The sequence below is a fragment of the Ranitomeya variabilis genome, chromosome 4, assembly GCF_051348905.1.
Source record: "Ranitomeya variabilis isolate aRanVar5 chromosome 4, aRanVar5.hap1, whole genome shotgun sequence".
In the NCBI taxonomy this organism is placed as follows: domain Eukaryota; kingdom Metazoa; phylum Chordata; class Amphibia; order Anura; family Dendrobatidae; genus Ranitomeya; species Ranitomeya variabilis.
This window is the reverse complement of record NC_135235.1, coordinates 521,316,639-521,460,817: the sequence shown is the minus strand read 5'-3', so window position 1 is coordinate 521,460,817 and position 144,179 is coordinate 521,316,639. Positions and strand designations below refer to the sequence as shown.

Here is a 144,179-nt window from a genome sequence, read left to right as displayed (position 1 = left end):
TCAATAAAAAAAAAGCATTAACCTGATCGCTAAACGGCGTAATGAGAAAAAAATCGAAACGCCAGAATTACATTTTTTTGGTTGCCGCGACATTGCATTAAAATGCAATAACGGGCAATCAAAAGAACGTATCTGCACCGAATTGGAATCATTAAAAATGCCAGCTCGGCACGCAAAAAATAAGCCCTCAACCGACCCCAGATCATGAAAAATGGAGACGCTACGAGTATCGGAAAATGGCGCCATTTTTTTTTTTTGTTAGCAAAGTTTGGAATTTTTTTTCACCACTTAGGTAAAAAATAACCTAGTCATGTTAGGTGTCTATGAACTCGTAATGACCTGGAGAATCATAATGGCAGGTTTAGCATTTAGTGAACCTAGCAAAAAAGCCAAGCAAAAAACAAGTGTGGGATTGCACTTTTTTTGCAATTTCACCGCACTTGGAATTTTTTCCCGTTTTCTAGTACACGACATGGTAAAACCAATGATGTCATTCAAAAGTACAACTCGTCCCGCAAAAAAATAGCCCTCATATGGCCAAATTGACGGAAAAATAAAAAAGTTATGGCTCTGGGAAGGAGGGGAGTGAAAAACGAACACGGAAAAACGAAAAATCCCACAGTCATGAAGGGGTTAAAATACATAGGGGAAATGGGTGCACAGTAAAGAGGCAGAAAAGCAATATAAAAAAAACGCCAAAAGTGAGAATAGAGGTTTTCACAACAAACTGTATGCAGCAATCTCAAAAACAGAGTGACTCTTCAGACCACTTTCTTAATTCTGTTCCTGGCTTCACTAGAGATTCTATTGCTGGCATGGAGGGAAGCCAGGGACAGGTTTATATAATGGAAAGATGTGGTTTCAATAAGCAACACAGCCAATAGATAATGAAGAACTCTAAACCCTTTCCATGTCACAGCAAACCTGTTAACTCATGAATGGCCTGGTAGATTGAAAGAGGACCTGTGCTCAGCTAATCACTGCTATCTTCTAATCTCAGATGTACCACAGGTCCCAGCAGAGTGCGGCACAGTCATGACAATAATACAGATCAAAATGTTTTATTTTTCGTTATGAAAATGGAACCTTTTTTCATAAACTTGTCTGACCTCTGCCTTAGGCTAGCGTCACACTTAATGTATTAAAAATCAGTCCGATTCTCTCTGCCGAGAGTCGCTCGAGTGTTCTCCATATGGTTATCCTTGTGTAATCTGTTTGCAATGCGATGATGAGATTTCCTCGCATCTATGTATTCGTATGACATCTGTATGCAATCTGTATGCAATGCGATTTTAGCATGATTTTAATAAAATGGTGGTGCGTCTTTTAATCCATGCGTCTTATTGCTTACCGGGGGTGGTGGCTGCGGTGAAGCGGGGGTCCCAAGGTCACCGCTGGAGAAGGCAGGAGTGGGGTGATGCTGTAGGCCGCAGGGTGGGATGAGGGGGTGTTCCGATGTGCGGCGCGCCACTGCGGGTGTCCGGTACTGCTTCAGGTGTCTGGCGCTGCTGTGCAGGTCTCTGCTGCTGCTGTGGGGGCTCTGCCAACATTTTGTGAAAGGCCAGAGCCCCCCACATCACAGGAGATCCCTGAAGCAGCACCAGAGACCCCCTCATCCAAGCTTGCAGCAATGGTACCAGTAAGGTAAATCCGCATTATAAGACGCACCCCCATTTACCCCCAAAATTTTTGGGAAAAAAGTGCATCTTATGATCTGAAAAATAAGAATATATGTAAAACATCGATTTTTACACTTGTTAAAGTTCTGTATAAGTAGTAGAAATAAAAGATTTTAAGAATACTACTCACTGTATGATTTCTGTTTCAGAAATCAAGAGCTGGACCTTAATGAAAATAGTTCAACAAACCCTCTTGCCAGGTAGAACTTGGACAATAGAAAAACTATACAAAAGACACAAATGAATACACCAATAAAAACCAGTTCTGCGCATATTATAAGTGCATATTGTACATCATCCCAAGTCTTAAGGTACCTTCACACATAACGATTTCGTTAACGATATCATTGCAACGTCACGCTTTTGGTGACGTAGCAACGATCCCGCTTAACGATCTCGTTATGTGTGACAGCGACCAACGATCAGGCCCCTGCTGGGAGATCGTTGGTCGTAGGGAATGATCAGGACCTTTTTTTGGTCGCTGATCACCCGCTGTCATCGCTGGATCGGCGTGTGTGATGCCGATCCAGCAATGTGTTCACTTGTAACCAGGGTAAATATCGGGTTACTAAGCGCAGGGCCGCGCTTAGTAACCCGATATTTACCCCGGTTACCATTGTAAAAGTAAAAAAAAAACACTACATACTCACATTCCGATGTCTGTCACGTCCCCCGCCGTCAGCTTCCCTGCACTGACTGTCAGCGCCGGCCGTAAAGCAGAGCACAGCGGTGACGTCACCGCTGTGCTCTGCTTTACGGCTGGCACTGACACAGTCAGTGTGGGAAGCTGACGGCGGGGGACGTGGCAGACATCGGAATGTGAGTATGTAGTTTTTTGTTTTTTTTTACTTTTACAATGGTCACCAGGGTAAATATCGGGTTACTAAGCGCGGCCCTGCACTTAGTAACCCGATGTTTACCCTGGTTACCCGGGGACTTCGGCATCGTTGAAGACAGTTTCAACGATGCCGAAGTCGTTCCCCTGATCGTTGGTCGCTGGAGAGAGCTGTCTGTGTGACAGCTCCCCAGCGACCACACAACGACTTACCAACGATCACGGCCAGGTCGTATCGCTGGTCGTGATCGTTGGTAAGTCGTTTAGTGTAACGGTACCTTTAGACTCTAACGTCCACTTTTAACCCCTTCACCCCAAAGCCTGTTTTCAACTTTCTGACTAGGCCATTTTTTTAAATTCTGACCACTGTCACTTTATGAGATCATAACTCTGAAACACTTCAACGGATCCTGGTCATTCTGAGGTTGTTTTCTCATGGCATATTGTACTTTATGATAGAGGTAAAATTTATTCGATTTGACTTGCGTTTATTTGTGAAAAAAACGGAAATTTGGCGAAAATGTTGAAAGTTTTGCAATTTTTTTTAACTTTGAGTTTTTATGCCCTTAAATCAGAGAGATATGTCACAAAAATTAGTTCATAAATAACATTTCCCACATGTGTACTATACATCAGCACAATTTTGGAACCAAAATATTTTTTGGTCAGGAAGTTATAAGGGTTAAAATATGACCTGCGATTTTTCATTTTTTCAATAAAATTTAGGAAACCATTTTTTTAGGGACCACCTCTCACTTGAAGTTACTTTGAGGGGTCTACATAACAGAAAGTACCCAAAAGTGACACCATTCCAAAAACTGCACCCCTCAAGGTACTCAGAACCACATTCAAGAAGTTTATTAACCCTTCAGGTGCTTCACAGGAGCTGAAGCAATGTGGAAGGAAAAAATGAACTTTTAACTTTTTAGTCACAAAAATGATCATTCGGCATCAATTTGTTTATTTTCACAAGGGTAAAAGGAGAAAGTAGTCCACTAACATTGTTGAGCAATTTCTCCTGAATACGCCGATACCCCATATGTGGGGGAAAACCACTGTTTGGGCGCACATCAGGGCTTGGAAGGGAAGGAGCGCCTTTTGACTTTTTGAACGCAATATTGCCTGGAATTGAGAGTGGACGCCATGTTGCGTTTGAAGAGCCCCTGATGTGCCAAAACATTGGAAAACCCCCACAAGAGACCCCATTTTGGAAACTAGACCCTTTAACAAACTTTTGAAGCTGTGTGGTGAGCACTTTAAACCCCCAGGTGCTTAACAGAGGGTTATAACGTAGAGCCGTGAAAAAAAATTCAAATTTTTTCCACGTAAATGATCTTTTACCAACGATTTTTTTATTTTCACAAGTGTAAAAGGAGAAAATGGTCCACTAACATTGTTGAGCAATTTCTCCTGAATACGACGATACCCCACATGTGGGGAAAAACCACTGTTTGGGCGCACAGCAGGACTCGGAAGGGAAGTAGAGCCTATTGACTTTTTGAATGCAAAATTGGCTGGAATTGAGAGTGGATGCCATGTTGCATTTGAAGAGCCCCTGATGTGCCTAAACATTGGAAAACCCCCACAAGTGATGCCATTTTAGAAACTATACCCATTAACGAACTTATGTAGCTGTGTGGTGAGCACTTTGAACCCCCAGGTGCTTCACAGAAGTTTATAACGTAGAGCCGTGGAAAAAAAATCACGTTTTTGCCATGAAAATGATCTTTTGGCAACAATTTTTTTATTTTCACAAGTGTAAAAGGAGAAAATGGTCCACTATCATTGTTGAGAAATTTCTCCTGAATACGCCGATACCCCATATGTGGGGGAAACCCACTGTTTGGGTGCACAGCAGGGCTCGGAAGGGAAGGATCGCCTTTTGACTTTTTGAACGCAAAATTGGCTGAAATTGAGAGTGGACGCCATGTTGCGTTTGAAGAGTCCCTGATGTGCCTAAACATTGGAAAACCCCCACAAATGACACCATTTTAGAAACTAGACCCTTTAATGAACTTATGTAGCTGTGTGGTGAGCACTTTGAACCCCCAGGTGCTCCACAGAAGTTTATAACGTAGAGCTGTGGAAAAAAAAAATCATATTTTTTACATAAAAATGAACTTTTAGCCCCAATTTTTTTATTTTCACAAAGGTAATGGGTAAAAATAAACCACTAAAGTTGTTGCACATTTTCTCCTGAATACGCCGATACCCCATATGTGGGGGAAAACCACTGTTAATGTGCACGGCAGGGCTCAGAATGGAAGGAGTGACGTTTTGGATTGCAGATTTTGATGGAATGGTCTGCAGGCGTCATGTTGCATTTGCAGAGCCCCTGATGTGCCTAAACAGTGGAAACCCCTCACAAGTGACCCCTTGTGTTATGGACCTGGTGGTTAGGAGCACCCGGAATGACCTGATGAGTAAACTAGTAATCCGAACAAGCTCTGGGAAGGTGGGAACTCTGCTGACCGCAAACTCTACTCCTATCACACACACTAGAAATAGCCGTGGAGCGTACGTAACTCTCCCTAGACGCCTCTTCACAGCCTAAGAGCTAACTACCCCTAAAGATAGAAATAGAAGCCTAACCTTGCCTCAGAGAAATTCCCCAAAGGTAAAGGCAGCCCCCCACATATATTGACTGTGAGTTAAGAGGAAAGTCACAAACACAGGAATGAAACAGGTTTCAGCAAAGGAGGCCAGACTTCACTAAATAGTCAGAGGATAGAAAAGGGAACTATGCGGTCAGCACAAAAGACTACAAAAAAACACGCAGAGTAAGCAAAAAGACTCCCCACACCGACTCACGGTGTGGAGGTGCCACTCTGCACCCCAGAGCTTCCAGCTAGCAAGGGAATATCATGATAGCAAGCTGGACTAGAAATTAGCAGTACTAAGAAATATATTCAGGAAGCAGTAACAACAAATGAACTAGCAAAGACTTAGCTTCTGCTGGAGTAGACAGGTCCTCAGAGAAGTCCAAGAGAGATCTGAATCAATACTGAACATTGACAGCTGGCATGAAGTAACGATCTGAGTGGAGTTAAATAGGGAAGCCAGCATAGCAATAAACGAGAGCAGCTGACAAAACCAACCTCAGTGACCAGCAGTTCCGCTCAAAGCCACCAGAGGGAGTCCAAGAGCAGAACTAACCAAAGTACCATTCATGACCACAGGAGGGAGTCCGAGAACGGAATTCACAACACCCTTGATGACTTCCTCCTGAAACTGAAGGAAGGTCCCCGTATTGCCTGCAGTTCGGGACAGCACAAAAGCATTGTACAGTGCCATCTGTACAATGTGCACGGCCAATTTTTTGCACCACACTTTGGCTATTCGCATGGCACTGTATGGTTGGAGGACCTAATCTGAAAGATCCACACCCCCCATGTACCGATTGTAATCGAAGATACAATCTGGCTTTCGGACTTGTGCTGTGGTCCCACGAACAGTGACAAGGGTGCTGTTGTCACGGTGTATGATGGTCAGGATAAGGACATCCCTTTTGTCCTTATACTTGATCACCAGCATGTTGTCGCTGCATTGGGCTCTGCTTTCCCCTTTTCTCAGCATTTGCCCAATTAGCGGCTTAGGGAGGCCTCGCTGATTTTTTCACACGGTGCCACATGCAGCTGTACCTCTGGCAGAGAGGGCCTTGAAAAGTGGGATGCTGGTGTAAAAGTTGTCAATTTACAGGTGATAACCCTTATCCAGCAGTGGGTGCAGCAATTCCCACACAATTTTCCCACTCACCCCCAGGATGGGGCGGCATTCAGGGGGGTTAATTTGGGTGTCCTTCCCCTTGTAGACCCTAAATCTGTGGGTGTACCCTGAGGTACTCTCGCACAGTTTGTACAGCTTTATTCCGTACCTGGACCTCTTACTGGGCAGGTATTGTCGGAATTTTAGCCTCCCTTTGAAATGAACGAGAGATTCATCAATAGCGATGTCCCTCTGGGGTATGTACAGTACAGACCAAAAGTTTGGACACACCTTCTCATTTAAAGATTTTTCTGTATTTTCATGACTATGAAAATTGTACATTCACACTGAAGGCATCAAGACTAAGAATTAACACATGTGGAATTATATACTTAACAAAAAAGTGTGAAACAACTGAAATTATGTCTTATATTCTAGGTTCTTCAAAGTAGCCACCTTTTGCTTTGATGACTACTTTGCACACTCTTAGCATTCTCTTGATGAGCTTCAAGAGGTAGTCACCGGGAATGGTTTTCACTTCACAGGTGTGCCCTGTCAGGTTTAATAAGTGGGATTTCTTACCTTATAAATGGGGTTGGGACCATCAGTTGTGTGTGCAGAAGTCTGGTGGATACACAACTGATAGTCCTACTGAATAGACTGTTAGAATTTGTATTATCGCAAGAAAAAAGCAGCTAAGTAAAGAAAAGCGAGTGGCCATCATTACTTTAAGAAACTTTGAAAGTGTCCCCAAGTGCAGTGGCAAAAACCATCAAGCGCTACAAAGAAACTGGCTCACATGAGGATCACCCCAGGAAAGGAAGACCAAAAGTCACCTCTGCTTCTGAGTCACCAGCTTCAGAAATTGCAGGTTAACAGCAGCTCAGATAAAGGACCAGGTCAATGCCACACAGAGTTTTAGCAGCAGACACATCTCTACAACAATTGTTAAGAGGAGAGCAGCAGGCCTTCATGGTAAAATAACTGCTAGGAAACCACTGCTAAGGACAGGCAGCAAGCAGAAAGACTTGTTTGGGCTAAAGAACACAAGAAATGGACATTAGACTAGTGGAAATCTGTGCTTTGGCCTGATGAGTCCAAATTTGAGATCTTTGGTTCCAACCACCGTGTCTTTGTGCGACGCAGAAAAGGTGAACGAATGGACTCTACATGCCTGGTTCCCACCGTGAAGCATGGAGGAGGAGGTGTGATGGTGTGGGGGCGCTTTGCTGGTGACACTGTTGGGGATTTATTCAAAATTGAAGGCATACTGAACCAGCATGGCTACAACAGCATCTTGCAGCGGCATGCTATTCCATCCGGTTTGCGTTTAGTTGGACCATCATTTATTTTTCAACAGGACAATGACCCCAAACACACCTCCAGGCTGTGTAAGGGCTATTTGACCAAGAAGGAGAGTGATGGGGTGCTACGTCAGATGACCTGGCCTCCGCAGTCACCAGACCTGAACCCAATTGCAATGGTTTGGGGTGAGCTGGACTGCAGAGTGAAGGCAAAGGACCAACAAGTGCTAAGCATCTCTGGGAACTCCTTCAAGATTGTTGGAAGACCATTCCCGGTGACTACCTTTTGAAGCTCATCAAGAGAATGCAAAGAGTGTGCAAAGCAGTCATCAAAGTAAAAGGTGGCTACTTTGAAGAACCGAGAATATAAGACATAATTTCAGTTGTTTCACACTTTTTTGTTAAGTATATAATTCCACATGTTAATTCATAGTTTTGATGCCTTCAGTGTGAATGTACAATTTTCATAGTCATGAAAATACAGAAAAATCTTTAAATGAGAAGGTGTGTCCAAACTTTTGGTCTGTACTGTACGCCTCAGCAAATTTTCTGCTGAAGTGCTCAACCACTGGCCGAATTTTATATAGATGATCAAAGTTAGGATCGTCTCGGGGAGGACACTGCGCATTATCACTATAATGCAAAAATCTTTGGATCCCTACAAATCGTGTCCTTGTCATGGCCATGCGGAATACCGGTGTACTGTAGAGAATATCAGTACTCCAGTACTGACGAAACTCTGGGTTTTTTTATTATGCCCATATGCAGCACAATTCCCCAAAATGTCATCATCTCTGCTGCATTTATGTGGGTCCATCTGGCGTATGATCATGTGGCATTTTGGGTGAAAAATTGCTGGGCATACAGGTTCGTCTGGGCCACCATAAGATTTATTATTTCCTCACTGAAAAATAATTTGAAGAAGTCAATTTCAGTGAGGACAGTGGTGTCAAACTGGATTCCTGAGCTGCTGCTGAAATCCGGAATGACGGGCTGAAAATTTTCGGGGGGTGCAATCCATACGGGATCGATTGCTGCAGGAGTTGCCTGGGTCCTAGGGCGCCTTGTTGGGGGTCCTTCCTCTCCAGACGAGGAGGATGAGGAGGAGGAGGAGGAGGAATAGAGGAATGTGGGATCTTCCTCACTGGCTGTATCCGTGTCGGACGCAAGGATGGCGTAAGCCTCCTCTGGTGAATAGCGCCTTGTTGATGAATGGGCCATTTTTATTTTTTTTCCCCAAACCCTGGGGATGTGTATGTAAGTGGTGCTTTTACACGTGTAATGTGTGGGGTTTGTGTATAGGGTACTCTTTATTATAACAAAACAGAGAAAAAAGAAGTAGAGAGGTAAAATGTAGAAGGAAAAATGTAAAGAAAAATCAGATTAAAAAAAAAAAGTTTGTATAAAAAAAACAGACGTTCACTTCACTAATGCCCTCCCTATAAATTTATCTGACGAAAATTCTGTTTTACAAAAGAAAAACGGACGTCACCAACAATGTGACGCACGCTCCCCTAATGCACTTTTTATGCAAGAAAAAAAGCTACCTCCCTACCTATAAAACTACTCTGTACTTTTTTTTTTCTAAAACAAGATCGGTCGTCACTACTAATGCTGTGACGCCGGCTGTACTAACACGCTACCACTTAAACTACGCTGTACAATTTTTTTTTCTCTATAAGAAGATCGGTGGTCACTAACGATGTGACTCCAGCTACGCTACCTTGCTATATCTAAAACTATGCTGTACTAACTACGATTATTTTTTTCTAAAAAAGCTTGGACGTTGCTTAGACTGCGAAGTCCGCTACACTAGCTAGCTAAAAAAGAAAAATTCCCGTGGCGCAGTCTCTGATTAGCAGCGTTACTAATCAAAGCGCTGCCGACACAGGAAGAGCACGAATGCTCTGCGCGGGACGCCGCGCACAGGAAAAAAAGCGCAAAAAAATGCGCAAAAAAATCAATTGGAGGGAGGAGAGGAGAGGGAGGGGGGGGTACTGGAACAGGGAGGGGGGATGGGAAAGGGGACATCAAACACTGACGCTGGCTACGGTACTTTGCTGAGCCTGAAACTACAATGTACTAACTACGATTATTTTTTCTAAAAAAAAATAAAAATCGGACTTCGCTCAGACTGCGAAGTCCGCTACACTAACTAGCTAAACAAGAAAAATTCCCGTGGTGCAGTCTCTGATCAGCAGCGATACTGATCAAAGCGCTGCGGACACAGGAAGAGCATGAATGCTCTGCGTGGGACGCCGCGCACAGAAAAAAAAGCGCAAAAAAAGTGCGCAAAAAAAATCAATTGGAGGGAGGGGAGGGGGGTACTGGAACAGGGATTGGGGGATGGGAAAGGGGTGGGGGAGGTGCTGCTGCTGTGATCACAGGCCTCACACAGCAGGCAGATGGCAGCAGAGAGCACAGAGCACGAAGCTGGAGCAGGAGATCAGCACAGCACAGGAAGGCAGGAGATCACTGGGTTGATCACACTGGCCACCAATGGATTTCTTCACTCAGGTACGCAGAGGGGCTTGGACAACCGCTCTGCACGCCAAATCTGAGAGCAAGATGGCGTGCAGGGCGGTGATCGATGTTTTAAATTAACCCCTTTGGCGCTGATTGGATAGAAGCTATTGTTCAGCCAATCAGCGCCATAGGGGTTAGGGTACCGTTACACTAAACGATTTACCAACGATCACGACCAGCGATACGACCTGGCCGTGATCGTTGGTAAGTCGTTGTGTGGTCGCTGGGGAGCTGTCACACAGACAGCTCTCCAGCGACCAACGATGCCGAAGTCCCTAGGTAACCAGGGTAAACATCGGGTTACTAAGCGCAGGGCTGCGCTTAGTAACCCGATGTTTACCCTGGTTACCATCGTAAATGTAAAAAAAAACAAACAGTACATACTCACATTCCGGTGTCCGTCAGGTCCCTCGCCGTCTGCTTCCCGCACTGACTGTGAGCGCCGGCCGGCCGTAAAGTAAAAGCAGAGCACAGCGGTAAAGTCACCGCTGTGCCCTGCTTTCCGGCCGGCACTCACAGTCAGTGCGGGAAGCAGACGGCGAGGGACCTGACGGACACCGGAATGTGAGTATGTACTGTTTTTTTTTTTTTACATTTACGATGGTAACCAGGGTAAACATCGGGTTACTAAGCGCGGCCCTGCGCTTAGTAACCCGATGTTTACCCTGGTTACAAGCGAATGCATCGTTGGATCGGTGTCACACACACCGATCCAGCGATGACAGCGGGAGGTCCAGCGACGAAATAAAGTTCCAAACGATCTGCTACGACGTACGATTCTCAGCGGGGTCCCTGATCGCTGCTGCGTGTCAGACACAGCGATATCGTATGGATATCGCTGGAACGTCACGGATCGTACCGTCGTAGCGACCAAAGTGCCACTGTTAGACGGTACCCTAAATCAAGTGAGGTGACGTGGCGATCACCCCACCTACTGTGACGGCTGTGATTGCTGTGTCACGTCGCACCACCAATCACAGCCTGTCACATGCTTTTTTTTTTTTAACAACTTTATTGTCAGCGATCGCCGACGTGGGGGGGGGGTGGATCAGCACCTCGTGGTGACGTGCCAGGATGACCTGCTGTTAGAAACAGCAGCCATCGTCACTGGGTCACCGCGCGATGCAGCGCAGTGACCGGAAATAGCAGAGCCGTACTAGTACTGCGGTTTGCGGGAACGCAGTTCCCGCAGCGCAGTACTAGTACGGCGCATGTCAGGAAGGGGTTAAAGGGAATCTGTCTCCCCAAAAATCGTATATGAGCTAAGGCCACCGGCATCAGGGGCTTATCTACAGCATTCTGTAATGCTGTAGATAAGCCCCTGATGTAACCTGAAAGGTAAGAAAAACAGGTTATCTTATACTCACCTAGGGGCTGGTCCGGCTGCGGTCCGGGTCCGATGGGCGTCAGAGTCCGAGTCTGGCCCCTCCTATCTTCATATGATGACATGTAGTGATGAGCGAATATACTCCTTACTCGAGATTTCTCGAGCATGCTCGGGGGTCTTCCGAGTATTTTTTAGTGCTTGGAGATTTAGTTTTTCTTGCCGCAGCTGAATGATTTACATCTGTTAGCCAGCATAAGTACATGTGGGGGTTGCCTGGTTGCTAGGGAATCCCCACATGTACTTATGCTGGCTAAGAGATGTAAATCATTCAGCTGCGGCAAGAAAAACTAAATCTCCAAGCACTAAAAAATACTCGGAGGACCCCCGAGTATATTCGCTCATCACTAATGACGTCCTCTTCTTGCCTTCCTGCCGCAGGCGTACTTTGTCTGCCCAGAATGCTGTAGATAAGCCCCTGATGCCGGTGGCCTTAGGTCATATACGATTTTTGGGGTGACAGATTCTCTTTAAACAGCCTCCCCATTTTAGACAATCCATAGTTGTGTTAGAAGGTTCCAGTGACACTCAGTAAAATAAAGTGTCTGCCTTTTTTAGGCTATATGCACACGTTGCAGATTTCGTGCGGAACCGCAGCATTTTTTTCTGTGCAGAAACGCTGTAGATCCGCAAGTGATTTACAGCACAATGTAAACCAATGGAAAAAAAAATGCGGTGCTAATGGTGCGGAAAATTCCGCACGGAAAACGCAGCAGATTAAAAGAAGGACCATGTCAATTCTTTGTGCGGATCTGCAATGTTTCTGCACCCATTCCATAATAGAAATCCGCAGGGGTAAAAACGAAATGAAATCCGCACATAATCCACAGTAAAACCGCAACAAAAACGCACAAAATGCGCAAAATTTTGCGTTTCCGTGCAGGCACAGCACAACACAAATTGCCGTATGCGGACACATCCGCATACAACGTACGTACGTAGGGAATCGCTGGACGCAGCCGGCAGTAGGCGGAGCCTGGGCGGAGCTTCATGGAGCACAAGTCTGAAACCAGCCTTATATGAGCAGTACTTGGCACTATATACATGAATCACTGTGTACAGACAAAGGCGGCATCTTATTCATTTACAATCTACCCAATTCATTGTTATATAAATTTGTCATTGAGGATAATGTCACATTTGCATGTAGCTGAAAAGTGGGGCCCTGGAGTGGGTTACTGGTGGGCCCTTGACCACCCATTCCGACACTGCATGTAATGCAGAGATAGGCTACTTTCACACTTCGTTTTTTTTAATCCGTCACAATGCGTCGGCGCGACGTATCGACAGATGCGTCAAAAATAGTGAAAAACGGATGCAACGCATCCAGTATTTAGACGGATCCGAAAGACGGTTCCGTCGAAAAACTGGATCCGTTGCATCCGTTTTGTCCGTTTTTACCATCCATTCCATCTGTTTTATTGACGGAACCGTTTTCCATGCCTAAGAATGGGGGTCTCCCAAATGTGATTGGCTACTGGAAAATAGGGAAACCAATATATTGACTGGCTGGCTGTCTTCAGGCTGGCAGGAGTCTTGTTGGCACATTTGGGGGTGACGCCCCAGGCCAGGTTTATATAGATTTGGGGCCTGTCTGGCTAATTGGCTACAATATTCCGGATTCTGAGCATGCTCAGTGTAAAAAAACGGATTCCAGCACTGGATTCCGTCATACGACGTGTCAAGACGGATCCTGCGTCCATAGGCTTCCATTCTAGCCAACGACGTATGCCACAGGATCCGTCGTGACACGTTTTCCCGACGCAGACAAAAAACGTTACATTGAACGTTTTTTCCAGACAACGGTCCGCCAAAACACGACGGATCCATCGCACGACGGATGCGACGTGTGGCCATCCGTCGTGATCCGTCGCTAATGCAAGTCTATGGGAAAAAGAACGGATCCTGCAGGCACATTTGCAGGATCCGTTTTTTCCCCAAAATGATGCATTGCAACGGATCTGAAAAGACGGAAGTGTGAAAGAGGCCATACACATGTGAGGCCGGCGTCACACTAGCGAGTTTTACGGACATATGAGAGGCGCAGAAAATACGCATTGCACACGGACCAATGATTTTCTATGGGGCAGCTCCTATCTGGCGTATTTTACGGTCTTGAACGGCTGCAGAAAATCGCAGCATGCTGCGTTTGTCAGCGTATTGCACAAAAAATAAGCCAATAAAAGTCTATTGGTGGCGAGAAAAATATGGATTACACATGGACCAACAGTGTGACTTGCGAGAAATACGCAGCGGTGCTCTATAGAAAAGCCGGTAATTCAGTGCGGTGTACAGTAAAATCACACTGACATGTTAGAATAGAATAGATAGAATAAGGCCATGTTCACACGATCCTTTTTTTGATCCTTTTTTTTTTCAGGTCCTGATTTGGAAAACCCGCTGTGCAGGGTACAGTACAATGTTACCCTATGGAAAACAAAAGCTGCTGTGCCCACTATCCTTTTTTTCTCAGGCAAATCTGCGCGGATTTGCCTGCAGAAAAAAAGAAGTACCATGTCACTTCTTTCTGCGGATTCAGCTCCTGTTTTCAACAGGCACCAATAGGAAAGTGCTGTTGAAAACCCGCAGAGGAATCTGCAGAAGAAACTGCAGGAAAATCAGCAGTGCAGTTTTGCACTGCGGGTTTTCCAAATCAGGACCTGAAAAAAAAAGGATCAAAAAAAGGATCAAAAAAAGGATCGTGTGAACATAGCCTAAATGTCTACACATAGTATAGGTATATATATATGTCATTGAGACACATATATATATATATATGTTTAATACAGCGCAAGATAGCTTAAAAGCCAGTAATTCAATTGCCGGCTTTTGCTATCTCCTTCACAAACCCGACATGATATGAGACATGGATTACATACAGTAAACCATCTCATATCCCTTCTTTTTTTTACATATTCCTCTTTACTAATGTTAGAAGTGTATGTGTGTTAAATTTGGGGGCTCTAGCTGTTTAAATAAAGGGTTAAATCGCGGAATAAATTGGCGTAGGCTCCCGCGCAATTTTCCCTGCCAGAGTGGGAAAGCTAGTGACTGAGGGCAGATATTAATAGCCTAGAGAGGGACCATGGTTATTGGCCCCCCTGGCTAAAAAAATCTGCCCCCAGCCACCCCAGAAAAGGCACATCTGGAAGATGCGCCTATTCTGGCACTTAGCCTCTCTCTTCCCACTCCCCTGTAGCACTGGGATATGGGGTAATTAAGGGTTAATGTCACCTTGCTATTGTAAGGTGACATTAAGCCAGGTTAATAATTGAGAGGTGTCAATTAAGACACCTATCCATTATTAATCCAATAGTAGTATATGGTTAATAAATCACACACACATTAGGAAAAAGTATTTTAATGAAATAAAGACATATGGTGTTGTAATATTTTATTATACTCTCAATCCAACTAAAGACCCTTGTCACCTGTAACAAAGTTAAAATAAAAAATCAACAATATCCCATACCTTGCGTCGTTACAGTCATGTCCCACGCTGTAAATCCATCTAAAGGGGTTAAATTAATTTACAAGCAGGAGCTCTGCTAATGCAGCTGTGCTCCTGACTGTAAAATCTGGGGAATGAATGGAAGCAGGGGAACGTAGTTACCTAGACTCGCGGTGATGCGCCCCCTGCTGGCATAACCTCATATGAACTCGAGCGTGGGAAAATATTCAGAAAAGTGCTGAATCCATTATTAACCTGGCTTAATGTCACCTTACAATAGCAAGGTGGCATTAACCCTTTATTACCCCATATCCCACCACTACACGGGAGTGGGAAGAGAGAGGCTAAGTGCCAGAATAAGCGCATCTTCCAGATGTGCCTTTTCTGGGGTGGCTGGGGGCAGATGTTTTTAGCCACGGGGGGGCCAATAACCATGGACCCTCTCTAGGCTATTAATATCTGCCCTCAGTCACTGGCTTTCCCACTCTGGCGGAGAAAATTGCGTGGGAGTCCACTCCAGTTTTTTCCGCGATTTAACCCTTTATTTAAACAGCTAGAGCCCCAAAATTTTGCACACACACACTACTAACATTAGTAGTGAGGAATATGCAAAAAAAAGGGATATGAAATGGTTTACTGTATGTAAACCATGTCTCATATCTTGTCGGGTTTGGGAAGGAGATAGCAAAAGCCGGCAATTGAATTACCGGCTTTTCTGCTATCTAGCACTGTATTAAAAATAAATATATATATATATATATATATATATGTGTCTCACTGATATTTATATATATGTATATATATATTGTGAGGCAGTGACCCCTGGTACAGCTAGGGGGCGCTGGATGTGCTCTGCAGAATGTACATGGAAGCATAGTGAGGCCATGAGGAGTGTGGCTGTAATTAGAATAGTGAAGCAGTGACTGATTAAAAAGCCCTGTAGTAGTGGGGGAGGTGTGTCAGTGTGTTCTTGGAAGCAGACAGGGCAGTTGTCTGCAGAGCTCTCTCTGTGTGGAGTAACACAGGGGCTAAAGGAACCTGAGAGACTAACACCCTGCGTCTTGGGCTGTTTTACGTGTACCCGGCTGCACTCCAGAGGATAAAGAGTGCAGTGCGCTGAGTGAGTACAGAGACTCCCTGATGAAGGAGTCAGTGACTCTGAAACGCGTAGGATTAGTTGGTCCTGTGTGCTACTCGTAGCTCCGTAGCTCTGTAGCTGGTCACGTGTACACATCACGTGACTGTGACGTCACACAAGGTCCTGCACCTTGTCGGCTTTAGCTATACACACGCGGCCGCCACTGCCTGTTCACGGCAGTCACCAAGCTCTGGGGGAGTACGCTAGTCACCGGCCGGGACAGCGTCTCCTATACTACCATTTGCTCTGCAACATATTGGATATTTTTGGAACAGAGATTCAGAGACGATGCTGAAGTTGGTTTCATATTCAGCAGTTTCTTATTCGGCTATTTTTTATTTTCTGTTTTTTTCAGGTTTTTCAATAAAAGTAAACCATTCTAAGTATATAATATTATGCGGTCATGTGCCCTCTTGTGAATACACTTAAAAACAGATAAAAATATTAGAAGGCTGGCACAAAAATGGGCATGAAAGTGGGCACTGAGGTATGGTATTAAAGGTGTTAAATGGCTTTGTGCCACTGATCTGACACCTGACTTGCATACCTTGTGATGCCACACATCAAGTTCCTGTCAATCCAGCCTGGCACAAATGGGTTCTGGGCATCAGAACTGGCATCAAAGTGGGCAGAGAACCAATTTTCACACATGCGAATAAGTAACAGCTATTTTTAAGGGGTTAAATGCCTTTGTGCCACTTATTAAACACCTGATTTACATACCTACTGATGCCCCACATGAAATCCATGTCACTGCAGCCTGGCACAAATGGGTTCTGGGCATCAGAACTGGCACCAAAGTGGGCAAATCGTACATTTTCACAGATTTGAATAAGTAACAGCAATTTTTAAGGGGTTAAATGCCTTTGTGCCACTAATCTAACACCTGATTTACATACCTAGTGATGCCCCACATCAAAGTCAAATCACTTCAGCCTGGCACAAATAGGTTCTGGGCATCAAAACTGGCATCAAAGGGGGCAAATCGCCCATTTTCACAGATTTGAATAAGTAACAGCAATTTTTAAGGGGTTAATTGCCTTTGTGCCACTGATCTAACACCTGATTTACATACCTACTGATGCCCCACATGAAATCCATGTCACTCCAGCCTGGCACAAATGTGTTCTGGGCATCAAAACTGGCATCAAATGGGGCAAATCGCCCATTTTCACTGATTTGAATAAGTAACAGCTATTTTTAAGGGGTTAAATGCCTTTGTGCCACTGATCTAACACCTGATTTACATACCTACTGATTCCCCACATGAAATCCAAGTCAATCCAGCCTGGCACAAATGGGTTCTGGGCATCAGAACTGGCATCAAAGGGGCAAATCGCCCATTTTCACTGATTTGAATAAGTAACAGCTATTTTTAAGGGGTTAAATGCCTTTGTGCCACTGATCTAGCACCTGATTTACATACCTACTGATTCCCCACATGAAATCCAAGTCAATCCAGCCTGGCACAAATGGGTTCTGGGCATCAGAACTGGCATCAAAGGGGGCAAATAGCACATTTTCACAGATTTGAATAAGTAACAGCAATTTTTAAGGGGTTAAATGCCTTTGTGCCACTGATCTAACACCTGATTTACATACCTACTGATTCCCCACATGAAATCCAAGTCAATCCAGCCTGGCACAAATGGGTTCTGGGCATCAGAACTGGCATCAAAGGGGGCAAATAGCACATTTTCACAGATTTGAATAAGTAACAGCAATTTTTAAGGGGTTAAATGCCTTTGTGCCACTAATCTAACACCTGATTTACATACCTAGTGATGCCCCACATCAAAGTAAAATCACTTCAGCCTGGCACAAATGGGTTCTGGGCATCAAAACTGGCATCAAAGGGGGCAAATCGCCCATTTTCACAGATTTGAATAAGTAACAGCTATTTTTAAGGGGTTATATAGCTTTGTGCCACTGATCTAACACCTGATTTACATACCTACTGATGCCCCACATGAAATCCAAGTCACTGCAGCCTGGCACAAATCGGTTCGGGGCATCAAAACTGGCATCAAAGTGGGCAAATCACCCATTTTCACAGATTTGAATAAGTAACAGCTATTTTTAAGGGGTTAAATAGCTTTGTGCCACTGATCTAACACCTGATTTACATACCTACTGATGCCCCACATGAAATACATGTCACTCCAGCCTGGCACAAATGGGTTCTGGGCATCAGAACTGGCATCAAAGTGGGCAAATCGTACATTTTCACAGATTTGAATAAGTAACAGCAATTTTTAAGGGGTTAAATGCCTTTGTGCCACTAATCTAACACCTGATTTACATACCTAGTGATGCCCCACATCAAAGTCAAATCACTTCAGCCTGGCACAAATGGGTTCTGGGCATCAAAACTGGCATCAAAGGGGGCAAATCGCCCATTTTCACAGATTTGAATAAGTAACAGCAATTTTTAAGGGGTTAAATGCCTTTGTGCCACTGATATAACACCTGATTTACATACCTACTGATGCCCCACATGAAATCCATGTCACTCCAGCCTGGCACAAATGTGTTCTGGGCATCAAAACTGGCATCAAAGGGGGCAAATCGCCCATTTTCACAGATTTGAATAAGTAACAGCAATTTTTAAGGGGTTAAATGCCTTTGTGCCACTGATATAACACCTGATTTACATACCTACTGATGCCCCACATGAAATCCATGTCACTCCAGCCTGGCACAAATGTGTTCTGGGCATCAAAACTGGCATCAAATGGGGCAAATCGCCCATTTTCACTGATTTGAATAAGTAACAGCTATTTTTAAGGGGTTAAATGCCTTTGTGCCACTGATCTAACACCTGATTTACATACCTACTGATGCCCCACATGAAATCCAAGTCACTCCAGCCTGGCACAAATGTGTTCTGGGCATCAAAACTGGCATCAAATTGGGCAAATCGCCCATTTTCACTGATTTGAATAAGTAACAGCTATTTTTAAGGGGTTAAATGCCTTTGTGCCACTGATCTAACACCTGATTTACATACCTACTGATGCCCCACATGAAATCCAAGTCAATCCAGCCTGGCACAAATGGGTTCTGGGCATCAGAACTGGCATCAAAGGGGGCAAATAGCACATTTTCACAGATTTGAATAAGTAACAGCAATTTTTAAGGGGTTAAATGCCTTTGTGCCACTAATCTAACACCTGATTTACATACCTAGTGATGCCCCACATCAAAGTCAAATCACTTCAGCCTGGCACAAATGGGTTCTGGGCATCAAAACTGGCATCAAAGGGGGAAAATCGCCCATTTTCACAGATTTGAATAAGTAACAGCTATTTTTGAGGGGTTAAATGCCTTTGTGCCACTGATCTGACACCTGATTTACATACCTACTGATGCCCCACATGAAATCCATGTCACTCCAGCCTGGCACAAATGGGTTCTGGGCATCAAAACTGGCATCAAAGTACTCAAATCACCAATTTTCATAGATTTGAATAAGTAACAGCTATTTTTGAGGGGTTAAATGCCTTTGTGCCACTGATCTGACACCTGATTTACATACCTACTGATGCCCCACATGAAATCCATGTCACTCCAGCCTGGCACAAATGGGTTCTGGGCATCAAAACTGGCATCAAAGTGGGCAAATCACCCATTTTCACAGATTTGAATAAGTCACGCGTTTGTGACTTGTTTGTGACAAGTCAGTTTGTGAGTCCCCAGGCTCCTGGACGCGTCCCCGGTACACCTCCGGCGGCTTCCCCCGCCTGGAAGTCTGACACACACCTGAAATTTTTAAAGTATGAAAACAATCTGTCCTGAATGCTGCTGCCAGGATCATATTCCTCGCCAACCGTTACACCGATGCCTCTACCTTGTGCCAGTCATTACACTGGCTACCCATCCACTCCAGAATCCAGTACAAAACTACTACCCTCATCCACAAAGCACTCCATGGCTCAGCACCACCCTACATCTCCTCTCTGGTCTCAGTCTACCAACCTACCCGTGCCCTCCGCTCTGCTAATGACCTCAGGTTAGCATCCTCAATAATCAGAACCTCCCACTCCCGTCTCCAAGACTTTACACGTGCGGCGCCGATTCTTTGGAATGCACTACCTAGGTTAATACAATTAATCCCCAATCCCCACAGTTTTAAGCGTGCCCTAAAAACTAATTTGTTCAGATTGGCCTACCGCCTCAACGCATTAACCTAATTATCCCTGTGTGGCCTATTAATAAAAAAAAAACAAAAAAACAAACAAAAAAAAAACATAATCACGTTCCTCCATCATGTTCTCATACACTTTATGCAGTTAATAGCCTCTGTGTCTGTACTGTTACATACTTAGGCAGTTAACTGGTTCATGCAGCTTTACATGAACACCCGAGCCTTACACTATGGCTGGTCCAAATAACTAAAGCAATTGTTACCATCCACCTCTCGTGTCTCCCCTTTTCCTCATAGTTTGTAAGCTTGCGAGCAGGGCCCTCATTCCTCCTGGTATCTGTTTTGAACTGTGATTTCTGTTATGCTGTAATGTCTATTGTCTGTATAAGTCCCCTCTATAAGTTGTAAAGCGCTGCGGAATATGTTGGCGCTATATAAATAAAATTATTATTATTATTATTATAATGGATTTTCATCCAAAATTCGACTTTCCGCCCTTGCACCGCAAACTTCACCCACATTTAGGTCACTGCCTTGGGGTGCTTTACAACATATTGACGCCCCCCTGGGGTGGAAGTAGGGGAAATGTGTCATTTTTCACAAAATCGGAAATTTCTCAAAATTTTTCTAAGTGTCAAGGACTCTTCCAGAAAATCTTCCCCAGGCTCCTGGAAGCGTCCCCGGTACACCTCCGGCGGCTGCCCCCGCCTGTGTGTCACAAATAATACTTATTCAAATCTGTGAAAATGGGCGATTTGCCCACTTTGATGCCAGTTTTGATGCCCAGAACCCATTTGTACCAGGCTGTATTGACATGCATTTCATGTGGGGCATCATTAGGTATGTTAATCAGGTGTTAAATCAGTGGCACAAAGGCATTTAACCTCTTAAAAATAGCTGTTACTTATTGAAATCTGTGAAAATGGGTGATTTGTCCACTTTGATGCCAGTTTTGATGCCCAGAACCCATTTGTGCCAGGCTGGAGTGACATGGATTTCATGTGGGGCATCAGTAGGTATGTAAATCAGGTGTTTAATAAGTGGCACAAAGGCATTTAACCCCTTAAAAATAGCTGTTACTTATTCGCATGTGTGAAAATTGGTTCTCTGCCCACTTTGATGCCAGTTCTGATGCCCAGAACCCATTTGTGCCAGGCTGGATTGACAGGAACTTGATGTGTGGCATCACAAGGTATGCAAGTCAGGTGTCAGATCAGTGGCACAAAGCCATTTAACACCTTTAATACCATACCTCAGTGCCCACTTTGATGCCCATTTTTGTGCCAGCCTTCTAATATTTTTATCTGTTTTTAAGTGTATTCACAAGAGGGCACATGACCGCATAATATTATATACTTAGAATGGTTTATTTTTATTGAAAAACCTGAAAAAAACAGAAAATAAAAAATAGCCGAATAAGAAACTGCTGAATAAGAAACCAACTTCAGCCCGAATAAGAAACTGAACGAATAAGAAACCAACTTCAGCATCGTGATTCAGAGAAGGCTTCAGATACCAACCTTTAAGTGCATGAGTGAAGGACCTTTCCGCATGCCAGCACTGGATAGTTTTCCTTTTCCTTGATATTAAGGTAAACACATCTTGTTAATCCTAGTCTTTAACGAAGAACCTTGCTTATGACATGTCCTAGCATTTTAACTATTTATGGCTTCATATAGGTGTCCTTAGCGCAAATATTACATATAGCTTTCTTCGAGTACAGAGACTTGTTACCGGCGTGCGGTCACGCAGGGAAACTGGACAGAGGGAAGTTCGGCCAGTGTATTGACTGCGTCATATAGCCATGCATTATTAATGGACTGTATGAAGAAGCCGTATACTATATTGACTGTGTGAAGTAACACAATAAAAGAACGTTTTGCTTGAACTTGTTTGGGTCACTGCCGTTTCACTGTGTATGGTCATACCGCTGCATCACTAAAATATATATATCTATATATATATATATCTATATCACACACGTTTGCATGAATATTTCAGCCCATGGATCCATTGTATGTCCGTTTTGCAAGCCGGCGAGAAAATCTCGCCGTATGGATGCCATACAGATTACATACGGAGGTTTACATGCGCAAAATACGGTGCCACACCCTGCCTACGGATGACATACGGATCACTATTTTGGGAACATTTTTGTGTATTCCGGCCGTAAAAAACGGACCGTATTGTCATACGCCAAGTGTGATGCCGGCCTTAGAACAGACAAGTCTGATGTACCCATATTGTCCAGCAGAAGCAGCAGAAATCCTTTTTCATTAGACATCTGAGGAAAGAGATCCTATGAGGCTATGTGCACACGTTGCAGATTTCCTGCGGAACCGCAGCATTTTTTTCCACGCAGAAACGCTGCAGATCCGCAAGTGACTTACAGCACAATGTAAATCAATGGCAAAAAAAAAAATGCTGTGCTAATGGTGCGGAAAATTCCGCACGGAAAACGCAGCGGATTAAAAGACGGAACATGTCACTTCTTTCTGCGAATCTGCAGCATTTCTGCACCCAGTGCATAATAAAAATCCGTAGGGGTAAAAACGTATTAAATCCGCACAGAATCTGCAACAAAAGCACAAAATCCGCATTAAAAAAAACACGCAGTTTTTGACTTGCGTTTTCTGCCAAGAGATGCAGAATCCGCACTGAAAATTCCACAGGCAATCCACAACGTGTGCACATACCCTTAGGCTGGTTTCACATTTGCAGTTGTGTCCACAGCGTTTCTGACACATACATCCGCATGCGTCTTGATTTCCTATCTTTAAAATTGTAGACGCAGGTGCATTCCTTTTCATGCGTTCGCCTGAGTTTGCTTACGCATGCGTTTTGTGGCAGTGTGCGGCTGGGCGCGGCTGATGCACCATGTTAGAATTTTTTTTTGCGACAAATTTCCGCCGCCATACGCATGCGGACGGATTGTGTCAAAACAACGCATTAGGGTATGTGCACACGCTGCGGATCCGCAGCGTTTCTGCAGCTGCGGATTTGCAGCGGTTTCCCATGCATTTACAGTACCATGTAAAGCTATGGGAAATGAAATCCGCAGTGCACATGCTGCGGAAAAAATGTGCGGAAACGCAGCGGTTTATTTTCCGCAGCATGTCTATTGTTTGTGCGGATTCCGCTGCGGGTTTACACCTGCTCCAATAGAAATCTGCAGGTGAAAACCTGCAGAGGAAACCGCAATAGAAACCGCGATAAATCCGCAGTAAAAACCGCAGCGGTATTGCACTGCGGATTTATCAAATAGCTGCGGAAAATTCCGCAATGGAATCCGCAGCATGTGCACAAGCCCTTACAGTCTATGGGAGCGCATAGGAATGCAAGGACATGCACTCGCTTGCGTTTGCACAAGGGTCTACATACAGAAATCCCATGCTTGTGTCAATGAAATTCTCCTTGAAAATTTTTTTTTCAGAACAAACGCATGCGCATAAACAATGCAAACGCATGCAAAAATTCATGCAAACACCTGTAAACGTTGCTTTTTTTTTTTTTATCCGTCATGCGTAAGTTGATGCGGATAATAATAAACGCAGCGTTATCATGCACTTTGCCATGCGTTTGCGGTTGCGTACGAAACGCTGCGGACTCAACTGCAAATGTAAACCTAGCCTTAATGGGTAAAAGTCCTTTTAAATGGGGAGATTTAGCCACTGACTCATATCAGTGGATACATTTGCCCGTGCTGCCCTTACCATTACCTGCCTTTGAGCTACGGATTTATCAGCTGGATAAATCTTTGGTAGGAGTATGGAACGCTTTGAAACATAGTAACATAGTTATTAAGGTTGAAGGAAGACTTCTAGGGGTGAGCTAGTGCTCCTCACAAGGATTCCACAGCTGTTCAAAACAGCTAACATGTCCCGGGAAAGATGTAGACTCACAGCGGGAGCACACATCAAAGGGAGAGACACAACATGCGCCGTACATGTACGGCACATGTGATAATGAGTTTAACTACTAAAGATACTTGTCACAAAAGAAAAATGTACATGGTCGACAAGACCCAGTCAACATGTTTCGACTGCACTAAGCAGTCTTACTGATGATTCATGAGTAAGACAGCTTAGTGCAGTCGAAACGCGTCAACTATGTCCATTTTTCTTTTGTATGCACTATAATTTCTTTTGAAAAAGAAAAGGAAAATCCAGTCCTGTTGAGCCGGACTCAAATTTTTGTCTATTATCCAGTATATTTATATACATATATGTGTAAAAGGGCTGCATGCACATTATATGCATATAAATATGTGTGTGTGATATATATATATATATATATATATATATATATATATATATATATATATATATATATATATAATATATACACTGCTCAAAAAAATAAAGGGAACACTTAAACAATAGAGTATAGCTCCAAGTAAATCAAACTTCTGTGAAATCAAACTGTCCACTTAGGAAGCAACACTGTTTGCCAATCAATTTCACATGCTGTTGTGCAAATGGAATAGACAACAGTTGGAAATTATTGGCAATTATCAAGACACCTTCAATAAAGGAGTTGTTCTGCAGGTGGGGACCACAGACCACATCTCAGTACCAATGCTTTCTGGCTGATGTTTTGGTCACTTTTGAATGTTGTTTGTGCTTTCACACTCGTGGTAGCATGAGACGGACTCTACAACCCATACAAGTGGCTCAGTTAGTGCAGCTCATCCAGGATGGCACATCAATGTGAGCTGTGGCAAGGTTTGCTGTGTCTGTCAGCTGGAGGCACTAGCAGGAGACAGGCCAGTAAACCAGGAGACGTGGAGGAGGGCAAGTACCCAGCAGCAGGACTTCTACCTCAGCCTTTGTGCAAGGAGGAACAGGAGGAGCACTGCCAGAGCCCTGCAAAATGTCCTCCAGAAGGCCACAAATGTGCATGTGTCTGCACAAACTGTTAGAAACCGACTCCATGAGAGTGGTATGAGTGCCCAACGTTCACAGATGGGGGTTGTGCTCACAGCCTAACACCGTGCAGGACTCTTGGCATTTGCCACAGAACACCATAATTGACAAATTCACCACTGGCGCCCTGTGCTCTTCACAGATGAAAGCAGGTTCACACTGAGCACATGTGACAGAGTCTGGTGACTCCGTGTAGAGCAATCTGCTGCCTGCAACATCCTTCAGCATGACCGGTTTGGCAGTGGGTCAGTAATGGTGTGGGGTGGCATTTCTTTGGAGGGCCACACAGCCCTCCATGTGCTCGCCAGAGGTAGCCTGACTGCCATTAGGTACCGAGATGAGATCCTCAGACCCCTTGTGAAACCATATGCTGATGCGGTTGGCCCTGGGTTCCTCCTAATGCAGGACAATGCCAGACCTCATGTGGCTGGAGTGTGTCAGCTGTTCCTGCAAGATGAAGGCATTGAAGCTATGGACTGGCCCGCCCGTTCCCCAGACCTGAGTCCGATTGAACACATCTGGTACATCATGTCTCGCACCATCCACCAACGTCACGTTGCACCACAGACTGTCCAGGAGTTGATGGATGATTTAGTCCAGGTCTGGGAGGAGATCCCTCAGGAGACCATCCACCGCCTCATCAGGAGCATGCCCAGGCATTGTAGGGAGGTCATACAGGCACGTGGAGGCCACACACACTACTGAGAATCATTTCCTTGTCTTGAGGCATTTCCACTTAAGTTGGATCAGCCTGTAATTTGATTTTCCACTTTGATTTTGAGCATCATTCCAAATTCAGACCTCCATGGGACATTCATTTTGATTTCATTGATCATTTTTATGTCTTATTGTTCTCAATACATTCCATTATGTACTGAAGAATTACTATTATTATTATTATTTATATAGCGCCAATGTATTCTGCAGCACTTTACAATTAAGCGGGGACATGTACAAACAATAAATTCGGTACAAGTTAAGACTATTTAAACAGTGACATTAGGGGTGAGGTCCCTGCTTGCAAGCTTACAATCTACAAGGAAATGGGGGGGACACAATAGGTGAAAAGTGATTGTTATTTCAGGTCTGCCAATTATAATAAATAGGGATTTTCATACAAAGCTGCATGATCCGGTCATCAGCCTGTGTGTTTAAGTGCAATAGTCAAGTAGCAAGTGCAGTTATCATGTGTATGGAGGGTGTAAATTCAGAGTAATATTTGGAAGGCGGGAACAGGGTAAAGTTAGTTTACTGAGTAGTTGATGTGGTAGGCTTGTTTGAAGAGATGGGTTTTCAAAGCGCGCTTGAATAGGTCGGGGCTAGGTATCAGTCTGATCGTCTGAATAAAGATTTGCAACTGAAATATTTCATTCAGTGATATCTAGGATGTGGCATTTTTGTGTTCCCTTTATTTTTTTTGAGCAGTGTATATTATATACATATGTGTATGCATGCACATTACACAGGGACAGCTACACACATACATATAATTAGCTGACAATGCTGAAGTTGGTTTCTTATTCGTTCAGTTTCTTATTCGGAGCTGAAGTTGGTTTCTTATTCGGCAATTTTTTTTCTGTTTTTTATAGGTTTAACAAAAAAAAATAAGCATCACAATAATAACATACAATGCAGCGATGTGCCCTCATGTGAATACACTTAAAAACAGCTACAAAAACTATAAGGCTGCCATCTCACTAGCAGTATTTGGTCAGCATTTTACATCAGTATTTGTAAGCCAAAACCAGGAGTGGAACAATCAGAGGAAAAGTATAATAGAAACATATGCCCCACTTCTGCATTTATCACCCACTCCTGGTTTTGGCTTACAAATACGGATGCAAAATACTGACCAAATACTGCTAGTGTGATGGCAGCCTAAAACTGGCACAAAAGTGGGCACTAAAAAGCATTGAAGAAAGGGTTAAATGACTTTGGGCCACTGATCTCACAGTGCAGACATATAGAACAGAGAGCCTCACATCAAAACCAGGTCCCTTCTGCCTGGCCCAAATGGGTTCTGGGCATCAGAATTGGCATCATTGCCCATTTTCACATATTTGAATAAGTAACTGATGTTTATAAGGGGTTAATTGACTTTGGATCATTGATCTCACACTAGGAATACACAGATGTGTATTCCCTGGGCTGTATTTGCCACTAGGCACTTGAGGGTACGTGCCTAGGGTGCTAGGATGTGGGAGGGAGGCGGCACCTGAGCAAGGTTTTGTTTGTTTGCTTTTTTTTAAGCCCAGCAGGTTGCAGGGGCAGGCCAAGTTTTTTTTTAAAGGGAATCTGTCACCTGAATTTGGCGGGCTATGTAAATGCCCTGTTTTCGGTCCGATGGGCGGTGTTTCTTCTTTTTTCCTCCACCCCAGTAGATGTCCTCCATAGTTCGCGCGTGCGCAATGCAATCTTGTCTCGCGCATGCGCAGTATGCTTTGCCCATCTGCGGGCAAAGCCAAAAAGCATTACTGCGCATGCGCCAGCTCACTATGTTCTGGAAGTATTTCACTGTGTTCCGGGACATAGTGCGCCGGCGCATGCGCAGCAATGCTTTTTGTTTTTGCCCGCAGATGGGCAAAGCATACTGCGCGTGCGCGAAACAAGAATGAATTGCGCATGCGCGAACTATGGAGGAAACCAACTCCAATTCCGGAAAATATTGCAGACAGCGGGGAAGGATGGAGTGAAGTAAAAAAGAAGAAACACCGCCCATTGGACTGAAAACGGCATTTACATAGCCCGCCAAATTCAGGTGACAGATTCCCTTTAAGGGGAGTATTTCAATATGCGAGCGCACGGCGGGGGAAGGGGAGCACTAATCGGCTCCCTGCCTAAATGGAAGAAATTACATCTGAAATATGGTACAGGACCTGGGATGGCATCACTATCATGTGACTCAAGGGGGAGGAGCCACAGAGTTTTGCCGGCTGGAAGCTGCAGGAGAAGCTGCTGAAGGAGATGGGGAAACTTGTGAGAGGTAATGAGGGAACGGTTACATGTGGAGTGCAGGGTGTATGTGAGAGAGGGGTGCAGGCTCTGTGGGATGTGGGGGTGCAGACTGACAGGCAGGGGCGTAACTACCGCGGTCGCAGCGGTCGCCATTGCGACCGGGCCCCGCAGGTCAGGGGCCCAGGGCCGGCCCCTGACCTGCGGGGCCGGACTGGCCATCGGGCACTTCTGGCAAATGCCAGAAGAGCCGGTGCCAGTAGTGGGCCGCCCGCTGTACTGTTCCCCCCCGCCAGTGCCGCCGCCGCATTTAACTATACCGGCGTCTATGACACCGGTATAGTTCAATGCAATGATGTCGGAGAGAGCGTCTCCTGACGCTCCCTCTCCCATCATTCCCCGCTCTGCCTCTGACAGTACACTGCGGGTGCGCGATGACGTCATATCATCGCGCACCTGCTGTGTCCTGCGCAGACTGCAGCCACCGAGACAGGAGCAGGGACGAGCAGCGCGGGCAAAAGGAAAGGTGAGGAGAGTGTGGTTTTTTTTTTTCTTTTTAACCGGACTGTGGGGCCATTATCGGGGGTGGTGGGATGAGATGTGGGCTGTGCTCTATATACCCCTGTGTGGGCTGTGCTCTATATACCCCTGTGCGGGCTGTGCTGTATATACCACTGTGCGGGCTGTGCTCTATATACCCCTGTGTGGGCTGTGCTGTATATATCCCTGTGCGGGCTGTGCTGTATATATCCCTGTGCGGGCTGTGCTGTATATATCCCTGTGCGAGCTGTGCTGTATATATCCCTGTGCGGGCTGTGCTGTATATATCCCTGTGCGGGCTGTGCTGTATATACCACTGTGCGGGCTGTGCTGGATATACCACTGTGCGGGCTGTGCAGGATATACCACTGTGCGGGCTGTGCTGGATATACCACTGTGAGGGCTGTGCTGGATATACCACTGTGCGGGCTGTGCTGGATATACCACTGTGCGGGCTGTGCTGGATATACCACTGTGCGGGCTGTGCTGGATATACCACTGTGCGGGCTGTGCTGGATATACCACTGTGCGGGCTGTGCTGGATATACCACTGTGAGGGCTGTGCTGGATATACCACTGTGCGGGCTGTGCTGTATATACCACTGTGCGGGCTGTGCTCTATATACCACTGTGCGGGCTGTGCTGGATATACCACTGTGCGGGCTGTGCTGGATATACCACTGTGCGGGCTGTGCTCTATATACCACTGTGCGGGCTGTGCTGGATATACCACTGTGCGGGCTGTGCTGGATATACCACTGTGCGGGCTGTGCTGGATATACCACTGTGCGGGCTGTGCTGGATATATCCCTGTGCGGGCTGTGCTCTATATACCCCTGTGCGGGCTGTGCTCTATATACCCCTGTGCGGGCTGTGCTCTATATACCCCTGTGCGGGCTGTGCTCTATATACCACTGTGCGGGCTGTGCTGGATATACCACTGTGCGGGCTGTGCTGGATATACCACTGTGCGGGCTGTGCTGGATATACCACTGTGCGGGCTGTGCTGGCACCCAACACCATGTTGCAGTGCAGGAGATTCCTGCAACAGTCCGAGGCGTATCTAGGGGAATGTGGGGGGGGGGCCCCATTTGGAAGTTCGCACCGGGGCCCATAGCTTTGTAGTTACGCCACTGCTGACAGGGATGTGTGGCGTTACAGGCTGTGGGAAATAGAGAGGTCCAGACTGTGACAGAGAAATGCAAGGTGTGTGAGAGAGGGGAGCAAGTAGATGCATGGTGCATGAAATAGCGGGGTGCAAGTGAAGCAATGGCCGGGGGACCACCACGGTGCAGGAAGACTACTGTACACAAGATGAGGTGCAAACAACAAAGGGTAGATTTATTGGGAGGCAAGGAATGAAGTGAATGAGGAAGATGCAAACAGGGGTAAACAATGGTAAAAGACAATTTACAAGAGTTATAAACGTTATCTTTCCCATAAAATAGCACGGTGCTCCTACTATTACAGACTCAAAATATGTCTAACCAGCAAATGTAAACAATAAACAAGTGATGATGCTACTTTTCGTATAACCTCCCTGGCCTTTACTAAGTAGGCCACACGGCTCCCGTGTACTGACTATTGAAGCTTACACTAGGCCCTAACAGGTGCACCAAACAGGAACAGACTCACGGTGATGTTGGAGATTCATATCCAGTCCCAGGGGGGGCACCCAGCAGTCGATTATGGTGGTGCGCATGGCTTGCTGTCAGCTCTGTGAAGCATGGTCTTCTCCTTGCTTCTGGATCCTAGAGATGCTCCTGGTAACTGTAAATCCCTTTCTCTGTATCTTCGTGGCTCTCTTGCAGCTATATCAGGACACAGTTCTTCTCTCTTTCAGCTATCAGCACAAAAAGTCCTCTCTGCTGCAGCCTCAGCTCACACACGCTGCTCCAGCTCCACACCTGCACTCTGCCAGACAAGTTCATCACACCGACTATTGCAGGGCAGAACATTCCATCACGCCAGACAAGGGGGTGCAGCCTCTTAAAGTGACAGCGTGTTCCTTACTGTCCATAACAGCACCACCCTCTTACACAAGAGAGAGAGGGGTGCAGGGTGAAGGAGAGAGGGGGTGCAGGTTGCAAGAGAGAGAGAGGGGTGCAGGGTGCAAGAGAGAGAGGGGTGCAGAAGAGACATGGTTTTGATGTGGAGCTCCCTGTTCTATTTGCATGCACTGTGAGATCAGTGGCCCAAAGTCATTTAACCCCTTAAACATCAGTTACTTATTGAAATCTGTGAAAATCGACTCTCTGCCCACTTTGATGCCAATTCTGATGCCCAGAACCCATTTGGGCCCGGCTAAAGGGATGTGGGTTTGATGCAGGGCATCACTATCTGTGTATTCTTAGTGTGTGATCAGTGGCCCAAAGTCATTTAACTCCATAAAAACATCAGTTACTTATTCAAATGGCCAAAATCGACTGCCCACTTTGATGGCAGTTCTGAAGCCCATTTGGGCCAGACTGGAGAGACCTGGTTTTGATGTGGGGCTCCCTGTTCTATATGTTTGCAGTGTGATATCAGTAGCCCAAAGTCGTTTAACCCTTTCATTAATACCCTTCGGTGCCCATTTTTGTGCCAGTTTTATAATTTTTGTAGCTGTTAAGTGTATTCACATCAGGGCACCTCGCTGCATTGTGTTATTATTGTAATGCTTATTATTTGTTATTAAACCTATAAAAAACAGAAAAGAAAAAATTGCTGAATAAGAAACTGAATGAATAAGAAACCAACTTCAGCCTCGTATATAGCGGCAAGTAAAATAGAGACTGCAAAGCTGGACAAATAAATGATGCACATATACTGTGTGTGTGTGTGTGTGTGTGTGTGTGTGTGTGTGTGTGTGTGTGTGTGTGTGTGTGTGTGTATAGATCGGCTACATGTTATACTGTATATGAAAGCTCGGCTGTAGCATGCTGACACACGCCGGGCTTTGCACACAGTGCTCTGCTGATGGGCTTTGCACACAGCGCTCTGCTGACAGGCTCTGCACACAGCGCTCTGCTGTAGCCAGTTGACACACGCCAGGTTCTGCACACAGGGCTCTGCAGCTGCCAGCTGACACACACCAGGCTCTGCACACAGCGCTCTGCTGCAGCTTGCTGACACACTCCGGGCTCTGCACACAGCTCTGCTGCACACAGCGCTCTGCTGACGGGCTCTGCACACAGCGCTCTGCTGACGGGCTCTGCACACAGCGCTCTGCTGACGGGCTCTGCACACAGCGCTCTGCTGACGGGCTCTGCACACAGCGCTCTACTGCAGCCAGCTGATACACGCTGGGCTCTGCACACAGCGCTCTGCTGCAGCCATCTGACACACACCGGGCTCTGCACACAGCTCTGCCGCAGCCAGCTGACACACGCCGAGCTCTGCACACAGCGCTCTGCTGACGGGCTCTGCACACAGCGCTCTCATGACAGGCTCTGCACACAGCCGGGCACTTTCTTCCCGGGCACCAGGCAGGTCTTTGTATGTAGCTTATAACCAAAGAAAACTACTTGAAAGAAATTTACTAAACGCAAATATATAAAATCAAATATTTTATTGTAATGAGACACTAAACAAAACTAAACACAAAACAAAACAAAAAAAGGGGGGAGGCTGGTACTGTAAAAAGGAGAAAAGACCAGAAGCATAAATGTCAGGACAAATATGATAATAAATATAGTAATAAATATATCCATGCCCTGGTCAGTCCGTAGAAATGACACTGAACAACGGTAAGGAAAAGGAATAAGGGGCACATTTATGTACTATACTGGTACCATTGCCCTTAAACTGAATGACTTGGGTCAAACGTTTGAGATCTCCTTCCACAAGCTTCTCACAACAGTTGGTCGGAATTTGGGCCTATTCCTCCCGACAAAACTGGTAAGTGATCCAGGTTTGCAGGTCGCCTTCCTCACACCTGCCTTTTCAGCTTTGCCCATAAATTTTCCATAGGATTGAGATCAAGGCTTTGTGATGGCCACTCCAAAACATTGACTATTTTATTCTTAAACCACTTTGTTACCATTTTGGCAGTATGCTTCGGGTCATTGTCCATTTGGAAGACCCATGTCAGAGAAACCCAAACTTTTCTTTTTAGTTATTAACTTGTGGCTCTCTGGCGCCCCCCTTACCCTCAGGTCAGTCAGGGAACTTCACCTAGGATAAGTAGTCGCTGGAGCGACTGCCCTGTCTGTATTGGTTATCGGGGCACTCTGCAGTGAGGGCGGTATATATATCACCAGTTCCAGGCCAAGGATACACATATAAACCTCCTTCCATCACTGCCAGGAATCCCCAATAACACCAGAACGGTATGCTGCCACCTCATTATATATAAGCCCGGTCCATTACCAAGCCTATATCTGGTCAGAAGCCAACCCTAGGTAGCGTGAATTTGCGCGGTGTTCGTGTCGGTTCGATCATAGAGCAAAGAGAATTAAACTAGCAAATTTATAAGTTTACTCCAGAAAGAATCTGCAGTGTTTGCAAAAATTACAAAGATATTACAAAAGAGACAAAATACAAATATGTACAAACAGTTATAAAATAAAAGGGATAAAGATACGAAAATTACTAGATCTCAGTCACAGGTATGACTTGTCGATAAAGGGGAGGAGAGTTCTCAAATAAATAATTCAGAACCCCAGCATGGTGTTAGCTGTGTCTCAAGGCTCTGAATACCTCCCAAAGTGGAGGTACCAGTTTTATGGTTCGGCCATAAACTTAGGGACTCCCACTTTGGCTGACCTCACATGTGGGCTGTTTCCTGGTAAATGCACCTATTTTGGAAAGTTATCAAAAACTAATTTTTTCCATATCTTTGGCCCGGAAGCTCACAGGCCAACGATATTGGCATTATTTTTACCCTTGTGATTTTACCGTTCTTTAGAGTCCAAGCACGGTATGTCTGTGAATTACTGATGGGCAGAAATTCATTTCCAAGGTTTCCAATAGCCCTAAATGCCGTAAAACGCTGCCATGTGTAGCTCCAATTGCCTAGATCCTGGAAATCCAATTTTCATGTTGCTGGGATTAATGTGTATTATTGAATTGGACTTAGAGTGTTTAGCTTATAAGACAAAGAAAGAGGTTTTTGGAGAGAAAGAACACATTTAGCTCTGCCAGTACTAGAAGGCAATATAACTCACATTCCAGAGCTGACCATCTGCCTGAAGGGAGGGGGAAGTGGAAATTCACAGAGAGGGGGGAAGGGGCTGCAAGAAGGACTTTGGCTTTAGAGAAACCCTGGGTGGAAGGAGTAGCAGTCAGCCCTGGCTGTGTAAAGGTACCGTCACACTAGGCGATATCGCCAGCGATCCGTGACGTTGCAGCGACCTGGATAGCGATATCGCTGTATTTGACACGCAGCAGCGATCTGGATCCCGCTGTGAAATTGCTGGTCGCTGCTAGAAGGTCTGCACTTTATTTGGTCGCTAGGTCGCCGTGTATCGCCGTGTTTGACAGCAAAAGCAAGGATACCAGCGATATTTTACACTGGTAACCAGGGTAAACATCGGGTTACTAAGCGCAGGGCCGCGCTTAGTAACCCGATGTTTACCCTGGTTACCAGCGTAAAAGTTAAAAAAACAAACAGCACATACTCACCAGCGCGTCCCCCAGCCTCTGCTTCCTGACACTGACTGAGCGCCGGCCCTAAACTGAAAGTGAAAGCACAGCGGTGACGTCACCGCTGTGCTGTTAGGGCCGGAGCTCAGTCAGTGTCAGGAAGCAGAGGCTGGGGGACGCGCTGGTGAGTATGTGCTGTTTGTTTTTTTAACTTTTACGCTGGTAACCAGGGTAAACATCGGGTTACTAAGCGCGGCCCTGCGCTTAGCAACCCGATGCTTACCCTGGTTACCCGGGGACCTCGGCATCGTTGGTCGCTGGAGAGCTGTCTGTGTGACAGCTCCCCAGCGATCAAACAGCGACGCTGCAGCGATCAGTATCGCTGTCGCTATCGCTGCAGCGTCGCTTAATGTGACGGTACCTTAACCCTAAAAATGGAAAATAATTCATATTTTCCTGGCAACCCATTTCTCATATTTTTTTGTAAATAATAATAATAATAATAATAATAATAATAATTTTTATTTATATAACGCCAACATATTCCGCAGCGCTTTACAAATTATAGAGGGGATTTGTACAGACAATAGACATTACAGCATAACAAAAATCACAGTTCAAAATAGATACCAATAGGAGTGAGGGCCCTGCTCGCAAGCTTACAATCTATAGGAAAAATGGAGACAGGAGAGGTGGATGGTAACAATTGAGAGACCATTTATTCCCATATAGAGGCACTAACAACACCAGTTGGTGTAGCCAGGTCGAACTTGCCACTGCAAGTAACCTATTGAGCTTACTTTAATTCCCCTGATGAATCCCCTTATTGGGGAGGAAACGCATTGGGAGGATACATTTTTCGGGGAGGCTATACTGTTTATGGGCACCTTATAAGCAGGTTCAGACTTAGGTCAGGGCGGGAGCTTCACCGGGGCAAGGAGAAATATACCCCTAAATCCCCCTTTTCTTCCCTCCCGCTCAGGTTGTTTAGTTCCATTAAATAGGTCTGGAGAACAAGAAAGAGAACCTATTTTGGTGAGATTGGACCATATCTTTTTACTTGAGCACTGGTACTCAGGAGCACTTATGTTTGTATGTCTGTCTTAAATTCTGTGATTTTTTAATATATTATTAAAAGATAATTTCGGCTGGCTATGCTGTGAATTATAGTCTAATTTGATTGACCAGATTATTCTGGAACAGATCACTCTGATCCTTGGTGCTGGATATTATTAGTATATAGCACAGCCACGTATTATATAACACAGCCCACGTAGTATATAACACAGCCCACGTAGTATATAACACAGCCCACGTAGTATATAACACAGCCCACGTAGTATATAACACAGCCCACGTAGTATATAACACAGCCCACGTAGCATATAACACAGCCATGTAGTATATAGCACAGCCATGTAGTATATAACACAGCCCACATGGTATATAGCACAGCAATGTGGTATATAGCACAGCCACACGGTATATAGCACATCTACGTAGTATATAGCACAGCCATGTAGTATATAACACAGCCCACGTAGTATATAACACAGCCCATGTAGCATATAACACAGCCCCCATAGTATATAGCACTGCCACGTACCATATAACAAAGCCCACGTAGTATATAACAGCCCACGTAGCATATAGCACAGCCATGTAGTAGCTAGCACAGCCCACGTAGCATATAGCACAGCCCACGGAGCATATAGCACAGCCATATAGTATATAACACAGCCACGTAGTATATAACACAGCCCATGTAGTATATAGCACAGCCCACATCTCCCCCCCATGGGAATGGCCCCACAGTCCAGTACTCACTGTTATAGTAAAAAAGAAAAGCAAACACGCTCCTCACCTCTCCTCCGCCGCACTGCTGCCTGCTCCTGTTTCAGAGGCTGCACTGCTTGGCACGCTCACTCCTCCATCATTGCTTTGAACTGTACCGGCAGACGCCGGTATAGTTCAATGCGGCGGGGGAGTCGGCGCTGGCGGCAGGTGGGCCCCCCTGCCTCACAGGGGCCCCATAGCGGCTACATGATGTGCAGCTAGCTGAGGGCCCCTGGGGAGAGGGGCCCTAGGCAGCTGCCAGCCCTGCCTGCAGGGGCCCCCTGGAGCCTCAGTGTAGCGTTCTGTGAATGCCCCCCCCCCGTCTCGCCAGGGCCCCGGCACTTGCCCGGGTGCTGACTCCGGCCCTGGGGTATACAATCCTACTAATTAGATTGATTAGCAAAGATTTGCAGTACTCCAGGCAAAAATCAATCAGAGATCATATATCTAGCTGAGTAGATAATTTGTGAATGAGCATTTGTAGGGATGCCTGTTCTTGATTATCTGTCTGTGTAAGGGTAAGTTCACACAGGGCGTTTTTGCTGCGTTTTATGCTAATATTCAGCTGCTTTTTACAATACCAGCAAAGCCTATGAGATTTAAGAAATCTCATGCACACACATTGGGTTTTTGTTTGATCAGTATTTTGTGCTTTGCTGTGTTTTTTGGACATAGAGCATGTCACTTCTTTCAGCATTTTTGCTATGTTTTTTCACCCATTGACTTGAATGGGTTTGAGTTGAATTGTTTGCTGCGTTTTTGCTGCTGAAAATCCAAGGACATTAGCATGGACAAAGAGAAAAAAACACACACCAAAAAACGCACCAAATACGCAACAAAAAACGCACCTAAACCTGTGTTTTTGGCGCAGCTTCTTTCCTGCCAAGAAGATCAGGTTTTGCTGCAGGAAAAAAAAGCAGCAAAAACGCCCTGTGTGAACTTACCCTAAGCTTGCCGGTGATCACCCAATGAACAACCAAAATATTTGTTCGTCGTGTGATCGAACAGTTTAGACCGATAAAAAAATCATTGTTATGCCATGTTTAGAGGGGTGATGTGCTGCCAATAGCATGATGCTGTAATGAGACAAAACAATGGTGTAAGCAATTGTTCTGTCCCCATCATTGTTCGTTGATTGGTGTAAACAAAACTGTAAGTAAGCGCTGAGCACATTATCAATTTTCAATAATTTAAAAGCCTGAAATCAGACAGTGTAAATGCACGTACGTAGCTTTAATAGGCCAGCAACCAATGCTCTGACTCTGAGAGGAGTGTACAGGGTTAGTACAAGCAGAATAAACAAGTGTGGGGGATTTATACTGAAGCTGTAACACGGCATCTTTCACTTTCATTTCAGACTCCGCAGTGCTGAACCTCGCCCTGCTTCACTCCTGATTTCTGGACTCTTTGGTATGAACAATTATTGAGTTAACTCTGCTGGTAAGCTCTGTCTGTAGATGTGTATGAGAACTATCTGTACATAAACCTCTACAACTTGTCTGTATCCACCATTTCTCTTTTTTCCTCTGACAGGGCCTAGTGACAGACTCCAGGCCTCGTGGTTCAGCTGATCATGGATTGTGAAACCGATAAACCACCCACTTCTATAAATGCCCCGATAGATAACAGCTTTTCACAGGTTATCTTCACAAGTGTGCAGAAATTCTACCCTCCGAAAACCGACTTACAATGCACATTCCATATGGAAGGAAACTTTAACTTGAATCCTAAAGATTGGATTGGGATCTTTAAAGTAAGTCTGAAAATATCATATTCTGATGATAATTGTACAAATCATGGCGTGAACCCTAGAAAAAAACAATTTGTCGTTTCATAGTTAGGATGTATGTAAAGGAAACAGAATTTTTTAATAAATCAGTGTATGTAGTGTCAGTGTGTTAATATACTCACCTACCACCACCATCTCCGGTGTCCAGCGCCGTTCTAATACTTTTCTTAGTAACGTTACCGCTCTGCAAAATTTCTGGTCACACTGCGCTCTGACATGGAAGTGACTTTTACAATGTAAGTCTATGGATTGTCAGAACGAGGCTCCATATTACATCGTAAATGATATTACGGCTCACACACAGAGCATGGAGTGAGCTGGAGAGTCTGCAGAGCATTGATGTCACTGAAAAGAGGAGAAGAACGGTGCTGGATCTCTGAGAAGGCGGAGATGGGTGAGTAGATTACCACATACACACTATCCTACATGCACATATACAAACATTTAATAAAAAAAAACTTTTTGTGGGAGTATTTCTTTAATTACTGTATGGGAAAGAAGATAAGTAGCTGCAAGAAACATTAGGCAATGTTTAAAGGGTAGTTTTCAGGAAGATCAACCCTCCTAAGCCATCCATATGGCCATGCAGGTCATAGAAAGTTGATATCTAAGATCCAATGTAATCCATATTTCTCTTAATATGTAAATTACCTGTTCAGGGGTAGTCCGAAATAATTTTTTATTTTAATACTAAATGTCTATTTTAATGTCATAATCTATTCTAATTTCTAATATACTTTAATTAAAAGTCTCTATTGTTCCCTCACTACATTAGGATTAAAATAAATGTTAGCTTCAGATCATCCTTTTAAGATCTATGAGAATTGGCCTCCAGAGCTTATTTTAACCCCTTACTGACCTCGGACGGATAGTACGTCCGACGTCAGGTCCCCTGCTTTGATGCAGGGCTCCGCGGTGAGCCCGGATCAAAGCCGGGACATGTCAGCTGTTTTGAACAGCTGACATGTGCCCGCAATAGCGGCGGGTGAAATCGCGATTCACCCGCCGCTATTAACTAGTTAAATGCCGCTGTCAAACGCAGACAGCGGCATTTAACTACCGCATCCGGCCGGGCGGCCGGATATGAGCGCATCGCCGACCCCGTCACATGATCGGGGGTTGGCGATGCTTCAGTATTGTAACCATAGAGGTCCTTGAGACCTCTATGGTTACTGATCGCCGGTAGCTGTGAGCGCAACCCTGTGGTCGGCGCTCACAGCACACCTGATTTTCTGCTACATAGCAGCGAACAGCAGATCGCTGCTATGTAGAAGAGGCGATTGTGCTGTGCCTGCTTCTAGCCTCCCATGGAGGCTATTGAAGCATGGCAAAAGTAAAAAAAAAAAAAAGTTAAAAAATGTGAAAAAAATAAAAAAAATATAAAAGTTTAAATCACCCCCTTTCGCCCCAATCAAAATAAATCAATAAAAAAAAAAATCAAACCTACACATATTTGGTATCGCCGCGTTCAGAATCGCCCGATCTATCAATAAAAAAAAGCATTAACCTGATCGCTGAACGGCGTAACGAGAAAAAAAATCGAAACGCCAGAATTACCTTTTTTTGGTCGCCGCGACATTGCATTAAAATGCAATAACGGGCGATCAAAAGAACGTATCTGCACCGAATTGGAATCATTAAAAACGCCAGCTCGGCATGTAAAAAATAAGCCCTCAACCGACCCCAGATCATGAAAAATTAAGACGCTACGAGTATCGGAAAATGGCGCAATTTTTTTTTTTTTTTAGCAAAGTTTGGAATTTTTTTTCACCACTTAAATAAAAAATAACCTAGTCATCTTAGGTGTCTATGAACTCGTAGTGACCCGGAGAATCATAATGGCAGGTCAGTTTTAGCATTTAGTGAACCTAGCAAAAAAGCCAATCAAAAAACAAGTGTGGGATTGCACTTTTTTTGCAATTTCACCGCACTTGGAATTTTTTTCCCGTTTTCTAGTACACGACATGGTAAAACCAATGATGTCATTCAAAAGTACAACTCGTCCCGCAAAAAATAAGCCCTCACATGGCCAAATTGACGGAAAAATAAAAAAGTTATGGCTCTGGGAAGGAGGGGAGCGAAAAACGAACACGGAAAAACGAAAAATCCCAAGGTCATGAAGGGGTTAAATTAAAGGGGGTGTTACTAGTCTGAGACATATATGGCTGACAGTCTGCTCTCCTGATCTACATATCTTGGACTAGTAACATCCCCTTTAATTTATAATAAGCTCTGGAGGCAGATCCTGAGGGAGATCTACGGTATGTCCTGCCCATAGGTCTTAACTGCATATAATAAAAATGTGTTCAGTTGATGACTTTTGAAGAGCAGAATTTCAACAATTTTAACAATGTGTAACTTAACTGAATTTTCCGGCTGTAGTGGGGCAGTCATTTTCTGGTAAACACTTTTGACATGATCCATGTCCTCTCATTTTAGTTGCACTTTTGCTAGTTTGCATTCAGAAGATACAGTAAAGAGAACGGTCCCTTCCAGGTTGATACAAATCAAAATAGTTAACTGCACCCTGGTCTAGCAACTTATTTTGCAAACTTCACTAAATGGTGCCAAACCTCCCCAATTTATGCGCTGTTTTTAGCCTTTTCTTAAGTAGCACATCGGACTCACAAAACTCTATCCATTAGTCAGCACCAGGCTCTTCCTAAATCTAGCTAGGATAAAACTCCCACAGTGACTGATACCCTCTTCCGCGCCTGATGCTGACCCCCACGAAGAGGAGACTGAGGGAACTAGGAGGTCCTTCAGGGACATCAGTCTATCCAGTTAGGAAACAGAAGCAATTGTGAATCAATAATAATAATAATAATAATTTCTCCCGCTTTGGTGCATGTGAGAGAGAACTGGAGTACTGGAGAGGCAACAGCAGGAGGCAGCCTGTTGTAATAGTATGGACGTGAGCCGGCATAGTGCACTAGGTGTATATATGTGTGACTGGTGCCCTCTACATGCTTTATCCCTGGGCATTTAGAATACTAGACAACCCCACCCCCATGATTGGTATGTGTTTGAGTGGTTCTTTATTTTTCACATACGCCTCTGCCATCTTTTTTTATCATTGTGGCTTTCTGCATCCTGTTGTGACACAATATTGGTAAGTGTAGCTGCTTTTTTTTCTATGATTTTTTTTTATTTTATATTATTTGATGTTCTTTTTCATTGATTTGTAATCCACCCCTCGATTGGTTGATAATTTTTGTTACCACTTACTGTTGTTATGTCATTTTTTTTCTCAACAAATTACACAATTTAAATCCATAAAGATTGACAACTTTGAATATTTTGTGATTTAATCCTTTAACGGCGGCAGTTAAGGGTACTTATTTTTCAGTGCTGCCTTTTAACGGCGCTGAGAAGCAAGGTTATAGCACCCCTCAGCGTCAGAAAGCTCCGGGGTCTCGGCTACCGTGGTAGTCGTGAGAGCCCAAGACCCCGGAGAACATGAATCGGGTCAGTTTTTACAGTTCCCAGTCTTATGATCGCCGTTATTCACGAATAAAGGTGATTGCAAAAAAAAGTCTGATTTCCCATTCATTTTTCTCCTCTGATATGGTCTAGCATACTAGAGGATAGAGAAATGGGGTTCCCCGAGCCCCCCCGGTACCTTTGCCATCCCTGGACCCTCTGACTCTGTCTCCTGGCCCTCGGCATCTTCCTGGCTGAAAAAGGCGGGTGCATGCGCAGTGTGCCCGCCAAGATCTGCTGGCAGGTCCCCGGCAACAATAGATTTTTCCTATTGGTTCATTTTTATCACAATGATCAAAATAAAAAAAATAGTAGATCAAACCTCCCTTTGTCACCCCCTTAGTTAAGTAAAAGTAATAAAATAAAAAAAAAATATTTTTTTCCATTCTTTGCAGTTAGGGTTGGGGTTAGAGTTAGGGTTGGGGCTAGAATTAGGGTGGGGGCTAGGGTTGGGGTTAGAGCTAGGGTTAGGGTTGGGGTTGGGATCTAAAGTAAATTTTTTGTGAAAAAAGTAAAATGTTAATTTTTTTTCCTTCCACATTGCTTTAGTTCTCGTGAAGCACCTGAAGGGTTAATATACATCTTGATTGTGGTTTTGAGCATCTTGTGGTGTGCAGTTTTTAGAATTATGTGACTTTTGGGTATTTTTTGTCATATTAACCCCCAAACTCACGGTTATTAAAAAAAAAAGGTTTTGTAAATTTTGTTGGAAAAATTAGAAATCGCTGGTCAACTTTTAACTCTTTATAACTTCCTAACAAAAAAAAATTATGTTTTCAAAATTGTGCTGATGTAAAGTAGACATGTGGGAAATGTTATTTCTTAACTATTTTGTGTGACATAACTCTCTGATTCAAGGGCACAAATTAAAAGTTTGAAAATTGAAACATTTTCAATTTTTTTTGCCAGATTTGCATTTTTTTCATAAATAAATGCAAGTCATATTGAAGAAATTTTACCAATAACATGAAGTACAATATGTCACACAAAACATTCTCAGAATTAGTGGGATAGGTTGAAGCTTTTCAGAGCTGTAACCTCATAATTCTGACAGTGGTCAGAATTGTAAAAATTGGCTTCGTCATTAAAGGGAACCTGTCAGCAGGATTGTGCACAGTAACCTACACACAGTGTCAGGTTATACTGATTAAAATGATACCTTGGTTGATGAAATCCGTCTTGTGGTTGTTCTTCAATCTTCAATGTTTTAAATTTATAGTTAATGAGATTCTGGTGCCCTAAGGCGGGGCTGGGGTATGTGGTGCTATGATTATATATTCATAACGCAGACTGCTGACAGGTCACTGATCCCTCACTGACCTGCCGCCTAGTTTGCATAATGAATACCTAACATACTGAAGAAAGAGACAAAAAACGCTTCTGCAGGCAGGTGTTGGCTGTGGAACCTGCGCTACAGCATAATCGCACATTTTGTGTGGCAATAAAAAACGTACACAGTCAGCGGCGTTTTTTGCTAGAATGGAAGCCTATGGGAGCCGGAAGGTGCCGGATCCAGAAAATGACGGATTCCGGTGCTGAATTCCTTTTTTTTTAAACTGAGCATGCGCCAATTTTTTTTTAATCCAATTATCTGGATATGCTAGTTGGATCCGTCGAAAAATCGGATCTGTCGCATCAGTTCTTCACAATCTGCGACGGATCCGTTTTTTTCAACATTCGATGGATTGTGCCTGATGGCAAAAACCTGATGTGTGAAAGTAGCCTAAGGGTGTGTGTCCACGGTCAGTAAACGCTGCTTGTTTGACGCTGCGCAGAGCTGCAGCGTCAAACACGCAGCGTCCAGATGTTCCAGCATAGTGGAGGGGATTTTATGAAATCCCGTATCCACTATGCGTGGAAACACGCATCCGACTTCCCTGCGACTCCGGACATGCTGCGCGTCTTTTCAGATCGCAGCATGTCCGTGCTACCTGCGGCGACGCTGCGGCGCCGCAAGTAATATCACAGGGCCCTATGCGAGGGTGCGATGATCCCGGATGTGTACAGTTAACACATCCGGCATCATCGCGTCCCAGAAAGGGGGCGGGGCTTAGCGCCGAGCGGCTTCGCCGCTCCGGCGATACCGCCGGCCATCCTGACCGTGGACACCTACCCTTTGGGTACGTGTCCACGTTCAGGTTTGCTTCAGGCTTTGGTCAGGATTTTATGCATGTGCGTTTTTGCAGGAATTCTGCATGCGTCTTTTAATGCACAGTGGAGATGGGATTTCATTAAATCCCCTCCACTATGCTGTAACATCTGGACGCTGCGTTTTTGACGCTGCGGCTCAACGCTGCGTCAAAAACGCAGCGTTTCCTGAACGTGGACACATACCCTTTCTGTGCACAATCCTGCTGACATGTTCCCTTTAAGGGCAAAATTGGCTTTATCACTAAGGGGTTAAGCATTCCTTTAATTTCTTGGATTAGTGTATATAATCAGATATGCAGCAAAGCTAAATAAAACCCTTATCAGTTCTTCAGGAAAACAAATGGATACATAAGCAGTCCAAAGTCTCAACAAATGGATTCATATTTCACAGTCCTGTATTTCCTTGTGTGTAATTCCTCTTTAGCTTTATGCTTCACTTTCCCAAATGTATTGTCTAGTCAATGTGAAGACAATGTAGTGAAATATGGTGAAAAGTTCTTGTTCTGGAAACAATTGTAAAATGACTGTGAAAAACCTTTTTGGTAGTAATAGACCGTAACAACAGAAGTCACTGTGTATTTACGGTTCAGTATATGCAGATTTTATATTGTAAATTGACAACTAAAATACAGGACAATGCCAATAGGTGCTCTAATTTGTTCAAGTGTATGTCTTACCTTTCTTTCAAAATTAAAATAAGCCCTCCCATCAAAGTTTTTATCCTCTTAATATATTGCAGTCATCATATTATATAGCACTGTGCGCTTACAGTTGCTCATTTTGCCTTTTTACCCAGTTAATTCTACTAATTTCTCTGCTCTATGTAGAAACAGGAAGTCTCTTGTTCCTGCAGAAATCATTCCCCTACAACTCCTGACCCAGCTGCTCCCCCCTCCCCCTGCCATTGACTTTTGCTGTAATTATGACTCATACAAGCAAAATTGACCTCCTGTTGCTACATAGAGCGTGGAAGGATTCAGCTAGTCAGTTTTTAATCACGTGATGTCATAGACCTAAAGGTGGCGCTTTTTGCTATTATCAGGTTTACTAACAGAGTATCTAATACGTATGGTATAAATTACCATACCAGTGTGTCAGTATAAAAAAACCTTATTTAATGTTATTGTATATTTCCTGTATTTATTCACTGACATTCACAAAACTGGAATATAAGAAGCCTATACATAGCAGACTACAAACTTCTAAAAGCAATATTTGTGATGCTTCACATTCCATTGCCAGAGCGAAAAATTCGCAAGTGTAGTATTCCACTGGGAATTTGGCAGGTTCAATTCCAATTTTTAACCCTAAGGCTATGGTCACACTATCAGTATTTGGTCAATTTTTTACCTCAGTATTTGTAAGCCAAAACCAGGAGTGGGTGATAAATGCAGAAGTGGTGCATATGTTTCTATTATACTTTTCCTCTGATTGTTCCTCTCCTGGTTTTGGCTTACACATACTGTACTTGCATATTTCCCAGAGGAGCATTGCGGCTTTAAGTCTCCTCATCTCGACACGCTTAACATGCCACTCTCCGCAAGGAGAAACGATACTTCTTGGATCCCGGTCAGACATACTGTGGTAAAATACTGACCAAATACTGAATGTGTGAACATGGCCTACAGGGTTAAAATATAGACACAAAAAACAGCTGATGAGAACAGAATGTACCTTCTATGGTCTCACATGGGCTGATCCCCCTCTGGCTTAAAAAGTAGTCAGCTGCGATGACGGGGAAACCCAGATGCCAGACATATCTGTCTCTAACAGTATTTTATATCCTCTGCCTGGAGGCGCTGGCTGGCTTTACTCCTCTGCTATAAATAGTCACTGAATAGATGATTTAGAAAACCATTTCCATAAAAACGTCCATTGAAATATTTAAGGAGAAATAAAAAATTGTTATTTAGTTTTAGTTTTTCCATCAGTAAAATACACAACACCTATAAATATCCACTATATGTAGCCATGAAGCAACTGGTATATCACCAAAGAACCAACTTCACATACGGCAACAGTAAAACAATTAGCTTTATTAAATACAATGTTAAAATTAATCAGTATCCAAGTGGCCTCCTAAAACACAAGAACATGGAGGACAACCAACAGACACTCATAAAAATACAATAATCATAATACAATTGATGCTACAATAATGATAGCTCGAACCATAAGTGGTCATGTGCAAGTGAACAAACAATACATAGCATAACAATAATAATTGTATATCACAAAAGTAAAGGTATAGTTACCAAAGAAAACAGAGCGCTGCTGGATGCCCACCAACACCCGACGCGCGTTTCGCACTGAAATGCGAAACGCGCGTCGGGTGTTGGTGGGCATCCAGCAGCGCTCTGTTTTCTTTGGTAACTATACCTTTACTTTTGTGATATACAATTATTATTGTTATGCTATGTATTGTTTGTTCACTTGCACATGACCACTTATGGTTCGAGCTATCATTATTGTAGCATCAATTGTATTATGATTATTGTATTTTTATGAGTGTCTGTTGGTTGTCCTCCATGTTCTTGTGTTTTAGGAGGCCACTTGGATACTGATTAATTTTAACATTGTATTTAATAAAGCTAATTGTTTTACTGTTGCCGTATGTGAAGTTGGTTCTTTGGTGTTACATCAGTAAAATAGTACATACAAAATACTTTAATTGCAAAAACTCATGAATAAAAATGTGTATAGTAATATACCTAAAATGGCAGAATATGGCATTCTATGAAAACAGATCAGTCTACTGTTTCTGGTTTACCTGGTCGCATACAATCAGGGACATGCATAAGCGCCTAAAATGTCAGATAATAAGCCACGTATGCCTGAATTTGTAGGCAAAGTTGTTATAGACCAGTGCTCGGGATAAAAGTTGTTTCCTTCTTTATAAATACAATATAAACAAACATGATAGAAAAGTTAAAAACAAAGTGAAACCAACGCATTTGTAGGGTAGAAACCACGGTGACTTCTGTCATATGCCAGGAGGAAGAGTGGCTTCTCCACTTGAATCCTGTTAGTTTCACTTTGTTTTTAACCTTTCAGCCATGTGTATTTTGGATTAATAAAAGATTAATAAAAAAGAAACTTCTTTTTTTATCCCAAGTGCTGGACTAATATCTACATTTTCTACATATTTGAGTGTATTGAAAAGATTACACACTGAGCAAAGTAGAAAATAAATATCCGGTAGTAATCAAAATATACGAGAGTATTGTTGGATATTGGATATTGATGGATATCCGGTAGTAATCAAAATATAAGTATTGTAGTGCTTGCTATGGAGTGAATGGCAGACCATGCCGGTATACAGAATGACCAAAAAGAAAACCATGAAGAACTGACATCAATAAACGTATGACACAACTGTAAAGATAATAGGTGCACCAAACGATGTTAAAAAATGGATTTAAATAGATTTGTATGCGTGCACTAGTGTGCTTGCAGGTTATCATAACATGAATAAATGAATGATCACACTGTAAATAGCCCAGAGCCCCCGCACTTACATGGCTTACTATGTGGTGGACTCCGGGAAAATGGCTGCCGGGGGCGGCGCATGCGCAGATGGATATCTCGGCACCAAGACCTTAGGAGACGAGATCTCAGCTTTGAGAATATAAATATATATATATATATTACAGACCAAGAGTTTGGACACACCTTCTCATTTAAAGATTTGTCTGTATTGTCGTGACTATGAAAATTGTACATTCACACTGAAGGCATCAAAACTATGAATTAACACATGTGGAATTATATACTTAACAATAAAGTGTGAAACAACTGAAAATATGTCTTATATTTTAGGTTCTTCAAAGTAGCCACCTTTTGCTTTGATGACTGCTTTGCACACTCTTGGCATTCTCTTGATGAGCTTCAAGAGGTAGTCACCGGGAATGGTTTTCACTTCACAGGTGTGCCCTGTCAGGTTTAATAAGTGGGATTTCTTGCCTTATAAATGGGATTGGGACCATCAGTTGTGTTGTGCAGAAGTCTGGTGGATACACAGCTGATAGTCCTACTGAATAGACTGTTAGAATTAGTATTATGGCAAGAAAAAAGCAGCTGAAAAAACGAGTGGCCATCATTACTTTAAGAAATGAAGGTCAGTCAGTCCCAAAAATTGGGCAAACTTTGAAAGTGTCCCTAAGTGCAGTGGCAAAAACCATCAAGCGCTACAAATAAACTGTCTCACATGAGGACCGCCCCAGAAAAGGAAGACCAAGAGTCACCTCTGCTTCTGAGGATAAGTTTATCCGAGTCACCAGCCTCAGAAATTGCAGGTTAACAGCAGCTCAGATTAGAGACCAGGTCAATGCCACACAGAGTTCTAGCAGCAGACCTTCATGGTAAAATAGCTGCTAGGAAACCACTGCTAAGGACAGGAAACAAGCAGAAGAGACTTGTTTGGGCTAAAGAACACTAGGAATTGACATTAGACCAGTGGAAATCTGTGCTTTAGTCTGATGAGTCCAAATTTGAGATCTTTGGTTCCAACCACCGTGTCTTTGTGCGATGCAGAAAAGGTGAACGGATAGATTCTACATGCCTGGTTCCCACCGAGAAGCATGGAGGAGGAGGTGTAATGGTGTGGGGGTGCTTTGCTGGTGACACTGTTGGGGATTTATTCAATATAATTCCACATGTGTTAATTCATAGTTTTGATGCCTTCAGTCTGAATGTACAATTTTCATAGTCCTGAAAATGCAGAAAAATCTTTAAATGAGAAGGCGTGTCCAAACTTTTGGTCTGTACTGTATATATATATATATATATATATATATATATATATATATATATATATATATAATTACGCCTCTCCATTGCTAACCTATGTGCTTTATGTCACCTGATATATATACTGTATATTGGAGCGCCCGCTAGGACCGTAGGGTACTCGGTACGGGGTCGGCACAGTTCTTAAAGGGGAAGTCACGGCAGCAGTGACCCGGTCCGTGGTCCTGGGCGTTCAGTAAAATATGAAAATGGGGAATAGAGTTTATGGGATAAGTGTTCGTGACGCCACCTGCGGTACTTGGCCAGGGATGGCCGACGCTGCTTAAAGGGGTCTACTGGAGCTGATGGTGATGCACCTTAGTTGGTATAGCTCCCCACAGGTAGATCTTACTTCCCAGAGCTCCTGGTGCAGTTGGTAAGGGATGATAGATGGTGGAGTGCCGGAAATAATTGGAGGACACAGGATTTGCAGTCTCTTTACCTTCTACTGGTGAAATTGCAGTCCAGGGCACAGGTTACAGGTGATCTTTGGAATCCAAGCAGCCTGGAAGTGGTTCGGAATCCCTGTAGCCAGGTGGGGTTGGAAGCCTTCCTTTCTGCGCTGAATTCTGGATTCTTGATGCATTAGCTTTCCTCAAGTCCCTCTCTCTCAATCTGTCCCTTAGGTGAAACTCTACCCTCATGGCAGTGTCATGTCGGACGCTGTTCAGACCAGGTCGTTCGACAGACAGCGGTAATTCCGCTTTTGACCACTATTTGTTCATTGGCGTCGGCTAGATTTTATCTAGCTGTTCCGGGGTTAATTTACCTGATCCTCGGATTGGAAGCTGGGCCATGCCCATTGCCTTTAAATTGTTCTCCTGATCATTGGGCATCGCCGTTTATAGCTTCTGTCTTGTGCGTTGTTATCTCGGTCTGGAGTGGAGAGCTGGTTGTTGGAGATTCGTTGCTGGTGGTGTATTTTCCTTTGTCTTATTTACTCCTTCCTATATTTGTATTTATTTTGCCCTGCACATTTATAGTGTATTCCTGAGTGACTGCGGCGTGGTGTATATTTTCCTTTATCCTTGTCTGTGCTAACTGTGGGTATTGGTGTATTACCTCTTCACTGGGTGGTGTGCGGAGGTTTCAGCCTAGGGTTGAAACAGGAGACAGGGTGAGGTTCGAGGCCTGGACATGCACACCATCAGTGTAAACTCCAGGTAGAGGGTCAGTCAGGATTTCCCTAGTCTGAGGGAAATTGCAGGGGCCCGGGTTATTTGCTCTCGCTCACCTAGTCTCCCCGTGACAGTATAATCGGCCCAACAACAAAAAAGAAAAAAAAAAAAGGGGTTTCTTTTTTTTTCTTTTGTCATGGATCCCATGACTTCCATAACCCGCCAGTTGGAGGCGCTGTCCCTACAGGTCACTGAGTTGAGGGGGGCAGTTTAGCAACAGGGACTAGCAGTATCTAATGTGCAAGCTGGAGCGACAGGAAGAGTTGCTGAGCCTAAATTCCCTTTGCCTGAAAAATTTGCTGGGGAAATTTGTTTCTTTTCGTGAAGCTTGCAAACTATATTTCCGTATGCGCCCGATCTCCTCGGGTAATGAGGCTCAGCATGTGGGCCTGGTGTTGTCATTGTTAAGCGGGGATTCCCAAGCATGGGCGTTTTCTTTGCCATCTGATTCTGCTGCATTTGACTCTGTGGAGAGTTTTTTTTGTTTCTCTTGGGAAAATCTATGATGAACCTGACAGAATGGCTCTAGCAGAATCTAAGATACGCACTATTCGCCAGGGAGAGCGAGTTGCAGAGGATTACTGTTCTGAATTTCGTTGCTGGGCGATCGATACACAATGGAATGATCCAGCATTGCGGAGTCAGTTTATTCATGGGGTTTCTGGAAGGGTTAAAAAGCCCTTCTGATGTACGAGACTCCTGCTTCTCTAGATTCCGCTATGAGTCTGGTTGTCCGCATTGATTGCCATTTGCGTCAGGGGGAGCATGAGACACCGCCTATGGGAGAGGGTTTAGGTTCACGTGAGGTTGCTGCAGGTGAGCCCACGGAGCCTATGCAAATCGCAGGGGTGTCACATGTGAAGCGTCAAGCCCCTGAGCTCAGGAAGCAGGGAGCCTGTTTTTACTGTGGTAAATCTGGTCATTTTATTAACATCTGTCCTCTGCTGTCTAAGAAAAACGCAACGGCGGAAAACTTCTAAGCTCAGAGGGTGTGGAGGAGACCAATCTGAGCTTATGTATATCCTCCATGGTGGTTTCTCAATGCATGTTCCCTGCTAAGGTTTTTATCGCTGGCAGTGAGCTGCCAATTACTGTTTTTGTGGATAGTGGTTCAGCCACAAATCTCATTGATGAGGAGTTTGCGCGCACTGCAGGTTTTAGGATTGAAAAACTGTCTCATCCGATCCGCGTGGTCACCATCAATGCTGCTCCTCTCTCTCAGGGGGAGATTACTGAATTTGTGGCTGAGGTGAAACTCCACATTGGGGTTCTACATTCCGAGCGGGTTACATGTAAGGTGCTCAGGAATCTTCCTGCTCAGTTGGTTTTGGGTTTTCCTTGGTTGTCCATGCACAACCCGGTAATTGACTGGAAAACTCAGGACATAATTCAGTGGAGCGAGTTCTGCCAGGAGAATTGCCTGGCCACATGTGTGGCTGCGGTGACTTCAAGCGTTCCGGAGTCACTTCTGGATTTTGTGGATGTGTTCTCTGAAAAGGGTTGTTCAGAGTTGCCGCCACATCGTCCCTATGACTGTTCTATCAGGTTTAAACCAGGGGCCAAGTTGCCTAAAGCAAGGATGTTTAACATCTCCGGTCCGGAGAGACAAGCGTTAAAAGATTATATTGCTGAAAGCTTGAGCAAAGGGCACATCAGGCCGTCATCCTCGCCGGTGGCAGCAGGGTTCTTCTTCGTGAAGAAGAAAGATGGCGGATTACGCCCGTATTTGGATTTCAGGGAGTTGAACCAGATTACGGTTCGTGATCCATACCCGATGCCACTGATACCAGATTTGTTCAACCAGGTGGCGGGTGCTAAGTGGTTTACCAAGCTTGACTTCAGGGGGGCGTACAACCTCATAAGAGTCCGTCAAGGTGATGAGTGGAAGACGGCTTTTAATACCCCTGAGGGTCATTTTGAAAATTTGGTGATGCCTTTTGGGTTGACTAACGCACCTGCAGTGTTCCAACATTTCATCAATGATGTGTTCTCGCATGTTTTGGGGAAATTCGTTATCGTGTACCTAGATGACATCCTCATATATTCTTGCGACCGTGATGCTCATTTAAATCATGTCAGGCAGGTGTTACAGCTTCTCAGAGAGAATAAGCTGTATGCTAAACTTGAGAAATGTGTATTTTCTGTTCAAGAGTTGCCTTTCTTGGGTTATATTGTGTCTGCTTCTGGTTTTAAAATGGACGCCGCTAAGGTGCAAGCGGTGCTGCATTGGGAACGTCCTGATAACCTGATAGCACTTCAGCGGTTCCTTGGGTTTTCTAACTACTATAGGAAATTTATCAAGGATTTTTCCATCATTGCTAAACCGCTAACTGACATGACTAAATTTCTCCGTTTGGCCTGAGGCTGCTGTGCGCGCATTTGAGTTTCTTAACAACAGTTTTGTTTCAGCCCCCATTCTTGTGCAGCCAGACGTATCAAAACCCTTTGTTGTGGAAGTCGATGCGTCTGAGGTTGGTGTGGGGGCGGTACTATCTCAAGGCTCATCTTTGAGTGGTTTGCGTCCGTGCGCCTATTTCTCCAAGAAACTGTCGTCCGCCGAACGTAACTACGATATCGGCAACAGGGAGTTGTTGGCAATCAAGTTGGCCTTTGAGGAATGGCGACACTTCTTGGAGGGGTCGGTACATCAGGTTACTGTTATTACCGATCATAATAATCTGCTGTATTTGGAGTCAGCCAAGCGTCTGTCCCCCAGGCAGGCTCGCTGGGCATTGTTTTTCACGCGGTTCAATTTTGTTGTCACTTACAGACCGGGGTCTAAAAACACTAAGGCGGATGCTCTGTTCAGGTGTTTTCCGGGGGTGAACCTCGGGAAGATCCAGTACCCATCCTCCAAAAGGGTGTTGTGGTTTCGGCTCTCACTACCGAGGTTGAGGCTGAGATTGCCGAGGCTCAGGAGGAGGTACCATCTGAGCTTCCCATCAACAAATCTTTTGTACTGCTTCATCTCCGCTTAAAGGTTTTGGCGGAGCATCATGATGCTGTCCTGGCTGGCCACCCAGGGGTTAGAGGTACCTTGGAGTTGGTGTCACGTCGGTTTTGGTGGCCCAAGATCCGACAGGACGTGGTCTCATACGTGTCAGCTTGTACCACGTGCGCTAGGGCTAAGACGCCCCGCTCCCGTCCTGTTGGCACACTACTTCCTCTTGAAGTACCTAGTAAGCCATCGACGGAAATCTCCATGGATTTCATCAGTGATTTGCCCTCATCAGCTGGGAACACGGTCATCTTGGTGATTGTTGATTGGTTTTCTAAAATGTCGCACTTTGTGTCTTTGCCTTCGTTGCCTAACGCTAAGACTCTGTCTCAGGTATTTGTGCAGGAGGTGGTCAGACTTCATGGGGTTCCATCTGACATCTTGTCTGATAGGGGTTCTCAGTTTGTGGCAAAATTTTGGGAAGCATTTTGCTCACGGCTGTGGATCAAGTTGTCTCATTCTTTGGCGTTCCATCCTCAGTCAAATGGTCAGACTGAGCGTATGAACCAAAATTTGGAACAGTACCTACGCTGCTTTGTCTCTGATAACCAGGAGGAGTGGTCTACCTTCCTTCCTTTGGCTGAGTTTGCCATCAATAATCACCACCAGGAGTCGTCTGGGGAGTCTCCGTTTTTTTGTATTTACGGGCTACATCCTCAATTTTGTACCTTGAGTCAGAGGGGCTCTTCCGGCGTTCCGGAGGAGGATCAGTTAGGAGCACAATTGTCATCAGTCTGGAGGAGAGTTAAACAGCGCCTGTTGAATGTGGGTGCTAGGTACAAACGTGTGACTGACAGTAGGCGTGTGCCAGGTCCGGACCTGAGTGTGGATGACTGGGTGTGGTTATCCACAAAAAACATAAGACTCAAAATACCGTCCCTTAAATTGGGTCCACGGTTTATTGGTCCATTTAGGGTCACCGCCGTCATTAACCCAGTAGCGTACCGATTGGAGCTCCCTACGGTGTATAAGATACACAACGTGTTCCACAGGTCTCTTCTAAAGAAGGTGGTGGGTTCTGTGGACGCAGCGCCTATGCCACCTCCAGTCTTGGTGGATGGTAATTTGGAGTTTGAAGTCTCCAAGGTGGTTGACTCTCGTGTAGTGCACTTTACAGTACTTGGTACACTGGCGTGGTTATGGGCCTGAGGAGAGGTCCTGGGTACCAGCCTCGGACATTCATGCGGATCGGCTGGTCAGGTTTTTTCATCGTCGCCATCCAGACAAGCCGGGTCCTATAAGCCGTGAGGGCCCTGGGGTCCCTCGTAGAAGGCGGGGTACTGTCATGTCGGACGCTGTTCAGACCAGGTCGTTCGACAGACAGCGGTAATTCTGCTTTTGACCACTATTTGCTCATTGGCGTCGGCTAGATTTTATCTAGCTGTTCCGGGGTTAATTTACCTGATCCTCGGATTGGAAGCTGGGCCATGCCCATTGCCTTTAAATAGTTCTCCTGATCATTGGGCGTCGCCAATTATAGCTTCTGTCTTGTGCGTTGTTATCTCGGTCTGGAGTGGAGAGCTGGTTGTTGGAGATTCGTTGCTGGTGGTGTATTTTCCTTTGTCTTATTTACTCCTTCCTATATTTGTATTTATTTTGCCCTGCACATTTATAGTGTATTCCTGAGTGACTGCGGCGTGGTGTATATTTTCCTTTATCCTTGTCTGTGCTAACTGTGGGTATTGGTGTATTACCTCTTCACTGGGTGGTGTGCGGAGGTTTCAGCCTAGGGTTGAAACAGGAGACAGGGTGAGGTTCGAGGCCTGGACATGCACACCATCAGTGTAAACTCCAGGTAGAGGGTCAGTCAGGATTTCCCTAGTCTGAGGGAAATTGCAGGGGCCCGGGTTATTTGCTCTCGCTCACCTAGTCTCCCCGTGACAGGCAGGCAGCTCGAACCTTTTTACAGGAGTCACTCTCTCGTGGTGACTCCGGGCTCTAATCTGCTGCTGTGCCTTCGGGTTTCAGTTGTGGCTAGAAGACCTGCAATCTCCTGCCCTCCGGTTTCTGCTGTGGGGCATACAGTTCCCACACAACCTCGGACCCTGGTGTCAGGCTTCTTGCGCTCAGGCTTCATCCTGGGAGTGAGCTCAATCGCAGCTCCACTCCCAGTTTCCCTCTCCTCACATGCTTCCTCTCCCTTCACTTTCTAACACAGACTGAACTCTAACTCCTCCTCCAGACCAGAACTTGTAGGGAAGCTACCCTGAAACCGGTTCTAGAGCTCCCTCTTTTGGCTTGGAGTCAGGAAAGTGTTGTATGCTAGTGTTACCTGCTAAGGGGGATTCCTTCTCGCACCCATGCATGGCATCACTCTCCCCGGGAAGCAGGCAATACCACTGTGACAACTGGATTCCTGGGTTGTCACAATATAACTCATTTGAAAGATGGAGATAAAAAAAGAGAAAAAGCTGCGTTATAAAACTTTACCTTTAATAATCATTATTAAAATTCATGGGGAAAATGAAAAAATATCATAGTTATTTTATGGCACCCTCCCAAATATTTAAAGAGCTTGGTTTACAATCTAGGATTCCCATTCCAGACATTTAAAGGAAACCTGTCATGCAAAATAACGCTATTAATCTGCAAATATGGAGTTAATCTGCAGGATAATAGCGTTCAGACACTATATGGCACCCGCATTGAGAGCACTGCTGCCGGGAAGAAATGAAGAAATGCTAAGCTGTGGTGAAAGCCGCCGCTCAATATGCACTGAGTGGTGACTGAAGCTGCACCAGTGCTGTCCCCATGACAGGACCCCGAACACTGCTTGGGGGAATAAACTTAATTTCCTCCCGGCAGCGGGGCTCTCAGTGAGGGTGCCATACAGTGTCAATTGACGCTATCCGTGTGGCATCATAATGCTGTCCACTTTTCACTGTCAAATAGGTAGAAGTTGGAAAATTTGATCTTTTTCAATCCTTTCAAACAAAAACCACACTTATGGTAAAAATGTACATTGTGACCAAAAAAATGACAAAAATCGTTTAAAAATCATTGACCAAAATGTATCCATATAAGGGGATAGATATGATTTCTCATTGCAGTTCTTGAAGAGAAACACATCTTATGAGCCCAGTTTCCTACATGAACCAGACACCTAAATAAACTCTTGAAGAAAAGCTGTAACATCTGACGGCATCACAAAATGTGTCAACTGAAGGAAACTAAGTTTTAAAACGCACTCCTCTTAATATATTGCAATCATCATATTATATGGCACTGTGTACTTATAATTGCTCATTTTTCCCCTTCTTCCCAGTTAATTATTTTCTTTTCTATTAGGTCTGTGACATCACCTGAGTAAAAACAGACTAGCTGAATCCTTCTAAGCTCTATGTAGAAACAGGAAGCCTCTCTTCATGCATGAGTCATTAGTAGAACTACAATTCTAAATCACATGATATAGATCTAATGGAAAAGAGAATAATTAGCTGGGTAGAAAAGCAAAATGAGCAATTGTAAGTACACAGTGATATACAATGTGATGATTGCAATATACTGTATTAAGAGGAAAAAAACTTTCAAAAAAGTTCTCCTGAATAAATGAGATTCCATGCTGTCAACATAGCATTTTTGGTGCCATCAGGACACTATGTAGGTCTGTTACTGTTTTACAAATTGCATTTTCTTGCATCAATGAAGTAACTCCGGATGAGTGCTTTATGTACCTGATTTAAATGCATGGAGTAATTCAATTCCCCTGCGTTACATCCTTCCCAATTTGCTGTCCAGGAAGGAGGCGCTGATGCCTCTTGCCCACAACCAGTTGCACAGACCCAGCAGTCAGCAACCACGTACAGTCCAGCGTCCAGTTGTCCCTGGTCAGCATATATGTCTGTTCACAAATTGTTAGATAGAGCATATATTTTTGTTAGCACTTTACATTGTCCAGCGCTGGACAAAGACCATTGCTGGCTTTTAGAGGCTCCTAAAGGAGACTTGTGTCTCTTTATTAAACTGTCACTTCCCTTAAATTTTCAAAATTTTGGTCGAAAAAAAAATGGTGATGGGGTATTGGCCAGTTTATGTACATTTTAAGCAGCTCTAAGAGTCTGGGTTAGCCACTAGAGGGGGCATTATAGCACACTGAGATTAGAGATAGGAACTCAGGAACAGTAACAGTTAACTTAGGAGGGGCCAACTGTGGGTAAGACAGGAGGATTTCCTGGTTTTGGGTCAGTCAGGTTAGCGAGCCCATGCTAGTCAGCTGGGCCTAGGGACCCCCAGCTAAGCAGTGGGACACGTAATGATAAGTGTGAAGCCCAGTCATCTATGACAGCAGAAGTGAGAGCTGACGTGATAGCAGAAGTCACCGCAGAACAGAAACGCAGGTCGCTCCAAAATGTGGCAGCTTTCTACTTGGGCAGATGCACTTATGTCTGGCACGAAACAGACAAGGGAATTCCTGAATGTTGTGAAGCTGAACAGGGAGGACGCTGCAGTACCAGTCGAGACGTGACAAACCGGGTACAACCTAAAGGACATAGGGAAGAACACAGGGAAAGCAAAGGATGTAACTGTACAGAACTCTGTATTGATGCTGTAACTGATGTAGACGTGCTGCGATTGGAAACAAGCAAAGTTCTACTTTTTAGTTGGAATTGGACTCTGTCTCTTTCTGTGAAGAAGTGTCCCTGCGTCTAATGGAGGCCTCTGAGAACCAGGCAAGTGAGACAGTGGGACTGTATATATGTGATGCGGGTGGTCAGGGTACACTGAAGCAGACACCTATGTGGGCCATGACTACGGCCCTGGCTGCCGCTCACAATACAGCGCTTATTCATATCCGTGGATTGTCAGTTACTGCAGGGTATAACAGCTGTCCGGAGGCAAGAGCAAGACATGTTCTCTGTAACGACACTGACCACGAGGATCATGGACAAAGGACACACCTATATTCCTTAGTATTCTTCAAGATACCATATCAAAATTTCTTAGCTGGACAATCTCATAATTTAGACCACAAATTCTCTCCCATTGGCAGCAGACTTGTCTCTCATCTCCTGTCTCACAATCAGTGAAATTACCCTCCAAGGCTATGTTTCTACGATGAGTATTTGGTGAGATTTTGACGCTGTAGATTTCCTGCAGAATTTCATTCTTCGACTTGCCAGATTAGGTTATTTGTGTTTCTTTGTTGCCTTTTGAGTGTTTTTTTTACATGTTTTTATTGCATTTTTTTTCAGTTTCGCTCTTGCTTCTTTTTGAAAATATTTTTTTTATTAAAATTACTTTGTTTTGTAAACTTCCTGTGTGCTGTGAGCTTTGATATTTTGCATCAGTATTTGTTAGCAAACTCGAGATGTGGATCCAAAACACAGAAGAGGTGAAAGTCATTCAGTTATTATTTTTCTCAGTGTTTTCTCCTGTTTGTTTTTAGCTGACAAATACTGATGTAAAATACTGGCCAAAATACTCACTTTGTGAATGAGGCGAGGATGCTGCATGTAATCCTGCTGTAATATAAGTCCTTATTCCAATGATGAGTGCACACTTGCTTGTCTTCTCTGCTCCAAGATATTCAACAGTGCAGGAGCAACACCTGGGGCAAAACTGTGGCTGGAAGATGTCCGGCCCTATGACACAGTGACATGTGATGGACCCCGACTCCCAAACAAATTGAATCACACAGACGCACACAAAATAAATACACGAAGCATTGTAATTAGGTGTCAAACGTTCTCAATTTTATTTACATTCATATGACACCAAAAATGGCACAACCCCCGACTCACAAAGAGTCACCCTCCAGCACTCAGGAGAGGAAAAACCCCATGGTGGAAACCTCTAGGAAACCATGGCTGGAGGATCGCCCTTCCCTTGGGCTTAGAGAGTTAGTGCCACTATATAACAGATGTAACAAGTTTTAACATTTGTACATTTTACCAGATTTACAGAGAACGACATTACAAATATAGACTATAAATGTGATAAACCGGATGTGGGAGAGATCTGGCTGCGATATCGGTCACCACATTGGTTGTTAGACCCAATTTAGCTGATCTGATTGCCCAGATGGATGAACCATTTCTTCCTTACAGATCCAGGTCCACCTCTCATAAATTTAGACTTCTGGTTACAGGGATTGTTCATAATGGATAACCCCTAATAGGAGAAATACCCCCTCCCCCCTTCTCCCATCCCAATTTATCACCCATTAAAGTCATAGGTGCTTCCATGAACTCCCAAAGGAGAGCAGCTCTTTGTAGAGGGTAACAGAAGGGGATCCTGTGCTGGGGACCCCCCTCCCATGCCCTGGGGGTGTCTAAAGCAGACAAACCCTTTCCTTGCTAGAACCTCCAAATTTCACCAAGGTCGGCACATTACGTGGGGTGGTCAAGCTCAACGTCCTCAGGCGCATCAGTAATGGCGATGATCGTGGCAGTGCGGCCTTCTATTATGGAATCTTCTTTATCACACTTGTTTATGACCTCATAACAGTCGTCATGGTTACTGCAGGGGCTATTACTGATGCAGGACCCAAGTATTAACCCTTTCATCATTGGTAATTCACTTCATTATAGAGGCAAATAACTGCCCTTGTTACCAAGCAGGCGCCTATCATTATGGCTTCCCTTAGGCACCATAATACAGATTAAACGTGCAAGTGTTTCAGGAGCGTTTTGCGATTTTTAAATCCAGAGATTGGATTTATAGCTAGCACTTTACACAGAAAAAAATAAGGGGAAATTACTTGTAAAATAATATTATGGGGAATTACATTTCAAGCATTTTCCTAATGTACAGTTCACATAATTACATAGGTTGAAAAAAGGCCTAGGACCATCAAGTTCAACCTATCTTGAAAGTTATTTTATTTTTATTGCTAGATTATTTATAACTCACAATGTCATGTTTTGCTAAAAAGCATCCAGACCTTTTTTAAATGTTATTATAGTAACTGCCATTACTAGCTCTTGTGGTCGGCATTCCAGTCTGATTGCTCTTACTGTAAAGAACCCTTTCCTATTTAGCTGCCATAATTGTCTTTCCTCCAGGTGTAACATAATGTATTGCTGATGCTAACTCTTTCTGTGGAGTTTCTTGCACCTCTCTAGAACCTGTGAACACTAGAACCTGTCCCCTTGTCCCTGCATGCTAAAGTACCACCTTCCATCCTATATTTTCTGTCCCTCGAGCTTGTTCGCTCCATTACGGGGGATATACTTCAGGGATACCAGCTGCCTTAGAACCACACATAGGGCAGTGAGGAGAAGGAGGGGACATGGCTGAGCTCCTGGATGATACACAAAACATTTCTTTATATGTTTCTTACTGTTAATTGTAACAGGAGACAAAATAGAAGCAAATTCAATGAGACAATATACTGTAGGAGGTAGTGCTGCAATATATATATATATATATTTTTTTACCTTTCTGTACATTTTCTATTCTTGATGATCCATTGAGGATGCATCTGATGGCAAATTTTCTGACTTTCCAAAGAAGTGTATAGAAGGTGAATGCGGGGTCCAGCCCTGCATCAGTCGAACGAGTAATGCAGTCTATGTACAAATGTACTTATTTTATGGTATATAACATATAAGCTGTAAAATGGTTCCCCTAGATGGACATATGTAACCTGGACACATCACTGACATTTGAAATGAAAGATCTAAATGACCATCATACATTTATTTTATTACTCTGTCATGTGATCTCTGAACTACATAGCCCAGCATGCCCTGCTGCTAGATACTTCACAGACAGCCTTTAGTTCCTGCCTTTATATTGTGCAATATGTTTGTGCTTTGTATGTATTTAACGGTTTATGGGGCCATTGTCACCTGATCGAAAGATGCTTACAGATAGTATTTGCATGCTAAGCTTCTTTTCCCCATTGTCAGTTTGGTCGCCTACTTAAAAAAAAAAGTCACATGTCGGCTATGGACCAACCAGTTCATGCTTACACACCGCACTCTCATCACGATCGATCATTTTTATGTTCGCATGATCGATTATTTACAGTAAGGCATTATCTGACATGTCCATTACAGCGCATCAGAACCTTGTATTAGAACTGAAGCAAAGCACCTGAAACACTAAAGGACTTTGCTGGAAATATCCTTGTCATTGATTTATTATTAAGAAGTGTGGACAGTAGCCGGGGGCGTTCCAGCTGCTGCGGTACTGCAGCTCGTGCATGCCCTGCGGCTCGTCCGACGTGCTGTGAGTTTTGGTTTTGCAGCAGGTGGAAAGCTCCAGGTTTGACAACCCAGCAGTAGTCAAAAATAAACTACGTTTAGCATTTCGTTCCATGGGATAGAGGGAGGACAGGGAGCTGCAGACCGTTGACAATCCAGCTGGTGAAGACAGCCACAGTAGAGGAAACAAAGGATTTAATGCGGCACGCCCATTCTGGTAAATTATGCTGTACTTTAATTCAAGCTAAAACATATTAAAAGAAACCTGACGTGTTTCTGGCTCAAAAGTCGCAGCCCTTAGTCATAGGATATCAAAGAAATGCTATATGTCTAAAAGGGTAAAATTTTGTCGTCAGCAGTCTGTGTCCTCCTGTATGCATTTTCTCTATGAATACCCCTGGTTATCCTTTCGACAAATACTTGTTCACATTCCTTTTTATCGGTCTTCCATGACAGCACCACGGAGAGGGGATCCGCCCTTCAGGAACAGGAAACCTACAGATACATAAGGGAGGCAGGGTCGGCCGGCGGCGCCGTGCCTCGGCCTCCCTGCACGTCCCTGTGCGCTCTTTCTGATACCGGAAGTGACGCGGCAGGGGCCTAAAACGGAAGTCGGCCTCCGGCCGGCTTCTGCTGCAGACCCCGCTGTGCTGCGGCCACGTGCAGCGATGGCAGGGGGGCGGTCGGAGGCTGTAGGGGGACTAGCGGTGACCTGCACTGGGAGGGGGCGGATCCCCTGGCCACACACCTGCTGACAATCCGGATCTGGGTCAAGGCCTATATAAAGCCACACAGAATGCTGCAGGGCTGCTTGTGAGCCCATCTGCAGCAATGGATGAGCCAGAAGCTCCCATCGGTCTGCTGGAGTAGCAGGACAGAGCCTCAGAGAGGTCACATGTAAACCCCCAGCAGAAGACCCGCGGACACAGTGATCAGCCCAGTCGCAGGACTTCATCTAGACTGAAGGATCCGGGTCGCTCCCCCAGTAATCCGGGGAAAAAATGTGCTGGTAAAGTAAAGAATAAAGAGTGTGCACTATGTGGTTGCCGTTTGCCAGACGCCTACCCTATAAGACTATGTCAGTCGTGTGTACGACAGACGGTGAAGGAAGAGTCTCCAGATTTTACTTCAAACCTTAGAGAAATTATCAGGAGAGAAGTAAAAGATTCCCTAAAATCCTTGTCCCAAAGGGAGCCTTCCAAGAGAAGAAGGGAACCAAGCGTCTCAGACTCAGATTCGTCTACTGCCCCTAGGAAAGAGTGTGATTCGGAAGCCTCTACATCCTCTTCGGAAGAGGATTCTAATCGATTCTGCTTCCCGCTAGACCGGATGGACAGGCTGATTAAATCAGTCAGATCCACCATGGGGGTGGCTGACGAAAAACAAGAACTTTCGGCGCAAGGCCTAAGTTTTGGCGGTCTAGACCCAAGAAAGCGCAAATCATTTCCACTTAATGACAAAGTTCAAAACCTTATCAAAAGGGAGTGGAAAAAGCCAGAAAAAAGGGCTCCCTACCACCGGCCTTTAAATGGAGATTTCCCTTTGACGACCCCTTGGTGAACACGTGGGATAAGGCACCAAAATTAGACGCAGCGGTGGCTAAAGCGTCTAAAAAATCCTCTATTCCAATCGATGACATGGCTTCTTTAAAAGATCCTCTGGATAAGAAGGCAGATTCGTTTCTTAAAGGGACTTGGGAGATGTTGGCTGGTGCTCTAAGACCTGCAGTAGCTGCGACATGCGCAGCCAGATCGATGATGGTCTGGCTGGACCAACTAGGGTCTAAACTAGAAGATGGAGCCTCTAGGGAATCCATATTAAAATCCCTGCCGACAATCCAGAATGCCGCGGCTTTTCTCCCGGACGCATCCGCAGATTCTGCAAGGATGGCAGCTAGGGCTGCAGGATTATCAAATGCGGCACGCAGGGCCCTATGGCTGAAATGTTGGCCCGGCGACCTTCAGTCCAGATCCCGTGTTTGCCCTATCCTGTGCGAAGGAGAATACCTGTTCAGTTTTAGACGAACTGCTGGAGAAGGCCGGAGACGAGAAAAAGAAATTTCCCAGTCTACCGACCACTTCTTATAGGCGTCCCTTCACAGGGAAAAGGTTCTTTCGCAGAAGGCCGGCCAGGGACCAGGGCAGATGGGACGATAAAAAGAAAAAAGGTACTGGATTCATGTTTGGAGGTGGGGGATGTCAGGAGCCATCCCGTGAGATCAAAAAGCCACCCCAATGACTAGTCGCCCCGGTGGGAGGTAGACTATCTGCCTTCTACCCGGCCTGGTCAGAAATTTCCAGTAGCAATTGGATTTTGGGGATAATAGCTACGGGTCTATGGCTAGAGTTCTCCTCTATCCCCCATAATTTCTTCAGAGCTACCCCGCTCAGGTCCTCTCCAGCAGAACAGATGGCCCTGGAAACGGAAATTCACGACCTGCTCAGTAAGAAGGTCCTATCAGAGGTTCCAGAAGGAGAATGGGGTAGAGGATTCTACTCTCCTCTATTCCTAATACGTAAACCAGACGGCTCCTTCAGAACTATTATCAACCTTAGGGCTCTTAATAATTTCCTGACCAAACAACTGTTTAAAATGGAGACTATTAATACCGCAATAAAACTACTGTTTAAAAGCTGCTTTATGGTGGTGTCGGATTTAAAGGACGCCTATTACCATATCCCCATTTATGCAGGACACCAACGATTCCTGAGGGTAGCGGTCCGGTTAGATGGGGTGGTCAGACATTTCCAGTATAGGGCCCTCCCTTTTGGTATATCGGTCGCCCCCCAGGTATTTACTAAGGTCATGGCGGAGGTCATGGCCCACTTGAATGAGTCTGACATTCTGGTAATCCCCTACCTTGACGATCTCCTTATCGTGGGTAAAACAGCGGATCACTGTTTAGAACAATTGCATAAAGTAATGTCTGCCCTGGAACGCCTGGGATGGTTACTAAATGTAAAAAAATCCCGGTTACAGCCCAAGAAGGTGCAGCGATTTTTAGGCCTGACCTTGGATTCCCGGATCAGGAATGCCATTTACCTCATGAAAAAATAGATCGCCTACACCTTCAAGTGCTTAACGCCTCTAAAAACCCCACCATGTCCCTTAGAAAAGCGATGTCTCTGTTAGTCTCTCTCTCGTCCTGCATTCCAGCGGTACGATGGGCCCAGTATCATACAAGGATACTTCAGGGCGAGATATTATCACAACAAAAAATTGGGGGGGGGTCACCTAGAGAGTCAGCTGACCTTGTCCCAAAACACTATTGTATCCCTCGAATGGTGGCTAGACCAAAATAACCTATCTATGGGGGTCCCCTGGGAACATAACGTAACTCGTGTAATCACCTCAGACGCTAGCCCTTCTGGGTGGGGGGCTCACATGGGTGAAATTATAATCCAGGGACTTTGGGATCAGCTTCAGACGGAAATGTCCTCTAACCGGAAGGAGTTAACGGCGGTGGAGCAGGCAGTTAAAAGGCTCCTTATCTATCTACAGGGCCACCACGTGCGGATATTCTCCGACAATCGGGTCACCGTGGCATATATCAATCATCAAGGCGGAACCCGTTCCAAATCCATAATGAATGTGGCAGATCGTCTGTTCCAGCTAGCAGAGCAACACCTTCTCTCATTGACGGCTCTTCATATAAGAGGAACAGAAAATACTACTGCGGATTACTTAAGCTGCAACACCTTGAGGCAGGGAGAATGGTCCCTAAGCGACTCCATCTTCAACCTCATTGTGGAAAGGTGGGGTCAACCGGAGGTAGATCTTTTCGCCACAAAGGAAAACAGAAAAGTGAGACAATTCTGCTCTCTAAACCCCAGAGAAAATCCTCTGTCAGTAGACTCCCTCCTCATAGACTGGAACTTCAGGCTAGCTTACTCTATTCCTCCCCTGTCTCTACATCCTCTGGTGGTGAGGAAAATCAGGAAGGACAAGGCCACAGTGATAGTAATTGCCCCCTTCTGGCCCAGAAGGATGTGGTTTTCATGCCTCAGGACCATGTCAATATCCGACCCATGGGTCTTACCAGACATCCCAGATCTCCTATCCCAGGGCCCAGTCTACCATCCTCGGGCGGTTGGCCTTCGTCTGACGGCGTGGATTTTGAGCGGTCGCTGTTAAGAGATAGAGGTTTCTTTCCGGGCCTGATTAACACTCTGCTGAAGAGCAGGAAAATAATCACCACAAAAATTTGTCAGGATCTGGAAAAGATTTCTTCAAAACTCAGGGGTAATAGCTGGTCAATCAACACCAATAGACCAGATTTTGGAGTTCTTGCAAAAGGGGTTGGATATGGGGTTATCCCCAAATACTCTTAAACTACAGGTGTCAGCCTTAGGGGCCCTCTTTGGATGCAACATTTCTGAAAATTACTGGGTCAGCAGATTCATCAAGGCGACAAAACGGTCTAGGCCAATGGTGAAGAATAAAGTCATGCCGTGGGACTTAAACTTAGTCCTTTCGACAGAAGCCCCATTTGAGCCAATTTCTTCAGCCTCTATTAAAAATCTGTCTCTTAAAGTAGCCTTCCTGGTAGCCCTAATGTCAGCTCGTAGGATAGGCGACATCCAGGCTTTATCCAGGCTTCCCTCTTACATGCAACTTAGGGATGATAGAGTGATACTTTCCCCTGATCCAGCATATCTTCCTAAAATAGTGTCCAGATTCCATAGAACACAGGAGATAGTTCTTCCATCTTTCCTACCTAATCCTACTAATGATAAGGAAAGGAAACTACACACTTTAGATGTAAGAAGATGTATCCTAGAATATCTAGCAGTGACTGATCCTTGGAAAATAGATAACGCCCTATTCGTGTCCTATCAGGGTAGCAGGAAAGGTCATAGAGCATCAAAATCTACGCTAGCTAGGTGGATCAGGGAGGCTATTTCGCTGGCATTCATCTCAAAGGGCAAGCCAGCGCCTGAAGGTCCAGGAGCGCATTCCACTAGAGCTATGGCTGCCTCGTGGGCGGAGAGGTTAGAGGTGTCGATCGACCAAATATGTAAGGCTGCTACTTGGTCTTCTCCAAACACATTCTATAACCATTATAGATTAAACCTGGGTGCTTCCTCGGACCTCTTTTGGTGTAAGGGTGCTGCAAGCTGTAGTCCCTCCCTAGTCAGTTTACTCTCTGTAATTCTCTCCATGGTGCTGTCATGGACGACCGATAAAGTCTTAGTTACTCACCGGTTAACGGTGTTTTTCAGAGTCTGTGACAGCACCCGTACATACCCTCCCATCTTCTTAAGTTTTTTTGTATAGTCCACTCGTGGTGAATAGTTAGCAGTAGTATCGTTGTATATAAATTATGCTGTTAACCTTGGTGGTCCTCTTGTGCTCTGTAAACCAACTGATGCGTGGGGAGAGGTGCCACCCTTATGTATCTGTAGGTTCCCTGTTCCTGAAGGGCGGATCCCCTCTCCGTGGTGCTGTCATGGACTCCGAAAAACACCATTAACCGGTGAGTAACTAAGACTTTCTTTGACATCCTATGACTAAGTGTGCGACTTTTGCACCAGAAACGTGTCAGTTTCTTTTAATATGTTTTAGCTTGAATTAAATAAACTATTCACATATTTTACCAGAATGGGTGTGCTAGATTAAATCCTTTGTTTCCATTTAGTTCCATGAGCTGCATTGCAATCCTTTTTATAAAGCAGTTGTACAGGAGAACAGATCTTCCTTATGTGATGAGCATGGTGCCTTAAAGGGGTTGCCCAGTCTCAAGCGACAATTCTGCATTCACTCCTTGTGAATCCTTCTAGCGCGCGCACTGCTCACTGTGAGGATTCTCCGTCACTGGGAATGGGAGGTCATGTGATCGCAAGTTTACGATATGAAACTCCCAGCCACATTCCAACTAGACTGTTTCCGTCTCGCTCAATACACTTGCATTGAGTTACCATGAATCCATCCAATTGGAATGTGGCTGGGAGTATGCATATCACATACATGACCACCTGCTCCCGGTGCCGGAGAATCCTCACAATGTGCAGTGTGCGCGATGTGAAGATTCACATATCTGCAGTCACATAAAGGGATTGTTCAGTCTGCAGTCACTCTGCAGCCGCAATACACCTTAAACTTATGTCAGCCGCTCCCACAAATATCAATGAGTTTGGCCGAAAGTCCATTGTTTGTAAGCGCCGGCCATCTGATCTTCTCAGGGAGATGTCGAACAGGCATGTCTGACATTGTCATCCGGAGACACTGACACCACCCTACATGTCTTGTGATGGCTTTCTCATAGAGAACACAGGAGCGCTTGGCTGAACGAGTGCTTCTGTGTATCGGAGAGGCGTTTGGCACCGCACACTAACTGGTACGAACCCCGAACTTTTAGGTTTGGGTTTGCCCATCTCTACTAGTGACAGATTCCCTTTAAATGAAATAATGAAATTCCATATAGTATGTAAGTGAATACACAATAAACAGGTTGTAAATCACCTCTGAACTTCCTGCTAATCCAGTGCACAGTCTGATTTGTGTTTCTTCTATTCTGAAGGTTGGTTGGAAAACTACTAGAGAATATTACACCTGGATTTCAGCCAAGACCAACGTGGACAACACGGTTCTGTTCAAAGGTCAGAGTTGTCTATAAGGTTATCAAAGGGAACCTCTCATGTAAAATAATGCCATTAACCTGCAGATATGGGGTAAATCTGTAGGTTAATAGTGTTCTGACACAGTTCGGTGCCCCAGCAATTAGAGCCCTGCCGCAGGAAGGAAATGAACTTTATCCCTCCTGGAAGCCTCGCTCTTTCACTCATATTGAAAGTCAAAGTCAGTCAAAGCTCTGTGCATAGGTGAATATAGCAGCAGGAGTGATGTATGGTGATTGGAGAATCCAAACAGTAAAGTTCAGAGTCCATACTGGGTACCTTGTGTCCGTGCACTGACCCCAATAAGGGCATCTCTTGGACGTCTGTGTTACTGTTTGGGTTTGTCAGCCTGAACATAGCTTGTTGAAAGGCTGCAGTGCAGCCCACCAACAAGCTTTTCCGTTTGGGTACTTCAGGCTCCATCACATCCATGACAAGTATTGCTATGGCTGTGATTGGTCAGCGCAATATGTAAAAATATAAATAAATACAAGAGGTGGGATCCATTTATTTTTGATAACATTATCCATAGCTATGTAGCCCTCCCCAGCCTAAAAATAGCAACCCGTAACCGCCCCAGAAAAGGAACATTCCCAATTGCCCTGGTGCGGTGGCATTTGGGGTAAGTGCCCTTAAATATGTATACATATATACAGTTATTGGCAGCACTGTGGTATGGGCAGCACGGTGGCTCAGCAGTTAGCACTGTAGACTTGCAGAGCTGGGGTCCTTGGTTCAAGGAGATTGAACTGCAAGGAGTTTGTATGTTCTCCCCGCATTTGTGTGGGTTTCCTCCATGTTCTCCGGTTTCCTCCCACACTCCAGACATACCGATAGGGAATTCAGATTGTGAGCCCCATTGGGGACCGCGCTGTTGATGTATGTAAAGCACTACGGAATAAGATAAAGCTATATAAGCAAAGCATAATAAATAATAAATGTTTTTGGGGTTAGTAATAGAGAGGTGTCAGTCAGGCGTCTCCATTACCAACCCAGTAGTAAAAACGAATAAACACACATTATTTTTTTTATTTGAATAAAGACTCCCCTACACCTCCTACACTCATTTATTAATGAAATGATCCCACAAAGTAATCCCAATTCCATGTCCATCTTCTTCTTTGTCTCTGGCGCCTTTGGATAGCAGTAATGCTACCATGCACAGGCGCCGGCTGGTGAATACTCTCAGTAGTGTCATTATCGTCGCTTGCTCTCGCGATACTAAGCGGCTGTGACTGGCGTTGACTTCAGTAAGGTTACTGCAGGTCAGAGCCGGTGTTTCCCACTCTGTCACACAGATGACAGCGTGGGAACCGCTGGATGTTTGAGCCCCCCATTCACTTGAATAGGGTTTGGGATTGGGATTAAGTTCGGATACCGTTCTGGTACCAAAATCAAACTTTATTTTTATGTTTGTCTGAATCCAACGGACCTGAACATCCACGGGGCCACCCATCCTTAGTGTTGGACCTTAGGCGATCACTATCTCTAAAATACAATCCATTGTCCCCTTAATATTTTAGTGTCACTTTAACTCAAAACATTAAAAATAAGTTTGATTTTAGGAAAAAGAACGTTTTGGCTTAGGGACCATATCAGCCTGTCTTTCCTCTTATTGAACCCCAACATGGCTTTTTGTTTTTCAGCTTACTATCTACCCAGTGATGATGACTACTACCAGTTCTGCTATGTGAATCACTATGGAGAAGTGCGAGGAGCCAGTATTCCTTTCCAGTTCAGTTACAATCCTGAAGGTGAAGATGAAGATATCCTGATGGTGACACCTGAGGTCTGATATTGTCCTTTCTCAAGTACTATATTAGAAGTAGTTAAAATACATGAAATCTGGAGAAAATGTATTTACATTTACCATGTTACTTTATAGAAAATGATACTTTTATGTTCTTTAAAGGGATTTTCCATGATATCCTTAGAATAGACTATGTGATCCATGGGGTCCAACCCACAGGACCCATATGAGCTAAAGGAAGGGACATTAGAGCCCTTTCATTGCATTACTCAACACAATTACATAAATTTGTTGAAAGGTAACCCCTCAACAATAAACCTTATTCGCTGTGATTGGCTCAAAATTCATCTACAAACTAAATTGTCTTCTGTTGGACCTTGGTGGCTTATTATTGTCAAAAAGTTGTACTCTGTAATGCTATAGCATGTCTGAAAGTGACTGTCAGTCTTTGATATTTATTATTGTGACAGAGACTAACCCACCATAAAAATATCTGGTCTTTTTATTTTATTTTTAAGAGCAGTTTGACTCTGAACGTTTTTGTTTTTTTTACTCGGGATTGGCTACCAGATTGTGAGATTGTGTGCATTGAAGTAAAGCAAATTTGCTGATGGTTGCAAATTAGGTGGCTCCTTAAAACACCAAATTGAAGATGATTGGCAGATTTCTGTGTGCAAAGTACATGGGCAGAAAGTTGCCAATCAGTGATGTGGGCTGGTTTATACAGAGTTCAATTTTAGATAACTGCTTGATGTGCGCAGATAAAACTGTGATTTTATCAAAATGACAGCAAACAGCCCAATCAGTGACACATCCCTGGAATCAGGGTTACAGCCTTACATTTTAGTACTCTCAGATGGGGCTGTAAAAACCTGGTGACATATTCCCTTTAATCATGAAATTGGCCAATTTGTGTGTGCCTACCAGCCACAATCAGGCATACCTTTTATTTATGGGAACCTACACTATGAGGGATAAGATCAACAAATTTAAAGGGCAAGTAGGATCTAGTACTAACTACAAACAGACTCAGAGTAACAGAAAGAGTGTTCAGCCTGTGCTCAGCCATTAATAAATGTATGCCTTGTTGTGGCTGGTGAGCTCAGGCGAACTGGATAATTTGTACAAGTACCTTAATTTTATAAGCATAGACTATATAGCAGTTAAAAATTCAGATATTCAATGATTATATCTTGGCAGACACAGTGTGCTGCTTTATGCATTGGTATGTATATTTTGCAGAAAAAGTAACTTGCACCTAATCACGTTTGACTTTTTTTTTTTTTTTCGGGAAGTGCTGGTTAGATTAATTGCATTTGGAGATAGTGCTTGCCTTCATATTTGACTGAGCTCTCCTCCCATTAGTCGTCAGGTCAGACGATTGTATGAAACATTGCCCCAGTTTCATTCACAGTACTCGGGCAATCTTTACCTATTTTGTCACCTATGTGTCTGTTTTTTTCAGATTCGTGTGGCATCCACATGGCATCCATTTTTGTACATCATCATTTTAGAATGTACATCAAATACAGTTTATTTTTTGCGCACCTATTGATTTGTATAGGCAATTCTTTTCTGATACTCAAAAGAGTATAGGACATGCTGCAATTTATTTTCACACAGACTCTGAAAAGCCCTATTGAATTACATTGTTCAGTGTGCTGGCAGTCTGCACATGTACATATAAGGGTATGTGTCCCGGTCAGTAATCACGGCGCTTTGGAACGAGCGGAAAACCCGCTCCGCCCAAAGCGCCGCCCCCCTTCTGTACGCGCGGTGATTCCGGATGTGTTCATTTGCACACATCCGGAATCTCCGCAACCAATACATGGGGCCCAGTGATTTACCTTGCGGCGATGGAGCATAAACAGACATGCTGCGTTCTAAAGGCGTGTCTCATGTCCGTAAACGCAGGGCCGCCGGATCCGTGTTCTCACGCATAGTGGCGATGGGATTTCATAAAATCCCCTCCACTATGCTGTAACATCTGGATGCTGCGGATGTACGCAGCGTTCAATCCGCAGCTAATTCGGATGTAATCCAGCACGTGGAAACATACCCTAAGGGTATGTGTCCCCGTTCAGGATTTGGTCAGGATTTTACGTCAGTATTTGTAAGCCAAAACCAGGAGTGGGTGACAAATGCAGAATTGGTGCATGTGTTTCTAATATACTTTTCCTCTAATTGTTCCACTCCTGGTTTTGGCTTACAAATACTGATGGAAAATCCTGACCAAATCCTGATGCAATCCTGAACGTGGACACATACCCTTAGGGTATGTTTCCACAGTCTGGAATGGCTCAGTATTTGCTTAGGATATGGCGCAGGTAAAATCTGCATCTGAGGTCACTGGCAGGACACCTGCGTTTTTGATGCGTTTTTTCCGCATGCGTTTTTGATGCGTTTTTTAATTGCATGCGTTTTTTTTGTCACTTGAAATAAAGCTAATTGAAAGTTGGCTTCTGGGAAGGAAAAAAAAAGTGATTTCCTGATATATTGTGATATGCTTCCACAGTCAGTAAACGCTGGGGGTTGGACGCTGCGTACATCTGCAGCATCCAACCCGCAGCGTCCAGCTGTTACCGCATAGTGGATAGAATTTCAAGAAATCCCATGCCCACTATGTGTGCACCGATGCCCACAGAGACGGACATGCGACGCGTCTTTCCAGACTGCAGCATGTCAATTTATGTAGTGGAGACACTCCGTCTCTGCTGCGTAAATTACCCATACACTTTCATATGATGCGGTGAAACCGCATTATCTTCCTAGTCACATGCTTATTAAGCTTACTATGCATGTGTACTAATTTACATAACAGTGTATCTTGTGTCACAGAGGGATGTACATGACACAGAAAGTGGAGGAAAGCACAGAGAGAGGTCTCCTCCTTTTTAATAAATAATAATTTATTAAAAAATTGCGTGGGGTTCCCCTATATATGTTAACCAGCCAGAGTAAAGCAGACAACTGTAACTGGTATTTTAGGCTGGTGAGTATCCAATATCCATGAATCTTACCAGCCTGATAATACCAGGCCTCAGCAGTCTGCTTACCTTGGATGGTTAGCAAAAATAGTGGGCTCCCCTCCCCCAAAAAAACGGCGTGGGGTACCCCTATTTTTGTTAATCAGCCAAGAAAAAAGCAGATAGCTGCGGCCTGGTATTCTCAGGCTGGCGAGGCCCATGGATTTTGGCCCTCACCAGCCTAAAAATAGAAGCCTGCAGCCGCTCCACAACTGGCACATCCAAAGATGCGCCAATTGTGGCACTTTATCCGGCTCTTTCCACTTGCCCTGTAGCGGTGGCAAGTTGGGTAATATTTGTGGGATTGATGTCACCTTTGTATTGTCCGGTGACATCAAGCCCACGGATTAGTAATGGAGAATTACTAATCCTATAGTTATATGGTAAATAAAGACACGGCTAGAATAAAGTCCTTTAATAATCTTAATTAACCATACTTACTGCATTGCCTAATCCCTAATGCCCTCGATCTCCTGGAAAAATTTAAAATAATAAACCAACACAAATACTCCCTGTCCAACGTAGTCCAATTACCGAGTGTCCCACGACGAGTCCAGCTCTGCTACATCTGGATGCCTTTGGCTGAACAGTGGCAATATTCCACCACCCAGCCTAACATCCAGACACAGCAGAGCTTGTAGATGACCACCGGAGATAACTCTGTCTCCAGCGGTCTTCTGCACTGCAGTTCTCATGAACAGCTGATCAGCTGACCGTGAGAACTTTGCTAGTGACTGGAGATAAGCCCAGCGGTCACATGCACAGCAGTTCTCGCGGTCAGCTGATCTCATCGCGAGAACTGCAGTGTACGCGAACTTCCAGCTGAAGCAAGGTAAGACATTATTTAAATTAGTACACATGCATAGTAAGCTGCGTTTCCGCACTTACTACACATGTGACTATAAAGATGAGGCGGTTTTACAGCATGTAATGATAGTCAATGGGAAATTTATTTTGCGGAGACTGAGTGTCTCCGCAACATAAATAGACATGCTGCGGTCTGGAAAGACGCACCGCATGTCCGTTTACGCAGGGAGCTGCGGGCATCTTTTAATGCATAGTGGAGATGGGATTTCTTGAAATCCCCTCCACTATGCTGTAACATCTGGACGCTGCGGGTTTGACACTGCGGCTATAGGCAGTGTCAAACCCGCAGCGTTTACTGACGGTGGAAACATACCCTAATACACTGAACTAGCCTTAAGGATGGTTTTAATTAGTGCTTGATTCCACCTGCCCTTTAAGTTTGTTGGCCATGGCTCAGGAGGGGTAAGTCTGATAGAGTAAGTTCCCATCAATAAAGGCATTCCTTGTTGTGGGTGGTGGGCACACCTGACTTGATTCTCTAAATACCTTAAATAGAGTATATGGCAGTAGTGCAGTTTAAAATGAATTGTTTAAATCTTGGTGTACACAGTGCGCTGCTATATTATTTGAAATGTAAAAATAATAATGCATGACAAAAATCTGGCACTTTAACAGAGGTGTGTAGACTTTTTATATCCACTGAAAGCTTTAGAATAAGTTGCATGAGAAAAGGTATAACATGCATACAGTACCATTTTATCTTAACAATGAGCGGGATGTTTCAGCATCCACCATATGACCCTTACGGAGTCTATCTGCCTGAAGGACTACTTTGGCCACAACATTGCTACAAGGATATTGTTGATACTCTGTTGATAGGCTTAAATAAATCCCTATAAGGGTAGGTCTATATAGCGACATATGTCATGTCATAACAATTCTCTGAAACGTCACCTGACATTCATGCCTGATGAGTATGAATTTTGAACTATGGTTCCTTTTCTATGTTCTTTATTAAAAAGTATGACAGTAAAGGCTAGAGCAAGCACACAGCATCACAATCGCCACTTCCTATGAGGTGAATGTGGCCATAGGATTCTTTCTATTAAGATTCAACTTTGCCACATTTTTATCCAAATGGTAATTTTGCATCAATAATTTATGATGTTAACTAGAAATGCAACCCTAAAATTAGTTTACATTGTTTTGTGTAGAACATAGTGGAGAAGCTGACAGAGGAGAATGCAGTTCTGCAAGGACAAGTATCCTCTCTGGAAGTTGAAAACCGGACCCATGCTGAGAAGATCCAGAATCTCCAGGATGATTTACTGAGTGCCACAGAGAAAATAGAGCGGCTAGAAAAAGAAAATATGGTAACATTTCATGTACCAGTGGCATAAATATGTAAAGTGTAAATAAACAAGTTATCGGCTCTTGATGAACCATTTCCTATTAAGTGCTCCAAGTGGCATATCTAGGGGGTGCGGGCAAGACTTTTGCCCTGGGCGTAGCTAACAGGGTGACATCATCAGGCTGCCTGATGTGATGTCTAAGGTGTCTCCCAGATGGCGTTACTGTACTGATGATGGTTCTGGTGATTAGTTTCTGTACTGCTGGTGGTTCTGGTGATGTATCCATGTATTGGTGGTGGTTCTGGTGATATATTCCTGTGCTGTTATTAGTTCTGATCCTGTACACATGTAAAAATCCATAACTTGTCAGACAATGTGATACATGGGAACGTTAATAAAGTACTGTACCGTCTGACAAGTTAAGGGTTACTACATTTATATGTATGTTAGAAACATTAATTATAAAATGTAGCACTGAAGCATGCAAAATCCTAATAGTGTTTAATATACTCACTGTCAAGATTCTGCTCTGCTTTCTGGTTCCCTGACCACTCATACGTGATTTTCATACTTGTACGTGCCAACTAGCTTCCCTTCATGCTTTTCTCAATGAAGCGGAGGCTGTAGTGTTTCACTAGACATTGAGACAATTAGTAAGAGCAACTAGTTAGCACCTGTCTGTAAATTGTATAATGTCATCATGTAGTGTTCTGCTGCAAAAATTGCTAACAATCAGTAGTAATAACCTAAAAGCAAGGGTTGAATTTCCCTGTAGCACCTCCACAGGTGAAATTAAATATGACACAGTTCCTATTGTAATCTTTATTGTGTAGCTGAGGTTGAGTGGTATGACAACAAGAAATGGAAACAGAGACTAGATTATGTAACTGGATTACATAGTTCGTAGACTTTGAACTGTAATCCAAAACATATTGAGTTTATGTTCCATCTTTCAAACACTAAGGGTACCGTCTCACTATACGATTTACCAACGATCACGACCTGCGATACGACCTGGCCGTGATCGTTGGTAAGTCGTTGTGTGGTCGCTGGAGAGCTGTCACACAGACCGCTCTCTCCAGCGACCAATGATGCCGAGGTTCGCTGGTAACCAGGGTAAACATCGGGTTACTAAGCGCAGGGCCGCGCTTAGTAACCCGATGTTTACCGTGGTTACCAGCGTAAAAGTAAAAACAAACAAACCGTACATGCTCACCATCTGATGTCCTTCAGGTCCCTTGCCGTCTGCTTCCCGCTCTGACTGAGATCCGGCCGTACAGTGAGAGCAGAGCGCAGCGGTGACGTCACTGCTGTGATCTGCTCTCACTTTCCGGCCGGCAGTCAGTCAGAGCGGGAAGCAGACGGCAAGGGACCTGACGGACATCAGATGGTGAGTATGTACGGTTTGTTTTTTTTTCCTTTTACGCTGGTAACCACGGTAAACATCGGGTTACTAAGCGCGGCCCTGTGCTTAGTAACCCGATGTTTACCCTGGTTACCAGCGAACGCATCGCTGGATCGCTGTCACACACCACGATCCAGCGATGACAGCGGGAGATCCAGCGACGAAAGAAAGTTTCAAACGATCTGCTACGACGTACGATTCTCAGCAGGGTCCCTGATCGCTGCTGCGTGTCAGACACTGCGAGATCGTAACTATATCGCTAGAACGTCACGAATCGTGCCGTCGTAGCGATAAAAATGCCACTGTGTGACGGTACCCTAAGTCCACACTTTGCATATTTGGTGCTGATTTTACCGTAGTGTTTCTGCAACTTTATTGCTGAAAAATCCACATATATTACATGTGAATTCTTAGTTGTGGATTTGGCAGAGATTTCACGTTTTGTACAGCAAAAGGTCAAATCTGCACAAAAAATGAACATGCTGTGGACTAAAAAATCTGCATCGCAGGTCAATTTATGAGCAGAAAATATCCGTAATGTGCAGATGAGGTTTGCTGAAATCTCATATACTTCCTTGGACTGTAGTATACTGCAAATTTACCGCATGCAATCTGCACCAAATGTACAATGTGTGAACTTTGCCTAAATGTCTTATGTGACATAACATTCTTTAGTAGATTTAACAATGTGTACTCAATAGTGAATGAAAAAATATTAAAATCCATATAATACCAACTGAGCTAATGCTAATTATTCAAATGAGTAAACATATGTATTGCAGATAAATTAATAAACCTAAATATACTGATTTTTTTTTTTTTTTTTGTAAATATATTTTGTATTAATTACAACGTTAACTAGATTTATCCTTTACATTATTACACCTGTCACGTGCATATTGTGAAGATTTGCTAAGGGAGGTGGGTGATTTTTTTTCTCCAAAATATTGTAATTTAGTAATGTACATTTTTCTAAGGAAATGACGCATAATAATATATTTGGCTTCTTGGAAAGTAGGAGAACATCATTAATTATTGCTTTATATATTAAAGGAGCTGACAATCCATGCCAAGAATCATGAAGGTGAAATTGACACTATGAACAAAACCATTCAGTCACTGAACATTGAATTGCAGATGTAAGTGTATAGATGGCATAGCTCGCCAACAAATGAATGGCAATGCAGAGACCTGCTGTGTATAAGGACACGCTGCCTTGTGTGATACAACAAATTACATGAGATGGATGTGCAATCCCAATATACAATCTTATCCATCTACAGGCAAAGGAGCCAAGAGGAGAAATTGCTCTCAGACTTTAAGGAGATGGAGAAAACAATGGAGAGAATAAAGGAAGATAAGAAGCACTCTGAGGTTGGAGCAAAAAAAACCACATATCTAAACTATTTTACGTTTACATAATAATTAAATTGTAATTTCCTGTGAAGTGTTTCTGACAGTTGTCAGCAGAGGTGTAGCTAGGGATTTGGTTCAGAGGAGACAAAACTTCTGAGTGTGCCCCTAACCAGGTAACCCTAATTACAACTATGGTGGCGCACCCTAATTGTAGGCACAGGAGAACCTTAGCAGATGACCGTGCTGTTACTGAAAAAAAAAATTTCTATATAAAGATCAACACTGATATTACTGCCATATGGTGACATATAGTAGTAGATACCAGTCCTGCAGAACATGTAATAGATTACAGTACAGTTATAGATGGTGACTTACCGCTGACGTTCTTTCTGTTGGAGTCGTTCACTTTTCCCGTCTTTTCCATCTGGCCCAGACCGACATGACAACTTCTCCAGCCAGGACTCTGCTGCACAAATAACAACAAAGACACATTTGACTTCTCATATTTCAGGCACAGTCCACATCTATTCCCAACCTGCACAAACTCCTTATCCTGCTGATACGCCAATGCTGAGCCACTGCTCCCGTATGTGTCCTTATTACTGCATCTACAGTGTGGTACTGTGTGCCATCTAAATGGTAAAACAACCCTCTAGATCTAGGACATAGTAATGCCCCGTGCAAGTGCCCTAGAAAACAGTGCCCACATTTTGCCCCCCTAGAAAGTAATAATGTCCTTTGTGCAGGTACATTCACACTGAAGGCATCAAAACTATGAATTAACACATGTGAAATTATATACTAAGCACAAACCAGATGGATGCATGCCGCTGCAAGATGTTGTGGTAGCCATGCTGGTTCAGTATGCCTTTAATTTTGAATAAATCCCCAACAGTGTCACCAGCAAAGCACCCCCACACCATCATACCTCCTCCTCCATGCTTCACGGTGGGAACCAGGCAGGCAGAGTCCATCCATTCACCTTTTTTGCGTCGCACAAAGACACGGTGGTTGGAACCAAAGATCTCAAATTTGGACTCATCAGACCAAAGCACAGATTTCCAATGGTCTAATGTCCATTCCTTGTGTTCTTTACCCCAAACAAGTCTCTTCTGCTTGTTGCCTGTTCTTAGCAGTGGTTTCCTAGCAGCTATTTTACCATGAAGGCCTGCTGCACAAAGTCTCCTCTTAACAGTTGTTGTAGAGATGTGTCTGCTGCTAGAACTCGGTGTGGCATTGACCTGGTCTCTAATCTGAGCTGCTGTTAACCTGCAATTTCTGAGGCTGGTGACTCGGATAAACTTATCCACAGAAGCAGAGGTGACTCTTTGTCTTCCTTTCCTAGGGCGGTCCTCATGTGAGCCAGTTTCTTTGTAGCGCTTGATGGTTTTGCCTACTGCACTTGGGGACAGTTTCAAAGTTTTCCCAATTTTTGGGACTGACTGACCTTCATTTCTTAACCCCTTCCCGACCCATGACGCCACATAGGCGTCATGAAAACCCGTGCCAATCCGACCCATGACGCCTATGTGGCGTCATGGAATGATCGCGTCCCTGCAGATCGGGTGAAAGGGTTAACTCCGATTTCACCCAATCTGCAGAGACAGGGGGAGTGGTGCTTCAGCCCAGGGGGGGTGGCTTCACCCCCCCGTGGCTACGATCGCTCTGATTGGCTGTTGAAAGTGAAACTGCCAATCAGAGCGATTTGTAATATTTCACCTGAAAAACTGGTGAAATATTACAATCCAGCCATGGCCGATGCTGCAATATCATCGGCCATGGCTGGAAACACTAATGTTACCCCCCCCACCCCACCGATCGCCCCCCCCACCGCTCTGTTATGGGGTCCGGTCCCCTCGGTGCTGTGCTCCGCTGCCCCGTGCTCCTGCCCGCTCCCCCCGTGCTGCTGTGCCCCCCCCTGTGCTCCGACGCCCCCCCCGTGCCCCGATCTCCCCCCCCTTATACTCACCGAGGCTCCCGGTGTCCGTCCGCCTCCACGCTGGGCGCCGCCATCTTCCAAAATGGCGGGCGCATGCTCAGTGCGCCCGCCGAATCTGCCAGTCGGCAGATTCGTTAAAAGTACATTTTTATCGCTGTGACAGGTTCTATCACAGCGATCAAAATAAAAAAAATAATAAATAAACCCCCCCCCCTTTATCACCCCATAGGTAGGGACAATAATAAAATAAAGAAAATATATATATATTTTTTTTCTTTTTCCACTAGGGTTAGGGTTAGAACTAGGGTTAGGGTTACGGGTAGGGTTAGGGTTAGGGGTAGGGTTAGGGTTACAGGTAGGGTTAGGGTTAGGGTTAGGGTTATGGCATGTGCGGATTTGGCTGCGGATCCGCAGCGGATTGGCCGCGGATCAGCAGCAGATTGGCCGCGGATCCGCAGCGGATTGGCCGCGGATCCGCAGCGGATTGGCCGCGGATCCGCAGCGGATTGGCCGCGGATCCGCAGCGGATTGGCCGCGGATCCGCAGCGGATTGGCCGCGGATCCGCAGCGGATTGGCCGCTGTGAATTCGTAGCAGTTTTCCATCAGGTTTACAGTACCATGTACACCTATGGAAAACCAAATCCGCTGTGCCCATGGTGCGGAAAATTCCGTGCAGAAACGCTGCGTTGTATTTTCCGCAGCATGTCAATTCTTTGTGCGGATTCTGCAGCGTTTTACACCTGTTCCTCAATAGGAATCCGCAGGTGAAATCCGCACAAAAAAACACTGGAAATCTGCTGTAAATCCGCAGGTAAAACGCAGTGCCTTTTACCTGCAGATTTTTCAAAAATCGTGCGGAAAAATCTTACACGAATCCGCAACGTGGGCACATACCCTTAGGGTTAGGGTTGGAATTAGGGCTAGGGTTGGAAATAGGGTTAAGAATAGGCTTGTGGTTAGGGTTACGGATAGGGTTAGGGGTGTGTTGGGGTTACAGTTGTGGTTAGGGTTGGGATTAGGGTTAGGATTAGGGTTGGAATTAGGGTTACGGGTGTGTTGGGGTTAGGGTTGGGATTAGGGTTATGGCTACAGTTGGGATTAGGATTAGGGGTGTGTTGGGGTTAGTGTTGAAGTTAGAATTGAGGGGTTTCCACTGTTTAGGCACATCAGGGGCTCTGCAAACGCAACATGGCGCCACCATTGATTCCAGCCAATCTTGCATTCAAAAAGTCAAATGGTGCTCCCTCCCTTCCAAGCCCCGACATGCGCCCAAACAGTGGTTTACCCCCACATTTGGGGTACCAGCGTACTCAGGACAAACTGGGCAACAACTGTTGGGGTCCAATTTCTCCTGTTACCCTTGCAAAAATAAAAAATTACTTGCTAAGACATAATTTTTGAGGAAAGAACAATTATTTTTTATTTTCATGGCTCTGCGTTATAAACTTCTGTGAAGCACTTGGGGGTTGAAAGTGCTCACCACACATCTAGATAAGTTCCTTCGGGGGTCTAGTTTCCAAAATGGGGTCACTTGTGGGGTGTTTCTACTGTTTAGGCACATCAGGGGCTCTGCAAATGCAATGTGACGCCCGCAGACCATTCCATCAAAGTCTGCATTTCAAATGTCACTACTTCCCTTCCGAGCCCTGACGTGTGCCCAAACAGTGGTTTACCCCCACATATGGGGTATCAGCGTACTCACAACAAACTGGGCAACAAATATTGGGGTCCAATTTCTCCTGTTACCCTTGAGAAAATAAAAAATTGCTTGCTAAAACATCTTTTTTGAGGAAAGAAAAATGATTTTTTATTTTCACGGCTCTGCGTTGTAAACTTCTGTGAAGCACTTGGGGGTTGAACGTGCTCACCACACATTTAGATAAGTTCCTTGGGGGTCTAGTTTCCAAAATGGGGTCACTTGTGGGGGGTTTCTACTGTTTAGGCATATCAGGGGCTCTGCAAACGTAACATGATGCCCGCAGACCATTCCATCAAAGTCTGCATTCCAAAACGTCACTACTTCCCTTCCGAGCCCCGGCATGTGCCCAAACAGTGGTTTACCCCCACATATGGGGTATCAGCGTACTCAGGAGAAACTGGACAACAACTTTTGGGGTCCAATTTCTCCAGTTACCCTTGCAAAAATAAAAAATTCTGGGCTAAAAAAATATTTTTGAGGAAAGGAAACACATTTATTATTTTCACGGCTCTGCGTTATAAACTTCTGTGAAGCACTTGGGGGTTCAAAGTGCTCACCACACATCTAGATAAGTTCCCTTGGGGGTCTAGTTTCCAAAATGGAGTCACTTGTGGGGAGTTCCTACTGTTTAGGCACATCAGGGGCTCTGCAAACGCAACCTGACGCCCGCAGAGCATTCCATCAAAGTCTGCATTTCAAAACGTCACTACTTCCCTTCCGAACCCGGACGTGTGCCAAAACAGTGGTTTACCCCCACATATGGGGTATCAGCGTACTGAGGAGAAACTGGACAACAACTTTTGGGGTCCAATTTCTCCTGTTACCTTTGGGAAAATAAAAAATTGTGGGCTAAAAAATCATTTTTGAGAAAAGAAAAATTATTTTTTATTTTCACGGCTCTGCGTTATAAACTTCTGTGAAGCACTTGGGGGTTCAAAGTGCTCACCATACATCTAGATTAGTTCCTTGGGAGGTCTAGTTTCCAAAATGGGGTCACTTGTGCGGGAGCTCCAATGTTTAGGCACACAGGGGCTCTCCAAACGCGACATGGTGTCCGCTAATGATTGGAGCTAATTTTCCATTCAAAAAGCCAAATGGCGTGCCTTCCCTTCCGAGCCCTGCCGTGCGCCCAAACAGTGGTTTACCCCCACATATGGGGTATCATCGTACTCAGGACAAACTGGACAACAACATTTGGGGTCCAATTTCTCCTATTACCCTTGAGAAAATAAAAAATTCTGGGCTAAAAATCATTTTTGAGGAAAGAAAAATTATTTTTTATTTTCACGGCTCTGCGTTATAAACTTCTGTGAAGCACCTGGGGGTTATAAGTGCTCACTATGCATCTAGATAAGTTCCTTTGGGGGTCTAGTTTCCAAAATGGGGTAACTTGTAGGGGAGCTCCAATGTTTAGGCACACAGGGGCTCTCCAAACGCGACATGGTGTCCGCTAACGATTGGAGCTAATTTTCCATTCAAAAAGTCAAATGGCACGCCTCCCCTTCCGAGCCTTGCCGTGCACCCAAACAGTGGTTTACCCCCACATATGAGGTATCAACGTACTCAGGAGAAATTGCCCAACAAATTTTAGGATCCATTTTATCCTGTTGCCCATGTGAAAATGAAAAAATTAAGGCTAAAAGAAATTTTGTGTGAAAAAAAAGTACTTTTTCATTTTTACGGATCAATTTGTGAAGCACCTAAAGTGCTCACTATGCTTCTAGATAAGTTCCTTGGGGGGTCTAGTTTCCAAAATGGGGTCACTTGTGGGAGCGCTCCAATGTTTAGGCACACAGGGGCTCTCCAAACGTGACATGGTGTCTGCTAGCGATGGAGATAATTTTTCATTCAAAAAGTCAAATGGCGCTCCTTCCCTTCCGAGCCTTACCATGTGCCCAAACAGTGGTTTACCCCCACATGTGAGGTATCGGTGTACTCAGGAGAAATTGTCCAACAAATTTTAGGATCCATTTTATCCTGTTGCCTATGTGAAAATGAAAAAATTGAGGCTAAAATAATTTTTTTGTGAAAAAAAAGTACTGTTTCATTTTTACGGATCAATTTGTGAAGCACCTGGGGGTTTAAAGTGCTCACTATGCTTCTAGATAAGTTCCTTGGGGGGTCTAGTTTCCAAAATGGGGTCACTTGTGGGGGAGCTCCAATGTTTAGGCACACGGGGGCTCTCCAAACGCGACATGGTGTCTTCTAAAGATTGGAGCCAATTTTTCATTGAAAAAGTCAAATGGCGCTCCTTCCCTTCCGAGCCCTGCCGTGCGCCCAAACAGTGGTTTACCCCCACATATGAGGTATCAGCGTACTCAGGACAAATTGGACAACAACGTTCGTGGTCCAGTTTCTCCTTTTACCCTTGGGAAAATAAAAAAATTTCGCTAAAAGATCATTTTTGTGACTAAAAAGTTAAATGTTCATTTTTTCCTTCCATGTTGCTTCTGCTGCTGTGAAACACCCGAAGGGTTAATAAACTTCTTGAATGTGGTTTTGAGCACCTTGAGGGGTGCAGTTTTTAGAATGGTGTCACTTTTGGGTATTTTCAGCCATATAGAACCCTCAAACTGACTTCAAATGTGAGGTGGTCCCTAAAAAAAATGGTTTTGTAAATTTTGTTGTAAAAATGAGAAATCACTGGTCAAATTTTAACCCTTATAACTTCCTAGCAAAAAAAATAATTGTTTCCGAAATTGAGCTGATGTAAAGTAGACATGTGGGAAATGTTATTTATTAACTATTTTGTGTCACATAACTCTCTGGTTTAACAGAATAAAAATTCAAAATGTGAAAATTGCAAAATTTTCAAAATTTTTGCCAAATTTCCGTTTTTTTCACAAATAAACTCAGAAATTATCGACCTAAATTTACCACTAACATGAAGCCCAATATGTCACGAAAAAACAATCTCAGAATCGCTAGGATCCGTTGAAGCGTTCCTGAGTTATTACCTCATAAAGGGACACTGGTCAGAATTGCAAAAAACGGCAAGGTCATTAAGGCCAAAATAGGCTGGGTCATGAAGGGGTTAAAGTAATGATGGCCACTCGTTTTTCTTTACTTAGCTGCTTTTATCTTGCCATAATACAAATTCTAACAGTCTATTCAGTAGGACTATCAGCTGTGTATCCACCAGACTTCTGCACAACACAACTGATGGTCCCAACCCCATTTATAAGGCAAGAAATCCCACTTATTAAACCTGACAGGGCACACCTGTGAAGTGAAAACCATTCCCGGTGACTACCTCTTGAAGCTCATCAAGAGAATGGCAAGAGTGTGCAAAGCAGACATCAAAGCAAAAGGTGGCTACTTTGAAGAACCTAGAATATAACACATAATTTCAGTTTTCACACTTTTTTGTTAAGTATATAATTCCACATGCGTTAATTCATAGTTTTGATGCCTTCAGTGTGAATGTACAATTTTCATAGTCATGAAAATACAGAAAAATCTTTAAATCAGAAGGTGTGTCCAAACTTTTGGTCTGTACTGTACACATATATAGCCACACACCTGTATATATCTTACACTGTCTCCTTTATTATGTATGCTGCTGTCCTTTATTATACAGCGCCCTCTCTTGTTATGCACAGCTCCATTCCTTACATATCAGATTATATATAGCCCTGTCTTTATTAAATACCGTCCTCTCTCGTTAGATATATAATGCAATGATGGCTGATGTACCACGGGAAAGCTTCTTTTCTAATGGATTTGCTGATGGATTGGTTGTCTGGTCACCGGCTGCTCCATCAGCAGTCATTTTATATCTAAGAGAGGGGACTATGTAATAAAATTGGGTGCTATAACTAACAAGAATACACTATGTAAGAGACAGTGCTGTACATTACAGCAGAGGAAGCTATATAATAAGGCACTGCACCATATATAACTAGAAAGGATGATGCATAATAAGGGACAGTGTTATACATAATAAAGAATGAAACTATGTAACTAAGGACAGAGCTATAAGTGAGTACAATATATACTAAGGGACTGTGCTATACATAAGTGAATACACTATATACTAAGGGACTGTGTTATACATAATAAATCAGTACACTACTGTATATGCTAAGGGACTGTGCTATACATAATAAGGCTACATTCCTGTATTCGTGTGCAGTATTGGTGTGCGCGCGTTTTACAGACACATTGAGCATGTCCTATGCTGATCCTCAAAATTGGATCAGAACAAAACATTCTCAGATCCGTGATTTTCATGTATGTGTGAATGGACCTATAAAACTCTCCAAGTCCATGTGCCGTCTGATAAAAAATCTGGAAGCACACGGACATTTCACGCAAATGTGAGAATGTAGAATAAGAGATTTTACAGATAATATTATTACACCAAGTCACACAGAACAGATGCAGAATAATATTTACATCCAGGCACTTACCGCTGATGTCTCGTCTGATTAGAGCCACTTTCTCCTGTTTCCTCTCCATCTGGTCAGACCTTCATGTCAACATCTACCAGCCACGTCTCTTTTTGTCACAATGATTATCATTGCAGCCCTGAAAATAATAAGGTCACATATATTGTATACATATTTGTGTATCTCCCCTCAATACAGATATGTACCCCACCATTAAAAATATAAAGTGATAAGGAGCGCTATGCTCCCCATTAACTATAATCTCTGCCGCCCAATAATATAAATTATTCAGTCTGTGACTCTGCTCAATTACCTGTAAGGCTATGTGCACACAGAAAATATTCAAGGTTTTACAGTACAAGAAAAGTGAATGAGATCTCTGAAGTCTCATGCACATGTTGCTTATTTGTTTCCTCACAGATTTGCAGCAAATTCAAATCTGCATAATGTAAATTCTTGCAGCGTATTTCACCTGTACTAATGGGGGAAAATACGTAACAAAAGCATGTAAAAAAACGTTGCCAAAAAATAAATGTGTTTTACTCAGCGTCCTTCCTGCCAACACATTAGGACATGCAGCAGAATTTTCTCCTGTAAATCTTGAATGTGTGCACATAGCCTTAGTCCCTATCCTGTGTCCCCCCCAGTCATTATAAGTTTTTTACAGCATCATAATTAATTTGGGGGTGGGAGAAGACATAATCAGGTACTAAGAATCCTCCGCCACCTCCCAATTCATTACAAGTCCCTGACTGTCTTCTTCCACCTTTCAGTTCATTATAAAGTGACCTATGCACATTATCGCCTCCTCTCCCAAATAAATTTTAAGTCCCTGATAGCATCACAATGAATTGTGAGATGGAGAGAACGCTATCAGAGGCTTGGCATCCTCCTCCACCACCCAATTCATTTTACATCCATATCTTATGCCTTCCTCCCCCTCCTTCTGATCATAAGTCCATTATAAGTCCCCCTTACTCTCATCCCAACCATCCACATCCATCATTATCCTCTCCACCACCCCCATTATTGCTGTCTCCACAACCTTCATCATTGTCCTCTCCAACACCCGAAACATTGTTCTCCCCCACCACTCCCATCATTGTCTTTCCCCCACCACCATCATTGCTCTCTCCACCACCCCCATCATTGCCCCTCCATCATTGCCCTTTCCACCATCTCAATCATTGCCTTCTCCCCACCACCCCATAATTGCCCTTTCCACCGCCTCCTTCATTGCCTTCTCCCCCACCACCTCCATCATTGCCCTCTCCACCACCTCCATCATTGCTCTCTCCACCACCCTATCATTGCCTTCTCCCCCACCACTCCATCATTGCCCTTTCCACCACCTCCATCATTGCCTTCTATCCCACCACCTCCATCATTGCCCTCTCCACCACCCCATCATTGTCCTCTCCACCACCCCATCTATGCCCTCTCCACCTCCCTATCTATGCCCTCTCCATCACCGCCATCATTGCCCTTTCCACCGCCTCCATCATTGACTTCTCCCCCACCACCTCAATCATTGTTCTCCCCCACCACCTCCATCATTGCCCTTTCCACCACCTCTATCATTGACTTCTCCCCCACCACCTCAATCATTGTTCTCCCCCACCACCTCCATCATTGCCCTTTCCACCGCCTCCATCATTGACTTCTCCCCCACCACCTCAATCATTGTTCTCCCCCACCACCTCCATCATTGCCCTTTCCACCACCTCTATCATTTCTTCTCCAGCACCATTGTTCACACCCACCACTCTCATAATTGTCCTCCCCACCACCCCATCATTGTCCTGTCCATCACTTCAATCATTGCCTTCTCTCCCACCACCCCCACCATTGCCCTTTCCACCACCACCACCATCATTGCCTTCTACCCCACCACCACCACATCATTGCCCTTTCCATCACCTCCATCATTTCTTTCTCCCCCCACCACCCCATCGTTGCCTATTCAACCACCTCCATCATTGCCTCCTCCCTCACCACCATCATCATTGCCTTTTCCACCACCTACACACACACACACACACACACACACACACACACACACACACAGCATCACTCATCTCTGTGCACGCTCCGCGGCAGCCGCAGTGCACACACACAGCACCACTCACCTCTATGCACACACACACTCACACACAGCACCACTCACCTCTACGCACAAAAAGACACTCACGTAGTGCACCACTCACCTCTCGGCACGTTTCTCGCAATCGCAGCATCATCGTCGGCAGCTTTCTCTCTGACACAGAAGCGTGCTGAATGATGACGTCATCCAGCCGCACTGCTGTGTCAGATAGGAAGTGTGGGCAGGAAGCAGGACGGATCCCTACAGCGCCGCTCCGCTGCCATTTTCTCCTGTAGGCAGTGGAGCTGCGGGGATCTGTTATGGTTCTCAATGGCAAGAGAACATAGCCCAGCATACATAGGAACTAGCTCTTGGAAGGATGGAAACTTAAACTGACCATGAACTAAACCTGCCGCACAACTAACAGTAGCCGGGTAGCGTAGCCTGCGTTTTATCCCTAGACGCCCAGCGCCGGCCGGAGGACTAACTAATCCTGGCAGAGGAAAATATAGTCCTGGCTCACCTCTAGAGAAATTTCCCCGAAAGGCAGACAGAGGCCCCCACATATATTGGCGGTGATTTAAGATGAAAATGACAAACGTAGTATGAAAATAGGTTTAGCAAAATCGAGGTCCGCTTACTAGATAGCAAGAAGACAGAAAGGGTACTTTCATGGTCAGCTGAAAACCCTATCAATACACCATCCTGAAATTACTTTAAGACTCTAGTATTAACTCATAACATCAGAGTGGCAATTTCAGATCACAAGAGCTTTCCAGACACAGAAACGAAACTGCAGCTGTGAACTGGAACAAAATGCAAAAAACAAACAAGGACCAAAGTCCGACTTAGCTGGAAGTTGTCTGGTAGCAGGAACATGCACAGAAAGGCTTCTGATTACAATGTTGACCGGCATGGAAGTGACAGAGGAGCAAGGTTAAATAGCGACTCCCACATCCTGATGGGAACAGGTGAACAGAGGGGATGATGCACACAAGTTCAATTCCACCAGTGGCCACCGGGGGAGCCCAAAATCCAATTTCACAACAGTACCCCCCCCTCAAGGAGGGGGCACCGAACCCTCACCAGAACCACCAGGGCGATCAGGATGAGCCCTATGAAAGGCACGGACCAGATCGGAGGCATGAACATCAGAGGCAGTCACCCAAGAATTATCCTCCTGACCGTATCCCTTCCATTTGACCAGATACTGGAGTTTCCGTCTGGAAACACGGGAGTCCAAGATTTTTTCCACAACGTACTCCAACTCGCCCTCAACCAACACCGGAGCAGGAGGCTCAACGGAAGGCACAACCGGTACCTCATACCTGCGCAACAATGACCGATGAAAAACATTATGAATAGAAAAAGATGCAGGGAGGTCCAAACGGAAGGACACAGGGTTAAGAATCTCCAATATCTTGTACGGGCCGATGAACCGAGGCTTAAACTTAGGAGAAGAAACCCTCATAGGGACAAAACGAGAAGACAACCACACCAAGTCCCCGACACAAAGCCGAGGACCAACCCGACGCCGGCGGTTGGCAAAAAGCTGAGTCTTCTCCTGGGACAACTTCAAATTGTCCACCACCTGCCCCCAAATCTGATGCAACCTCTCCACCACAGCATCCACTCCAGGACAATCCGAAGATTCCACCTGACCGGAGGAAAATCGAGGATGAAACCCCGAATTACAGAAAAAAGGAGACACCAAGGTGGCAGAGCTGGCCCGATTATTGAGGGCAAACTCCGCTAAAGGCAAAAAAGCAACCCAATCATCCTGATCTGCAGACACAAAACACCTCAAATATGTCTCCAAAGTCTGATTCGTCCGCTCGGTCTGGCCATTAGTCTGAGGATGGAAAGCAGACGAGAAAGACAAATCTATGCCCATCCTAGCACAGAATGCCCGCCAAAATCTAGACACGAATTGGGTTCCTCTGTCAGAAACGATATTCTCCGGAATACCATGCAAACGAACCACATTTTGAAAAAACAGAGGAACCAACTCGGAAGAAGAAGGCAACTTAGGCAGGGGAACCAAATGGACCATCTTAGAGAAACGGTCACACACCACCCAGATGACAGACATCTTCTGAGAAACAGGAAGATCCGAAATAAAATCCATCGAGATGTGCGTCCAAGGCCTCTTCGGGATAGGCAAGGGCAACAACAATCCACTAGCCCGAGAACAACAAGGCTTGGCCCGAGCACAAACGTCACAAGACTGCACAAAGCCTCGTACATCTCGTGACAGGGAAGGCCACCAGAAGGACCTTGCCACCAAATCCCTGGTACCAAAGATTCCAGGATGACCTGCCAACGCAGAAGAATGAACCTCAGAAATGACTTTACTGGTCCAATCATCAGGAACAAACAGTCTACCAGGTGGGCAACGATCAGGTCTATCCGCCTGAAAATCCTGCAAGGCCCGCCGCAGGTCTGGAGAAACGGCAGACAATATCACTCCATCCTTAAGGATACCTGTAGGTTCAGAATTACCAGGGGAGTCAGGCTCAAAACTCCTAGAAAGGGCATCCGCCTTAACATTCTTAGAACCCGGTAGGTATGACACCACAAAATTAAACCGAGAGAAAAACAACGACCAGCGCGCCTGTCTAGGATTCAGGCGTCTGGCGGACTCAAGATAAATTAAATTTTTGTGGTCGGTCAATACCACCACCTGATGTCTAGCCCCCTCAAGCCAATGACGCCACTCCTCAAAAGCCCACTTCATGGCCAAAAGCTCCCGATTCCCAATATCATAATTCCGCTCGGCGGGCGAAAATTTACGAGAAAAAAAAGCACAAGGTTTCATCACGGAGCAGTCGGAACTTCTTTGCGACAAAACCGCCCCAGCTCCGATTTCAGAAGCGTCGACCTCAACCTGAAAAGGAAGAGCAACATCAGGCTGACGCAACACAGGGGCGGAAGAAAAGCGGCGCTTAAGCTCCCGAAAGGCCTCCACAGCAGCAGGGGACCAATCAGCAACATCAGCACCCTTCTTAGTCAAATCAGTCAATGGTTTAACAACATCAGAAAAACCAGCAATAAATCGACGATAAAAGTTAGCAAAGCCCAAAAATTTCTGAAGACTCTTAAGAGAAGAGGGTTGCGTCCAATCACAAATAGCCCGAACCTTGACAGGATCCATCTCGATGGAAGAGGGGGAAAAAATGTATCCCAAGAAGGAAATCTTTTGAACCCCAAAAACGCACTTAGAACCCTTCACACACAAGGAATTAGACCGCAAAACCTGAAAAACCCTCCTGACCTGCTGGACATGAGAGTCCCAGTCATCCGAAAAAATCAGAATATCATCCAGATACACGATCATAAATTTATCCAAATAATCACGGAAAATGTCATGCATAAAGGACTGAAAGACTGAAGGGGCATTTGAAAGGCCAAAAGGCATCACCAAATACTCAAAGTGGCCCTCGGGCGTATTAAATGCGGTTTTCCACTCATCCCCCTGCTTAATTCGCACCAAATTATACGCCCCACGGAGATCTATCTTAGAGAACCACTTGGCCCCCTTTATGCGAGCAAACAAATCAGTCAGCAGTGGCAACGGATATTGATATTTAACCGTGATTTTATTCAAAAGCCGATAATCAATACACGGCCTCAAAGAGCCATCTTTCTTAGACACAAAGAAAAAACCGGCTCCTAAGGGAGATGACGAAGGACGAATATGTCCCTTTTCCAAGGACTCCTTTATATATTCTCGCATAGCAGCATGTTCAGGCACAGACAGATTAAATAAACGACCCTTAGGGTATTTACTACCCGGAATCAAATCTATGGCACAATCGCACTCCCGGTGCGGAGGTAATGAACCAAGCTTAGGTTTTTCAAAAACGTCACGATAGTCAGACAAGAATTCAGGAATCTCAGAGGGAATAGATGACGAAATGGAAACCAAAGGTACGTCCCCATGCATCCCCTTACATCCCCAGCTTAACACAGACATAGCGTTCCAGTCGAGGACTGGGTTATGAGATTGCAGCCATGGCAATCCAAGCACCAACACATCATGTAGATTATACAGCACAAGAAAGCGAATAATCTCCTGATGATCCGGATTAATTCGCATAGTTACTTGTGTCCAGTATTGTGGTTTATTACTAGCCAATGGGGTGGAGTCAATCCCCTTCAGAGGTATAGGAGTTTCAAGAGGCTCTAAATCATACCCACAGCGTTTGGCAAAGGACCAATCCATAAGACTCAAAGCGGCGCCAGAGTCGACATAGGCATCCGCGGTAATAGATGATAAAGAACAAATCAGGGTCACAGATAGAATAAACTTAGACTGAAAAGTGCCAATTGAAACTGACTTATCAAGCTTCTTAGTACGCTTAGAGCATGCTGATATAACATGAGTTGAATCACCACAATAAAAGCACAACCCATTTTTTCGTCTAAAATTCTGCCGTTCGCTTCTGGACAGAATTCTATCACATTGCATATTCTCTGGCGTCTTCTCAGTAGACACCGCCAAATGGTGCACAGGTTTGCGCTCCCGCAGACGTCTATCGATCTGGATAGCCATTGTCATGGACTCATTCAGACCCGCAGGCACAGGGAACCCCACCATAACATCCTTAACGGCATCAGAGAGACCCTCTCTGAAATTCGCCGCCAGGGCGCACTCATTCCACTGAGTAAGCACAGACCACTTACGGAATTTTTGGCAGTATATTTCAACTTCATCTTGCCCCTGAGATAGGGACATCAAGGCTTTTTCCGCCTGAAGCTCTAAATGAGGTTCCTCATAAAGCAACCCCAACGCCAGAAAAAACGCATCCACATTGAGCAACGCAGGATCCCCTGGAGCCAATGCAAAAGCCCAATCTTGAGGGTCGCCCCGGAGCAAGGAAATCACAATCCTGACCTGCTGAGCAGGATCTCCAGCAGAGCGAGATTTCAGGGACAAAAACAACTTGCAATTATTTTTGAAATTTTGAAAGCAAGATCTATTCCCCGAGAAAAATTCAGGCAAAGGAACTCTAGGTTCAGATATAGGAACATGAACAACAAAATCTTGTAAATTTTGAACTTTCGTGGTGAGATTATTCAAACCTGCAGCTAAACTCTGAATATCCATTTTAAACAGGTGAACACAGAGCCATTCCAGGATTAGAAGGAGAGAGAGAGAGGAAGGCTGCAATATAGGCAGACTTGCAAGTGATTCAATTGAAAGCACACTCAGAACTGAAGGGAAAAAAAAAAAAAAAAAAATTTTTCAGCAGACTTCTTTTTTCTCTCCTTTCTCTGCCAATTAATTTAACCCTTTGTGGGCCGGTCAAACTGTTATGGTTCTCAATGGCAAGAGAACATAGCCCAGCATACATAGGAACTAGCTCTTGGAAGGATGGAAACTAAACTGACCATGAACTAAACCTGCCGCACAACTAACAGTAGCCGGGTAGCGTAGCCTGCGTTTTATCCCTAGACGCCCAGCGCCGGCCGGAGGACTAACTAATCCTGGCAGAGGAAAATATAGTCCTGGCTCACCTCTAGAGAAATTTCCCCGAAAGGCAGACAGAGGCCCCCACATATATTGGCGGTGATTTAAGATGAAAATGACAAACGTAGTATGAAAATAGGTTTAGCAAAATCGAGGTCCGCTTACTAGATAGCAAGAAGACAGAAAGGGTACTTTCATGGTCAGCTGAAAACCCTATCAATACACCATCCTGAAATTACTTTAAGACTCTAGTATTAACTCATAACATCAGAGTGGCAATTTCAGATCACAAGAGCTTTCCAGACACAGAAACGAAACTGCAGCTGTGAACTGGAACAAAATGCAAAAAACAAACAAGGACCAAAGTCCGACTTAGCTGGAAGTTGTCTGGTAGCAGGAACATGCACAGAAAGGCTTCTGATTACAATGTTGACCGGCATGGAAGTGACAGAGGAGCAAGGTTAAATAGCGACTCCCACATCCTGATGGGAACAGGTGAACAGAGGGGATGATGCACACAAGTTCAATTCCACCAGTGGCCACCGGGGGAGCCCAAAATCCAATTTCACAACAGGGATCACTCCCTGCCCACCGCACATGAGGGCAACCGGCCAGGGGCCCCTTGGGGCCAGAGAAACAGTCCAGATTGCCCTCCTTATTAGCCCCCCTCCAAGGGCCCCCCTCCACCTTTCGGTCATGGTGCAGCTGCACATGTGGTATGTCCGCCCCGCCTCTGTGTACCCCTTTGACAGTCACAATAACCTGAGTTCCCCTATAACAATAAGTGTCCACTTAAAATGTAATAATGTCCCAAGTCTCCCCGTGTACAGCTCCTCTCTACACAGTATCATGTATAATGCCCCCTCACTGTATAGTACCCCCACACACAGTATACTGACCCCTTATTAGCCCCCAAACTGTTTGATAGCTCCAGCACTCTATGATGGACCCTACACAATTCAAAGACCCCACATTATCTCCCACACTGTATTATGGCCCCCTAAATAGCCTCAATATAGTATAATGCACGCCTCTTCTGTATATTGTATAATACACTCCCCATATGCCTATTTATAGTATAAAGCACCCCCATAAACCTCTATAGTATACTGCACTCCCCATAGGTCTCTATACAGCATAATGCACTCCCAACAGGCAGACTCCATATAGTATAATACACTCCCCATAGGCCTCCATATAGTATAATGCACCTCCCATAGGCAGACTCTATATAGTATGATGCACTCCCCATAGGAAGACTCTATAGTATAATGCACTCCCTATAGGCAGATTATGTATAGTATAAAGCATCCCCATAGGCCTCTACAGTATAAAGCACTCCATAGGCAGACTCTGTATAGTATAATGCGTTCCCCATAAAAGAAAACAAAAACTCACTTCTCTTCCTCGTTCCTCCACTGCTCTGAGCATCCACACATCTCTGGACAGCGGGCGCCAAGTAATGAAGTCATCGCGCCCACTGCCAGTGGTCTGCGTCAGGGACGTTAGGTCAGATGCAGACGGGGAATGGTGGGAGAGTGAGCGTGTCATCCAGCCGACACAGTTGAACTTGCTATGACTGGTGGGGGCCCACTACCGGCACCGGTTTCCCCTCTCCTGCTCAAGGGCCCCATAGCGGCCGGGTGGCAGTGCAGGGAAATCGAATCTCCTGGCTTTGCTGCAGAATTCAACTGCGCGGGTTTGCTGTACACGCCCATACAGTTAACAGTAGCGTATCTCCAGGTGGGCCCCTCATAGCCCAGGGCGACCCCCCCTCTGCCCCCCCTCCCCGGTAGCTACTCTACTAGGTAGCAGTTACCCTAAGGCTAGGTTCACACAAGCGTATAAAAATGTATATAAAATGTTCAAAGTCTCATCCAAAAAGGTGAGACAATTTTTTTCTCACTGGTCATCCATGTGCAGTCCATAGTAATTTTTTTTTCAGCAGCAGTTATTAATAATTTACAAGACCATTTACAGTTTCCTATGTTACAGAATTCCAGTGTATTTGTAAAAATCTGATGCATCCCATTTTTTAAAAAAATTTTTACGCACCCATAGAATTGAATGGGTGAGTCTCATCTGATTTAAGAAAGAAACTAGTGAAAGCTGCAATTTTTTTTTTACACCCTGATTTGGTCAGTGAAAAAAAAATATCACTCATCTGCACTGCCCCTTTGAAAAACATTGGTTTAAGAGCTGTCCATTTTTTCCACAGACAGCACTTGGTGGCAGTATCCACAAACTCTCGGCCACTCTGTGCCATGTTTTAGTTTAAAAAGGTTATTTCCTATTGTCATAGATGGATATTGTAAAAACAAGCACTGTTGCAATTGTCTGCTTGGAGTGAGGTGTCACAACTCAACAGTCGCTCCAGATTCATGAAGTGGCGTGCACCTCTTCATGAATCCGGAGCGTCAGACTCCAGCATGTCCTCGTGATCAATTGTATTGATGATTCTGGCCCTAAGACCTTTCTTATGTTTATACCTTGTTGCCTAGAAAACCGACCACCACTGCTGTCTCTCGTGTAACCAGTGCGCTGACGCTGGCTGGGATTAGGAGATGACAGCGCGCTCCAGCAATCCTGGCCAGCTTCACAGGGGTTACAAGCACAATAGAAAAGAGCTTGTAAGCACATGTTCTGCTGTCATGCAGTGGTGGTTGGTCTCCGTCAAGAACGGCTAAAAATGCCAATAGAGACTGTATCCCCTATACAGCTATGCGCTCAGTTTATATTCTGTTAGTTTCATTCTATAATAAAGCATCATGATATGTTCGCTGTTATTATAAAGGAACCCTTAGAGCTCGCTTATACAAGCGAATAAATGGCAGAACAATGGCAGCATGCTGCGAATGGCTCCAAAATCAGATCGCAAACATCCAAACAAGCCTATGGGTGCGGGTGAAACATCACACTGCACTCGGATGTCCCCCATGCGAGAGGATCGGAGCACAGAGCACTGACACTCGGCTGAGGGTCATTAGCATCTTGCACTGACTGCTATAGACTAGTGTGACTACGGCCTTATTGCTCAATTTAAGATCATCACATCTCGAGGACTTGGGTATTCTGGTAACAATTAAGCTGGGCATATTAGGGTGGCTGGGACCTGTAGTCCTGTCCAGTTTGGCAGTATTGGCATGTGTGCTGTCCAGCTGCAGCAATCAGCTCCCTCCTTCATGCTATTGGGAATCACCACACCTTACCGAAGCTCCCAGCATATTGCTGATAGCTACCAGCCATAGTCTTGGGGTCCCCTGGTTAGGGTCTGTGGTCTCTGTGCCTGTCTAGTATATGTGTTTCCAGTTTTGACCTCGGCTTGTTTATTGGTGTTTCTCCTGCCTGATGAATTCATGTCTTCTTTGGCCCAGTCTCCAGACCATTCTCTTGCCCTGGATCGCTCCTCTGGACAGCAGCCCTTCCGTGGAAGCAATCCAGTGGACCTCATTATAAGATCAGATCCCTGTACAGGGGTTAAAGGGCTCAGGCCGGGGTTCCTCTGGTATTTGCTACACCAAATGGCCTGTGACAAGTGTGCCAGAGATGGCCATTTTGGCCCTATCGCCTCTGACAGATGATAATCAGACTGTGGAAGCCCCTACTACAAGCGGTAGTAATGGCAGACACTATAACAGCATGTAGAAAAAAAAAAAGACTGCGCTTTCTATGCAGTGAATGGTATGTGGGACTCACAGTAGCACTGCGACCACTTCAATCAGGTGATCAGCGGTGGTGCAGGGTGTCCAACATTATCCAGTCTGATATTGATTGCCTATTATAATGGTTATTCTCATTTCTGACACTGTGGCATATCCACAGGATGTATGCACTGAACTCTCTTGGGAACTCCAGTGAGTAAATCGGTATCTGTCTGAGTTAGGAATGCCCCTTTAAGTTACAGTAGAGAATTGTGTAACTGCACAACAAATCCTCTTTGTAGTGCTCAGTTTCCTATTGAATGAATATATATATATATATATATATATATATATATATATATATATATATATATATATATATATACACAGTGGGGCAAAAAAGTATTTAGTCAGTCAGCAATAGTGCAAGTTCCACCACTTAAAAAGATGAGAGGCGTCTGTAATTTACATCATAGGTAGACCTCAACTATGGGAGACAAACTGAGAAAAAAAAATCCAGAAAATCACATTGTCTGTTTTTTTTATCATTTTATTTGCATATTATGGTGGAAAATAAGTATTTGGTCAGAAACAAACAATCAAGATTTCTGGCTCTCACAGACCTGTAACTCCTTCTTTAAGAGTCTCCTCTTTCCTCCACTCATTACCTGTAGTAATGGCTCCTGTTTAAACTTGTTATCAGTATAAAAAGACACCTGAGCACACCCTCAAACAGTCTGACTCCAAACTCCACTATGGTGAAGACCAAAGAGCTGTCAAAGGACACCAGAAACAAAATTGTAGCCCTGCACCAGGCTGGGAAGACTGAATCTGCAATAGCCAACCAGCTTAGAGTGAAGAAATCAACAGTGGGAGCAATAATTAGAAAATGGAAGACATTCAAGACCACTGATAATCTCCCTCGATCTGGGGCTCCACGCAAAATCCCACCCCGTGGGGTCAGAATGATCACAAGAACGGTGAGCAAAAATCCCAGAACCACGCGGGGTGACCTAGTGAATGACCTGCAGAGAGCTGGGACCAATGTAACAAGGCCTACCATAAGTAACACACTACGCCACCATGGACTCAGATCCTGCAGTGCCAGACGTGTCCCACTGCTTAAGCCAGTACATGTCCGGGCCCGTCTGAAGTTTGCTAGAGAGCATTTGGATGATCCAGAGGAGTTTTGGGAGAATGTCCTATGGTCTGATGAAACCAAACTGGAACTGTTTGGTAGAAACACAACTTGTGTTTGGAGGAAAAAGAATACTGAGTTGCATCCATCAAACACCATACCTACTGTAAAGCATGGTGGTGGAAACATCATGCTTTGGGGCTGTTTCTCTGCAAAGGGGCCAGGACGACTGATCCGGGTACATGAAAGAATGAATGGGGCCATGTATCGTGAGATTTTGAGTGCAAACCTCCTTCCATCAGCAAGGGCATTGAAGATGAAACGTGGCTGGGTCTTTCAACATGACAATGATCCAAAGCACACCGCCAGGGCAACGAAGGAGTGGCTTCGTAAGAAGCATTTCAAGGTCCTGGAGTGGCCTAGCCAGTCTCTAGATCTCAACCCTATAGAAAACCTTTGGAGGGAGTTGAAAGTCCGTGTTGCCAAGCGAAAAGCCAAAAACATCACTGCTCTAGAGGAGATCTGCATGGAGGAATTGGCCAAAATACCAACAACAGTGTGTGGCAACCTTGTGAAGACTTACAGAAAACGTTTGACCTCTGTCATTGCCAACAAAGGATATTTTACAAAGTATTGAGATGAAATTTTGTTTCTGACCAAATACTTATTTTCCACCATAATATGCAAATAAAATGATAAAAAAACAGACAATGTGATTTTCTGGATTTTTTTTCTCAGTTTGTCTCCCATAGTTGAGTTCTACCTATGATGTAAATTACAGACGCCTCTCATCTTTTTAAGTGGTGGAACTTGCACTATTGCTGACTGACTAAATACTTTTTTGCCCCACTGTGTATATATATATATATATATATATATATATATATATATATATATATATATATATATATATATATATATATATATTCAATTGTGTGTGGCCCACAGTAAGATTTCTAGTCAGTTCTTATACATTTTGTATATTTTCAGAATCTGCAAATCGACATAAAGATCGCTGAAGAGGAAAAACTAAAGCTAGAGACAGAGCTGAAGCTGTATGTATATGCGGAATATGAGGCTTTCTGTCATTTCTCTCATGTTTGCCAGCGGTGACTGTCTACATATTATTGCTGAGCTTGGTATCACAATTTCTTTAATAGCCAGAAGACATTTCATGGTTATCGTGCCAGGTATCACCATGGCAAAACTTAAATCTTGACATTCATGGAACACTATTTTATAACATTTGTGGACTTATTGATATTTAATCTCCATACATCAAATCTAAAGTCTATAAAGATTAGGTGATAACAAATTGACCTCGCAATTAAATTAAAAGGTTAAATAAAGACTCCTCATCTGATTTATAGTACTGTCCCATTGAAGGCAAACAATTGTACTATCCTTGATGTACCATGTATAATACTGGTATATTTTGTAATACTGAACTTTTTAGGTGGTAGAGGGGCGTCTGCCCCCACAGCCACCAGGGCTCATGTACAACTTCTGTTTACCCCATAGATCTGACTCTATTCAAATGTACTATCAGTATTGACCTCCATCAAGGAACATCTGGATGACTTTCTTGAAAAATCTAATATTACAGGTTATGGGCACTATATTCTGTTATGAGACGTTGATCCAAGGAACCAATCTGATTGCCGTATGTGGAACGGGAAGGAATTTCTCCCCTAATATGGTGCAATTAGCATCTGCCCTCTGGATCAATATGTTAGAATATAGGTTGAACTTGATGGACATGTGTCTACCTTCAATCTTAAAAACTTATCACTGTGTGTATTCATGTTCATTAGATTATTATCATTAGTATTTCTTGTAGCTCAGTAATCAATGTGTTTGTATGAACACTCGTCCCTGATAATTGCCTCTTTAAAGACTCCGGCAATCATCTGATGAACAAGCAAGACATCAGCAAAACACATTATTGTCAGCAGATCGATGCGTGTATACAGAGGATGTGCCGTCAATAACATGATACTATATGGGGGCAGATCTTTCATATTAATGATCGCTCTGTCCCCATCATTGATCGTCAGCATGTGTAAACAAGTATGAAAATGATCGGCTAAAGACCTCTAAATGCACAATAAGACTGACCAGATGGCTTAATTGTTCTTCCATCTTATCCTCTATAGGTATGAAGAAAAAGAGAAAACGTCTCTTGCAGAAAGGGAAGAGTTAAAACAAGCTCTAGAAAGATCAGAGGCTGAAAAGCATCACTTACAGGTATGGGATGTAGGCTGGGTTCACGTCATATATTTTGGCTACATGTTCGTTACTCTATCAGGGTTTCCTACTGATTCTTTCTCCCAACTCAACCCAAGACTTGCCACCAAGAGAGTCCAGAACAAGCAACGTTGAACTCTGTTTGGGCATTTTTTTTCCTGCCCCATCTTTGAAGTTGAAACCAATAGTGTAGTCTGCAGCATTCTGATATGGCGAAAAAAGCTCAAACAGAATCCAAAATTGCATGTTTTCATGTTTCCTCCCAGTGCCGCTCTAGATGATTGCCAGGTCTCTCCTGATATGCACGCATGGGAGAGACTAGAGCGATGCGAGGAGATCTTCAAACTATGTTTTCCCTGACGTGCCGTAGTGTTTCAGAGAAGCCCATTCCTACACTCTTGATTCATGGTTTGGGTTAGCATGAATCAGGTGACAGCTTCCCTTTACGTATGTATTCATCAATAAGTTATCACCTCTCCTATAGATCGGTGATTACGGTACTTGTTTTCACCAGACCACCCTTTTAAGGGTGGATCCACACATAACGAGTCATTGCCCCTGTTCTGCTGGGATGATGATGATGGTGGTGATACCAGCCAGCATCTTTATTCTTTGTACGCCTTGCAGAGTGAAGACCTGGCCAAGCAGAAGGTGCTGGAGAACATGACTTGTACTGCTAATCAGTGTAAAGAAGAGAATGTCAAACTGAAAGCAGGACTTGAAGTAAGCATTCTCTCAGCTATACCTTATGTGCATACAGTTTTCTTTATTTGGGGTTTCTTTTCACTTCTGCTTCATTAGTCCACAACTACGATAAGTGACTTCACCTTAGCTACAGTGTGGAAAAGTCAACATCCCATTTCATGATCTGCTCTTCAGCTGCTCAATCGTATCCCATACTTTACATTGCAGCTCTGCTTGTTCAGTTTAAAAACTGTATAAAAAGTTTCTTTTTCTAGAAGGTGTGAGGAACAAATGATTGTATAGTACCAGCGAATGAACCACTGAAGATTTATTGCACACGTGTTGAAAAAATAACATTAGCGCAACATTTCATAAGCCAGTAGAACTTTAACCCCTTCACCCCCAAGGGTGGTTTGCACGTTAATGACCGGGCCAATTTTTACAATTCTGACCACTGTCCCTTTATGAGGCTATAACTCTGGAACGCTTTGACGGATTTTGGCGATTCTGACATTGTTTTCTCGTGACATATTGTACTTCATGTTAGTGGTAAAATTTATTCGATATAACTTGCATTTATTTGTGAAAAAAATGAATATTTGGCGAAAATTTTGAAAATTTCGCAATTTTCCAACTTTGAATTTTTATGCCCTTAAATCACAGACATATGTCACGCAAAATACTTAATAAGTAACATTTCCCACATGTCTACTTTACATCAGTACAATTTTGGAACCAAAATTTTTTTTTGTGACGGAGTTATAAGGGTTAAAAGTTGACCAGCAATTTCTCATTTTTACAACACCATTTTTTTTTAGGGACCACATCTCATTTGAAGTCATTTTGAGGGGTCTATATGATAGAAAATACTCAAGTGTGACACCATTCTAAAAACTGCACCCCTCAAGGTGCTCAAAACCACATTCAAGAAGTTTATTAACCCTTCAGGTGTTTCACAGGAATTTTTTGAATGTTTAAATAAAAATGAGCATTTAACTTTTTTTCACACACAATTTATTTCAGCTCCAATTTGTTTTATTTTACCAAGGGTAACAGGAGAAAATGGACCCCCAAAGTTGTTGTACAATTTGTCCTGAGTACGCTGATACCCCATATGTGAGGGTAAACCACTGTTTGGGCGTATGGCAGAGCTCGGAAGGAAAGGAGCGCCATTTGACTTTTCAATGCAAAATTGACTGGAATTGAGATGGGACGCCATGTTGCGTTTGGAGAGCCCCTGATGTGCCTAAACATTGAAACTCCCTACAAGTGACACCATTTTGGAAAGTAGACCCCCTAAGGAACTTATCTAGATGTGTGGTGAGCACTTTGACCCACCAAGTGCTTCACAGAAGTTTATAATGCAGAGCCGTAAAAATAAAAAATCATATTTTTTCACAAAAATGATCTTTTTGCCCCCAATTTTTTATTTTCCCAAGGGTAAGAGAAGAAATTGGACCCCAAAAAATGTTGTGCAATTTGTCCTGAGTACGCTGATACCCCATATGTGGGTGTAAACCATTGTTTGGGCGCATGGCAGAGCTTGGAAGGGAAGGAGCGCCATTTGACTTTTCAATGCAAAATTGACTGGAATTGAGATGGGACGCCATGTTGCGTTTGGAGAGCCCCTGATGTGCCTAAACACTGAAACCCCCTACAAGTGACACCATTTTGGAAAGTAGACCCCCTAAGGAACTTATCTTGATGTGTGGTGAGCACTTTGACCCACCAAGTGCTTCACAGAAGTTTATAATGCAGAGCCGTAAAAATAAAAAATCATATTTTTTCACAAAAATGATCTTTTCGCCCCCAATTTTTTATTTTCCCAAGGGTAAGAGAAGAAATTGGACCCCAAAAAATGTTGTGCAATTTGTCCTGAGTACGCTGATACCCCATATGTGGGTGTAAACCATTGTTTGGGCGCATGGCAGAGCTTGGAAGGGAAGGAGCGCCATTTGACTTTTCAATGCAAAATTGACTGGAATTGAGATGGGACGCCATGTTGCGTTTGGAGAGCCCCTGATGTGCCTAAACACTGAAACCCCCTACAAGTGACACCATTTTGGAAAGTAGACCCCCTAAGGAACTTATCTTGATGTGTGGTGAGCACTTTGACCCACCAAGTGCTTCACAGAAGTTTATAATGCAGAGCCGTAAAAATAAAAAATCATATTTTTTCACAAAAATGATCTTTTCGCCCCCAATTTTTTATTTTCCCAAGGGTAAGAGAAGAAATTGGACCCCAAAAAATGTTGTGCAATTTGTCCTGAGTACGCTGATACCCCATATGTGGGTGTAAACCATTGTTTGGGCGCATGGCAGAGCTTGGAAGGGAAGGAGCGCCATTTGACTTTTCAATGCAAAATTGACTGGAATTGAGATGGGACGCCATGTTGCGTTTGGAGAGCCCCTGATGTGCCTAAACATTGAAACTCCCTACAAGTGACACCATTTTGGAAAGTAGACCCCCTAAGGAACTTATCTAGATGTGTTTTGAGAGCTTTGAACCCCCAAGTGTTTCACTACAGATTATAACGCAGAGCCGTGAAAATAATTTTTATTTTTTTTCTCAAAAATGATTTTTTAGCACCCAGCTTTGTATTTTTACAAGGGTAACAGAATAAATTGGACCCCAAAATTTGTTTTCCAATTTGTCCTGAGTACGCTGATACCCCATATGTGGGGGGGAACCACTGTTTGGGCGCATGACAGAGCTCGGAAGGGAAGGAGCGCCATTTGGAATGCAGACTTAAATGGATTGGTCAGCAGCCATCTAGTTGCATTTGCAGAGCCCCTGATGTACCCAAACAGTACAAACCCCCCACAAGTGACCCCATATTGGAAACTAGACCTCCCAAAGAACTTATCTAGATGTGTTTTGAGAACTTTGAACCCCCAAGTGTTTCACTAAAGTTTATAGCGCAAAGCCGTGAAAATAAAAATTCTTTTTTTTTTTCACAAAAATGATTTTTTAGCCCCCAGTTTTGTATTTTCACAAGGGTAACAGGATAAATTAGACCCCAAAAGTTGTTGTCCAATTTGTCCTGAGTACGCTGATACCCCATATGTGGGGGGGAACCACTGTTTGGGTGCATGACAGAGCTCGGAAGGGAAGGAGCGCCATTTGGAATGCAGCCTTAAATGGATTGGTCTGCAGGCGTCACGTTGCATTTGCAGAGCCCCTGATGTACCCAAACAGTACAAACCCCCCACAAGTGACCCCATATTGGAAACTAGACCTCCCAAGGAACTTATCTAGATGTGTTGTGAGAACTTTGAACCCCCAAGTGTTTCACTACAGTTTATAACGCAGAGCCGTGAAAATAAAACATCTTTTTTTTCCCACAAAAATGATTTTTAGCCCCCCAAATTTTTATTTTCCTAAGGATAACAAGAGAACTTGGACCCCAGAAGTTGTTGTTCAATTTGTCCCGAGTACACTGATAACACATATGTTGGGGTAAACCCCTTTTTGGGCGCACGGGAGAGCTCGGAAGGGAAGGAGCACTGTTTTACTTTTTCAACGCAGAATTGGCTGGAATTGAGATTGGACGCCATGTCGCGCTTGTAGAGCCCCTGATGTGCCTGGACAGTGGAAACTCCCCAATTCTACCTGAAACCCTAACCCAAACACACCCCTAACCCTAATCCCAACGGTAACCCTAACCACACCCCTAGCCCTGACACACCCATAATTCTAATCCCAACCCTAATCCAAACGTAAATGTAATCCAAACCCTAACCCTAACTTTAGCCCCAACCCTAACTTTAGCCCCAACCCTAACTTTACCTCCAACCCTAACCCTAACCCTACCCCTAACCCTAACCCTAAACGTGACTGAAATACGTGGCACTGAAATACGTGGCACTGAAATACGTGGCACTGAAATACGTGGCACTGAAATACGTGGCACTGAAATACGTGATACGTGGCACTTAAATACGTGGCACTGAAACACGTGGCACTGAAATACGTGATACGTGGCACTGAAATACGTGGCACTGAAATACGTGGCACTGAAATACGTGGCACTGAAATACGTGGCACTGAAATATGATACGTGGCACTGATACGTGGCACTGAAATACGTGGCACTGAAATACGTGGCACTGAAATACGTGGCACTGAAATACGTGGCACTGAAATACGTGGCACTGAAATACGTGATACGTGGCACTGAAATACGTGGCACTGAAATACGTGGCACTGAAATACGTGATACGTGGCACTTAAATACGTGGCACTGAAACACGTGGCACTGAAATACGTGATACGTGGCACTGAAATACGTGGCACTGAAATACGTGGCACTGAAATACGTGGCACTGAAATACGTGGCACTGAAATACGTGGCACTGAAATACGTGGCACTGAAATACGTGGCACTGAAATACGTGGCACTGAAATACGTGGTACTAAAATATGTGGCACTGAAATACGTGATACGTGGCACTGAAATACGTGATACGTGGCACTGAAATATGTGATACGTGGCACTGAAATACGTGGCACTGAAACACGTGGCACTGAAATACGTGGCACTGAAATACGTGGCACTGAAATACGTGGCACTATGACTGTCAGAAAATGTTCATTAAACGGTTAGGGGTGAGGTTAGGGGTAGAGTTAGGGTTAGGGTTTGGATCCCTTTATCACCTTGATGGTGGTGGGTGGCTTTTCAGTGTGTTTAAATGCATGCGTTTTTAACGCAAACAAACGCATGTGCTTAAAAACGCAAGAAAATACTGCAGGTTGTATTTCTGAAAATGAACGCATGCAGAAAAAAAACGCATGCGTTTGAAAACGCGACCAAACGCGTACAAAAAAACCGCATGCGTTTTCAATGTTAAATATAGGGAAAAAACGCATGCGTTTTTTTGTGCAAAAAACGCTGCAGACAAAAACACAAGTGTGAAACCAGCGACGCTTTTTATAGCAAAAAAGTTTTTGCGTCTCCACATTTTGAGACCTATAATTTTTCCACATTTTGCTCCACAGAGTCATGTGAGGTCTTGTTTTTTGCGGGACGAGTTGACGTTTTTATTGGTAACATTTTCGGACACGTGACCGTTTTTGATCGCTTTTTATTCCGATTTTTGTGAGGCAGAATGACCAAAAACCAGCTATTCATGAATTTCTTTTGGGGGAGGCGTTTATACCGTTCCGCGTTTGGTAAAATTGATAAAGCAGTTTTATTCTTCGGGTCAGTACGATTACAGCGATATCTCATTTATATCATTTTTTTATGTTTTGGCGCTTTTATACGATAAAAACTAAAATATAGAAAAAATAATTATTTTCGTATCGCTTTATTCTCAGGACTATAACTTTTTTATTTTTTTGCTGATAATGTTGTATGGCGGCTTGTTTTTTGCGGGACAAGATGACGTTTTCAGCGGTACCATGGATATTTATATCAGTCTTTTTGATCGCGTGTTATTCCACTTTTTGTTCGGCGGTATGGTAATAAAGCGTTGTTTTTTGCCTCGTTTTTTTTTTTTTTTTCTTACGGTGTTTACTGAAGGGGTTAACTAGTGGGGCAGTTTTATAGGTTGGGTCGTTACGGACGCGGCGATACTAAATATGTGTACTTTTATTGTTTTGTTTTTTTTATTTAGATAAAGAAATGTATTTATGGGAATAATATATATTTTTTTATTATTATTTATTTAGGATTTTTTTTTTTTTTTTTTTTTACACATGTGGAAAAATTTTTTTTTAACTTTTTTACTTTGTCCCAGGGGGGGACATCACAGATCATTGATCTGGCAGTGTGCACAGCACTCTGCCAGATCGACGATCTGCTGTGCAGGGCTGCAGGCTTACCAAGTGTCTGCTCTGAGCAGACACTCGGTAAGCCACCTCCTTCCCTGCAGGACCCGGATGCCGCGGCCATCTTGGATCCGGGACCTGCAGCCAGGAAGGAGGTAGGAGACCCTCGCAGCAACGCGATCACATCGCGTTGCTCCGGGGGTCTCAGGGAAGCCCGCAGGGAGCCCCCTCCCTGCGCGATGCTTCCCTATACCGCCGGTACACTGCGATCATGTTTGATCGCGGTGTGCCGGGGGTTAATGTGCCGGGGGCGGTCCGTGACCGCTCCTGGCACATAGTGCCGGATGTCAGCTGCGATATGCAGCTGACACCCGGCCGCGATCGGCCGCGCTCCCCCCGTGAGCGCCGCTGATCGGTGATGACGTACTATCCCGTCGGCGGTCATACGGGCCCACCCCACCTCGACGGGATAGTACGTCAAATGTCGGGAAGGGGTTAATAAATATTTTTTTAAGAATAAGCTGCCATGTGTGTAGATACGTAATTACATTATTTGTTGGTCATTATCACTTAGTAGGTGGAGTCAAGCTGCTATGATGTCTTCCATGCACAGAACACAGGGATATGATGGGTTCCTGCTCTTCTTTTCTCTGTAACACAATGTCGGAAGCCGCATGGTGGTCATCACATAGCAGTATTACGCTGCACTCTGCAGCACATCCAGTCTCTCTCTGCCGAGTCTTTCACTGTGCTGAGTGTTCCTCATTCCTTCTCTCCTCCACTCTCTATAGAATATTATAGGAGCTGTAACCTGACGCCTAACTGTGCTGACTGTCTTTGCTATGTTGGATTTCAGCTGACATTCAGACTAGATGGTGAGTTTAGGAGAAGGGGAAGAAGTGTCTTCTAAGTGCAGAAAGAAGCATATTTCTCTAAGATTTCTATTACAAAGTTTATTCTTCTCCATCACTATTGATACTTATGTTTGTTGAAGTGACAATGACCATTTAAAGAACTTTTGGATCGTTCATTTAGGGCTGTACAACTTTCTGAGTTAAGGTTTGGGGTTGACGTTGACCATTCCTCAACCGTCTGAAAAGTACCTGAACACTTTGTATTGCATTTGTTTTTCCTTACATTACACACACAATAGCTGTTAGAATAAGTACATCAACTACAGTACAATGTATTTTAACAAAATGCAAAATGTCTACATAATGGTTGTGCATTAAATTTAGTAACAAAAAAGTGAGTGGAAACCTGACAGCCATCTTTCCAAAATATTCTCTTTACAGCTCACCTGTAATCAGTTAGTAATCCTAGAGCATGACACTAGCACTTGTACACGGCTCATAACAAAGGTCCTTTTGTCAGTCTAGTTTATTTTTCTATTATGGTAGTGCAGAACATACTGTATGTAAATAGCGAACATAGTCTTGAGGCTGGTGTTGGCTCCTATCACACCCCTTTCAACCTGTAATGGCACCCCTCAGCGTTTCATGTCAGCAGTTGCATTGAATTCACGCACATGCCCTGTTCTTCTTCTACCTGCAACAACTTGATCACTGCACATGCTCAGTGTGTACTAGTGGAAGAAGATAAACAGAGCATGTGCGGTATTTTGGCACAGCTAATGCTGCTGTCCAGAGGTTAATGGAAAAAGGGGAATCATACGAGCCATAATTCCAAGACCTGCTACAGCACCACCCTGATGACTACATTTTGGACTGACAAAGGGATGAGTGCATAAACCATGGGTGGTAGCATAGAGAATGTAAAACCTTCAGGGTATGTGCATACATTGATTGTTTGTAGTAGATGTCTGTTGGCAGGAAAAAAAACGTGTACAATATGAATATTTGTGTTGTTTTCACATGCGGTTTTTGAACTGCAGATCTGAACAAAAAAATCCCACAATGATGGTTAAAATACGCAAAGGAAAAAAACCCATGTGCATGAGATTTCAGAAATCTCATACATTTTGCTGGTATTGTTAAGGTATGTTAACACATTGCATTTTTTTTTCTGCTGAAAAAAACAGGGTGGTTGGAAAAACGCTGCGTACAATAAACACGCATATTGTATTTTTACTTTCCTTTTTCACTCATTCATTTTTAATGAGGAATTAAACAAAACGTCCATGAAATTTCAGAAATGTTATTGATTTTGCTTGTACTGTAAAATGCTGCAAAAATGCCACCTGCGAACATACCCTAAACTACACATAATGCAAAAACGCTGTAAATACTCAATGTGTGAACAAGCCCTTGTTGTTTTTCAAAATGTTGCCTAGACATATTCTAAATCTCGATTGTACAGATTTCTTTTATTACTTTCCTGTTAAGGAGAATGCCATTTTAACAGCTTAAAGGGAATCTGTCACCTCATTTTTCTCATATAAGTTGTGGCCACCGGCATCAGGGGCTTATCTACAGCATTCTGTAATGCTGTAGATAAGCCCCCGATGTAACCTGAAAGATAAGAAAAACAAGTTAGATTATACACACCCAGGGGTGGTCCTGGTCCGATGGGCGTCGCGGGTCCAGCTCCTCCCATCTTCATGCGATGACGTCCTCTTCCTTGCTTCTGTCGCGGCTCCTGCGCAGGCGTACTTTATCTGCCCTGTTGAGGGCAGCGTAAAATACCGCAGTGCGCAGGCGATGGGCCTCTCTGACCTTTCCCGGCGCCTGCGCACTGCAGTACTTTACGCTGCCCTCAACAGGGCAAATCAATACGCCTGCGCAGGAACCGCAACAGAAGCAAGGAAGAGGACGTCATCATATGAAGGTGGGAGGCGCCGGACCGCGACGCCCATCGGACCTGAACCGAACCGGGACCGCCCCTGGGTGGTTATAATCTAACTTGTTTTTCTCATCTTTCAGGTTACATTGGGGGCTTATCTACAGCATTACAGAATGGTGTAGATAAGCCCCTAATGGCGATGGCCGCAGCTTATATGTGAAAAATGAGGTGACAGATTCCCTTTAAGATAAGTCCCTGCAGCGCTAACACTGATTTTCTTATACAAGTTGCAGACATGTACACTGGAAAAAGAGAAGAGCACAAGCGAGACTCTAAAGCATTCACTGCATAAAGAGGTAAAGACAGTGCCGAACTGGGGTGCCAAGGGCCCACCAGTAACCCAAGCCAGGGCGCCACTTTTCAGCTACACGCAAATGTGACATTATCCTCAATCACAAATTTATGTAACAATGAATAAGATACCGCCTTTGTCTGTACATAGTGATTCATGTATATAGTGCCAAGTGCTGCTCATATAAGAGGGTGGGGGCCCACTCCTGCACAGGGGCCCACCGGAGAATTCTCCTGTGCCAGTCCAAGCCTGGGTAAAGATACTGTATGTCTGAGCGCTGAACATGGTCATCCGGAGAAGACCAGATGTCACTATGGCAGATTAGTTAAATGTGTCTGTTACCACTATATTCTGTGATCTACAGCTCTGGCAAAAATGAAGAGGCCACCACATCAAAACCCTGTCATGGGCAGCCCAATCTCCAGACCTGAACCCCATTGAAAACCTCTGGAATGTAATCAGGAGGATGATGGATAGTCACAAGCCATCAAATAAAGAAGAACTGCTTACATTTTTGCACCAGAAGCCGTGTGAAAGACTGGTGGAAAGCATGCCAAGACACATGAAAGCTGTGATAAAAATCATGGTTATTCCATAAAAAATTGATTTCTGAACTCTTCCTGAGCTAAAACATTAATATTGTTGTTTCTAAATGATTATGAACTTGTTTTCTTTGCATTATTTGAGGTCTGAAAGCCCTGGGTTTTTTTTGTTTTGTTTTGACCATTTCTCTTTTTCAGAAAAAAAAAATACAAAATGTATTGCTTCGGGGACATGTTGTCAGAAGTTTATAGACTAAAAGAACAATTTACATTTTACTCAAAAATAATATACCTATAAAGAGAAAAATCAGACAAACTGAACATTTTGCAATGGTCTCTTAATTTTTGCCAGAGCTGTATGTATATGGAAGCAAATATGAGAGATTATAGAAATGTTGTGTTTGATATACTCACAATCAGGGTAGGTTCACAGAACAGTATAAAAAAAAAACGTCAGTTTCATCAGAAGAACGCAATTTTTTTATTTCAACGTGTCATCTTTGTATTGTACAATCCGTGTGTTATTTGTTAGTTTTTTTCCGACACGTAGATTTGGTCAGTGGGGAAGAAACAATCATTCATCTCCACAGCCCCATTGAATAACATTGATCTGAGTCGGTACATTATTTTTACGGACCGAACTCGGACCACCATATAAATTACTTATCTTAATATGTGAATTTGTAATAGCAGCCAGCAGGATGGATATATATATTTTTTTTATTCAAAGAAACGTTGGTACAGAGGAAGATAAAAATATAAAGTGCATACAATAACATAATTGTTATTGCAATTAACAATGCCTATTAAAGGGCATCTGTCACCCCAAAAATGGCCTGTAAACTAAGGCCACCGGCATCAGGGGCTTATCTACAGCATTCTGTAATGCTGTAGATAAGCCCCCGATGTAACCTGAAAAGTAAGAAAAACAGGTTATATTATACTCACCCAGGGGTGGTCCCGCTGCGGTCCGGTCCGATGGGAGTCGCGGTCCGGGGCCTCCCATCTTCATACAATGACGTCCTCTTCTTGTCTTCTTGCCGCGGCTCCGGCACAGGTGTAATTTTCTGACCTGTTGAGGGCAGAGCAAAGTACTGCAGTGCGCAGGCACCGGGAAAGGTCAGAGAGGCCCTGTCACATCCTGAGGTGCTTGCTGCAGATTGGATAAAATCACTGATTTATCAGTAGATCATTACTAGAGGACTAGTAAATCTGCTATGTAGTCCTCCATATTCATGAGCTCTATATAACCCCAATTCCACCACTTAGTTTTCTGCCTATGCAAAGTGTACACAGAAAGCTGCCAATCAGTGGGGTTATACAGAGCTCAGTCAGGGTCTCTGTCCCTACATAATACTGATCTCAGGTACAGTAGCAAAAACCTTGTGACAAATTTCCTGTAACAAGAATTTGACAGTGACTGGTTACAGTATACACTTAAATGTATTTAAAAAAACCCATTGTTGATAACAATCAGATCACAGTGCTATAAGAATAGATGCAAATGACTCCATGTTCATTGTAATGCAGAACATGTTGGAGATATGTGTTTTTTTTAAGATCTTTTCATGTTTTATTAGTTCAATAAGGTTTTGGGTTTAGAGCGTTCTTTGGCGCAGAAGGATGAAGATCTTCAATCTGCAGAAGAAACAATGGCTGGCTTGAGCAAGCAGGTGGACTTTCTGGAGGCAAGTAATGTGTCAGACATAAATTGCCATGGGGAACAGTCAGTATTTTTCATCCAACCTCTTGAAACTGCACAGACAACATTAGTAGAGTCTGTGTACGATGTGAAACACACAAGCTCTGAGCGGTAAAAAATGGAGTTCTCTGTGGTAGTGATTCAGTCAGCTGGTTGTCTGGTTTAGGAAAATCCTTTTCAAATCCCGCATATTAAATACTAGAAGGGGGTCCTTTCTTAGAGACTTAAAAGGGTGGTTTGAAGACAAAGTAATTTTCATCCTAAATCCCTATCTATTTGATGCTATAATCTACATTATTTTCTAATATACTTGAATTAAAAATTTCCAATTCTTCCCTAACTACTATAAAAGCTTTTTTTTTCTCTACTACTTCCTTTTTGATGACGCTTCATTTGAGAATCCCAGTGCATGCTGGGATATTCAAACAAAGCGTTATCAGGGAGAAAAGGCTGCAGTCACCCATCACTGCTGTGCATTCCCAGAACTGGGTTGGTCACTACGCAATGTGCACTGTGTGATGTGCATAGTGACAGTGCACTCACTGTTGCCAGTTGAGATCAGCAGTAACAAGTCAGCAACAGAGTGTTGACAGAATACCCGGTGTTCGGAGACCGGTGACATAACTTGTGTGGGTGACGCTGTTTTCTGTACATCAGTTGTTCTGACACAGCTCTGTTGCTGGCTTGTTACTGCTGATCTGACCAACAACAGAATGCACTGCCATTGTGCACTGTGCGCAGGGACTAGTAGCCCCTGAAAGGAGCATCACTAATGATTCGTTGTTAAAGGTTGGGTTCAGGTGCTGCCGCAATGACACAGCCTCTGACCCTTGATGATCCTTCGTTTGAGTTTCCCGGCATGCCCTGGGGATTCTCAAGCAAAGCATTGTCAAAAAGGAAGTGGAAAAAAATAGAATTGCAGCTAGATAGTGTAGTTGGGGAACGGTAGGGAATTTTTAATGCAAGCATATTAGAAAATAGTTTACATTATGGCATCAAATGGACAAATATTAAGACTGAAAACTAATTTACCGTCAAAAACGCCTTTATAAAGTGAACCTCACAATTGATTCATACTGCTAGAAGCACAGGCAGCATGACTCAGACATTGACATGTTGTGAATTTTTTACTCTGATATGCTGCAGCTTTTACACTGACATATCTCCCCTTATACATACAAATGTGCCCATTTATAACTCTGCACAATGTGCTAAGTGGACGCAGACAGAGGAGGGCCCCTGAGCAAGAACAATAAATGGGCCCTTTGCAGTCCAATAACTCATCATAATGCTTTGGAGATGGTAGCAAGCCCCCTAGCCTCTTGAGCTCCTGTCAGACTAAGAGAATCGTTCACAGCGTCTGTACACTCTGCCTAACGCTTTCCTGGTATAGATGTTAACATTGCCATAGAGGTCTATTCATCAGAATGAGGCCAACATTGTGACTTTTTGGCCTCTGTCTAGAGGGAATGCATCGGATTATGGGTAGAGATGAGCAAAGATGAAATTTAAAGTCCGGGCTTCGTACCGGACGGTTGCTGTTGGTTGGTAAACGCCGAACACAGCCTTCTCCCGGAAGTCCCTTGCAATGTAGGGACAGGGAGAGGGCGTTTCTCCATTGGTGGGCAGTATGTCTTGTACGCTCATTACTGGCAGACAATGGCTGCAGTATATACAGAGGATGCTACTTCGCACACTTATACTACTGATTATTATTAGTTAATGAAGACATATCTATTCTTTCTTTCTTTATCCAGGGTGAAAATGGAAATAAAAAGAAACATATAGAAACTTTACAATCCACTATTACTAAATTGGAGAGTGAGGTGAAAGAAATGAAAAATGCGAGCAAGGTAATTCTATTTGTAGGTTGGATGATGATTACAAAGCTATTCATGAATGATGAAATCTAATTGGAAGAGGAGACATAATATCTAACATTACTGTAGCTAAACATTCTTTGGATTCCATGTGGCTTGGCTTTATCTATATTTTTAGTATGGGTAAGTTGGTCAATAAATAAACTGTTGGAGACCCCATGTGCCCAAGCATCATTGCTTTAAAGTGCTATAGACATTAAATAACTGTTGGGGTAAGGTTAGCAAAACGGACAAATGGAATTCATGTACAAAAAGGATGCAATGCATAAACTATTGATTATTATGGAGTCCATTTTAGGTTCTGTTTTGTTTCAGTTTTAAGAACGGAGAAAAAAAAACAGCGCACAGAACTTTTTCCTCTGACACAAAACTTAAATCAAATGGACACCATAATAACCTATAGGTTAGCTCAGCATTCATTCCCATCAGATATGCATTGGATCCTTTTTGCACAAGAATTCCAATTATCTGTTCCTCTAATTGGATGTGACAAACAAAATGTTAGGGTACCGTCACACATTGAAATTTTCATCGCTGCGACGGCACGATTCGTGACGTCGCAGCGTCGTATAAGCATCGCTCCAGCGTCGTAGACTGCGGTCACACGTTGCAATCACGGCGCTGGAGTGATGCCGAAGTCCCCGGGTAACCAGGGTAAACATCGGGTAACTAAGCGCAGGGCCGCGCTTAGTAACCCGATGTTTACCCTGGTTACCAGCGTAAACGTAAAAAAACAAACAGTACATACTCACCCGTCGGTGTCCTTCAGGTCCCTTGCCGTCTGCTTCCTGCTCTGAGTGCAGCCGTACAGTGAGAGAAGAGCGCAGCACCGCTGCGCTCTGCTCTCACTTTCCGGCCGGCACTCAGAGCAGGAAGCAGACGGCAAGGGACCTGAAGGACACCGACGGGTGAGTATGCACGGTTTGTTTTTTTACGTTTACGCTTGTAACCAGGGTAAACATCGGGTTACTAAGCGCGGCCCTGCGCTTAGTTACCCGATGTTTACCCTGGTTACAAGCGAAGACATCGCTGGATCGCTGTCACACACAACGATCCAGCGATGTCAGCGGGTGATCAAGCGACGAAAGAAAGTTCCAAACGATCTGCTACGACGTACGATTCTCAGCAGGGTCCCTGATCGCTGTAGCGTGTCAGACACAGCGATATCGTAACGATATCGCTAGAACGTCACGAATCGTAATGTCGTAGCGATGGAAATTTCAATGTGTGACGGTACCCTTAATAGCTACAATAACACGTCAGACAACATCTTTTCTCCTGTGGGAACAAAAGATCAGGCATGTACAAATTCAACATGGCAAATTACTCTTTCTTCGACAGCTGGCATCAGACAGTTTTCACCAAAATCGGCAGACTAGACCAAGCTTTATAAATGTCCATGAGCACCATGAAAAAAATACCACAGCTGATTATATTATTCATCTGATCCTCAGTAGATCTCCTGAATAGTTGCTTGGGTTTAAATGTCAGTACATCCCAAACTTGCTTGTTTTATTCATAACTATGATCAGCAATGTTTGACTCTTAAGTAATGACACATATAGATGAGCCGGCAATCATCGAACAAGCTTTTGTAAGAATGCTCACGATTCCCAATTATCTGCCCTTGTGGGATGGGGGTGGGTGTGGGCACACTACAGCACTGGCCGGGATTACACTGGAGGGGCGTAACTGACTAGAGCCTCTGATGGTGAGGATGGACATAGGCTGTTGGGGTAGTCAACCAGTACCACTCCAAGACAGTGCCTGGACCTGCAGTAACTGACCTACAGGTCAGAGACCCAAATGCAAGGCACAGAGGACGAACATAGAGACTCGGTCAGACAGTTCGAGATTGGGGCTTGCTGTACAGCAGTGTTTCCCAACTCCGGTCCTCAAGAGCCACCAACAGGTCATGTATTCAGGATTTCCTTAGCATTTCACTGGTGATGGAATTCTTGCCTTTCCAGGTAATGCAATTATCACCTGGGCAATGCTAAGGAAATCCTGAAAACATGACCTGTTGGTGGCTCTTGAGTACCGGAGTTGGGGAACACTGCTGTACAGGTTCAATATACGAACCTGTGGTCAGGAGTGGAGAGATCAAACAGAACGAGGAAACAGACTGGGTCAGTTACAGGAGACATTATACTGCACCTGGACAGACTATAGGAGACGCACTGCAACTAGGAACCTAAGTTCAGGCAAAGTGTGGAGGAAGGAGCTGCCTAATATATCCCCTGCTGGCAGGGGATAGGCCAGGGAAGGGAAAACTCTGCAGGACACAGCAGGTTAAGTTCCTTCAGCCTGGCTGCACCTCCATATAGCAAGGTGGAGACAGCAGGAAGATGCAGCAGTTATGGGAGTGCTGCAAGAGGCAATTCAGCTGGACAGCCTGACACTGGGAGGAGCAGAGCAGTGAATGCAGTGAGTAGGACAGCACTGAGAAGGTGTGCAAGTTACTGGTGTGACACCATGTAAACAAGCGAGCGATCACCCAACAAATTAGATAAACTATCTGATCACCCATTAAACAAGCTTTTTTGGTGGCATTAAAAAAACTTATCGGCAGCACATTTCCTGATATAAATGGGGAATGTGCTATCAACATGATCATAATACGGTACTGATTTCTCTGTTTTTTTGTTGGCCTGTGTAAACTAACATCCATCATCTTGTATATAGTTGAATGAAACTTGTTAAGTGGGCCATTAGACTTAATGTCAGTCACCATGTTATTGTTCCAGGCTAGTTCTGACTTATAAAATCAGTACAGACGGCAATAGGCTTCATTAAAAATTTGTGAGAAACTGTGGCACATTCTAATATATTTAACATTTTACAGAGGTATGATTTGGTTTAAAGAGAAAATAGAATTTGCTGTGTGCATGAAATGGAGGAGGTCTAAAACAGGAGGACATAGAGAACCATTTTGTGGCACCCGAAACTACTGTCCCTTTCCAACATACTGTAGAAGTTGGAGGCTCAGATGTTTTAAAGGAAATGTGAATAATTAGAGAGAGATTCTTATTCTGCGTGTCTTCTGTGTCAAAAATCAGCACACTGGAAGACTATGCCGCAGAGGATCCCGGCTGTTTGAGAACCGGTACTGAAGAATATGCAACCTGAATAGTCTATTGCAAGAACCATATTTTAGTGCTTACATTTTATAGACATCAATAGAAAACAAACCAAAATCAGCAGTAACTGCTATTTATTCATCCCTGGTTTGATGGCCCCTGTGAAGCTGATGGGGAATATTCAATCCAGGTATAGGTTTATCTGTCAACTAATGTTAATGAGTCTAGTGCAGCAGCAAATATGGACTTGTCATAAATGTTTAGTTAACGAGTTTTCATTTCATGATTTCTTTGGTGACAGATGCAAGCCGAAAAAACAGAAACTGAACTGAGAGCACAACTCTCATTTACTGAAGATAAGATTCTGGGCTTGGAACTACAACTGGCCGAGCAGCAGGTGAATGTTTGCTGTTTGGGGTTCACATCTGTCTGCATATCAGAAGGATAGGCATAGTGTGTAACATATATTATATAATTTATTTTGGAAACCTGAGGTCAGGCTCTCTTCATCCAAGTGCAGAAGAAAATATGTAATGTGTTGTATACATAAAAAAGTATGCAATCTCTCTCTATGGGAAGAAGGACCTCCAGCAAATTTATTCCCAGCCTCCACCAGCTGTCATGGTCAGACACCCATTTAGAAAGAGGCTGTTATCAAAAGGTGGCATTAGAGACTCTGTTTTTGTCTTTTTGGGGAAAGGCTAATTTACATAAAATGATAGTAATGTATAACTATGTTGTGCAGTTTAGATGCCACTTCAGTGTTTAAAGCTAGCACTGTAAGGCCTCATTCACTTATCTGTGTTTAGACACACACATGAAAAAATGGTACTGTGTGTCATCCGTGTCCATTTTTTTTCCAACATTGCTTTGGATCAGTGTTTTAAGGATGGCTAAAAAAAAAATTAAAAAGCTCCTTTGCAGTGTTAAATACTTACAGCACACAGATGCTATTGGTGCACTATATGTGTTTTTCCCCAGACCCATAGACTTGTAATGGTCCCTTTCATCTGTGCTGCCACAAAAAAAAAAAAAAAGACATGTCTCCTTGAGTTTTGCAGAGACACCCTGTCCGTGAAAAAACACCATGGATATGTGAAAAGTACCATAGATTATCATGGATACGTGTTGTATCTATGAAAAAAAAAAAGATAGAGCACGTACGTGCAACAGAGATGTCTGAATGAGGCCTTATGGCAGACGTGTCAAACCCAAGCCCCACGGACGGAATCTGGCCCCTCAAGCCCCACAGGAAAAATCTGGGCTGCCAGCCCGTGAGGTCAAGACATGCTTTAACAATTGGCTTGGAAGGTGGAGAGCCGGTCGGAACAGTGTTTAAGTGTGCACTGTAGCTCTAAGATGGCACGTGCCCCCTGTGCTGGCGCCATCCCCTCTACTAAGTACTGGCTGCCTTCTATGTCGACACAGCCAGTGCTTAGCAGAGGGGGCTAAGCAACCAGCCCAAAAGTTTAAAGCACAGAATGCAGCCAGCCCCTTTGTGTGGTTCCATCTTGGACTCTGCTCACTTATCCCTACTACCCAAGGACAGCCCTCTTGTAGGCCATGGCCAGTCCATTCTCATAATGTGTTGCACGGACGTCTGCTTGAGGATTTACAATTTCAAGTGTCCCTTTGAAGGCAGCCATAAATCTGTTTAGGCCCTCGGTGAAAATGAGATTGACATCCCTGGCTAATGGCGATTGTGACCAAGATCAGTACACAACTTGTAATGAACGCGTCAGCTGAATTATTTGGGATTTACATTGTTTCAGATATAGTGGTGGTGCACATGATAGAGCTCAGTAACAATATTTGTCTTTCTTGTTCTATGCAGGACTTGTGTACACAACAGGGGGAAGAAATTGTTGTATTAAGAAGCACTCTAGAAGTCAGTAATAAAGACATGCAGAACTTGAAGGGAAAACAGAAGGTATTACAGAAGTCTAGTTTATGTAGAGGGTTCTGATATTTCATTCCATGTATGTTTGTAGGCAGGTGGATGAGTATGTATGGGAATATAAGGTATATATCAGTGCTCAGCATCAATGAGTACACCTCCATTAAAAAGGAAGCTTTTAATCACTGAACACAAGAACAATTTCCAAAATTTTGACAAGCCTATTTTAACAGAACATTGTTTCAACCCATATCATGAAAGGATATGACTTTCATCACAAGATCTTCATTTTTACAACAACTAATTTGAGCAAAATGAAAACACCCCACATCATAAATTACTACATCTAGTATTTTGTATGATCTGACTCCATGATTTTTAAAGGACCGCACTCCAAATTTTCTAGGCATGGAATGAACAAGTTGGCGATATATGGCAACATTTATTTTTTTCCATTCTTCAAGAACTACCTTTTAGAGCATGGATGTTGAACGGAGAGTGATGCTCAATTTTGCTCTTCAGAATTCCCCATTCAGATCAGGAGATATACTTGGCCACTGAATCACTTTCACTTTTCACCCTGTTCTTCATATATGTTAACAGGGTCTTGAATGTATGTTTTGGATCATTGCCAAGTTGGAAAGCGCATGTCTGCCACGGACAGAGTGATAGTAGTATCTTATCTTTCAAACTGGAACAGTAAGGCCATGTGCACACGTTCAGTATTTTTCGCGTTTTTTTCGCGTTTTTTTCGCTATAAAAACGTCATAAAAACGCGAAAAAAACGCTTACATATGCCTCCCATTATTTTCAGTGTATTCCGCATTTTTTGTGCAAATGTAGCCTTTTTTTCAGCTAAAAAATCGCATCGCGGAAAAAAAAGCAACATGTTCATTAAAATGCAGAATTGCAGGGGATTCCGCACACCTGGGAGTCCATTGATCGGCTTACTTCCCGCACAGGGCTGTGCACACCATGCGGGAAGTAAGCAGATTATGTGCGGTTGGTACCCAGGGTGGAGGAGAGGAGAGGAGACTCTCCTCCATGCACTGGGCACCATATAATTGGTCAAAAAAAAAGAATTAAAATAAAAAATAGTCCTATACTCACCTTCGATGTCTTCCCGCCTCTCAGCTGCATGCTGTCGCTTCGGTTCCTGTAGCTGGTGTGCGGTGAAGGACCTGCCGATGACGTCGCCGTCTTGTGATTGGTCGAGACCGGTCATGTGACCGCTCACGTGACCGCGACGTCATGGAAGGTCCTGCGCGCATACACCATCTATACGGAACGGACGCCGGTGAGGAGATCAGCTGTCTGCGGGTGAGTATAAGCATTTTTTTTATTTTTTTAATTATTTTTAAACATTCTATCTTTTACTATAGATGCTGCAAAAGCAGCAGGGCCGCGCTTAGTAACCCGATATTTACCCTGGTTACCATTGTAAAAGTTAAAAAAAAACACTACATGTTTTTTGTGTCAGCGCCGGCCATAAAGCAGAGCACAGCGGTGACGTCACGGCTGTGCTCTGCTTTATTGCCGGCGCTGATACATTCAGTGCAGGAAGCTCTGAGCAGCAGCGCGTAACCCTGTGGACGCCGGGGGACGTGACAGACATCAGAAGGTGAGTATGTAGTGTTTTTTTTTTTTACTTTTACAATGGTAACCAGGGTAAATATCGGGTTACTAAGTGCGGCCCTACACTTAGTAACCCGATGTTTACCCTGGTTACCCGGGTGCTGCAGGGGGACTTCGGCATCGTTGAAGACAGTTTCAACGATGCCGAAGTCGTTCCCCTGATCGTTGGTCGCTGGAGAGAGCTGTCTGTGTGACAGCTCCCCAGAGACCACACAACGACTTACCAACGATCACGGCCAGGTCGTATCGCTGGTCGTGATCGTTGGTAAGTCTTTTAGTGTAACGGTACCCTAAATCTGTGAATTAATGAAATGTAGCACATCAGCAGCAATCATGCAGCCCCACATAAGAACACTGCCCCCGCTATGTTTTACTGTAGGCCAATATGCATTTTTCTAAAATAATTTTTCATTTTTTGTTTTGGGTTATAGCCTTGTTACTTAACACAGCATACTTCTCTAGGGATTCAGCTCATGGACAGATGTCCTGACACTTTTCTTGAAAATCTGTTGGTATAATTCAGAATTCTTGTTCCACCAATGATGACAAGCTGTCCTTGTCCAGGTGCAGCAAAACGGGCCCAAAACACAATACTATCACCACCGTGTTTCACAGATAGCTAGTTTTTAATGTTGTAATGTAGTATTTTTTATCCAAATATAACTCCTCATTTAAACCAAAAACCTCTATTTTATTCTCATCTGTCCACAATATTCTTTTGGGAGAGCAGTGGCTATTTCATTGCAGTCCTGCTATTCACAGTTGTTGTTAATGATTCCCCCATCAAAAGGACACTGAACATTAATATTAGCTAATGAGAAAGAGATAGGCCTTTAGTTGCTTAAGGTTACCTTGGATTCCTTTGTGACCTTGTGGACTGTTATAGTTTTGATCTTTTGGAGTGATGTTTGTTGTTTGACTACTCTTAAAGAGAATGTGCCATCAAAAACTATTTTTTTTCAACAATTGAAAAAAATAAGTATTCATGTTCATATTTTTTAAAAATGAAAACATTGAAAAAAAATGAAACATTTTTGGTATAAAATATGAAAAATCATGTAAAAAGGTTTGCTTATTTTCCACTTTTGAATACTAAGAGGGCAGCCATTGAAATTTGCCATGAAAACCTTATGTAGTTCTAGCTGACTTTACGACTGAATTAAAAGTGGACAGGGTCTTCTCACGTGTGTGATGGTACTCCTCCGCTTCTGGGGTTTGATAAAGGATAAGCAAGGATGACGTTTAGGATCTCAGTGCGGAGCTATTTTGTTGGTGACTGCAAAGTGATACTGAGAAGTGGACAGTGTCACCGAGGATGGCTGGCAGCAAATCACACACTGGGATTAGATATCTGGACTGTATCACATGCTGGGATTAGATATACAACACCTAGCCCTATATCACATATGATGGGATTAGATACAGGGCTCAGCGGAGTGTTTCACATGCTGGGATTGGATACAGGGTTCAGTGCAGTATATCACATATGATAGGATTAGATACAGGGCTCAGCAGAGTGTATCACATAGGATGGGATTGGATGTATGGGAGCAGTAGTGTAATGCATGTGCTGTATGTCATGGGCTGGGACCGGAGGCGCAGCACTGCCATGTCACGGGCTGGGATCGGAGGCGGAGCACTGCTATGTCACGGGCTGGGATCGGAGGCGCAGCACTGCTATGTCACGGGCTGGGACCGGAGGCGCAGCACTGCTATATCACGGGCTGGGACCGGAGGCGCAGCACTGCTATATCACGGGCGGGCTGGGATCGGAGGCGCAGCACTGCTATGTCACGGGCTGGGATCTGAGGCGCAGCACTGCTATGTCACAGGCTGGGATCGGAGGCGCAGCACTGCTATATCACGGGCTGGGATCGGAGGTGCAGCACTGCTATGTCACAGGCTGGGATCGGAGGCGCAGCACTGCTATATCACGGGCTGGGATCGGAGGCGCAGCACTGCTATGTCACGGGCTGGGATTGGAGGCGCAGCACTGCTATATCACGGGCTGGGACCGGAGGCGCAGCACTGCTATGTCACAGGCTGGGATCGGAGGCGCAGCACTGCTATGTCACGGGCTGGGATCGGAGGTGCAGCACTGCTATGTCACAGGCTGGGATCGGAGGCGCAGCACTGCTATATCACGGGCTGGGATCGGAGGCGCAGCACTGCTATGTCACGGGCTGGGATCGGAGGTGCAGCACTGCTATGTCACAGGCTGGGATCGGAGGCGCAGCACTGCAATGTCACGGGCTGGGATCGGAGGCGCAGCACTGCTGTGTCACGGGCTGGGATCGGAGGCACCACACTGCTATGTCACGGGCTTGGATCGGAGGCGCAGCGCTGCTATGTCACGGGCTGGGATTGGAGGCGCAGCACTGCTATATCACGGGCTGGGATCGGAGGCGCAGCACTGCTATGTCACGGGCTGGGATCGGAGGTGCAGCACTGCTATGTCACGGGCTGGGATCGGAGGTGCAGCACTGCTATGTCACAGGCTGGGATCGGAGGCGCAGCACTGCAATGTCACGGGCTGGGATCGGAGGCGCAGCACTGCTGTGTCACGGGCTGGGATCGGAGGCACCACACTGCTATGTCACGGGCTGGGATCGGAGGCGCAGCGCTGCTATGTCACGGGCTGGGATTGGAGGCGCAGCACTGCTATGTCACGGGCTGGGATCGGAGGCGCAGCACTGCTATGTCACGGGCTGGGATCGGAGGCGCAGCACTGCTATGTCACAGGCTGGGATCGGAGGCGCAGCACTGCTATGTCACGGGCTGGGATCGGAGGCGCAGCACTGCTATGTCACGGGCTGCGATTGTAGGCGCAGCACTGCTATGTCACAGGCTGGGATCGGAGGCGCAGCACTGCTATGTCACGGGCTGGGATCGGAGGCGCAGCACTGCTATGTCACAGGCTGGGATCGGAGGCACCACACTGCTATGTCACGGGCTGGGATCGGAGGCGCAGCGCTGCTATGTCACGGGCTGGGATTGGAGGCGCAGCACTGCTATGTCACGGGCTGGGATCAGCGGCGCAGCACTGCTATATTAGTTCAAGCCCCCTTCAGATGTCTGTAATGTAGTGATATCTGAATGAGGCTTATTCTGACATAACAGAGCTCAGTCAGTGTTCAGAGCACAGCAACATGATGATTACACTGCTCTGGTCTAAACACTGACAGTGATCAGTTACCTAGTATTGTACCAGTAACCCCAGACTACCATGCTGTTCTCAATGTAGGAAGAAGTCTCCAACAGTAGGAACAGTGCAGTAGCCTGACAGTAGTACAATGTCAGGCTGCTGATCACCACTCACTCGCCGCCGTCAATACTCCATTTCATCACATCCTGACACCTTCTGTCACTGCTCACCCTGAGCACTGAGAGTGGTGACGGGGAAGTTTTAGCTTGCAGAGTAGCTACTGGCTTCAAAGAAATGACGCCCGTCTCCTCCCGCAGCTGTGGACTAGGCAGCCTAGGGGGGAGAATGCCCAGATCACAGCTGGAGGCAGCCACAGTGTAGGAGATGTGGTCGGACACTGACCGCAGTCTCCTATGACCAAGGGTTGCCGTATTAGAGGTGTGTAAATGTAATTCTCAGATACTTACACACGAGCCAATTAACATGGCAGCCCTCAGGGGCTACAAAAAGAAAAATTGTTTCAAAACAGGTCATTTAGTTTTGCATTAAAATGAAATCCTGTCAGAAGGATTTTGCTCAGTAAACTACAGTGTCAGGTCGGCGCCGTTATTCTGATCAAATTGATACCTGGGTTGATGAAATTTGTCTTGTGGTTGTTGTTTAATCTGTGTTCGTCGTTTTCAGTTAATGAGATTCTCGTGCTCTGGGGCGGCCTGTTGGAGGGGGGGGTCTTTGTGGTGGTCTGCTTAGATATGCATCTGTATGGGCTTATGACAGGTCAGTGTCCTGCCTCCTAGTTTACATAATGCATATAATAGCTGATATTACTGTTGATAACATTCTTCATATGTAATATTGTTGGTAATGCCTATAATATTGTGGCTATTGTGATGCTTAAAAAAACAAAAAAAAAAACATCCAGAAATATGGTACAGGCGGCGGTTCCTGCGTAGTAATGTCGATCTTTTTACCGACAGATGCTACTGTGAAAGTGCTGGAATTTCCATTTTGTTAAGGGGGGGGGGAATTTGGCTGGAGCAAAATGGCGGCGCTTGCGCAGCATCATCTATTGGCAAATGATAGGTGCTACTGCACATGCACCACCACCATTTACTGGAGGTAAGAAAAATGTGGCTGCAGCAAAATGGCTCCGGCGCAGTAGCATGAATCACTTGCCGATCTATCGCGCTGCCATTTGTACACCAATGTGACTGGTTTCGGTAGAGCTGATTTTGTATCCTCTTCCAGTCTGAATGTCAACCAAGTCTGCGTCTAAGGTCTTCGGAAATCTCCATTGTTTATGCCACGATACAGTTCCACGAACATGTGTTGTGAAGATCAGCCTTTGATACAGTAGATTGCTATACTTTAAATAAAACCGGTCGCCCACTCACATTTGATTTGTCATTTCAATGATTGAAAACGCCAAATTCAAATTCCATCTTCAAATTATTTGCTAATCGTCAAGGCTCTCATACTTATGTACTTATGCCACTCAGACATGTGATATTGGATAATTTTCCTTACTGTTAAAATTGACAAACTCAAGTATTTTATTTAATCGATTTTTTTTAAATTTGTTTCTTCATCTACTTTTAGGACTTGTGTGAAAATCCAATATAATTTTAGGTCAGATTAATGCAGACATATGGAAAATTCTGAATGGGTATATATTTGCATAAACTCTTTTATTGAATCACATGTATATTTATTTCTAGAAAGATCGTAATGCAATAGATGAACTCCACTGTCACTTGTTAGATAGAGCACCGACCTCTTCCATGACTCTGGACCGAGACTTGATGTTTGGGAATCCATATGAAGGTATCCAATTTCTGTCTTTCTAGATGATTTTATATTTAAAGGAGTTGTCCAGTCTAGACCGACAAGTCTGCAGTCACAGCAGCCGCGCTGACTAGACGGGATATGCCTGGGAGTATGTATATTGCATACCTGACTGCCATTCCTGGCGCACAGTGAAGGCGCTGGGAGGATTCACAAGTTTGCAGTCACAGTGACTGCAGACTTGTCATTTTAGACCAGACAACCCCTTTCAGTTTAAATGCAGCTCCTCGATGTGTGTACTTCCCTTTTAACGTTTTATCTACATCATTCATGGGGATATGCTACAATGAGCCTTTTAACTATGGTGCCAAAGCTCAGGCCTATAGAGGACCTGTTACTTGCTATAAATATGTATTTAAAAACAACTTGTCTAAATGCCTACCTAAATCTCGGGTTGTTTTTTGTTCCTGTGCTTCACCATTCCGACTATAAGGCAATATGTAAATCCATTCTGTTTAGTCAACTGGACGTGTCCCGCATGAAACATCCACAGAGAACAGTTGATTAACATTGTCACTTGGATATAGAGTCTAGGTTTATATACATGGAAAATGGGGTCATATCTCAGGAATTGAAGGCACAGAAACAAAAGAAAAATCGATTCAGATTCAGGAGAACAGCAGCATTTACACCAAGTAAAAATTACATACTTATGGCAAGTGACAGGTGTTATTTAATTCTTAATATTACAAATCCCAAAATCATATTCATAGTCTGGGACAAACACATGTGTGTTATATGCGACCAGACACCTCAATTCGCTCCAAAACATCTAAATAAAGATAGGAGAACCCGGAGCATGATATATAAAAAACCATTTTTATTGATACAAAAGTTTAAAAAGACATTAATCAGTAATACTTTGAGGTGCAAAATAATCCCATGACTGGCATAGACAGAGGGAGAACCCACCCCTCAAAATCCCCATGCTGCATAGTAACCCTGGGAGGGGAATAAGCAAAAAGAAACCCCTTCCATGCAGTGTAACCTAATACAGCGGTAAGCAAATCAATAATAAGGTACCAAGCCTAAAAATCAATATATTGAAGTAACGAATCAACTTAGATCAGCTTACCAAGTCAGAGGGGAGATAAAGGAGAGGGATCCCACCAGAATAACGTCCCGACGCGCGTTTCGCGGCTAGAACACGCCGCTTCTTCAAGGAAGTATAGAGTAAAGGGCAAGCAGGACCTGCTAATAACCTGCCTGACCTCCATCACGTGTGCATATACGACCAATAGCGGTGGCACTAGCGGCGCATGCGCACGGCGACGGAGAGGTCCTCCATGGAGGCAGGGCGTCAGGCTCAGTGCGCACGCGCCGGAAAATTTCCCGGATAGCCCGCACAGAGCACACAGACGCCCGCCCACATGAAGGAGCCGCCCATCAGCCGGGCGATGCGCACGGCCACCGAAAGGGGTACATCGTAAAGAGACAGTAAGTACTGTCAGATGTAATGGCCGGAAACCGAACCGTAGTGTCCCCATAAGGAGATATGGCACAACTAATCAGATCCCAAATGGGGGAAGCCTGCTGGTATGTGCTATATAATAACGTGCAGGGAGTGAAAAGATAAGTTCCCATAAACATCATAACAAAATGGCAATTTACATATATTACATCTTATACAACAGTACATACATGTTTTGATGCCATAATATAATTACATCCTGCAACATAGACAGCAGATTAAGTAAGTCCATTAATGGTGTACAGATAGCGCAGTAACCAGCTTCTGTTCACATAGATGGCCATGTCACCTCAGTGCCTCTACTGTCCTTTGGGATAAGTCCAAACGACCAGAAGAGGAGGAAGGTAGCAATCAGTGAAAGGCCCGCAGGTGAGAACAATTACTGATAACACAAGAACAAGACAACAATAATTAAAAATTATTTTAAAAACAACAAAGAAATTTATCTGGCAGGTTAATGATGGAAACCCATATAAGCAAAGCCCAAAGATAATGGAGGGCTAAAGGTACGGAGCAAAGCTCAAGGATTCAAGTCCTTTAGGAGTCATGCAATCCAACATAACTATCCATTTTGTTTCAATCTGCGCAAGTCGTTTTTTGTTATCCCCACCCCTCACGCCCAGGTGAAGTGCATCAATTCCCCGAACAGAAAGTAATTTTGAGTTACAGTTATGATGCAACCAAAAGTGTCGGGGGAGCGTTTTTAATTCAGTCTCTGTGGGCACCGTCTTGGCCGCGTCAATGTCCCGCACATGTTCACGTACACGGACCCTAAATTCACGTGTAGTGAGGCCCACGTAAATATTTGGGCATGGACAAGTAGCATAGTAAATGATGTCCGACGTCCCGCAAGAGATACGATGCCTTATTTGGAAAGTTCTAGAGCCATTACTTGATTTAAATTCGGAACAGCGCAGGAGATTGGCGCAGGCAAGGCAGTGCCCACACGAAATGCAACCCGGGCGAGGACCAGTAGTCCCAAAAGGATTATTCAAGGCCGGAACATAATGACTCCTGACCAACATATCACCAAGATTCATGCCCCTCCTTGGTGTCATAAGGGGTAGGTCGCCCAAGGCAACACGCAGGGAAGGTTCGGTCTTAAGGACAGGCCAGTGCTTTTTGAGGATTGAACGCATACTCTCCCACTCATGATTGAAGGTGGAGATAAATATGACCACATCCACCCTCAGCACGACGTCGAGCGGTAGGGTGCAATAGATCATTCCGTGGGGTTCTGCGAGCACGGTCATAACCAGCCTTAATGGATCTGCGGCTATAGCCCCGATCCATAAATCTCTGTTTTAGATCGTTCGCCTGTGATTCAAATTTCGCCTCAGGAGCAGATTCGCCGCATCCTGAGGAACTGTCCGATCGGGACGGCCCTCACTGTGGCTGGATAATGAGCGGAGGCAGCATGCAATAAGGAGTTGACAGAGGTGGACTTCCTGAAAACATCCGTCTGGATGCGCCGGTCAGAATCGACCTCCAAACGGACATCCAGAAAGTCCACCGCAACCTCACTGAACGTATATGTAAGTCGTATATTTTGCACGTTGCTGTTCAAAATCTCCATAAATTCCCCGAGCTGGTGGGCAGATCCCCCCCACAAAAACAGAATGTCATCAATATAGCGATACCAGCACAGCACATGGGCTGCGGCAGGCGGGCCCCCGTCGCCAAAAATTTCCCTCTCCCAGGTGCCAAGGAAGAGGTTGGCGTATGAGGGCGCACAAGCCGCGCCCATGGCTGTGCCACGCTTCTGTAGATAGAATTTGTCCTTGAAGACGAAGAAATTGTGGGTGAGGATGTACTCCACCAGCTCGAGGATAAGCTCACACAGAGGGCCATCTAGATCGGAGGCCCCCAGGAAGCGGCGAACGGCATCCAACCCATGGGAGTGATCTATGCACGTATATAAACCCTCGACCTCGGCTGTAACTAAAATTGTGTCTTGATCCACAAGGATGCCATCAACCCTCGACAGGACGTCCGTAGTGTCTTTAATGTATGACGGTAAAGTTTCAACAAATGGTTTAAGATAAAAGTCAATAAATTGACATACTGGATCACAAATACCATCAATACCTGACACAATAGGACGTCCCGGGGGGTCAAGGGCATCCTTGTGGATTTTGGGCAGCAAATAGAATGTGGGGACCCTAGGTAACTTGACGGTTAATCCGTCAAGTACCTGTTTAGTGATGATATTAGCCTCAAAGGCCCCCACCAATATATCTTGTAGCTCCCGTGAGAAAGAGACCATGGGATTGGAGGAGAGCTTGAGGTATTAGAATCTCTGAGCTGACGGAACACTTTCCGCTCATATTTCTCACATGGCCAGACCACCACGTTCCCCCCCTTGTCCGCTGGCTTAAATACTACGTCTTTCATTTCTTTCAGTTGTTTTATAGCATGGCGTTGTTGTGATGTTAAATTGTCATACGTACGCCGTGAAGATAGTCTTTTGAAATCCTCACCCACCAATTTGGTGAAGATTTCAATCGCTGGTGATAAGGACAAGGGGGGGAACCTGGCAGACTTAGGACGAGTGGACGTTGGAAACTTACTTGGACTAGGTATTTGTTGTTCCTCAAGCAGGTCCTCCAAATCACGAAGAGTCTCTCTCTCACTTTCGCTCATATCCCCATTAGTGTGTTGACTAGTATGAAGTTTCTTAAAAATCAATTTACGTGAAAATAAATGAAGATCTTTTAGTGCTGCAAAATAATTAAAAGAATTAGTGGGAGAGAATGTCAAGCCTCTGCTCAAAACATCCACCTGGTCCGCAGAGAGAATATGTGTAGAGAGATTTACTACCCGCAACAATCCCTGCGTATTTACCTGAGCGGCCCTCCCTCCAGTGGTCTTAGTTTTGGCAAGTTGTCTTGTAGCCATTCTTTCATTAATTCTTGTGTAATATTTTTTTTTTATTAACTTTTCCTTAAACTTTTGTCTTGATTGTATTCCATAAGATAGATTTACAACAATCTGTGTGTCACCTTTTACCTTGGTGTATAACTTTTGTTCTGACAAATCAATAGAAAATGTTCCTCCTGTCCAGGGTCGGACTGGGGTGTATGGGGCCCACAGGGGAAATTGACCCTAGGGGTCCACTCTACAGCTATATGCAAATATCTATTAGCCGTTGTAGTGGAGCATTGACTGTAAAACACAGGCGGCTTCTGCACATCTACTGTGCACATAGTATGACTGGGATGTACAATTATGGTAGTTTACATTAAAGTGATTCTTTGATTAAAACAAGTTATCACCGATCCACAGGATAAGTGATTGTTTAGGTCTGACTATTAGAAACTGCAATGATTAGACGAATTGGTAAGTTTTATTCCTGACAGGACACTTATCCCCATTGTGACCAAGTCACTGGTAAAGTGCAGGAGGTGAGATATGTTTCACTACACCTAATAGTGTCAGTGATATGAGTTTTTCCTCCAGCACACTAAGTGTTGTGAGGGGTTATTTGCATAATGCGCTGGTTTTTATGTGGACATCCATAGAGCGGGTGGGAGGATGTCCACCTTATCTCCACCCCAGGGTGTGATCTAGAGCATAAGTAGCTGGCCTCCAAAGGCAGTAGTGTTCAGTGTCTGGAGAGGAAAACTACAGAGAAGTGGTTTGTATTTATGCTAAAACCGTGTGTGTTTTGCTAGCAGTGAGCGGGAGGAACCCCGCTCTCAGAAGGTCTGTGCTTCCAGCTACCATTTTGTTTTGTTTTTTTGTCTTGCCCACAGGGCTGTATTTGTTTTACTATACCTTGGTTTATGCTGTCCACAATAAACCAAAGGAAGTTCTTAAAGCCGTAGTGTTCCCGTGTCTACCTCCGTATACTGCTGAGTTAGTCTATCTACCTCAGGTGGTGTTAGAATTGTGGGCACCATTCCCAGAGAACATGTGTGACGGCTACAAGAGGTACTGCATGTCCTAGGTGAAGGCAGCCACAAGCCAGCATACTTCAGGCAAAATAGAGGACCTGCTCAAACATCTGGTACAAGCACAGCAACAGATGGCCCAACAGGAGACCACTAAGCTACTTATACAGCAGATGCAACAGCAGCATCAGCAGAATGACTTGCTCACAGAGGCGGTTCGTGGAAGGCTGGCAGCCCCTCCCCCAAGTCCAGGTGACTTCACATACATCCGGAAGGCAGTAAGACGAGCCATGCAAAAAATGATCCCAGTTCATGATGTGGAGGCATTTTTGACTATGTTTGAGTGGGTGGCAGAGAAACTACCGCCAGGGCAGTGGGCGGAGGTGCTGACCCTGTTGTGTATCCGCTTTTTGGGCTCCCCTGGTGGTTGCTGGTGGTACTGGTGACTTGTTTGCACTTTGCTGCTTCTGTTCACCTGCTTCCATCAGCATTTGGGAGTTTCCTATTTAGCCTTGCTCTCCAGTCATTTCCTTGCCGGTCATCATTGTAACCAGAGCCTTCGGTTGCATGTTCCTGCTACTAGTCTGCTGATCAGCTAAGTGGACTTTGTCCTTTTGTTTTGTATCTTTAGTCCAGTTTGCAGTTTTGTAATTCTCTGTAGCTGGAAGCTCTTGCGGGCTGAAATTGCCACTCCTGTGTCATGAGTTGACACAGGAGTCTTAAAGTAATTTCAGGATGGTTTTTTGAAAGGGTTTTCAGTTGACCGTGAAGTCCTCTTTTGTATCCTTCTGCTATCTAGTAAGTGGACCTCTCTTTGCTAAATCTACTTTCATACTGTGTATGTCTTTTCCTCTTATTTCACCGTTATTACATGTGGGGGGCTGCTATCATCTTTTGGGGTATTTCCCTAGAGGTAAGCCAGGTCTGTTTCTTCCTCTACCAGGCTTAGTTAGTCCTCCGGCTGGCGCGTGGCATTTAGGAAGCCGTAGGTATGCTCCCTGGCTACTATTAGTTGTGTGGTAGATTTAGCTCACGGTCAACTCGAGTTTCCATCACCCGAGAGCTCGTTCGTTATTTATATGTTTCTTACGTTCCCTTGCCATTGGGAACCATGACATGACCCCCTATGTGACTGGTGATCCCCAGAAGGCCTATTATGATTTGGCATTACAGGATGTGCAGGAGTATGCCAAACTAAAAACTGAAATTTTGGTAGGCACAGGAGTAACTGTCAGTCGAAGCACAAAGGGTTTACCACTGGGTGTATTATGGGGACAAACCGCCTTGATCCCAAATGCTTGATTAACTCCATCTTTTGCAAAAATGTTTTAAGCCGGAATTCTACACTCCAGCCAAGATGGTCGAGCGGCTTGTCATGGATATATTCGTGCACTCCCTTCCTAGGCCGCTACAGACCTGGGCTGCCCAGAGAGATCCCCTGAATGCGGATGAACTGGTGAGCCTAGTGGAATGGTACCAGGTGGTCGAGAGGTCTATAAGGAAGCCAGGGCATGGTGCATCTCCATACCCGGGTACCCAGCGGGTACCCAGAGGGGTAGTAGAGCCACCACAGGGGTGAGTCCTAGATCCCAAGGGGTCACTGAGGGGTTGTCAAAGGCCATGGGTAAAAACTTGCTTTGCTGGAGATGTCGCGGCCCGGGGCATATAGCCGCTCATTGTCCCTTGTCCTCCGAAGAGATGCTGCTCCTACTATGCCTATCAGCCCAGTGAGGGGCCGCAGACATGTCTCGTGTTAATAAATGGGGTTCTGGTGTCAGGACTAAGACTCAGGGAGCTTGGTGACTCTGATTAGGGCCACACTCCCCCACCAGTTGATCCCAGGGAAACACGTAAGCATCGACTGTATCCATGGGTCCCATGAGGTCGGGGTAGTCAAAGATTTGCTACACCCTGTGATAATCGGGCGGGACTTCAGCCTTTCAGCCTTTTCTGAGACTTGTGGGGATACCAAGTGACGCAGACAGGAGCCAGCTCAACCCCGATGAAACCCCATCGCAGTCTGAGGTGGATGAGTTCCCCTTATGTGTCCATCCTGGCTGGTGACGAGGACGAGATGGTGACCAGTGAGGTCAAAATTCCTGAACTGGGAGTTTCTGGTGGGAATTTTGGGACTGGTGGCTGGAGAGTGGCGCTTCTGTAACAATTACAGGAAGCTCATTGAGGTGTCCAAGTTCGACGCATATCCAATACCCTGGGTCGATGAGCTTATTGAGAGGCTAGGGTCAGCCAGATATATCACCCCCTAAACCTAAGGAAAGGGTACTGGCAAATTCTCCTGTCTCCAAGTGCCAAGGAGAAGACGGCCTTCTGTACACTTGACGGGTGCTTTCAGTATACCCGGATACCGTTTGGACTACAAGGAGCCCCAGCTACTTTCCAGAGGGCTATGGACAGGATCCTAGCCCTCAAAAGAAGTACGCCACTTCTTACTTTCACAACATCATGATCTTCAGCACGAACTGGTAGAAATCACCTGCAGAAGGTCCAGGCGGAACTGAATGCACTGAGGAAGGCAGGGTTTACCATAAACCCAAAGAAGTGTGCTCGCGGGAAACAGGCAAAGTACTTGGGCTACGTCATATGAAAGGGCGAGATAAAGCCACAAATAGACAAGGTGGAGGCAATCCAAAAGTGGCCTCAGCCGGTATCCAAAAAGCAGGTTAGGGCGTTTCTGAGAATTGTGGGATATTATTGGCAATTTATCCCAAATTTCAACATTATAGCCACCACCTGACAGATCTTCTCAAGGGCACAAAATCATTGATTGTCAAATGGTCCTCTGAAGCTGAGATGACATTCCGGGAGATGAAGCTTGTCCTGTGCAGACAGCCAGTCTTGGTCGCCCCAGACTTCACTAGGGAGTTTGTGCTCCAAATGTACGCCTCCGAGGTCGGTGTGGGAGCTGTGTTGTCCGAAGAATTATATGGGGACGAAACTCTCCTGTGAGAACTATGCTATCATGGAGAAAGCGTGCTTGGCCATCAAGTGGGCAATCGACACCGAGATACTACCTGTTAGGCAGGAAGCTCAGGCTAGTGTCAGATCATACTCCCCAGAGATGGATGAGGGAAAAGCGGGGGAAGAATGCCCGGGTAATTAGGTAGTTTCTGGAGCTCCAGGATTTTATACTTTTTATGTGGAGCACAGGCCAGGAAAGTTGCATGGGAACACAGATGCCCTGTCTAGACGCCCCTGCTTAGCGAGTGAAGCTGCCAAAACCCCTGGCTTTTGGTAGAGGGGTGGATATGTGACAGTCACTGGTAAAGTGCTGGAGGGGCGATGTGTTTCAGTACGCCTAATGGCATCGGTGATATAAAACCCAGAGTTTTTCCTCCAGCACACTAAGTGTTGTGAGGGGTTGTTGTTTGCATAATTGGCTGGCTTTTATGTGGACATCCATAGAGTGGGTGGGAGGATGTCCACCTCATCTCCACCCCCGGGTGTGGTCTGGAGCTTAAGTAGCTAGCTTCCAGAGGCAGCAGTGTTCAGTGTCTGTAAAAGCCCAAAGTGGTTTGTGTTTATGCTAAAACCTGAACCGTGTGTGTTCCAGCTACTCTTTTGTTTTGTTTTCCTGTCTTGTCCAGAGGGCTGTATTTGTTTTACCTTGATTTATGCTGTCCACAATAAACCAAAAGAAGTTCTTAAAGCCGCAGAGTTCCTGTGTTCTACCTCCGTCTACAGCTGAGTGAGCCGATCTACCCCACCATTTTAAAATGGAGCAGCAAATGGAATGTCTGACCACAGCTCCATTCTCTTTGGGGCTTACAGAAAAAAAACAAGTGCAGCTGTCACTGAGGGAACGAATGGATCAGTGGTAATCACAAATACCGCTCCAGTCTAATATGGATAAAAGCTCCACATTCTGCTGATTAGGTCCAAACAGTCAGACTCCCACCAATCAATATGTTATCACTGATCCTGTGGAGAGGTGATTACTTTTTTTCACAGGAGAACCACTGTAAGTGCACCTCTGCTGCTGTGTTCCAAGTATTTAATCTCTAATGGAAATAGAGAATCTTTTCCAAATTAATATCAGAGAGAACAAGTGACCTCCATACACAAACACAATCCACTATACCAAGACCAATACTGCAGGGAAGAAATACCAACACATCATGACCAGACTACATAGTGACCGAATAATACCACCTACAATAGACAAATACCGCCACACCATGACCAGATCACATAGTGACAGAATAATACCACATACAAGGAACAAATACTGCCACACCATGACCAGACCACAGTGACAGAATAATACCACATACAAGGAACAAATACTGCCACACCATGACCAGATCACATAGTGACAGAATAATACCATTCAAGGAATAAATCCTGCCACACCATGACCAGACCACATATTAACAGCATATAGCGACCAAATAATACTACATACAAGGAGAAATACCACCACAACATGACTACACTACATATTCCACCACAAAGTGACCGAATACTACAATACTGATCATGAATGCAAACCACGATACTAACAACACTTTTATTACCACCAGTGACATTATTCAAAAGAGCTCTGTATATAGTAAACATTGTATAGTGTAAGTGTACAGGTAATACAGTGACATTATACACAGGAGCTCTGTATATTGTACACAGGTAATAATAATAATAATAATAATAATTTTATTTATATAGCGCCAACATATTCCGCAGCGCTTTACAACTTATAGAGGGGACTTATACAGACAACAGACATTACAGCATAACAGAAATCACAGTTCAAAACAGATACCAGGAGGAATGAGGGCCCTGCTGCTCGCAAGCTTACAATCTATGAGGAAAAGGGGAGACACAAGAGGTGGATGGTAACAATTGCTTTAGTTATTTGGACCAGCCATAGTGTAAGGCTCGGGTGTTCATGTAAAGCTGCATGAACCAGGTAATACATGGATCACCATTGACATTATACACAGGATCTCTGTATATAGTGTGTGTGTGTACATGTAATACACTGACTCACCAGTGGCGTCTGTAGTTGAAGTTCTTCATCTTTCCTTTTGTTTTTCATCCAGCACAGACCACCATCACTTAAAGCCAGGAATAGTCTCTGCAGAAAATAAAAGTTATTTATAGCTGATCGCTTTAGAGCACATTTTCCACTTTGTCTCCAACTTCCACAGTTAAATGAAGAAAAAAAGTGACGTAGTGCCACCCTGCACAGTAACAGGACCCCTATTTTGTTTCACCCCACGGAAAACCATTTCCTAAAAAGTAAATTACATTACAGTAGTAATAATGTCCCTAATTGGACCCTAAAGAAATTATGTTCCCCACTTTTTACCATAAAGTAATATAGCATGTTCCTTATTCTGGCCTCCAAACAGTAATTAAGTCCCTCATCCTGGCCCCTTTTATTTAATAATCTTGTGCAGACTGGCCCCCAGATATCCACTGGCCTCCCCCCCATATGTCACTTGTCCTGCCCACCCCATATATTCATCCTGGCCCCCATATTTCTCTTGTCTTGCCCCTCCCCCCATATGTGCATCCTAGCCCCATATCCATCCCGTCACCCAAATGTCCCTAGTCCTAGCCCCCCCATATATCCATCCTGCACCTACATATATTGCCTCATCCTGCCCCCCAAAATATCGATCCTAGCCCCCCATGTGTCCCTTGTCCTGGCTCCCATAAATCCATACTGGCCCTCATATAGGTCCTCTGTCCTGGCCCTGATATGCCTCTTATCCCTGCCACCCCATATATCCATCATGGCCCCATATGCCTCTTGGGCTGGCCCTCCCACATGTCCATTGTTTTGGCTCCCACATATCCATCATGACCCCCATATATCCAACCTGGTCCCTTATCCTGCCCCCCATATGTCCATCCTAGCCCCACTTCCATATATCCAAACTGATCCCTTGTCTTGGCCCCCATATGTCCATCATAGCCCCCTCCATATATGAAAACCTGGTTCCTTGCCCTAGCACCCATATATCCATAGAAAAGTTTCCTCTTACCTGACTGCGCTCCCAGCGCCACACGGCACGCTCCTCTACAGATCTGGCACGTTCATGTTAAAATGGCCGCCGACTTAGCAGAGACCGGCGCATGATGTAAGTTCATGTAAGCAATGAACGCTGTGTGCGCACGCACCCCTGCACATACTCTGCCTGCGCTTTTAATGGGCCCATGCCCCTAAAAACTGTACACTTTTTTTTTTCTTCCTCTTCCCTTCCTCTATCTCTCTGATCCACAGCAAGGGCCCACTGGGGATTTCCCCGATACCCCGCCAGGCCAGTCCGACCCTGCTCCTGTCTACTGTGGCTAGACCATAGTTAGTCGAGTAATGCTTATAGGGGCCCACCATTGCCTTCTTACGACACTGAAGAGAGATTGGGTGGAGAACATTTAGGTTCCATTTCTACAGTGTTTGATAACATCTCTTATTTTATAACCTCACATTTTGTTAACTAGCTGTTATTAATCTTTTTTATGTTCCATTTCTTAGAAACCTTACCTAGTGAGGTGAGTAAATTATTTTTACCCTAATGCTGCTTTTAGATAATTTACAGAAAATCATTACTGTGATCCTGTCACCCCAAACGTACAGTATAAGCTAAGCACATAGCCTTGTAGAGGATGTAGTCCCTATAAATGTCATATCTTTAGTGTTCTAATCGCGGCCACTGTTCTGCAGAAATGAAAGTTTAATCAAACATGCTAATTGGGGTGATCCGTGCACCCCTGGTGTGGGCAAGAGGCTCAGTGTTCTGCCCACTGGTTTCACATGCCACTGCCTCCCTCATTGGTGGTTGACCACTTTGGCTTGCTTGGAGTGAGCATTGTCTGCAGAGAAGGCTCAGGCAAGCCAGTGCTGTCCATCACTAGTGAGGGAGGCAGAGACATGCAAAACTGGTGGGCAGAGCAATGCACTGAGCCACACCAAGGGTGCAAAGAACACCCTAATTAGCATGTTTGATTAAACTTCCATTTCTGCAGAATGGAAGCAGTGATTAGAGCTCTAGAAGTCCACATTTTTATAGGGCCTATATCCCCTACAAGAGTAAGAAGTCAGCTTAGTCTAACAGACTCTTTAAGTTAAATATGACTACACATGTACTGTATAATTTATTAAACCAGGCAATTGTTTGACAATTAGTCTAAAGTTGTCTCGTGTAGAAAATCCTATTTCCAATTAACTCCACATTATCTAATATAGCATTACATGTATAGTAATGTCATCCATCCAAATGAATGGCTGACCAGTAACCCATGGGTAAGTTTATTGACACCAGATAGATTTTTACACAATTAATAATCGGGGTCCCTCATCAGGGGGTCAATTTCTGATTCAGATGTGACCCATAGTGTAAATGATGAGATGACAAATTTTCTTTAAATCTGCTTCTCGATCTGAGGGCAGAATAAGATGGGGACAGAGACCCTTATTGTAGCTATAGATCACTTATTGAGCTCCATGCTGTAGTTTTTATAATACCAATTTATTTGCTAGGCTTCTCAATCGTGAGCTCTGTCTAACGCTACAAACATCATTGATTATAACGGGCTATTCCCATTTCATAAAGTGATATCATACAATTAGCACATCATGGTATCATCACTTTATAGGATGGGAATTACCCTTAAAGGGACTGTCACCAGGATTTTGTTACCCCATCTGGGAGCAGCATGATGTAGGGACAGATCCCGATTCTAGCAATGTATTACTTACTTTACTGGGTGCAGCAGTTTTGATAAAATCACTGTTTTCTCTGCTGCGGATCTCCAATTCTCTGTATAACCCCGCCCACACCACTGATTGGCAGCTGTCTGTGTACACTGTGCATAGGCATTAAGCTGCCAATCAGTGGTGAGGACAGGGTTGGACTATCTGGCAGCAGAATTGCTATTCCTCTAATGGTGATCTTCTATTGATAAAATAACTTCTCACAAACTACAGAAAGCAGACCAGTGACACATTGCTGGAATCCGGATCCAAATAATATGTTGGCACACATTCTGAAATCAAACCAGTTTGGCTTGCAAATCATGCAATCTTTTGACACAATTACAAAAAATAAATCCATGCAATAAGTGGTTAAAATAATATCCACATGGGATTTGTTTCTTTAATGCTGATTAATTACTTAATTACAAAATTGCCAGTTGTAATTAACGCCATGGGTGCACGTCTCCTCTTCTGCACCATGCATGCTGGCGTGGTAGAGGGCACGTGTCAATAACACATCTTCTCGTTTAATTGACAGCATGGAGCAAGTTCTAGAAGAGGACGGCAAACGACATGTCCCGTGTGTGATCAAACGTTTTCAAGTCATCAAATATTACAAGATCATGTACTGTGTCACTTTGATTAGGTGGAAGCCAGACCATAATCATACACGTCTCTCTGGCTGTGCACTTACCTGAAGAATAGGTTTAATTATAGAAATATTCTGATTTTGGGTTAGAAAAAAATTAAAAATTATCCTTTCTAAATATATTTGTGTTAAATAAAAACAGAAGGGTGGAAACGGTTTGTAAGTGTGTACAGGAATTAAAATGTTTTGCATACAAAGTAATCAAATACCGTAGATTGTCAGATATCTAGTTCACAGGACATAAATTTATTAGGCCGATATATTTTCTGCAAGTTCTCCTTTAAAGAGGCTAGTCCCTATAGAAAACCTGTGTTCTGCGCTGCAGTAGCTATGGAAAAAAACAAAAAGGCACTTCTATCCTCATCGCGTGCATTGTTAGCTCTCTGGCTCGTTGCATCGACAGTTTTGCAGCCAATCATTGAGATCAGCAGCTTGGGCCGTGAATTCAGCCATTGTCGCTCCGCTGAAATCTGTGATTGGCTGCAGAACTGTCGACATGTCAGCGCTGCAGACAAATGAAGACTGGGGCAGTGGCGGTGAGCTAGAGCTGGTGTGCATTAGCAATCCATTTTTTATTTTTTTTAATTAGAACTAAACATAGCTTAAAGAGTAGCTAAACTTTCTTTGTGATTTTTCATATTTATCAGGAACTTAATTTGCCTGCCGATCAGTGGGGGCCCAAGTCCTAAGAACTTTGTCAATTGCACAATGAACCCCCCTGAGAAATGCCCAGCTCAGCACACCGCTCCTGTGCACAGAGTCCAAAGTTTGGATTCAATACAAAGCCTATGCTTTCTATATGGAGTCTGTACTCTTCTGTGTGCGCACGCCTATCTGCTGAGCTGCACACTTGTGGGGGTCTCAGGATCTGGACCCCCACTGATCTGCAGGCAATTCAAGTGCCTACTAAGTATGAACATTTACAAAGAAAGTTTAATGACTCTTTAGAGCCCACCCTCAACAGGCACGGAACAGCCATTAATGAGACAGGAGGGCATTTTCAGACCACTAGACTCCCTGTACTTATTTTAATAAAGCATGCAAGCACGGATTTCATTTTTATTTTTTGCGATTTACATATCACTATTCCACTAACTAGCTTATCACTTATATCATGTTGCTATATCACAGAGATGGGGAACCAGTTTTCTGCCCAGGGTCATTTGGATATTTGCACCGTCCTTTAAGAGCCGCACAAAATTAGTAACTTGAAAATGATCCTGCTATATTTGGTCCAACAATTAATTAACTGGACCCCAATGTGATGGCTGGAATTACTTCTCTTTGGTGAGGTGTGATGTTAGGTGGTATTGATGATGATGATGTTGCTACTCGCAACTGCTTTTCCAGGTCAGTTTGGAGTGCAGTCAACCCTTTGTGATAAATTTCTCAACAGTAAGTTGTTCAGAGCGCAGTGGGGAATTCATCACTGCTCATATTACTTTTGTAGAACTCAAGTGCTGGGAGGTCTGCTTGATACATAACATAGGAGACAACAAGACTGCTGAATATATCTCACATAGGAGATGCTGGGGCAGGAGCATATACATCACACAGGCGACCTTGGGGCTGGAGGCCGCAGCACATACATCATGAGATAAGGGGGCTTCTACTACTTGCGTGCTAACTCCACCCGCATAGTGCATCCTGAAGTTAGCACAGATCAGCATCAGGACGTAATCCGACATTGTGCGTGTTCCTGTTTTCAGTAGTGAACACTGCATGTGCTCATACTTCAAGAAAGGGTTTAAAGGGCTGGCAAGACGTGGTTGCCGGCCTAAGCATTGCGGTCCCCAAGAATGTGCGCTGGGGTCAGAGAAAAGGTCATAATGAGACACAAACGATCCACGGGTCAAAGATTTCCCACCCCTGCAATCGGAACAGCATACTTTGGCCACTTAACTTGTGTTGCAGCATAGTAGATCCAGTCGTAGTAAATATTTGTATTTACTATAAAGTAGGTATTCTGGAGCATCTTTTCTGATAATTATACATTATTTTTTCCTTTTATTCCTCCCAAAAATCTGCTATTGAAGCATCACACCAGTGTTTTTCTTTATTGCAGTGCTGCTACTGAGTTCCCTGGTCCTGGTTTCATGCCTGGTTTCATGCGTACAGCCACTGTCTTCATCTGTTCCCGGTGCTGTTTCTGACTGTCTCCAGCAGTTTTATGATCTGCCGGATTGCTCCAGTGTTCGCTAGAGCGATCTGGAAGTCACAACTCAATGTAAGTCTGAGAGCCAGAACAAGGACCGAAAGAGGCTCTCATAGACTTACATTGAGAGCTTGAGCCCAATACTTCCGGTCAGTCAGAAATTGCAGTCCCAAGATGACGGTGAGGGACTGGAGTTTCACTGGGAAAAACTGACAAGTATAAGACTGGGGAGAAAGGAACTTAGTTTAGTCGCACCACTCCAGCGCTGCAATAAAACAAAACAGTGGAGTGGTGCTTTAAATGGACTAGTAGGTGTTATCAATTGTGGGTACACAATGGCAAAGTCAAATTGATACTTACCATACCATATGGTACTGTACTGGATAGGGACACAGCCCTTAAATAAGGAGACTGGTAACACCAGGTTAATTTTTTTATTTTTTTTTTATATACATTTCCTAGGGAATACAAGTACCGTATTTACTAAAACAAACCTCAATAGTGCTGACAGGTCCCTCTATAAGACCTTGTCTTCAACATACTTTCTAAGGCAGAATCATGCACATTTCTCCTCTTCTGGAATGTAGAAAAGATGCTCCAAAGTGTGACTGACCTTCAATATTAGTGTCCAGCTGGTTATTGTACACTAGGCACGGATGAGCTGCAAATATGTGGAAATGATAACTTTACATTATATTTATATAATTGTATTCTACTTAATAAAGTAAGTATATATCTTAATAAATACAACTATACATTAATACTGGTGTGTTTATTTTTGCTGTCTGCATATACTATTCATTTCTTCATGTTTTTTTGACGCTCAATATCATAATTGGTCCATATTACTAATGTAGTGACCTTTGGGCTCAGTATGGTTATCATCCTCCTTCCTTGTTGGCACGTCCCAGCATATCAAATCATGACAGTATATAATATATATGTAAGAAATTGAAAAAAGAGCCAGCTCACCAGAAATGACTAGATGCCAGTAAAATGGAAAAATTAAAAAAAAAAGTTCCAACGCCTTCAAACCTTATTTAATTATTATTGAAAAAGTCCACTCAGAATATCGGGAGAAAAATCAACGCGTTTCGAACCAATCTGGCGGTTTTTGTGTAAGCATGATTAACTACAGATTGGAGGATTTCTGTCAAGAAGAGCTGAAACATTGTTCAGTTTTTGCACAATAATATTATATTGTAATTTTAGAAATCAGCAAATGCTGGGAATCATTTAAAGGGGTTTTCCGGAACCAACACTGTTTTTAACCCTGTAACAATTAGAGTTGCTCACTGGCTGAGATGAATGGTGCAACTTCACAGGACGGGATTTCTTCTAAGCCTCCAGTTTGACACTTTGAGGGTCTGTCCATAGTATAAGTCCAGTTTGACAAGTTCAAGCGTTTTCATGAGACGATCAGATATCAGTGCAGGAACAACTCTGCTGGTAAAATCATAATGCAAGCACTTCATACATACAGTGGGAACTACACACTGCAGCAATACACGACAATGAAATGTGCTGAAAAGATGAAGCAGAAAGACCTCTGGAATGGCGTAGAGCCATGACTTCACTGGGTTTTGTCTAGAGTTACTTTTTTCAGAGAAGACATTTAAATAGTCCTCTCTAATGATGTAGCCTCTTGTGACAGGTCATGAGCAGATGTGAAGGTCTGCAAGAGCAATCCTCTGTATATGTGTGACCCCTGCTGGTTGTTTCCTGTATATGCAGCTTTAAAAAAAAAATATTGAAAGTCCTCGGTGATTGATACCTTTTAACCCCTTTTAATCGTGGGCAATTTTCCAATTTTCGCTCCCCTTCTTCCCAGAACCATAACTTTTATTTATTTTTCTGTCAACGTGTGTTTTTTTGTTTTCTCCTGAATGGCGCAAAAAGTTTTTTTTTTTTTTTTTAAACTTTTGGGTTTATTTGTTAATAAACCCCAAACCACGGTGGCTGAGTGGTTAGCACTGCAGCGCTGGAGTCCTGGGATCAAATCCCACCAAGGACAACATCTGCAAGGAGTTTGTATGTTCTCCCTGTGTTTGTATGGGTTTCCTCCGGGTACTCTGGTTTCCACCCACATTCCAAAGACATACTGATAGGGAATTTAGATTGTGAGCCCCTTCGGGGACAGCGATGATAATGTGTGCAAACTGTAAAGCGCTGCGGAATATGTTAGCGCTATATAAAAATAAAGATTATTATTATTATTAACATTTAAAAAAAAAAAAACTTTGTTGGTTTCAATAGTCTGCCTAACAAGATGCTGATGACACACAGATCTACATCTCTGGACCAGATATCACCTCCCTACTAACTGGAATCCCTCAATGTCTGTCCGCTATTTCATCCTTTTTCGCCGCTAGATTTCTAAAACTTAATATGGACAAAACAGAATTCATCATCTTTCCCCCATCTCACATGACCCCCCCAACGAACCTATCCATTACAGTAAAAGGCTTCCCACTCTCCCTAGTCCCACAAGCTCGCTGCCTCGGGGTTATCCTTGACACTGAACTCTCCTTCAAACCACATATCCAAGCCCTTTCCACTTCCTGCCGCCTTCAATTCAAAAATATTTCACGAATCCGTTCATTCCTCAACCAAGAATCTGCAAAAACCCTAGTCCATGCCCTCATCATCTCCCGCCTTGACTACTGCAACCTCCTGCTCTGTGGACTCCCCTCTAACACTCTCGCACACCTCCAATCTATTCTAAACTCTGCTGCCCAACTAATACACCTGTCCCCCCGCTATTCCCCGGCCTCTCCCCTCTGTCAAGCCGTTCACTGGCTCCCCATTGCCCAGACTCCAGTACCAAACCCTAACCGTGACGTACAAAGCCATCCACAACCTGTCTCCTCCATACATCTGTGACCGGTACTTACCTGCACGCAACCTCCGATCCTCACAAGATCTCCTTCTCTACTTCACGCTTATCTCCTCTTCCCACAATCGCATACAAGATTTCTCTCACGCATCACCCCTACTCTGGAACTCTCTACCACAACATATCAGACTCTCACCTACCATCAAAACCTTCAAAAAGAACCTGAAGACCCACCTCTTCCGACAAGCCTACAGCCTGCAGTAACCACCGATCGACCAAACCGCTGCACGACCAGCTCTACCCTCGCCTACTCTGTTCTCACCCATCACTTGTAGATTGTGAGCCCTCGCGGGCAGGGTCCTCTCTCCTCCTGTACCAGTCGTGACTTGTATTGTTTAAGATTATTGTACTTGTTTTTATTATGTATACCCCTCCTCACATATAATAATAACTGCGATCATCATATCTACAGGGCTACACATAGCTGGCCTTCAGTCTTACAGTATGTGTAGCATAAATCATCATCTATGAACTCCAGCCACAGGCCTACATTCATAAGAAGCAGGTACGTGCATCTTTGGAAACCTCCAGCTGTCATGACATCCCTATCGGCGCCCTGCAATCATGTGACATGAGCGTCAATGGGCGGGTCTTGTGACATGCTTCCGGTTAGGAAGTGTGAAATGTCACAGTCAAAATTTGACAACAGCACTTAATTTATTAACT

The 144,179-nt window shown here is 44.2% G+C and overlaps 1 protein-coding gene across 4 annotated transcripts; it reads left to right on the top strand.

Annotated features, from left to right (window-relative positions):
• Positions 1-37,338: 37,338 nt before the first annotated feature.
• Positions 37,339-141,378, top strand: CALCOCO2 (calcium binding and coiled-coil domain 2). Of its 4 annotated transcripts, none has more exons than XM_077252193.1 (19): positions 37,339-37,397; positions 37,521-37,740; positions 67,045-67,123; positions 68,788-68,930; positions 73,939-74,097; positions 76,535-76,620; positions 76,765-76,855; positions 98,193-98,257; positions 99,359-99,449; positions 100,077-100,172; positions 108,936-109,004; positions 111,123-111,230; positions 113,002-113,097; positions 116,506-116,601; positions 118,039-118,134; positions 124,600-124,705; positions 126,474-126,566; positions 136,593-136,609; positions 138,352-138,566. In XM_077252193.1, the coding sequence occupies exons 2-19, from the start codon at positions 37,561-37,563 to the stop codon at positions 138,457-138,459; spliced, it is 1,779 nt and encodes a 592-aa protein (XP_077108308.1). In that variant the 5' UTR covers positions 37,339-37,397; positions 37,521-37,560; the 3' UTR covers positions 138,460-138,566. The 4 variants fall into 4 exon arrangements, with proteins under 4 accessions (XP_077108308.1, XP_077108307.1, XP_077108309.1 ...); XM_077252192.1 differs by having other exon boundaries at positions 37,339-37,427; XM_077252194.1 differs by lacking the exon at positions 126,474-126,566 and having other exon boundaries at positions 37,339-37,427; positions 138,352-141,378.
• Positions 141,379-144,179: the final 2,801 nt, after the last annotated feature.

What these genes read in the sequence shown, in the direction of transcription:
- CALCOCO2 (XM_077252193.1), top strand. Translation starts at nt 37,561, where the DNA reads ATGGATTGTGAAACCGATAAACCACCCACTTCTATAAATGCCCCGATA. An exon ending in CTAGAGACAGAGCTGAAGCT is followed by an intron (nt 98,258 to 99,358) that starts GTATGTATATGC and finishes TATCCTCTATAG; the next exon opens with GTATGAAGAAAAAGAGAAAA. An exon ending in AGCAGGTGGACTTTCTGGAG is followed by an intron (nt 111,231 to 113,001) that starts GCAAGTAATGTG and finishes TTCTTTATCCAG; the next exon opens with GGTGAAAATGGAAATAAAAA.